The 140,666-nt window shown below is 36.5% G+C and overlaps 1 protein-coding gene across 4 annotated transcripts; it reads left to right on the top strand.

Annotated features, from left to right (window-relative positions):
• Window positions 1–25,300: 25,300 nt before the first annotated feature.
• Window positions 25,301–94,494, top strand: LOC116862811 (von Willebrand factor D and EGF domain-containing protein-like). Of its 4 annotated transcripts, none has more exons than XR_004381718.1 (30): window positions 25,301–25,524; window positions 35,435–35,619; window positions 39,025–39,256; window positions 48,539–48,786; window positions 49,357–49,446; window positions 51,583–51,727; window positions 54,380–54,597; window positions 54,846–54,919; window positions 56,485–56,755; window positions 59,158–59,366; window positions 59,501–60,465; window positions 63,318–63,454; window positions 67,156–67,311; window positions 67,417–67,521; window positions 69,117–69,231; window positions 71,167–71,417; window positions 72,283–72,502; window positions 74,017–74,154; window positions 79,507–80,076; window positions 81,444–81,539; window positions 81,621–81,716; window positions 83,376–83,471; window positions 84,040–84,135; window positions 85,374–85,469; window positions 87,817–87,912; window positions 88,012–88,107; window positions 88,869–88,964; window positions 91,484–91,587; window positions 93,273–93,376; window positions 94,191–94,494. XR_004381718.1 is itself a non-coding variant. In XM_032850225.1 (30 exons), the coding sequence occupies exons 1-30, from the start codon at window positions 25,464–25,466 to the stop codon at window positions 94,203–94,205; spliced, it is 5,343 nt and encodes a 1,780-aa protein (XP_032706116.1). In that variant the 5' UTR covers window positions 25,301–25,463; the 3' UTR covers window positions 94,206–94,494. The 4 variants fall into 4 exon arrangements, 1 of the variants encoding a protein (XP_032706116.1); XM_032850225.1 differs by lacking the exon at window positions 93,273–93,376 and adding an exon at window positions 47,531–47,596; XR_004381719.1 differs by lacking the exons at window positions 25,301–25,524; window positions 35,435–35,619 and having other exon boundaries at window positions 39,173–39,256; window positions 48,684–48,786.
• The last annotated feature ends 46,172 nt before the right edge of the window (window positions 94,495–140,666 follow it).

Genomic DNA, 140,666 nt, shown 5'->3' with positions numbered 1-140,666 from the left:
GGCATAGGGGGACATCTCATGGGGTTTTCCTTTTTTTTTTTTTTTTTAAAGATTTTATTTATTTGACAGAGAGGGAGCAGGAGAGCACACCAGGGGGAGTGGCAGAGGAAGAAACAGGCTCCCCACCAAACAGCCCGATTTGGGCTCGATCCCAGTGCCCCAGGACCACGACCTAAGCCAAAGGCAGTTTCCTAACCAACTGAGCCACCCAGGTGCCCCAAGCTTTCTTCTCTTTAAAGTAATTTTGATTACTTTAAATAATCAGTTCAGTTGGTTAAGCGTTTGCCTTTGGCTCGGGTCATGATTCCAAGGTCCTGAGATCCAGTCCCGAACTGGGCTCCTTGCTCAGTGGGGAGAATGCTTCTTCTGCCTCTACCCACTCCCTCCTGCTCATACTGTCTCTTTTGCCCTCAAATAAATGAATAAATAAAACTTCCTAAAGTAATTTTGATTCAGCTCTTTTGAGTGTTAACTGTTGCCCTATAGCTAATGATGCACATTCTCTTTCAAAGATTTTGTATACAATAACTCCTAAGAGAGTGATTCCCAGATATAGATGGTTGAAATAGAATTCTTATCAATATATTATTTTCCTTTCATTGGACCTCCTAGAATTAGATTATATAAGTATTGTGTTTCTAAAGGAGTACATTGGCCCATAATTACTTTAGCCATACTTAAAGTTTGACATGACCAGCTGGAGGTATTTGCAGCATTAAAGTCTATTTCTGTATATATCAAGTATACTAAAAAATCTGTAACTTAGTATTTACTTTAATAATTGGTGATGGTCTAAAAGTAACAGAACCCCCTCCCCCACAAAACACAAAACAGCAAAATCCTAGCAAAACTTATTAATGTTTTGTTTCTTCATTCTCTTTAAGAATTTTCCTCGTTTTGGGGGTGCCTGGGTGGCTCAGTTGGTTAAGTGTCTGCCTTCAGCTCAGGTCATGATCTCAGGGTCCTGGGATAGAGCCCCGCATCAGGATCTCTGCTCAGTGGGGAACCTACTTCTCTCTCTCCCTTTGCCCTCCACGCCCCCTCCCTCCATGCTCAAGTGTGCTCTCTCTCTCACACACAAATAAACATATAAAGGAATTTTCCTCATTTTTTAACATATGCTTATCATTGGCAGAATGCATCCATTGTCATTTGGTTGAGTTTTTCGCCCAAGCCCCAGCAAAATATATTAAGTTGTTTATTGGTTTCCGTAATAATTTTATAGACCAATTTAGGGGAGTTGAGTCATAGCAGCAAGAGAACATACATATATATTTAATTAAGACTTCTTTTATATATTCTTTAGCATTTTTTTATCCATGTGCTCCATGTTTATTTTTAGACTTGTTTTTAGATAGTTTAACTTATCAATACTTATGAAAATATAATACTTTAAAATGTTAATCTTTGTTTCCTTCATTTGGGGGAAATTTTCTTTCCTTGACTTAGACTCTTTGTGTAATTTGGGATGTATTTTCTCATAGGTTGATATTAAAGAATGAAATTATTTGTGGCTTTGATTTTTAAAATTTTATGAAGTTTACAAGGGCATATATGGCACACACAGCTAGGCGTAGGCATATCAGAAGTACCCAGTACACACTAAGGAGGGCACTTGCTGGGATGGGCACTGGGCACTACAGGCAACTAATGAGTCATTGGACGCTGTGTCTAATACTAATGATGTACTACTATATGTTGGCTAACTGAACATAATAAAATTTTTTTTTTTTTAAAGTACACAGTGACTATGTGAGTACAAGGCCCTTTCCCTGTTATAGCACCTTAACCAGGAGAAAGACAACTGGGATCAAATCCTCCTTAACCTTCTTACCCTTTGCAGTGCTGGGAAGCTGAACCACAAATAAGATTTTGGTTCCTGGGTATGAATCACCAATGTGGCTGCTGCCCAAAGCTTTTGTATTTTTCCTTTTAAAATAACAAATTCCCTCCATTAAATGTACCCTCTTTGTGTAGAGCTCTGGGAGTTTCTATGACATGATGTGTGTACCTGCCTCTCTCAGCAAGGTACAGAGCAGGAATCTCAGCACAGAATGTACCTCTTGTTAATTTAAATTCAATGGATCCCCTACCCCTGCTAATCTGTTCTTTGGCCAGAGCATATTTCCATTGCAGTAATGACATGTAAATGACATCTAACAGTGTGTAGCCATTTGAATCTGTCTTCCTTCACACAGCATAGTACTATTAAGGAGATTAATCTTTATAAAAATGCCATATTCACTTTATAGCTCTAGTGCTACCTGACCAGCAACATCTCTTTCCAAACACAGCCTGCCAGTGTCGCTTATTTGCAAGAAATAAATCATTTTTAATGTTGGAGGGAGACATATAAAGTTTATTAAAATACAGCTTGACAATTACTCTGCAAGTATGGATGAAGATTAATGGGTGCAACGACAAAAGGGCTGAGAGCAGTGAATGTGACACTCTAGAGATGACTTCCTTTTCCGGGCATGGAATTTATAACTTCTTTATCACTGGGTTTATTTCAGCTGAATCATGAAGAGGATCTTGTCCGTAAGAAACAGTGACAAAGGCAGTTTAGGCAAAGAAAACAGTGTGAACAAGGGTATGGCAATGTGAGAACACATAGTACATTTTGATGTCACAGTGTAATACAACGTGGTTACGGAAAACAGTGAGCATCAATCTCAATTTCCTAAACCAAATACGAGACCGCTTTACCATCTGATGGTCTGTAGTCTGGAGAGCCTATCACTGAGTTACATCATGCTAAGCAAGTATGTAACTGGAATTGTACTGTCACCTGAAAAACAATGATAAATTTTTTTGTAATATAATTAATTAGTGAGCATTTTGTTGACCTGTGTTGGTTCATAAATTGGCCTCCATGCAAAGAGGGCAAGGAGAGAGTGAAGAAGGAGGCAGGCCACTCCAGACGGGCAAGCTTAATAAGCAAGAGAACAAGGCTTGTCTTGGGTGTACCCCCTAGAATCTTAAAAGGGGATCGAGTGGCCTTAACTGGGTTCAGTCACATAGAACAGCCTGATTGTCTCAACAACACATTAATCCCTCAAGGCTGCGTCCTTGGGACAGTCCCAGCTATGGAAACGACGAGTAGATCATACATTCCAAGGCAGAGGAAGACATGAGGAGCCACGGGTTCAGCTCTCCTGTCAGCCAGTGGTCTGTCCTCTTGATGACCCCTCCAACGACTTCGCAGGCAGACAGAGCCGATTGGCAGTGATTATGTACCAACTTAGGCTTTTTGCTTTTGTTTTTAAATGCTTGAGGGTGGGGAAAAAAATAGAGGACTAAGCATCCGAGTTTTTAAACAGGTTATCTGGTACCAAAGCCTCGTCTCCCAGCTGGGGTTGCAGAAGCAACTGTCTTCTGAGACCAATAAAGGGCCTTATTCCTAACCCTCATGAACCTACTGACCTACCGTTCTTCATCATTCTTCATCAGCACAATTCATACTATTATCATTTCAATTTTATTTATTTATTGTTTGTTTGTTTGTTTGTTTGTTTGTTTAAAGATTCAGAGCGAGCCAGCACAAGTGGGGGTAGGGGCAGAGGGAGAGGAAGAAGCCGACTCTCCGCTGAGCAGGGAGCCCGTTGCGGGTCTTGACCCTAGTTCCTCTCTGCAATTTCTAGAACTGCTAAGCCATCCCCAAACAGCTGCATTCAGCGAGGTGCTTGGCGCTCAGCCCCACCCGGGGAGCCTTCCCTGAGCTTGAGCGCGGGCCGTGGGGTGCGAGAGCGACAAACCACCAGCAGGAGGGGCTGGCGGGCGGGCTGCGGGCCTGCGGGCGGGGGTCGCGGGCAGAGGTCAAGCAGGAGCCCCGCGCAGCCTCACTTGGCTGCTCCGGCCATGGGCCGATTAAACCGGGAGCCAGGACCCCTGGCCAACCCGAAATGTAGCAGGGACGGCGGGGAAGCCCGGAGGTGGATCCATCCTCCCTGTCCCCGCGGCCTGGGCTCTGTAACATCTTTGACTCCTGCCCCGGCCGCAGCAGCGACTGGCGGAGCCTGGCCGAGGTCACCGGCAAGGTCGGAGAGGTAGGAGACCGAGTGGGGCGCAGGGCGCCTCCTGGTGTGCAAATCGGGGGCTTACTGGCAGGCGAAGGGAGGACTGTCACGGGGCATCTTTATGGACGGCTGGATGTTGTGATTGGTTCTGACCCAGGCGCCGCTCCTGCCTTTGCAGTGATCCCTTTGCCCTCGGTGATTTTAGTTTTCCCAGCGGTGGTGGTTGCCTCCTTGCGGTCTTGTGTTTTTTTCCTCTGATAGCCTACTCCTTAAAATCTCTTTAATAAAATCTGTGAGAAACTTCTGCTAGATCCTGAAGGCATCCTAGTGGCGGAACTTCTACTTCTCAAGAAGGATAATCAGACACTGATTCTGTTACAATACCTTTTGCTACTGTAAATTAGATCTCTGTTGAGGGAAGACCCTCCTGTCCTCAACTCCTTAAAGCTAGTCAAAGAAAACCTAGCCTAATACACAGTGTTTAGAGCAGCAACAGTGTTCCGTAGTCATTCCTACTTACTGTTCAGTAGTTATACAGAATATTAAAGTTATTTTGTAATTTTCCAAATACTCTTAGGTTTTACAAGTTTAAATCTGTCATGTATGGGAAGTATAATTATCTACAGCTTTAAAAAGGTTAAGTGCAAGACTTTACTGTTTAGGATATGATCTTGTCTTTTTATTGGCTTATTGATTTTAGTCTATTCTATTAAGGTCAGTTTGACTTGTAAAAATAGGAAGCGAGCCTCTAACCCACCACACAATTTAAAAATTGAATATTAAACCCAGTTTATTAGATCATATCCTGAAAAACCCCTGAGTGCAAGTGCTTTCCATTTTCTCCAATAGAAATACCATGTCTTCATAAAGAATGTTTAAAAGTGGATTTATGTAATATAAAATATGCTTTTATTGTAAATAGACAACATATTTTGCAAGAAAATGTTTGACCCACGTTTAAAAGGAAAGGAGACGTTAAAGTTTATTGCATTTTTACTATAACCCACATATCTCCTTTTCAGCGGTCACATAAATAGTAATGGCACTCTCTAAGACAAATATTATCACCAGGTTCTAAGCTCCTATGAGAGGAAAGTGGATAATATCCTTCTGTTTAATTGAGTAGAGATACAAGGGGAAGTGAGAAGAAAAATATTTATTGAGTATCTTTTATATTTAGCAAGCATCATAAGGGCAATAAAATATTCAATTAAGTAATCCTTATTAAACTGGGAGATAGTTTCAGTTAGAGTCATTTATAAGTCTCTAGCACCAGAAATATAGAAGATTTATCATTGAGATGTGTTATTAGAGAACACCTTGGTTTCACAGTATATGCAAGCAATAATGGAGTCAATGTCTTTTTATATTGTGATAGTTGCTTTAACAGAATATTACCATGGAATTATAACTGATACTTCCTTTTAGTATCAAAATAAAATAATAAAGATAATAGAGTAAATTTTTATTGAAATCTCAACTCAGACCATTATGGGAACATTTGTATGGGGAATAAACTATTTTTCATTCGTTCTCCTGCAGGAGAAGCTGCATAAAGGAATTAACTATAAGTCAAAAGAGGAGGAGTTTGTTAAAATGGTTAACATATTTCTAGTTATAAGACATAGTCTGAAGACATACAGCAGGCACTGAGGAAAATTCTTTTACATGTTTTCACTTAAGATTTTGTTTGTTTTTATTTGTTCACACGTAAGGCGTTAATAGTGTCCTTGTCCTTTCTTTATTGTATATTTCTTATGGTTTTTTGAACAGTTAGCCCAAAAAATAATATAAGACATTATTAAGTATTTGCAATCATCACAATCCTAGTTTACACACTAGTACTATCTTAGAATTTATTCAAACATGGTCAGAACTAATAGAGACTTGAAAGCAATCTTCATCTGGTTTTCTCCTCTCTTTGTACATACCTACCACAATGAAGATGCAGTTAAAATATCCTAGATCTGATGCTTTACATTAGTGAGTAGAATTAGCACAAAGATACTAAGTGGCAAACTAGTTGTTTTGCTCATCTTTAAAAAAAAAAAAAATATATATATATATACACATATATATATATTTCTAGGTTATTTTGTACTATCAGTAACAAAAACATTTTCTCTCATCTAATCTCTCATGTTTACACGTGGATGCCAATTGTAATAGAATATAAAATTAAGGAGCTATTTTGTTGTATTCCATAACGGGATTTTTTTGTATAAGTTTCTCCTGTGTCAGAGGGCACAGATGGGTCCTTTTTGGATATGCCGTAACAGTGTAACTATCCATGTGAAAATGTAGTTTTCCAAAAATGTAGATATTTTTGATGACTAGAATTATACGGTATTATATGATGAAAAGTAGAGTGTATTTAATGCTGCAAAGGAAGTTTACTTTTGGCACTCATTTATTTATATCATTTTATGTAGTATTAGAGTTTCTGTAAACTTGGCCATTAAAGCAAGCTTTTTAAGCTTTTAAATTTACGTTATATTTCACAAAGCTTTTGAGTCTCAACTTCCTGAAGAATCCTGACTGGTCTTATCAGAACAAAGTGCCAATGGTTTTGGTTTTGAACCCACAAGTTCTTATAAGTAGCAGTATGTTTGATACACTTTTTCTTCTTTATAGTTCTTCATCGTATTCTGTGTTCTGTGCATTTAGAGTTTGAATTTATGTCTTCTGCCATCTCAGTGAACTGAATGAACAAAATGCATTTATTAATTCCACTTATATGTTGAGCACCTGTTGTGGATTTGTTCCAGAGGAAAATAGACAGGAATTGGGAAAAAAGAAAAGCAATGAAAATTCTCCAAATGTTCTGTTTTCAGGAAAATGTATAGCTAAATGAGGAAAGTAAAATGATACATGTGCCTATTGAAAAATTTGATATTGATAGTTTAGGACTTTTAATTTACGCTCCTGTTGTTGCTGCTTTTTTTTTTTGTTTGTTTTGTTTTTTTAAGATTTTATTTATTTATTTGACAGACAGAGATCACAAGTAGGCAGAGAGGCAGGCAGAGAGAGAGAGAGGAGGAAGCAGGCTCCCCGCCAAGGAGAGAACCCGATGTGGGTCTCGATCCCAGGACCCTGGGATCATGACCTGAGCTGAAGGCAGAGGCTTTAACCCTCTGAGCCACCCAGGCGCCCATTGCTGCTATTTTAATGTTAGGGTTATTCAAGACAGAGCCCAATTTAAATGGAAAAGGAGCTGGAAAGAACTTGTGACAATTTTAGAGATAAGAAAACTTCTCAAATTCATATAGTGTGTTGATGTTGGAAAAGGGTTAGAATCATATGAACCCAGTAGTCTCAGTAAATGGTTGTTGACTGATTAATTGATTAAAATTGTTAATTTGTCAAATCTGTTAAGTAGCCAATCCAATTTGAGTGAAACAGATGAAAATATGGATTTTTTTTGCAGTCTAATTTAGCCAGTCTACCTTTATTTATTTTTTTTTTAAGATTTTATTTATTTATTTGACCCAGGGAGAGCAAGTGAACGAGAGGGAGAGAGAGAGACAGAGAGCAAGCACAAGCAGGGGGAATGGCAGGCAGGGAAGAAGCAGTCGCCCCGCTCAGCAAGGAGCAAGATGTGGGGCTCAATTCAGGGCCCCTGGGCTCATGACCTGAGCTGAAGGCAGGCACTTAACTGACTGAGCCACTCAGGTGCCCCCAGTCTACCTTTAGATAAAAAGAATGCTTATCACCATCTTAATATTGTTATCCTAAAATTCTAAAACTCAACCATTATCCTTGATCTTCACCTTTAGTAAGGTGAAGATCTTTACTTAGCTGCCTTATTCTCTGTGTGGATTTCTTATAATGGGAATTTCTTTAAATGTTGTTGGTTTGTGGGCTCAGCAAAAAAGGATAAGCATCACGTTTCTTTATGCTATGTAGTTTATGGACTATAATTGTAATGAACATTAATCAAAAGAAAGAATATGGTTATGTACAACTTGATTAATACAAGAATTTATTTCCTAACATTACTATCAATATAAAGTAGACTTAGCAATAACAATTAGGCTCATGCTTCATATAACTGAGGTGTTAATAAGTCAATGAGAAATGGGACTTGACTTTAGTATAACAATTCAGGGACTGCTGCCTTGATAAGAATACCTTCCCATGCGGAGCCTGGGTGGTTCAGTTGCTTAAGCGACCTGCCTTCAGCTCAGGTCATGATCCGGGATCGAGTCCCGCATCGGGCTCCCAGCACCATGGGGAGTCTCCTTCTCCCTCTGACCTTCTCCCCTCTCATGTTCTCTCTCACTGTCTCTCTCTCTCTCTCTCAAATAAATAATAAAATCTTTAAAAAGAAAAAAAGGTAATATTACAAAAAAAAAAAAAAGAATAGTTTCCTGGTTCTCTGATGGTGGAAATATACCTTGTTGTTGAAAGGGGAAAGAGGAGAAAAGAGGAAGAAGTGAAAAGAGGAGAAGTTGATAGCACAAGCTACTTCTTTCCTCATCACACCCTAAATATGTGTATATATACAACTGTATCTGTATCTTTTTTGTTTCCTTCTTTGGAGCTTGGTGTTAATGATTGCCCCTGACATGTTTTTTTCTGTATAGAGTAGCTTATATCAAATAATAAACTTAGCTGCTTGAAGGCATCAGAGTATACTGAAACAGCTAGGACAGGAGGGACCAAGATCCTGAAGAGAAGAAAGTGTATTGAAAGTGATGAAGTTCTAGAATATGAGTGAGGTTTGGTGGGGTGGAGTCCAGAGCAGATGACCAAGAAAGAATTCTCGAGACATCTTTGGTGCAAAATAGTGGTTTATTTAAAAAAGGGGACAGGACCTATGGGCAGAGAGAGCAGAGGTTTTGAGCGGTGGCAGGTTATGTACGATGGGGTTGGGGGAGGTAAGGGGAAAGGGAGGTTTCAATAGAACTTTCATATGCTAAAGAGGACCTACAAGATACCAGATACCAGAGGCCTTGCCACTTTCAAGGTCATTTTTCTCTTTTTAGCAAGCTATTAACATTAAGATAGTTGGGAGATTCCTAAAGAATGTCACATATGTCCCACCCAGGAGTGAGGGTGAGGGAAGGTTGCAGGGTGTCAGCTTTTGCTTTGTCCTCAGCCAGACTTCTGTTCCCTCATCAAAAGGAGCTCTTTGGGATGCCTGGGTGGCTCAGTTGGTTTAGTCACTCTTGATCTCAGCTCAGTTCTTGATCCCAGGGTTGTGAGTTCAAGCCCTGCACTGTTCTTCATGCTAGGTGTGGAGCCTACTTTAAAAAAAAAAAAAGTATACTATCAGTATACCATCTGACGTGTCATGAATATGAAGAAGGACAATTTTAATGCATTGCTGGTTGAAATACAAATTACTATTGCTTTCTGAGGAATTCATTGACAAAATTAGACCAGTTTTTAAATATAGTCTTGAGTAAGCATTTTCTCATCTAAATATAAATTCCACAGATATAAAAAGTCCATATTAAGGGTATTTGGAAGAGATCTTTATAACAGATGTAGGTATGAAATAGATTAATTTTAGTTTGGTCCAGTTCAGTTCAATGATGTTTTGGTCATCAGTGTTAAGCATAAGTTAGGCATTGGGTTCATTGGGTTCTGAAGATGAATAATAAGCAAGGTTCTTCTCCTTATGGAGCTTAGAGCCTAGTCGGTGAAATAAAACTTGAAACAGATAAAATTTCAACACAGTAGATAAAAACAGATGTATTGGAGATGAGCAAAGTTTGTTTTCATGGGGTCTATGTGTGAAGCAAGAAGTATGAGTAGCTGAAGCGGAGGAAATACACACACCCAGATCATGGATGAATGTATACATTATAAATGAGCTAAGACTTGGTCATGTTGAGGGCAGTTTCTTATTATATGAAACTGAAGCCCAAGCAAAAGGTTGGGACTTAGAGAAAACACATTTGTGCTTCAGTAGATAAGGAAAACAGATAAAGCACCAGAGTTGATGGATAATGTAAAAATATTATACATGGGCAAAGTGAGAGCAGTAGGCCAAGGAGAGAAGTTAACAACATCATTGAGTAAGAATTAGCATTGCAAGAAACCTTTCATGAAATAGAAAAAGAAAAGAACAAGAGATGCCAAGAGCACTTTCAGAGTTTATTGCTGTGCTCTGTCTTCGAGAATCTGGTAAAAAATTTTGATGAAAACATAAGGTTCTTGGGGGCACCTGCTGGCTCAGTCACTAGAGCACGTAACTCTTGATCTCTCAGTCATAAGTTCAAGCCCCACACCGGGTGTAGAGATTATTTAAAAATAAAATCTTACGGGCATCTGGGTGACTCAATTGTTAAGCGTCTGCCTTCAGCCCGGGTCATGATCCCACGGTTCTGGGATCCAGCCCTGCATCAGGCTCCCTGCTCCACGGGAAGCCTGCTTCTCCCTTTCCCACTCCCCCTGCTTGTGTTCCCTCTCTTGCTGTGTCTCTCTCTGCCAAATAAATAAATAAAATCTTAAAAAAACACAAAACATAATGTTCCTTTCCAAAAAGTCTTTGTGTAAAATCCAGCATACAGAATAAATCATACGTTGTATTTTTTATTAGATAGTAATTCCTAAAGATTAATATAAAATAATATACTATAATGGAACACTCAATATTAACTAGTAGTATTTAATATAACACATAATAAATATGAACTAATACTCATTAATATAAGACAAATAATCAGCATTTATATTAACACCATTAGGCATGGCTGGGAGTTATCTTTGGTAGTTAAAAAGGGAAGAAAGAGGTCTATTCCAAGGCTTCATTTTATTGAAAGTCTATCATTAAAGCCCTGTTCAACATGACATTATTTGTAATAAGTACCATGTTTCCCCAACATTTCTTAATACTCTTACAGAAAATGACATTCATTTGCTTACACATTTTGAACTGTGGTTTCTTCTTGTTCTGCATTAAGCAGGTGTCAAGTAGTGAAGGTGTCACAGAGCTACTCAGTGTGTCACTTGTTACCGGCTAGGCAGATTCTCCCATATGACTTTGATGGACTTGCATGTTCAGGGACCTATGTGGTGAACTACAATCTCACCCCCTCCCTTTTTAGAAAGAGCCACACAAACCTATGGTGGGTGTTTGTTTTATTGCAAAAGAATACACAAATGTATATTTCTGATCTATGTGATAAATTTGGGAGAAGTTTATTCTTTAGACACAAGGGAAAAAGCATATATATTTTTAATCATGCTTACCCAATGAACCTGATTAGGCCTATACTTTCTCTTTTCTCACTATCTCACACTCAATTTTTTACCTCTAACTAAAATTTAGTAATACTTCAGTTCATCAGGTGATTACTGTATGCAGGGGTGAGGATAATGCTTTCCATTTACTATATCATTTCATCATCACCACAGACCTGTGTGATAGGCATTTATAACTATTATGTTAGAAACAGACAAATTGAGACATAATAGGACCCAGAGCTGGAATTCTGGAAAGTTCTGCCAACTTCAAAGTCCAGGCATTTAACTGTTGTAGGATTAGCTCAAACCTCTTCTCGAATCAAAGATAATATGTTATCAAACTAGCATTTGGTTACTGAGGTCATAAAACCATATGTCAGACTTAACCCAAGTCGTGAAGATTTCTGATTCTCCATTCCCTCATCTATACCCTCTTGAGTCGAGATTGCTAATTGGCAGTTGCCTTAACCAGATCTTTCTTTTTTAGATTTTATTTATTTATTTGACAGAGAAAGACAGAGAAAGATAGCACACATGAGCAGGGGCAGAGGCAGAGGGAGAAGCAGGCTCCCCACTGAACGAGGAGCCTGATGTGGGACTCAATCCCAGGACCCTGGGATCATGACCTGAGCCAAAGGCAGCCACTTAACCAACTGAACCACCCAGGTGTCCCTCAACCAGTTCTTTCTTTGGCCAGAACAAGGTTGTTGTTGTTAGATAGTAATTGTGTCTAATTTTTTAATTACAACTTATTATTAAATTAATTGCAGCTTAAAAATTAAAATGTACTATAAAAAAAGAAAAGGGTAAAAAAACATTTTTTTAGTTTTTCTTGAAACATCTGACAAAATAGAACCACATTCCAGTCAGCTGGGATGGACTGTTCCCTTTAAATTGCCAATGTACTTTCAACTTCCTAAGTCCTACTCCTTTCAGTTGCCTTGCCCTGAACAGAAGTCAGCCATTTACATCTTGGGCACCACCTGTGTGGTCATCTAAGGATTCATTGGGACCTCATGTCGTATTTTCCAAACTGCTCTCTGCATAGGTGGCAGGTAAGACTCCAGAATTCCCACACAATCATCCACCAAAGCCATTATCACATGCAATTAACTTTGAATAAATCTTAACTAAGCTTAAAAACTATTTCCCCAAATACTTGAAATGTCTTATTTCTTACTTCTCAAATTCTCCTATGTGTTTAATGTTATTTCTAATTTGTTTTTAAAATTATTATTACTTCATAATACATTTATAAGTATTTATAATTACATAACACAAGTTCATGAGTATAATCACTCTCCATTCTTTTGAAGAATTTCCCTTATAATTTTGGTATATTTAACCATCCAACACATATTTTAGGTTATTTTAGAGGACTGGCTTTTTTTTTTTTAAGTATACTCTACCCCCAGTGTGGAGCCCAACACAGAGCTTGAACTCATGACCTGAGATCAAAACCTGAGCTGAGATCAAAAGTTAGACGCTTAACCACCTGAGCCATCTGTGCACCCCAGAGGACAGACTTTTTTTTTCCTTATTAACATATAATGTATTATTTGTTTCAGGGTACAGGTCTGTGATACATCAGTCTTACACAATTCACAGCGCTCACCACAGCACATAACCACCCCAATGTCCATCACCAGGCCACCCTATCTATCCCTCCTCATGCCCCATCAGCAGCTCTCAGCTTGTTTCCTGAGATTAAGAGTCTCTTCTGGTTTGTCTCCCTCCCTGGTCCCATTTTGTTTCATTTTTCCCTCCCTTACCCCCACGAGCCCCTGCCCAACCTCTCAACTTCCTCATATCAGAGAGATCGTATGATAATTATTTTTCTCTGACTTATTTCACTTAGCATAATACCCTCTGGTTCCATCCACGTCGTTGCAAATGGTAAAATTTCGTTTTTTTGTTTTTTTTGTTTTTTGTTAGTGGCATAGTATTTCACATCTTCTTTATCCATTCATGTGTTGGCGGACATCTAGGTTCTTTCCATAGTTTGGCTGTTGCAGACATTGCTGCTATAAACATTCAGATGCACATGCCCCTTTGGATCACTACATTTCTATCTTTAGGGAAATACCCAGTAGTGCGATTGCTGGGTGATAGGGTAGCTCTACTTTCAACTTTTTGAGGAACCTCCACACTGTTTTCCAGAGTGGCTGCACCAACTTGCATTCCCACCAATAGTGTAAGAGGGTTCCCCTTTCTCTGCATCCTTTCCAACATCTGTCATTTCCTGACTGGTTAATTTTAGCCATTCTGACTGGTGTAAGGTGGTATCTCATTGTGGTTTTGATTGTCTTTCCCTGATGCCGAGTGATGTGGAGCACTTTTTCATGAGTCTGTTGGCCATCTGGATGTCTTCTTTGCAGAAATGTCTGTTCATGTCCTCTGCCCATTTCTTGATTGGATTATTTGTTCTTTGGGTGTTGGGTTTGATAAGTTCTTTATACATTTTGTGTACTAGTCTTTTATCTGGTATGTCATTTGCAAATACCTTTTCCTATTCTATCAGAAAAGATATTTTAGTTTTGTTGACTATTTCCTTTGCTGTGCAAAAGCTTTTTATCTTGATGAAGGAGGACTGACTTTTTAAAATGCTGCTTTGTGTCCATAAAAAAGGGCAAACTTTTATACTTTCTGAAATCATTCTTCATATATTCATATGCACTCTGACTGTAATTAAACTCTCTAGAATTAGATTAAACAAGTATTATATTTTAATTTAACTTATTGCTCCACCACTTACTTAAACCATAATTTAAATTTTACATGACCGGGTAGTCTGTAACAAAAACAACAACAACAACAACAAAAAGTCTATATTCAGAAGTGGTGGCATGCTCAGAAAATGTGATCTGGAAGCGACTATACTGTGCTGCAAGGAAGTACTTGCTGAGTCCAGGTAATTCCAAGCTGCCTATTAAGGCTGGAGAGCCCTATTGTGATAGGAGACTCCAGAGAAATAGGCGGGAGTGCAGCCCCCCAATGAAGAGCCCTGCAGGCTATCTTATGGACAGAGCTAAAGGGGAGCCATGTAGGACTGTTAGGAGGCTTGGGGATTGGGGGGGGCACAAATGAAGACAGGTGAGTGCACATACTCATCAACACTAGGAGGGGCAGTGGTGAGCTATGCTAATGTATTGTCAGTAGGAAGGTGAGAAATGAATGGAATTCAGTGATATTAAAGAAAAAGACAAGTTTTAAAAAAATTTGTATTTATTTATTAACAGAGAGATAGACAGCACAAGTAGACAGAGCAGCAGGCAGAGGGAGAGGAAGAAGCAGACAGCCTGATGTGGGACTCCATCCTAGGACCCTGGGATCCTGACCTGAGGCAAAGGTACCTTTGCCGACTGAGCCACCCAGGTGCCCCAAAAAAGACAAGTTTTTAAATGCAGTGGCTGCAGGGGCGAAATAGAGGCAAAGATGTCTTTTCTTCAGGCAGAAAAGAATGTGAAGAAACAGCTTCTCTGTGGCAGGGTTTACTTCCGGTGCCCTGGCTTCAGTTTCTTGAGCATCTGTGGGCATTAGAGTGAGCCTGGTGACCACACTCTCTTCCATTGTCCGTCTATCAAGGTTTCGGCCGTTTAAACGGAGCAGTGCTGGCTGCTGCACAGGCGGGGGCACTGTGGGCTTCCTCATCTCCACCTACTGACCGCGGCTTTGGAGAGAAGGTAGTGGGTCCTTCCAGTCAGTATATCCAAGGCAGCCTCTTGATTACTCACATTTCTGACAAGGGCAGAGAGAGGAACCTGCTCATCAGGGCAGACCTTCTTGCCCTGAGATTTCTAGGACCCAGACTGAAGTCTTTTCCTCAGTCCTTGCAATGATTCAGGAGCATCGGATTTCTCTATTAAATCCCTTTGACGTACAACATCACAGTGCCATTGGTTTTCAGCACCGCAACTTAACTGACACAACTTTATCACTATTTGTAAGTGGCCCATATATTATTTATATCTGTTTCCCCTGTGATACCCAACCAATCATGACCTACAGACGAATTTAATTAAATGAAAAACACAATAAATATTACTATTTTGATTTCTTAGGAATTTCTCCCACAACTAGGAGATTACAAAACATGACTGTGCTGCCAATTTGATACTCACTCTATTCTACTGTTTTCCATGATTCTCATAATGAACAGGTCACGATGATTTATTAAAGCAAGCTGTTCACTGTTTAAATAATCAGGTTTAAAGAGGACCATAAAAGGAGAATTTTTCTGCCAAGGACTCCTGGGAGTCTTCTTGTTTTATAACCTGCTTCTAATGGTGAGCTATACATTTGATTTTAAGAAATGAAACATGAACCTAGTGATTTGTTTTTTGAAACCTTTATTTAATTCAGATAATGTCCTCTATCATCTACAAAATCCTTTTATTACAGTGCTTTGGTGGTATGCCTTTTTCATTACTGCCTGAAGTTGAAATTGCCACTCAATAAAAACAACTTGTAGCTCTAAGAAGAAACCAACAGGAAATTCAAGTTCCCTGAAGCAAGATGGGGGATTTTTCTGATAGTTAAAGGGGAAGAAAGGTCTTTTCAAAGGCATTATTTTATTGAAAGTCTCTCACTAAAACCATTGTTCAACATGATGTAATTTACAAGAAGCCATATGTTTCCTCAACATGACAATATCTTTAGTCTCTTTTTGTAGTGAATTATATTCCTGTGTTTGCTTGAGGTGTAGTTCCTTCCTCATCTAGGGTAAGTGTTACAACATTAAACATGAAACCTAGATATATAATGTTTCACTACAACTTGGAAGACATGAATTGTCAGTGTTACCTATGTGGAGTGCTACATTCTCATTCCATTCCCCCTTTGGAAACTTCCAAAAGTACACAAAGTACACATTGTCCTTGTTGTTTTCTTGATTGAAAACTAATATAACTAAACAATTTTTATTTGTGTGATAAGACTTTTATTCATTCTGTAGACCCAGAAAGACAGAAATGTATATATGGACATAGTTACACTTAACCAATGAATTAGACCTATACTTTCACACTAATTTCTTATAAAAATTTTCATTACTTTGTAAAATTTAATAATAGCCCCATTAATCAAGTGATTACTGTATGTCAGGAATGGGACTAAGTGCTTTCCAATTACTATCCCCCTTAACCCCCACTACAACCTTGGAAAAGATGCTGTTATCCCTTTATGCTACAAATGAAGAAGCTAAGATATAATAGGATCCAGAGCTGGGATTTCTAGAATAGGTCTGCCCAGCCACAAAGTCTGCTCTCTTAACCATTGCATGATCAGACCATTTTCCCAAGTCGAAGACAATGTGTTAGTGAAAAGGACATTTGGACACTGAAGTCAAAGAACATATGCCAGCCTTACCAAAGTCATGATTTCTGATCTTCCATTCTCTTATCCATGAAATGAATGAGAACCTTGCTCCTGAGCAGAAGCTGCTGATCAGCGAATTGTTTCTTTGGTCTGACAAGCAATGTTTTCTTTTGTTTGTTTGTTTGTTTTAAAGATTTTATTTATTTATTTGACAGATAGAGATCACAAATAGGCAGAGAGGCAGGCAGAGAGAGAGAGAGAGAGGAGGAAGCAGGCTCCCTGCTGAGCAGAGAGCCCGATGCGGGGATCGATCCCAGGACCCAGGGATCATGACTTGAGCCGAAGGCAGAGGCTTTAACCCACTGAGCCACCCAGGCGCCCCTTCTTTTGTTTGTTTTAAACTAGTTTCTGAATTTTAGAATTGTAGTGTTTAATAAATACAAAAAAATAAAAATAAAAATTGGGGCACCTGGGTGGATCAGTTGGTTAAGCATCTGCCTTCAGCTCAGGTCATGATCCCAGTGTCCTTGGATGGAGCCCCACATCCAGGCTCCCTGCGCAGTAGGGAATCTGCACCTCCCTCTGCCTCTGCTGCTCCCCCTGCTTGTGCTGTCTCTCTCTCTCTCTGTCAAATAAATAAAATCTTAAAAAAAAAAAAATAAAAGAATGAAAGAAGAAAAACTTTGCTTTTTAGAAAAAAAGAGAGATGACCCAGCAAAGTAGCCTGGAATTCTGTTAGTATAACAATCAGCTGGTGGTAACACCTACTTCTATATAATCGATGCAACTTCATGCCCTAGTCCCCACCTCTCCCAGTTGTCTTGTACTGAACCATTGTCCCATATTTATCTCTCCTGCCCTACCTCTATGGAATTCTGAGTATGTACCCTTACCTCAAGCCATGTTTCCCAAACTGTCCTCTGCAGAGCTGGTGGGGAGTGCTTCAGGACTTTCACTCCATTTTCAGTTAGAGCCTTTGGACAAAATGTCTTAAAACAAACTTAAAAATCATTGACCTTGGTGACTTCTCCAGCTCTAAAATAGGTAAATATTTTTTAACAGTTTTTATTAGTATACAGGTAGGAAAATATAGAAATTCTATGATAGGCTTAAAATATTCCAACAAAAAAGTAAGATCATATATTTAGAGATTAAGAAGGAAAGAAATTTACTATGTCCATGTAAATAGATAACAATACAAATAATATTTTAACTTTCTGTGAAAGATCTGCACACCGTGGCCCACAAGTCAGATCTGATTTGCAGTCTGTTTTGGGGGATACAGTTTTGTTGCAACACAGCCATACTGAAAAATTTACAATTTATCTATGATTGTTTTCACTTGACAGTGAAAGGAAAGTAGTGTCAACAGAGACCATGTTGTCTGAAAAATATTATATTTGTCCCTTTTTCAGAAAAAGTTTGCCAACCCTAGAGGAAAAGCTGGGCAACATCCATAGAGCAGAATGGTTCTAGCTCAGATAGGACTAAGTCATTATATAGATTTGCCAGTGTTAAGTGATGACTAAGACACTGTTCCTCCCCACTTAGACTACATATTCTGATTGGTGCATTCACTCTATCACAAAATACTGAATAGGATATTTCAATAAATGGTGCTTATAATTAATACAGATATATACAGAATATAGCTCTGTTACTTAGTATTTGACAGGCATTAGGCTACATATTATGTATAGATAAATATATAGTATATATATATATTTTAATTTTATTTAATATTTATGCCATCACAATGATAAGCACTATTATATTATTTCCATTTTCCAGATAGTTTAAGTAGCAGGCTTAATGTCACATTTAAACCTAGGCATCAGGGCGCCTGGGTTGCTCAGTGGTTTAAAGCCTCTGCCTTCGGCTCAAGTCATGATCTCAGGTTCCTGGGATCAAGGCCCACATTGGGCTCTCTGCTCAGTGGGGAGCCTGCTTCCTCCTCTCTCTCTGCCTGCCTCTCTGCCTACTTGTGATCTCTGTCTGTCAAATAAATAAATCTTTAAAAAAAAATAAAAAATAAACCTAAGCATCAATGCAACAAGGTAGTCACAGGAGTATATATGGTGGGAGGGGGGAATTTATTTTTTTTAAAGATTTTATTTATTTACTTGACAGATCACTAGGCAGAGAGGCAGGCAGAGAGAAAGGGGGAAGCAGGCTCCCCGCCGAGCAGAAAGCCCGATGTGGGGCTCGATGTGGGGCTCGATCCCAGGACCCTAAGATCATGACCTGAGCCAAAGGCAGAAGCTTAACCCACTGAGCCACCCAGGGGCCCCAGGAGGGGGGAATATTACCTTGCCTTCACTCTCAGAGAAATTTGCTAGAGGTGTTGTTGTATTAGCCAAATTATAAAAATTTAGAATAGGAGGGGTGCCTGAATGGTTCAGTTGGGTAAGTGTCCAACTCTTGATTTTGGCTCAGGTCATGATCCCAGGGTTGTGAAGTCAAGCTCCATGTGGGGCTCTGGGGTGAGCATGGAGCCTGCTTGAGATCTTCCCTCTCCCTCTTCCTCTGTGTCTCCCCAGCTCCCAGGGACTCTCTAACTGTCCCCCTGCCAAAAAAAACCCAAATCCTTTTTAAAACTTTACCATAGGAGGGGCACCGGGTGGCTCAGTCAGTTAAGTGTCTGCCTTCAGGTCAGGTCAGAATCCCAGAGTCCTAGGATGGAGCCCCACATCAGGCTCCCTGCTCAGAGGGAAGTCTGCTTCTCTCTCTCCTTCTGCCTGTCCCCCCTGCTCGTGCTCTCTCTCTCCAAATAAATAAATAGATAGATAAATAGATAAATAAATAAAATAAAAACCCTTGGGGGAAAAAAATAGAAATAAAGTGAAACATAGACGTATCACATGACCAGCAACTCCATTCCTAGATCTCTGTCTAAAATAATGAGCATACATGTACACCCACAGACTTACACTAAGTTGATGACAACATTATTTACATGACCAAAAAGCAGAAACAACCCCAAATGTCAACTGATGGCTAAACAAAATGCACCATATCCACACAATGGAATATTATTTGCCAACAACAAGGAATAAAGTAAATAAAGGAATAAAATAAAATAGAGTAGGATAAAGCTACAACATGGATAATCTCAAAAAGTGGAAGAAGCCAGTTACAAAAGAACACATATATTCCGTTTTTATAGGATGTCCAGAAAGGCAACTATATGGAAACAGAAAAGAAATTAGTTGTTGCTAAAACTGCAGGTTGGGATGGAGTGCAACTGTAAGTGGGCATGAGATTTATCTTTAGAGTGATGGAAGTGTTCTAATACTAGACTGTGATGATGTTGCACAGTTCTGTAGATAGGCTTACATTCATTAAATTATACACTAAAAGCAAGTGAATTTTATGTTTATGTTTATAATAAAGATACCATAAAAAATTACTTTGCATTTTATAAAATTTTGGTTTATTTTAAATTGGATTAAGTGTGATTGGGAGAGTTGGACAAAAGCTAAATTTACTGATATTTATTAGATTATTTCATAAAAAATCCATTTCCTAAATAATGGAATTTCTGCTTTAATAGTATCAAAGTTCCTTCTATAGTTGCAGAATTTAACTAATTATATATTGCAAGTTATAATTATGAGTCTCAAAATGCTTCATGATTTAGAAAGGGATGATAACATAAATCATATAAACAAAAATAGAAATGTTACATAGTTTTCCCACCTGCTACAACGTTTTATTTAAGTCTTCTAGAAGAATCTAAATAACATTCAATTATAATCATGATACTTACTAGGAAGATAGTTCAGTTATAAAGGCATTTTATAATATGTACTTTGGAAGCAAACAGTAATACTTATGTATATGGATGGCTGTTGAAAGGGATAATATACACCTTTTCCAACTCCATTCAAAGGAACTTTAGTATTCTAATCTCATTTCTAAATCACATCATGGAAAATATTAAGTTGAAACAAGTTAATTTCCTTATTAAAATAACTATTCATAAAAGTTATTTTTATTGTGTACAAGTGACAAAAACATCTTTGAAAAGTAATTTCTCAGTATTATATAAAGTATTGTGACTGACAAGATAGGAAAACTGCTTAGCTGGTAAATCTTATGGCCCTATGTTGCAATTTATGTGGTTTTGCATGGCTGGTGGAGGTGTAATCAATTTGTCAACCTCTGAGTATGAGTTTATGTCTCAAAGTAAATTCTGTCAGAGGTTAAGCTATTTTTACTCAACTGAATATTTTCAAAAAATCTCCTTCAAGCCAATAACGTTGAGATCTGTTTAAATAAAAGGTTTGCTTTCTGGCTGATGGGTGAAAGATCCATTCATTTTACTTGTTTTCTCCTATTGTGGCCAAATATATATAATATAAAGTTATCACGTTAACCATTTTAAGTGTACATTTCAGTAGGAATAAATACATTCACTCTATTGTGTAGCCATTACCACCACTCATCTCCCGCAGTTTTTTATCTTTCCAAACTGATTATTGCCCCCACCCCCAGTCCTTGGGAACCACCATTCTACCTTCTGTCTCTATGAACTTCACTACTCTAGGTACTTCGCATACATGGAATCATACAGTATTTGTCCTTTGAACTGGCTTATTTCAATTAGCATAATGTCTTCAGGGTTCACCCATGTTTTGTATCAGAACTTCTGTACTTGTATCAGAATTTGTATTGTATTGTATCAGAATTTCTTTCCTTTTTAAAACAATAATATTCCATTCCACACATATACCACATTTTGCTGACAGTTCGTCCATCAGTGGACACCTGGGTTTCATCCACATTTTAGCTATTGTGAGTAATGCTACTTCGAACATGGGTGTGGAAAGATTCATTATAATAACCAGCATTCATGCCAAGGCAGACAGCCCCCCTCTCCGAGGTTTTCCACATTATTTCCTAGAGGCATGCCCACGATAAACACTATAAAATTCACAGTTAATGGATATTCTCAGTGAATTTTCTTTAATGTATCACATCTCTAGTTCACTCCTCATTAAGAAAAAGGAACTTGCTAGTCTTGGGAGCAAGATATCTATTCCATTTAGTGTCTCTGTCTGGGAGCAGTAGCCTCCTGATATAAACTCAGATTCAGAGCCAAGACATTAATTTATGAAGCTTAAGTATTGATTTGGTAATGCCATTATCCCCTCTCCCCATTCCCCCCCCCCCCCCGGATGCTTTTGCCAAAAAAGGTAGATGTATCTGGGAGAGAGCCAGACTCTCTCATTTAGTAAAACACACACTGGCCAAGGAATTCATATATTATATAAACCTGTGTTTTCAATAAGTGTACTCCAAATTATACTGTACACTGTTACAGGCTAACACTGAGAAACTATGCACCTTTATATAATAACAAGATACAAGAAAAAGAATAATTATGTGGTGTTGCACCTTTACTTTATTAAAAGTACACTATTATATACATTCACTTTAGTTACTCTGAATCAGATGCTAAGTGCTCTCTCTTCACACTCCTCCTCAGCACCCATTCCCACACATATACACACTTTTTTTTCTTAAACTCTGTGCAGTAGGTATTACTATCATCATTCCCATTGTGCAGAAAAATGAGGTTAAGAGACATTAAGTATGCTGTCCAAGGTTACACAGCTAGTAAATAGGTGGCAGATCTAGGATTAGAGCCCAGGTGTCCTGACTCCAAGGTTAGTACACTTAATTTGCTCTGTCTTCTCGCTTCCCCTTGAGGGGTTTTACCCAGACAAGTTCATTATCATTTTGCAAATGAACATGACAAGTGCAGAGTTATTTTCTCCCCTTCTCCCCCGCAAAAAATCATCATATGGAAGTTTCTGTTGGTGGGCTTTTCTCTTTATTCAAGTTACATTATACTTATTAACTCTTGGCTTCATTTCATCTTCCTCCAGATATTCTATACTATTTCTCTCTCAGTGATACCTGCCATAATTTCCCTGGTGTCATCGATATTTACACTAGTGGTACCATGCATCCACTGTTTTTCCCTCCTTTTAAAAAATAAAGAAAAAGTGAAAAAATCTGAATCTTATACCAACTTTTGATGAACTTTACTAGATATATGTTAAAACATCATTTTTATTACTTTGTTTTTTCCCACAATCCTGTAACTAAGTTTTATTTGATATATTCTTGCAGACCCACGCCAGCGTAGATAAATTTTCCATTGAGATTTGGAAAACAATTTAAATTCTTTTTTTTTTCTATCTTAACTCACTATATCAAGGAAAAATGGTTGTTACAAGTCTATTATAAACTCATAAAATAGTATTCATTAGTCAAAAACTGAGGAGAAAAATGGGACCCACTGTATTTTAAATTATATAATTTGTTTTAAGTTGTATAATTTGTTGAGAATTAGGTAAGTAATGTTGTCCTCCAAGAAAATATAAACGTTGCTTGCATTTCTACAGATATTGTTGGACAAAAAAAATTTACAAAAAGCTTTTTACAACTTTATCTTGTTTATAGCTATTACTTTATTCCTTGTGATTTCACAAATAAACTGAGACAATTGATGTTTATTTTTCTGCCCCAGTTTTTTGTTAAACATTTATTCATTTGAGAGAGAGAGCTGGCTTGTGGGGGGGGTTGGGTAGGGTGGAGGAGCAGAGGAAGAGGGAGAGGGAGAGGGAGAATCTCAAGCAGACTCCCCACTGAGCATGGAGCCCTACAAACGGATGGATCCCAGAACCCTGACCTGATACTGACCTGAGCCAAAATCAAGAGTCGGTCTCCTGAGCCACCCAGTTGCCCTTCTGTCCATTTTATTAGGACTTAATATGCTGAAATAAAAGATGTACACTGAAAAATCTCTGGGTTTTCATCCTGCTCACCTTAAATTTTTCTTCCATAATTAGGTCTGAAGATGAAAATCATCTGCCCAACCCCACCAAAAAGTTATATTTCACTTTTGTTGTATATCTATAATTGGGTGCCTTTTTGCATGTAAAAGGGGACTACATACAAGTTATACGCAGTGCAAAGGTTTTTTTTTTTCCCCAAAATGAGTTAATACTTACACTTTTGGAAACAGGCTTAAAATTCTTTAATTGCAATTTATCTTTCAAAAAAAGTTATAAACTATTTTTTTTAAAGATTTATTTATTTGAGGGGCGCCTGGGTGGCTCAGTGGGTTAAAGCCTCTGCCTTCGGCTCAGGTCATGATCCCAGGGTCCTGGGATCGAGCCCCATATCGGGCTCTCTGCTCGGCAGGGAGCCTGCTTCCTTCTCTCTCTCTGCCTGCCTCTCTGCCTACTTGTGATCTCTATCTGTCAAATAAATAAATAAAATCTTTAAAAAAAAAAAGATTTATTTATTTGAGAGAGAGTGAGTGAGCAAGAGAGAGTACTACCAGGTTGGAAGGGCAGAAGGAGGGGGAGAAGCAAACTCCCCACTGAGCAGGGATCCCAATGGGGAACTCAATCCCAGAACTCTGGGATTATGACCTGAAAGCAGACACTTAATGGACTGAACCACCCAGGCACCCAAGTATAAACTATTTTCAGAAGGACTTCTTTTGGGCATCTCCTGTGTTTATCATCATGCTTCATCCAAGCCTCAGTCCTCCAAATCCATAAGTGGAACTGTGGCCTGAATCCTGGAACCCACCAGGACATTAGGACTACTTTCTGTTAACTAGTGTTTTCTTTTCCCTAAGGTACTAGCTCTGAGGGCAAAGTCCCAAGTGATGGCTAAGGGGACTCAGGAACTGTGGCTGCTGAATAGAACTAGGAAAGTGAGGTTTCATTTAATGACATAGAATGATGCAGAAACAGTTGTGGGGTTTTTGGGGGTTTTTTGTTTGGTTTTAAATTTGTTTTGTTTTGGGCGCCTGGGTGGCTCAGTGGGTTAAGACTCTGCCTTTGGCTCAGGTCATGATCTCAGGGTCCTGGGATCGAGCCCCACATCAGGCTTTCTGCTCAGCGGGGAGCCTGCTTCCCCTTCTCTCTCTCTGTCTGCCTCTGCCTACTTGTGATCTCTGTCTGTCAAATAAATAAATAAAATCTTTTAAAAAATTTGTTTTGTTTTGTTTGTTTGTTTGTTTTTTAAGGCGGGCACCTGCTTCCTCTGCAGAGGCAACCACACATATAAAAATAACTTCAGAAGAAAGACAATCCACCCGGGCAGCCTTGGGAGTCATGTGACTATGTGTGGCAGGATCCTGGGTTACTGGGTCACCATTGGACAACTTGAAAGAACACTGGAATCAACAGCAAATATAAAATGGGTAACCCTAGGTGTTTTGAAGTCTCAATGTCCTCACTTCCACTTCTTAAAACTGTCATAGAGGCAGAGGAGGAGAGCTACCAGTGTTGAATCTCCGCTCCCTCCTTCCATCCTTCATCACCGAGGCCTGAGGTGATAGGGGCAACTTCTGAGAAGCATGTGCACCTTTGGAGGCAAGTCAGCACCCCCAATTACCAGGTTAAAAATCCGTCTATAGGAGTAATCAAGGGCACTGCCCCTTCCAACAGAACCCCGCAAGGCGGCTTTTATTGAAGGTCCATCTGAACAATTTCCAGGATGATCAAGTTGTCTTAAAGCATTTGTTAAAACAGTGAGACGCGAGGGGCCATGCTATATGCCGTGAGCTTGTCCCCTGGACGCGACCGCTGTTGAGATACAAGGTGGTGGAGCCACAGCCGCAAAGGGCCAGACGCAGCCTCCAGGGAGGGGGGGGGAGTGGGCGTGGCTTCCCGCCGGGTGGGCGTGGCTTGGGAGCGGGACGTAGCCGCAAAGCGGCGGCGCGAAAGACGCTATTCCTGGGAAGGACTGCTGCGTTCCAGAGCGAGAACACGCAGCGGCTCTGAAGAGTTAGCAAGAACCGGCCGAGAGAGTCCTGTGATAGGTCTGAGGTGTCCCCATCCTGCCTGCGCCCACGGCTCCGGGCTCTGCGACACTTTGGACCCCACGAGCGGCAGCAAGATGCTCGGCCGACTCTGGGCACTGGCGCTGCTGCTCCTGGCCCCGGGGCAAGGTCGGCAAGGTAGGGCACCGGCGGAGGGGAACCCTGGGACGACACTCTGGCCTTAGGGAAAAGGGGGCTGAGTTCTGGATGACACGCGGAGGGTCCCTGCGCATTTTTATGGCCGCATCTGCTATTTGTCCCTCACCGCCCTCCGCCGTCCCCTACCGCAATCCTTGAATGATCAACTTGCACCCTTTCGGCGCTCCGTTTTTTTTCCTGCGTTCAGGAGGTTGTCGCCTCCTCTTCTCCCGCTCTGAGACCCTCAGTACTGTTACTGTTCCTCTGGTTGTTTCCTGCTGATATCCTGGTTATCCTGGTCTTTGGGTCCCTTTAGTTTACTCTAAGCAACTTTTACTGCATCTGTCAGGCGTCCTTGCGGAAAGGGAATCCGAATTATTCGAAAAGAGTTGAGTTCCAAACGGCGCGATTTCTGCCCCAGTCCCACCCCACCGCTGGAAATAAGTAATTGATGAACATTTATCCCCACAATAAGTTGGGGCGCCTGAGTGGCTCAGTTGGTTGACCTACTGCCTTCGGCTCGCATCATGATCCTGGAGTCCTGGAATCAAGTCCGGCATCGGGCTCCCAGCTCCGCGGGGAGTCTGCTTCTCCCTCCGATCTTCTCACTTCTCATGCTCTCTTTCACTGTCTCTCTCTCAAGTAAATAATTAAAATCTTAAAAATAAAATAAGTCAGTAAGTTTTGTGTGTGACTTTTTAGTTTATCTGTTAGAATCCCTCTTCCTGCTGTAAGAGATCTCTACGAAAATATAGCGCCACTCCCTCCTCTTTAACCCATGACAAAGAAAACCGTTTAGAATTCAGTGAAGTTAAAACAAAACATTTATTAGGTCTTCCTTATTGTTTTTGTGTATATATAGATAAAAGTATTAAGTGAAGGGTAACTTATTCTTTTAAATTTCCTTATATTTTTCAGAACTAAATCTGATCTGTGTACAACTTCGAAAAAAGTTATGGGCAACTTTCATAATTGCTTAGGGTATAATTTTGTCTTCTCATCTTGTTAATCTCAGTATTTTACTAAGTTAAATTTAACTCTTTAATAAATTAAAAAAGGGAGGGGGAAGAGCAAGCAATCTTTCCCTCATGAAAGAATTTTAAAATAATATTAAACCCCAATTTATTATTTCCTGAAATGATACCTTTTTTTTTTTTGAAGATTTTTATTTATTTGTCAGAGAGATAAGAGCACAAGCAGAGGGAGCTGAAGGCTGAGGGAGAAGCAGGCTCCCAAGGCAGAACTCTCTCCCAGGATCCTGGGATCATGACCTGAGCCAAAAACAGACACTTAACCAACTGAGCCACCCAGGCGTCCCTCCTGAAATGATACCTTAGGAAGGTATCATTCTTCTATACCTTCTTTGGTTTGCTTACAGATGTACTAGATCTTCCTGAAGAACTGTTCTTGAAAAACAGGTAAACATACATGTAATAACATTAAATATGCATGTATTATGGTTAGATAAAATATTTCCAGAAAAATGACCAGTATTTATAAAGAGAATCTGCTTCAGTGTTGACTATAGATCATAGAATCCCTTCTTGCCTCCATATAATCTCTCTACTGAAGGCAGATATTAACCCTTACTAGGTTTTAACTCATATCTTGGTAAAGTTGGTAATTTTTTAATCTTGAATAGAGTCAAGATAGGAGAGAGGAAGTAAATATGAGTTCTTTTTTTTTTTTCAAACAGCATCATTGAAATATAGCTCATATACCATATAAATCACTCACAGTGTGCGATAGTTATTACTATGTACAGTGATCTGGGTTTTAGCATATTCACAGATAAATGCAGCCACTATCATCAGTTTTAGAACATTTTTATCACTTTGAAATACTGTACTCTAGCTTTAGATCCCCTATTCCTTCCATTACCCTCTCGCCTTTCCAACTGTAAGCCATCTCTGACCTACATTGTTCTATGGATTTGCCTATTCCGTGTATTTTATGTAAATGGAATCATATACTATGTTGTCTTTTGTGACTGACTTTTTTCACCTAGCATCATGTTTTCAAGGTTCATTCACGTTGTACCATATTTAGTCCTTCATCTCTTTTTGTAGTGGAATAGTTTTCCATTCTGTGTTTACCACATTTTGTATGTACATTCATCAGTTGATGAACATTGGGGGGTTTTCCACCTTTGGGCTATTATAAATAATACTACTTTGAACATCCTGGTATAGGTTTTTGTGTGGACACATGATTTCATTTCTCCTAGGCATATATGTAACTGGAGGTAGAATTACTGAATCAGGGAATAATTCTGTTTAGCCTTTTGAGGAACAGCCAGATTGTTTTCCATAGCGGCTGTGCTGTTCTATCATCCCATAGAAGTATACGAAGATTCTAATTCATCCACATTCTTGTCAACATTGAGATTTTGATTTTAGCCATCCTGTTATGTATGAAATGACATTTCTTTGTGGTTTGATTTGCATTTCCCTGGTGGCTAACAATGCCAAGTGCTTTTCATGTGCTTATTGGATATTAGTATATCTTCTGTGAAGAAATATTACTCTGATACTTCAATGGTTTTTTTTAATTGGGTTGAGTTATATGAGTTATTTTTGTTGTTGAGTTGTATGAATTATGTATGTATTATAGATACAATTCTCTTACCAGATACATGATTTGCAATTTTTTTCCCATTCTGTGAGTTGTCTTTTCACTTTCTTAATAACATTATGTCTTTTGAAGCATGGAAGTTTTAATTTTAATGAAATCCAATTTATCTTTTTTTTTTTGTTGCTTGTGCTTTGTTGTCATATCGTGGCATTTGTTGCCAAATCTAAAGACATGAAGATTTACCCCAGTGGTTTGTTTTTTACCCCAGTTTTTTTTTAAGAGTTTTATAGTTTTTGCTCTTGTATTTTGGTCTTTGATACATTTTGAGTTAATTTTTATATATGGAACAGCATAAGGGTCCAAGTTTATTCTTTTGTATGTGAATATCCAGTTTTCCCAGCACCATCTGTTGAAAAGACTGTCCTTTCCCCATTAAATGACCTTGTCACCTAACGCCGAAAATCAGTTGAAAACTAGATGGAAACGTGGGTTTATTTCTGGACTCTCAATTTTATTCATTGATCTTTGTTTATCCATATATCAACACTATGCTGTTTTGATTGCAGGTGCTTGTAGTAAATTATGAAATGGAAAATATGATTCCTCCTATTTAGTTTTTCTTTTTCAAGATTGTTTTAGCTATACTGTGTCCCTTGAAATTCCATATGAATTTCGAATTAGTTTGCCTATGTTTACAAAGGAGTCCCTTGATATTCTGATAGGGATTTGATGAACCTTCACATTAATTTGGGAAGGATTGCAATCTGAACAACGTTAAATCTTCTGATCTATGAACAAGGATGTATTTCCATTTACGTAGATCTCCAGTTTCTTTCAGCAATATTGTGCGATGTTTAGAGTGTAAGTTTGGACTTCTTTTGTTAAATTTATCCCTAAGTATTTTGTTCTTTTGAGGCTATGTAGGTGGAGTCGATTTTTAAATTTTCATTTTCAATCTATTCACTGTACATGTATAAGAGTATAATTAAGTTTTATATCTTGATTTTGCATCCTAAAACCTTGTTAAATGTGTTCATTATAACTTTTGTGTGTATGGATTTCTTAGGGATTTTTACATAAAAAATCATGTCATCCGTGACTAGAGATAGTTTTACTTCTTCTTTTCCAATCCGGATACCTTTTATTTATTTATCTTGCCTATTTGTCCTAGTTAGAACCTGAAGTAGCATGTGGAATAAAATCAGGGAGAGTGGGCATTCCTAATTTTGTGAGGAAGCACCCAGTCTTACTTCATCAAGTATGATGTAAACTGGAGGGGTTTTTTTATATGTTAGTTTTTTGGGTTTTTTTCTGTTTGGGGGTGTATGTGTGTGTGTGTAGATTCTTTTTTTTTTTTTTTTGTCATAGAGAGAGAAGTGAGAGCGAGCACAGGCAGACAGAGTGGCAGGCAGAGGCAGAGGGAGAAGCAGGCTCCCTGCCAAGCAAGGAGCCTGATATGGGACTCGATCCCAGGATGCTGGGATCATGACCTGAGCCGAAGTCAGCCGCTTAACCAACTGAGCCACCCAGGCGTCCCATGTGTAGATTCTCTTTATCAGGTTGAGTAAGTTCTATCCTATTGCTAGTTTGTTCAGTATATATATATAAAAAGGGGGGTTAGATATTTTTCAAATTATTTTTCTGGGTCTTTTGAAAGTACTTGAAAATTTTTTTGTTTTTATTCTATCAATATTAGTATATTATGTTGATTCATTTTTGGAAGTTAAATCAATCTTACATACCTGGTTTAAATCCCACTTGGTCATGGTTTATAATTCTTTGTCTAATTTCTGGATTCATGTTGCTAGTATTTTGCTGAGGATGTTTGCATCCATATTCAAAAAATGTATTGGGGCATCTGGGTGGCTCATTGGGTTAAAGCCTCTGCCTTTGGCTCAGGTCATGATCCCAGCTCCTGGGATGGAGCCCTGCATCGGGCTCTCTGCTCGGTAGGGAGCCTGCTTCCTTCCCTCTTTCTGCTTGCCTCTCTGTCTACTTGTGATCTTTCTGTCGAATAAATAAATGGAAACTTAAAAAAAAAAAAAAGATGTATTGGTCTGCAGTCTTCTTTTCCTGTGATATCTTTTTTTCTGGTTTTTGTATCAGTAATACTGGGTTCATAGAATGAGTCTGGAAATATTCCATCCTTTTATATTATTTGTGCTTGTGAAGAATTGGTATTATTGTTTAAGTGTTTGGTAGAATACAGCATTGATGCCATCTGAATTTGGCCTTTTTTTATGGGTGTGTTTTTTTTTTTAACTCAATATTTTCACATGATGTATCTATTTGGATTGCCTATTTCTACTTGAGTCAGTTTTGTCATGTCTTTTTAGGAATTTGTCAATCTTATTTAATTTATCTAATTTATTATAATATATTCCTTTTTAAAAAATGTTTATTTATTCTAGAGAAAGAGAGTGCACAGCATGTTGGGCAGGGGAGAGAGAGAGGGAGAGAGTCTTAAGCAGATTCCATGCTGAGCACAAATCCCCATGCAGGGCTCAAACTCATGACCCTGAGATCACGATCTGAGCCAAAACCAAGAGTCCAACACTTAACCTGCTGTGCCACCCAGGTGCCCCTGTAATAATATTTCTTAATAAAATCTTTAGTGGTGTCTCCTCTTTCATTTCGGATTCTGGTAATTGAGTCTTCTCTCTTTATTCCCAGTCTCTTTAGAGATCTGCCAATTCTGTTGATTTTTTTCAAAGAACCAGCTTTTGGTTTCATTGATTTTCTCCATTGTTTTTCTATTCTCAATTTTATTAATTTACTCTCTAATCTTTAAATTTTCTTTTCTTCTGCTTCCTTAAGATACAGTCTGCTTTTCTTTCTCCATTGTTAAGGCGCAAGGTTAGCTTGTATTACATTGGGATCTTACTCTTGTCTAATGTAGGCATATATAGCTACAAGTTTTCTGCTAATTTAGCAGCATCTCATAGATTTTGGTATACTGTATCTTTGTTTTAATCTTTTCAGTATATTTTCTCATTTTCTTACTAATTTCTTTTTTGACCCATCAATTATCTAGGTTAATTTCCAGGTATTTGTAAGCTCTTTAAATTTATTTCTGCTGTTGATTTATAATTTCATTCCATTGTGGTCAGAGAACACATTTTTCATGATTTCTATCTTCTTTGAATTGATTGAGGTTTATCTTGCGGTTTAGTTTACTGTCTATCCTGAAGAATGTTTCATGTATACTTCAGAGGAACTTCTATTTGCTGTTGTTGGCAGGTGTGTTCTGTAGATGCCTGTTAGGGTAAGGTGGTTTATAGTATTGTTGTAGCTCTATTTCTTTGTTGACCTTCTGCCCATTTTTCTATTCATATTGAAAGTGGAGTATTGTGGAATGCCTGGGTGGCTTAGTCATTTAAGCATCTGGCTCTTGATTTCTGCTCAGGTCATCATCCCAGGGTGGAGTCTGCTTGTCCCTCTCCCTCTGCTCTTCTCCCTCCCATGGACTGAACCTATCATCATTACAAAATGCCCGTCCTTATCTCTAGTAACATTTTTAAAGATTTTTTTGGTTTGATATTAATATAGCCAATCCTGTTTTCTTGTGGGTGCTGCTTGTATGTTATTTTTCCATACTTACACTTTCAGTCTATTTGTATTCTTCACAAGAGGCATTTAGTTTTGCCTCTTGTTATATGAAGGAGGGCAAAGTAAAGAGATAAAGCAAACTAGTCACTCTATCAGACCTTGCTTTTTAGTCTTCTGTGTTGTTGCAGAACTCATAGTCTTATTTTGAATATCAGAAGCCTTAGGGAAGCTATATAAATTTTAAAAAATCACAAATATTTAAAATTACCATAGAGCAATACACCAAAGGTTTATGATTATAAACTCAGGTATAATGAAGTAGCTGTTTTCAGGAGTTAAGCATATTTAAAACGGTGATTTATCTACTTTCCTAACATATTTGTTTGTTTACCAGTTATGAATCTTAAGGATTCTTGGCCATTGTGTTAAAATTAGAAAACAATCTAGTACAGATCATTTTATATCTACAAACAAAAGTAGAAAACCATTTTCATATTGTATCATTATGTACCTATTATTTATAACTTGGCAAATTCTCCCAAAGTATTTGAAATCCAGGTATTACAGATTCTATTATATACGATCTAACTTATTTGAATCCTCCTGGGAAAGACAGAATAAATAGAAATGTCAATTTTAATGTATATTTTATATGTATTTTTGTTATGAGGGAAAAGTTATATTGGTAGTTTGCTAGAAAGCTTAGCACATCATACATGTCATAAAATTGACTTATGAGTGAGCTCTAATTGTAGAGCTCTTCTTTTAGTATTTGAGGAGCTAAGCCCCCAGATTTCCAAATGGGAGCCCAAACCAAGGATGGGATAGGATGGGAATTATAAGGATATAATTCTCACTTAGTTAACTGTATGTTGCATTCTAGAGTTAAGGTTATAATGAGGTTTTTAAGAATGTGGCTTGTTTATTGCTAATAGATTTTAAAATTTTCTGCAGAGACCTTTAACATTTTTTAAAAAGACAAGTAGATTTTTTGGGAAAAAATGAAATGAACAATACAAAATATGGGTTACTATTATATGAGTTAAGAATTTACCTCTATAAATGAAACAAGTTGGGATTGGGAGGGAGACAAACTATAAGTGACTCTTAATCTCACAAAACAAACTGAGGGTTGCTGGGGGGAGGGGGGTTGGGAGAGGGGGGGTGGGGTTATGGACATTGGGTAGGGTATGTGCTATGGTGAGTGCTGTGAAGTGTGTAAACCTGGAGAATCACAGACCTGTACCTCTGGGGGAAAAAATATATGTTTATAAAAAATAAAATTAAAAAAAAAAGAATTTACCTCTAAAATAAATACTATATAAAAATAAATTAATTAAAAAATTTTCCTCTGTAAATATTACATAGTTCTTTAGTAATGTTTGATGTGGGGAACAAAGGCAAAAGAAAAAATTAAATTTCCTTATTGCCTAGAGCCCACTGACATGTCCTTAAGATAGGCAGAGTGATTTCCTCTAAGAACTCAACTGTCTCAATGTTAATACTTTGCTAAGGGCAAAAGGCAATTTTACATTAATATTAACCCAACCTCCAGGATCCTTTAAGTCTCCTTTAACATAAAAAAATTCCTTTGAAAACTTCCTTTGTCTCTACCCTCTAAGAGACATGTTAGCAATTATCCCCTAAGCATATGGTCCACCAATACATGAGACACTTTAGGGGTCTTATGACTAAGGTTTCACTAGACAGTAATAAATGACCATTTCCTAACAATAGCTATCCCCCTCAAGGTCCTAGAAACCTTGCCTCCAAAATTCGTTATAGGCCTTCACTATCCCTAACCCCCTCCCAACTTAAAAGTATATAATTGGTCACAACCTCAGTGCAGCTGTTTCTGCCCATGGGTCCTGTCACCATGCATTAATAAATGCACCTTTTTGCACCAAAGACATCTCAAGAATTCTTTTTTGAACGTTTGTTCTAAACCCCAACATTTCCGCACACTGTTGTTGTTACGCTGTGATTGCCAGTACATTTACTACATCTTTAGCTTTGATTTAGAAAACAATTATTCGAAGTGCAAAGTCAGAGGAAATGTGAGCACTACAGAAGCGTTAAAGAAGGAGAAATACTCTTCAGAATCAAGTTAGAGTTATGACTTTTTTCCCAAGACAAAATTCTTTCAGGAAAGAGATCAGTGAAAATGTTTCAATAATTCATGCAAACCTCACTAGGAATCTTTTTTTAAATATTTTCCTTGGTTTCTAACCAGGTACAATGTTGTGGTACTGATAGGATCTTAGAATTATTTCAAAATTAAACGAAATGAAGCATGTCTCCTGAGTTCTAGCCATACACATTTTATGAAATATTTATCTAATGTTGACAGTTTGAGATCATCAAAGTCAATAGTATTTTTTGGATTATACTTTTCTGGGGATGTTGAAAACTTGTGGAGCAAGAGATAAAACAAGGAGAAACCTTTTGTGTTCATTCCTAAATTTTTCTACTATGAAAATTTCTTTGGGAATATCTTTTGTCTTGGAGAACAATACATTTTGTACAATTCAGTTGCTATCTCTGCCAACAACAAAAAGCAAAAAAAAAAATTATAATAAGTTTTTATAAGCTACATTTATGATATTGACTTATAAATTAATATCTCTAGTTTATTGGGCTCTTATAAGTGATTTTTATTTAAAAACACTTCTGTAACTTAAAATTATGTAATAAATTTTGAGAGTTTTTGTTCAGTTAGATAATTTTTTCCCACAGTGAGGTACTTTAGTAATGATTGAATTTTTCTTTCACATTTCTATTTTATAGATAGTATCTGTATTATAGTAGTTTCCTTCAACATACATAATAGCTAATATTTGGAGATTTTATACCTACTGTATCAACAAGAAACTCTAATATTCAAATAAGGACAGTTCTTTATGCTTCCTATTATTTGAGAGTACAGGAGCTTCAAACAAGAGTTATAATTCTGGTTACATTTCTAGGACATGTTTCTAGGATTACTGCCTCTGTTTCTCTCTTCTTTCTGGGAGAGGAGCTTTATGTTCTGCCTCTGTGGGTTTGACAGAAAAAGTATCCTCCAGGCCAAGTGCTACTCAGAAAATGGCTTCCCTAAAAAAAACCTAGAGAGTCTCCCTTTCTCCAGGGTCTTTTCTTGTTTCTCCTTCAAAACTGTTCTCCTACACCCCTTTCCTTTTCCTGTGCCTGGTCATAAAAAGGGACTTCAATACTTTATATTACAAAAAAAGAAAAAGGAAAAAAAACTGAAAACTATATTCTTTCCTGTACTCAAGAATGCGGGAAACTTCAGTAGGAGGGCATTTTGCAAAAATTAGCTTGGCCTTAAAAGCTTAATTCGTTGCCTTCCAGGACTTGGCAGAGATGGGATGTGGGGGGCATATGGCTATTGGGGAGGGATATGTGTCATGAAGGGTCAGTAATGGCATTCAGATCTGGAGGGCTACTCTCAAGAGGCATCTTTGCAGGGTCTGTGACTTCAGATGATAAGAGTAAACAAATCCTAACTCAACAGTGAGCAGCAGTATTGCTTGTCCAAATTAAATGAAAATAAAGTTCTTGAAATTTAAGTACCTCAAAAATACATTCTATAGTTTATTGATTGGTTTATTGCATTTATGGAAAATGCAAGTCATCTTTGACTTACTAAGAAATCCTGACATGTCATATGGTCATTATGTGCAGTTGTAGGTTTTTGCTTAATTTGGGAGGAGAATCAGTTTTAACTGAGGAATAAACTGTGTTAATGAGGAAAACACATACATAAGACACTGTCTTTCCATCCTAGCTCGGGAGTGCTCTCCTGGGGGACACCGGTTTCTTCAGAGTCCTTACAGAAGTGTGCATTTTGACTCAATGCACCTCCAGCATTCTCCCTCTCAAGACCTGATATGTGACCATTCTCTCTCTCCCGGATGGTATCGGTTTCTCATCTTTGACAGACCTGCTGAGATGCCAACCAAATGTGTTGAGGTATTTCAACTCACTAAGAACTACATGTTTGTTTTCTTATGTATTTTTTCATATGAGGATTGAATCTTGTTAAAACCAATTTATTTCTCTCTCTGGAATATGATTTTACTTTTGTGTCAAGATTGAGTTAATCCAAAGGAATATTGTGCCATGTTCCCTGTTGTAATAATAATAGTAATAGCTAATGTTACGCTCATGCAGTCCACCAAGGGTTTTTACCTACACTATCTTATGTAGTTTTTACAACCCTAGAATAAAGTCTGTTACCCTTATTTCCATCATAGAACACAGGACACACAGATTCTTAAGCGAAAACACCCCTGCTAGAGTTATCCAAACAGCCACATATCGATCACAGGCCACTAGTCTCCAGGGTTCCTGTACTTACCTCTAAGTAACTTGCGAACAGTAAAATACTGTGTTGTCTAAGTGCTTCAAGTTCTTGTCAGTCTTAAATAGAAGGCTCCTTCTATGTGAGGGCTCTTCATTCTCCTTATTGTTACCTACATTTTGTGAATTATGCAGAAGCAGGAATTATTTTCCCTTTCAAACGTAATGTAAAAAAAACTCAGGGAAGATATCCAAATTTTAACAGTATTTAAGCTGTGACACTGTGGCCATCTTATTCTTTCCTTTTTGTTTATTTGCTTGTCACTTTTGTGACATTTTGTTTGTAATAAACTAAAAAAATCAGAATTTAGAAGTAAAATTTGAGGAAATTACAGGAAATTCATTACATCCTTAAATATTTGTGTTTTTTCTCCTTTGGCTGAACTAATTATAATTGAATCTAGAACCTCACACAAATGTAAAAGTGAACTGATTTCACTGGGGCTGTGCCCCAGGGAGAAGTGTTCTCTGCCCCCACTCTCTCATTCCCTACTTGATTCAAAGCTTTAGAGGAGCCACCTGGAGAATCCGTAGGACTTTTTTGTTTTTCTTTTCTTTTCTTTTCTTTTTAACTCTAGAGGATAATACAAGTCTGTGTAAATGAAAATGTTTATTTATGATGATTAAAGTAATTCATGTACATTACAGAAAACTTAGAAAATGAAGGACTATTATTAGAATAACATTCATTCATCATATACCCACACAGTCATAGTACCATAAAAACATTTTGCTATCATTCCCTCTTTTTATATTGTTCTTTAAGGTTCATGCTACATGTCCAATTGCATAACATGCTTTTTTCAGGTAGTTACAGCATTAGCATTTTCCTATGCTATTGAAAATCTTTAATATTAATTTTGAAAATAATATTCTGTCATATGCATATACTGTATTTATATAAACCATTGCCATGTGTGAGCCTTTGGGCTCTTGCTATAATAAGTAATTCTGCAATTAGTAAACATGCATATAAATCACTTATATTTTAGTGTATTTATTAAGATTATTTTATAATTAAAATTAGTAAAGGTTAATGTCTTTTTGAAGTTTTTGATACATATAATTGTTTTTTTAAAATATGCTAATCTCAGGGCACCTGGGTGGCTCAGTGGGTTAAAGCCTCTGCCTTCGGCTCAGGTCATGATCTCAGGGTCCTGGGATTGAGCCCTGCGTCGGGCTCTCTGCTCAGCGGGGAGCCTGCTTCCCCCTCTCTCTCTGCCTGCCTCTCTGCCTACTTGTGATCTCTGTCTGTCACATAAATAAATAAATAATAATCTTTTTAAAAAATATGTTAATCTCTCATTTTAGGAGCAGTAGGTAAAAATACCTTTTTTAATACTGGATACTTTCATGTATTCATTAGACATCTGTATTTCTTTTGTGAATTATGTGTTTGTGTCTTTTACCCATCTATGATCTTACAGTTTTTAAGTGGATAATATTATATAATTAAAATAAAATAAGAAATATAATAATGTGACAATAAATAATATACTAAATATAATGTTATTAAATAGTTCTTATTTAATTCTGTTGGGTTTTTTTTTTAAGATTTTATTTATTTATTTCACAGACAGAGATCACAAGGAGGCAGAGGCAGGCGGGGGTGGGGGGAGCAGGCTCCCTACTGAGCAGAAAGCCCGATGTGGGACTCAATACCAGGACCCTGAGATCATGACCTGAGCCGAAGGTAGAGGCTTAACCCACTGAGCCACCCAGATGCACCCAATTCTTATTAACTCTTATTTGTCTTATATTTTTAAAATTATTATTTAAACATAACTATCAATCTTTTCCTTTATGATTTCCATTGTTTTTAAGTATAGAAATCATAATATTGAGTATTATAATCTGGATAACAATCTGAAAAAAAAACTGAGTCATTGCTATGTAGAAATTATGTTATGTACATAATTATGTTTATACCTTACCATAGCACATACTACAATCCACCTAGAACAAAAAGGAAGGATGCTGAGTGTCTTGCCTGAGGTCATGCTTTTAGCAAGTGCCTGTGTGGGTCGTTCCTAAATCATATGCAGTTTATTTTTCCTGGGTTAGTTTCCTATTTAATTCCATTTTCCAACTGGAAATATTTTGATAATTGGCTTTAAGGGAGACTTTTCTTTCAAATTGCCAACCAATTGTTTCATCACTGGATTTGAACAGTCCTTTCCTTTTCTTCTCATTTTTGATGCCTCGTGAACTATACATTCTTTTTTTTTTTTTTTTAAGATTTTATTTATTTATTTGACAGACAAAGATCACAAGTAGGCAGAGAGGCAGGCAGGAGGAAAAGGGGAGAGGAGGCTCCCTGCTGAGCAGAGAGCCTGATTGGGGGGTGGGGGACTTAATCCCAGGACCCTGAGATCATGACCTGACCTGAAGGCAGAGGCTTAACCCCCTGAGCTACCCAGGCACCCCACATTAACTTCTTTTTAAAAAATTATTTATATAAGTTCAATTTAGTTAACATATACTGTATTATTAGTTTCAAGCGTAGAATTTAGTGATTCATCAGTTCTGTATAACTCTCAGTGCTCATTATATCAAGTGGCCTTCTTAATGCCCATTACCCAATTACCTCCTCCCCCACCTCCTTCCCCCCCCCAGTAATCTAACATATACTACATCCAGTAATTTTAGAAGAAATTTCCAAGGTGAGTTTATCTTTTTGCTCTATATTAAGATGACTTCAGATTCTCTTATCTTAGAATGTATCACTATGGTGGTAAGTTATCTGATACTGAATTTGTCTTATTTACATTACAAAGGTAATATAGAATAAATTTAAATGGAATAAGATAATATTAGTTATGAACAATTAACCTTAAATTTAGTATTCTTTAAATTTAGTAGCTATATAAATTTCCTCTTACAGTACAGGTACAAGTTATTAGAGTTTTTTAAATAATAGTCTATTATTTTAAAGGTTGTTTAGAAGAAAATGCAAAGTTGACTTATGTGTGAAAATAAATTGGATTTTCAACTTTGTTTTCTCTGTTGCAAAAGGTGAATCACTGTGGAACACAGGCCCCCATCTGGCTATCTCTGAGAGATTCAGAGACACTGCCTTCACCTGGAGAGATCAAGCAACTGACAGCTTGTGCCACGTGGCAGTTTTCATTTAGTGCTACAAAAGACTGCTGCCTTTTTCAAATCCCAGTGTCTGTAAGAAACTGTGGAAACTTTTTTGTGTACTTACTACAGCCCACTCAGGGATGTATGGGATATTGTGCACAAGGTAAGAAAATATGAGTGATATCCAAGAGCTGTTAATCGCAGAACTGTTTGTGTTGGTGTTTTGGGGCCATTCTTTGGATGGGTTGTGTTGAAATAATACAGATTTCAGGAAGAGTCTCGGTCTGCCACTGTTTGTAGGGTGAAGCTAAATTTCTGGTTTAAATTAGCCAAACCTATTTAGGGTTCTTTCTTCCCTTTGGACATGATGATTGAATGTGTTAAAAATTCATTGGTTTCCTCATGTCCCTTCACTTTTTCAATTAAGAGATGAAGAATGGTGAGTAAAAGAGATCATGAAAATATGTTTGATATTATTTCATCTTTCATTCATTAATATGGATTGAATGTTTATCCTTTGCCAGGAATTATTTTAGGACGTAGGGTTATGGTAATGAACAAGACAAATGGGTTATCTTACCTCATGCAACTCATATTCTAGTGGAGTGCCTCAGACAACACACATAAATGAACTGACTATGACCCAAAGAATAAAATAAATATCCGTGAGTCCCTACTATATCGAGGCATGATTAGAGAAATAAATTGGTGGAGGAAAGGAGATAAAGCTTTCTTAAGGACAAATGCAAATATGTGTAGCTACTATCCTACCTATAAGGTGTAGTCTAATTCCTTTTGTTTTGGTTGTGGACTGTACTTAGTGACCTCCTTCCAAATAATAGTATATAGGAAGGAAAATACAGTGGTTTCATAGTGGAGAAATCTAGTAGACACTTTATTAATCAAGTGACCAAGGTTAATATCACTAGTGATAATGTATGTTGATATTGGGCTCCTACTAATAATATGCAATAAGATGCTCTTCTCTTTTGTGGTGTTCTTCCCTAAAAGCCATTACCCTGGTATAATCATGAGAAAATTCATGTAAGTCCAAAGTCAGAAGCATTCTGCAAAATACCTGAACAATACTTTTCCAAAGTGTCAAAATCATGAAAAGCCATGAAAGAGTGCAAAAACTGTCACAGATTGGAAAGGACTAAGGAAACATGAATAATAATGCAATATGATGATAGCCTGGATTTAATACCAAAACAGAAAAGAATGCTGCTGGAAAACTAGTAAAATCCAAATGGAGTTTTCAGTTTATTTAAGAATAGATTCCTAAGGTTAGTTTCTGAGTTTTAATAAATGTATCATGGTTTCATAATATGTGAACATTAGTAGAAGGGGTATTATTACAGGTAAAGATCCATATTATTTTCATAATTTTTATGTGAGTCTAAAATTAACTTTAAATAAAATGTTTTATCACAACCCAAAAATAAAACAAAAAATAAAATTAGTTTTGAAAGCAGTATGTGTATAAATTAGAGAAAAAAACAATTGACTGACACAGGGATGCTGTCTTACAAGAATGCCTGAAAAAGGTTTCTCTCAGTAGATGATGAACTTGAGCTGAGCTCTGAATGAGGGGAATAAGTCAGCCATGGAAATATACGGGGAAAGAGCATTCCGTGTAGGAAAAACAACAAATGCCAGTGTCCTAGGATAGACATGAAGATGGCCGTTTAAGGAACTGAAGGAGGAACAACGTGGCAGGACGACTGAGTAGATGAGACTTTAGAGATGAGGTCAGAAAAGTAGGAAGGGGACAGTAGGGTCTGTAGACCATGGTAGGAACTTAGATTTAGTCATAACTGCAGTATAAAACTTTATGGGATTTAAAGTAGGTGGAGGGCGCCTGGGTGGCTCAGTGGGATAAGCCGCTGCCTTCGGCTCAGGTCATGATCTCAGGGTCCTGGGATTGAGTCCCGCATTGGGCTCTCTGCTCAGCAGGGAGCCTGCTTCCCTCTCTCTCTCTGCCTGCCTCTCTGTCTACTTGTGATCTCTGTCTGTCAAATCAATAAAAAAAAAAAAAAAAAAATCTTAAAGTAGGTGGATGTGGTCTAAGGATTGTATTTAAAGGGCCACTATTCCTGCAGTAAGACTCTGTTTAGGAAGCTTTGGAAAGACGGTGGTCGCTCTAAGGTTGCAGCGGGGGAAGGAAATGGTTTATACCATGTGACAGAGAAAAGAGGTTATTGAGTTGAGATGTCTTTTGGAAGTAGAGCTCATACACTGGGTATGGGAGAAGATGGACAGAAAGGAACCAAGGACAAAGCCTAGGTTATTTTCTTGGGCAATGGAAATGGGAAAGTAAGACATCAGTTGGGAGAGAAATGGAAAGTTGCACTTTGGCCTGTTCCGTAAGAGGGAACATGAGATATAGAGACATAAAATGTACACCAGGTTCATGAGCCTGCCACTGATACGGTATTGACTAAGGATACTGGGGAATAGGGGCGCTTGTGGGTAGCTCTCATAATACACCATCATGGAGCTCACAATAGATAATCGAACTTACTGAGTTTTTGTTTGTTTGTTTCATTCTCTCTGTACTCTATTATGACTGTGAACATTTTGAAGACCATGTACCCTTTACATCAGGGTCTCAAAACCTTGTGTCCTTAAAAAGTAAGGATTCAACAAATGGATGTTTAATAGAAGTTGTTTTTTTCTTTTAAGATTTCATTCACTCATTTGTGAGAGATGGGGAGAGAGAGAGAGAATGAACAGTGAGGAGGAGCAGAGGGAGAGAGAAAGAGAAGCAGACTCCCAGCTTAACCGAAAGCTCCATTCAAGGCTCGATCCCAGGACCCTGAGATTGTGACCCAAGCCGAAGGCAGATGCTCAAATAACTGAGCCACCCAGGTGCCCTTAGAAGTATTTTATAGAACTAGTGACCCAACTCCTCAGATACGAGGAGTAGAAATATTCTCAAAATAGAAACTCAAAGTAGAAATATTCTCAAAATAGAAACTACATAATCGTGATTTTTTTTTTTTTTTTTTTTGCTTGGGCTGTGTTAGATAAGAATGGAACCAACAATTGAGGGATTTATTCTTGGGGTAGAGGGAGTGTGCTGATATGTGACTAGATTATGGGAGGAAATCAACTTCCCCCTATGTTATCTGGACTCCTTCATATGTAGTCGATTGAAAATGCTGGGAGATACTGTTGTAGATCAGCCATCTTAAACTAGGCAAACACTGGATTGAGCAAACAATAAAAATTGTATGAGTAACACCTATGAATATTTTCATCCTGAGGTTCTTAGACTCTCCACATTAAAATAAAAATAAACAAACATAAACGAATAACAGATCCGACAAAACAATGGCAAAGAGTATATATGTGGAACCACAAATTGCAATGAATGATGTGAATGAGAAGATTAAAAGTTGCTGTAGCTAAGAACACCAGAGGTGAGGGAGGGTGAAATTTATGAGATGCTGAAAAAGCCTCTACTGAAAGCAGGGCATTGACATTGAGAGTTTGAGGGTAGATAGATAGTCCTGGGGCAGATAAAGAGTGTGGGGAAGAACCTCCCAGAGAGCAAGGGCAGCACATGAACAGCCTTGAGGCAATGAGTGTGGTGCTGCTCTCATGAGCAAAGCAGCACAGAGATGTTGGATCACAGAGAGTGAGGGAGAGCCTAACAAGACCTGGATTTGGGAAGGCAGCAATGCCTGATCCTTAGGGAGCTCTTCATTTTATTCTCTGTGCTATGAGAGGTCTTAGGAGAATTATCCTGAGAGCATGAGCCAGTAAATCTTCATCTTTCTTACACAGCTGCTGGCCAGCTAAACCTGGCGGAAAGCAGTACGTTCACTGAGGAAGGACAGCTTCTGCTCAGCTAATAGAGCTAGTGTTACTCATTGGGAAGGAGAAAATCCAGAGAGATGCATCCATTTCATTGAGTGGCCAAGTTGAGAGATTTTGAAAAATGTCTTTTAAGTGTTTTTCAATATTTGTGTCATTAAAAAGTTAATTTTTATAAAATTTCAAATAATATTGCCAAGTATTTGTGGAAAATTGTTTAGGTGTTTCAATGGGAAAAAAAAACAATAATATGCCTACATTATTTTAAGAAATATTGATTACTGTTAAAAATGAAAACAAAACTTTCATACCAGAGAATATCATAAAATAAAAACAACCAAGTCATCAGAAATACTGTTTACATTGAATTTATAAACAAAATACATGAAATTTGCATTTTTATGGCATACCCTTAAAACTTAAAAAAAAATTCCTGTAGATGCCTTTTCCACCCATTCAGTTTTTCAAGCTTGAATATTCGAGAATTACTTCTCTTATTCTCCATATTCAAGTCCTGCTACTGGTTTTAATTAAGGAGAATTTGGGGGCGAAGATTGTTATTTTTTACTCTTTGTGTGTAAGTTATTAGTCAGATGAACACATGAATTATCCTCTCTGATGTGCCAATTTAAAAAAGCTTACCTTAAAATACTATTTAGACTGGAATTAGACTTCATGGATAGCAAACAAAAATGAGTCAATCTGCATTGTGTCTCTTTTTCTTGCTTACCAAGAATCTGTAGCAGATGTTCCCAGTTGATGGTGGTTTGGCCATGTTACAGTGTCAGGCTGAGGACTCTGTGAGTCTCTAGGCTTTTGCTTTGCCTTCACAGTGAGGGGATGAAGGTCCAGTTTAAGCCCTTTATGTGCATTTTAGACAAGATGAAATGGGAAGCCCTAAGGGTGGAAAGAGGGCATGTGCTAACTGGAACACTTCCCTTTAAGGAGTTGATTTGAAAGAAGTCTTATGACAGCTACTTTAGAAGAATTCTTTGGCTTTTTTTCACACAGTTTATCTGTACTTTCTAGAAGCCAAATAAGAAGGTTAATTCAATATTATACTTATCAATACCATTCAAACAAAAAGACTTATATATAATTATTAAGAATTCATTGGGGGATGCCGTGGTGATTCAATCAGTTAAGCGTCTGCCTTTGGCTCGGGTCATGATCGTAGGGTCCTGCTCAGCAGGGAGTCTCCTTCTCCCTCTGCCTGCCACTACCCCTGCTTGTGTGCTCTCTCTCTCTGACAAATAAATAAATAAAATTAAAAAGAAATATGTAAGGTTTAAACACCCCAACTGAAAGTCAGAAATTTTCAGATGGGATAATAAAAGCAACAACCAACTACACGTTCCCCAGAAGAACCCATTTTAAATATAAAGAAAGATGAGATTGAAGATATAAGGATAGAAAAAGATAAACTTAAGTACCACAAATCACAAGAAATCTAGAGTAGTAATATTAATATTAGACAAAGTAAATTATTGAGCAAAGGATATTACCTAGAAAAACAAGGGTCATTTCCTAAAGATAAAAGGGTCAATTGAAAAACAAGACAAAAGAATTCTAAAGATTTGTGTATTTAATAATGGAATTCAAACTACATGAAGCAAAACTTACAGGACTTCAACAAGAAATAGACAAATCTATGGTTCATGTTGGAGATTAGCACCCATCAGTCGATAATTGAGCACATAGAAACAAAAACAAAAAAATGGAGGAGACTAGAAAACTCTATCAACCAATTTCATCTAAATAACATTTAGAGAAGATTCCACAAATGATTGAGTAGCCCACATTCTTTACAAGTGCACAGGAAGTATTATCAAGATAGATTACATTCTAGACCCTAAGTAAGGAAATTAGAATATTAGAAAAAGTTTGATGTTAGTAAAAAAAAAATTAAAAAAAAACCCACTAAATATACAGTGAAAACAAAGTTTACAAATAAAAAACCCCTCAGCTTATAGTTAAGATTATTTATTTATTTTAGAGAGAGAGAGTGAGAGAGGGAACACAAGCTGGGGGAGTGGGAGAGGGCTTCCCGCAGAGTGGGGAGCCCCATGTGGGGCTCCATCCCAGGACCCTGGGATCATGACTTTAGCCAAAGGCAGATACTTAACAACTGAGCCACCCAGGCAACCATCAGTTCATAGTTAAGAAATTAGAAGTAGCAGCACAAATGAAACCCAAAGTAAGCAGGAAAGAAATAATGACCAGAGTGAAAATCAATGAAATAATACACAAAACAAAAAACTTAAGATAATCAAAAGCTAGTTTGAGAAATTCAATAAAATTAATAATTCTCTAGCCAATTCAATCAGTACAAAACGATAAGACAGAAATTTCCAATATCAGGATAAGAGAGCTAATACAAGTACAGACTCTATGAATATTAATAAAGAAGAATTACGAATAACTCCCAGTACATTTGACAACTTAAATGAAGTAGACAAGTTTCTTGAAATGCACAGATAACAAGAGCTCACTCAAAAAAGATAATTTCAATGGCCCTATATTTATTAAACAAATTATATTTCTGGTTAAAATCTATCCCATAGACAGAACAAACAAATGAAAAACCCTGGCCCAGATGGTTTGGGAATTCTTCCTAATAATAAAGGAGGAAATAATACTAATTTTACACAACTTTTCCAGAAAAATGAGTAGTAGAAACTACAGGACTCCCCAAGTCCCACATTACTCTGACACTAAGAGCAGACACACATGACAAGAAAACTATGAAACAATATCACTTGTGAATATAAATACAGATGATATCATCTATTTAGAAAACATCCAGTGGAATCTACAAAAAACCACTGGAGCTAGCAGAGATACTGACTAAAAAGATCAACATATAAAAGTTATATGTAATTCTTTATATATCAGCAAAAATTTCGTCTAAAAATACCAATTATAGGGGCGCCTGGGTGGCTCAGTGGGTTAAAGCCTCTGCCTTCAGCTCAGGTCATGATCCCAGGGTCCTAGGATCGAGCCCTGTATCGGGCTCCCTGCTCGGCAGGGAGCCTGCTTCCTCCTCTCTCTCTACCTGCCTCTCTGCCTACTTGTGATCTCTGTCTGTCAAATAAATAAATAAAATCTTAAAAAAAATAAAAATAAAAATAAAAATACCAATTATAGTACTAAGTATATGGAATACTTAGGAATAAATATGGAGAAAGATGTATAAGACCTATTAAGAACAGTAAAACTTTTTTAAGAGAAATTGGGAAACTTAAAATAATGGAGAGATAAACCATGTTTATGGAACAATGATTCGATGTTAAGAAATCAGTTCTCGGGGCGCCTGGGTGGCTCAGTGCATTAAAACCTCTGCCTTCGGCTCAGGTCATGATCTCAGGGTCCTGGGATCAAGCCCCTAATCGGGCTCTGCTCAGCGGGGACCCTGCTTCCTCCTCTCTCTCTCTCTCTCTCTCTGCCTGCCTCTCTGCCTACTTATGATCTTTTCTTGTCAAATAAATAAATAAAATTAAAAAAAAAAAAGAAATCAGTTCTCCTTGGAATAATTTATAGCTCTAAAACAATCCTGATCAATATCTCAGCAAGTTTTTTTGTGGACATTGAAAAATTTATCCTAAAAATTTTAAAGAAATACAAGATATCAATATCCACAACTATAGTGATAAGGAAAAGAATTGGACAATTTATGCTAACTTTTAGACATATTCTAAAGTTATAGTAATCTACAGAGTATTGCATCAAGATAGACAAATAGATGGGTGGAAAAGTATAGAGTCTAGAAATAAATCAACACACATAGTTAACTGATTTCAACACAGGAACACAGTCAGTTCTTAAGGACAAGTTTCAACAAATTGGGTTTCCATATACAAATAAAATGATCAAAATGCAAATAAAAAATAACTCACAATAAATATTAGTTTGAGTTGCAAGTAAAAGAAAACAAGTAAAAAGAATGTTTAAAAATGATGGACTCTAACAATTTTAGGATCTGTCATTGAATCCAAGAAAGAGTTAAATAAGAAGTCCTCAGAAGGTATGGCAATAGAGCAGCTCCCATGATGTTGGCAGTAAGAGTCTGTAGACATTCCTGTAGAGCTTCATCAGTGACTTGACCCAGTTTTCAACTCCTGTCTCTAGGTTCAAATTCTAAATTTTTCCAAGAAGCAATATGATGAGCCTATCTTTGTTCAGGTAGTTACCCTTATCCCAATGAATTGAGTTTGGCATTGAGAATTATTATATAGTTATAGTTATAGTTATTACCATGATAGCTGCTGACTCATTTCTGTAATCCTGCACATGGTTAGAGGGGAGGCAAGTTACATGGAAGTGGTTCAAACCAACTCTCATATAAATTTATGGAAATTGTAGTTTTGTTATTTAATAATGTAGACTAAAATTTAGAAAACAAGATATGAAAGCTGTGGTTGTTTTAAAATATGATTATAAATTATCTCCATTTAATCTCATCTTGAAAAGGGAAAATATTATTATTAAAAAAGAGAACTAGTAAGTCTAGGTCTGTATTAAAACATACTTCTCCAAAGAATTGTCATTTCAGATATTTATGTATTTATATCTTTACGCTCAACTGAATAAGGATACAAATCTGAACCTTTTTCAGCTATTTCTGATGCAGAATTATACCCATGTCATCCTGATGAAATTGAAATTGGAGGTCTCTGTGTTCGTAAGTACCATATTTTATTTTTAAATAATTATTTATAAACTAATAATTTCAATGGGTTTTTATGTACTGTAACTTACTTTAGATGTTAATTATACTATTTGAGAGAGAGAGCTAGTGAGAGAGAGAGAGAGCACACACCAGAGCACGGGTGAGGGATAGAGGGAGATAGGGAAGCAGACTCCCTGCTAAGCAAGGAGCCCAGTGTGGGACTCCATCCCAGGACCCTGGGATCATGACCTGAACGGAAGGCAGATGCTTAACTGACTGAGCCACCCAGGTACCTGAAATCAAAACACATTAGATTCCCAAATTTAATTTTGCAAATGACCAGAGATAGAAACTGCAAAGTCTTCCTAAATTTCTAGAGAAAACTTTAAACATTTTTAACATCAGAAAAAATGAAAAGACTAAGACTATTTTTTAACACTTGATATATTCCACTGAACAGTATAATCACTCTTGTGATGAGCAGCTCTTTCAATCCACAGTAATGATAAGTTGAGTTGTAAGAGTAAATGATAAGAGTAAAACAGTGAGTCATTTAAATTTACATTATAATGACTTTTTAAAGTGAGAAATTATAATGTAAAAGACCTTAATTTTATTGTTTGTTCTGTCTTAGAAAAGGAAATCTTTCAGAAATTGCTTTAAAGGAGGTAAATTACTTTTATGTCCAAGAGCTAGACTCTTCAAGAGTAGACACATCCAACATGCGTTAATATAAACTTGAGCTGATAATTTCTCTGCTGTCAGTATTTCTGTGATTATGGATCAAAATAAGAACATGCAACTTTGCTGATTGCTAGAGAATAATTATCTCTCTAAGTACTATCTTCCTTTTCCTAATATAAATCCCTGAGTTAGTCTCCGTGAGTTTTCCCCATCACCAAGTCTCTGTTCTTTAAGATTCCTGACTTCAGATGATGCATTTTCTCCCATCAGGTCAGCTGTCTGCCTCATTGCCACCACCACCCCCAGAAAGGCCCAAAGTTGTGGTGGAGCTGATTGGATCCAGGCTTTTCTGTAGGTGTGCTTTTGAGGTTTCCTCTACAAACACCTCAGTGGGATTTCTCATAACTTGGTCTAGGCTTTCTTCTCAAGAAGTGAAAGAAGAGCTGAAGCAAGAGACCACAGTTCAGGCATCCTCTCTTTTAGAACTGGATGGCATAAATCTCAGGCTCGGAGATAGGGTATGTTCACAAACAATTGGATTTTCTTTTCTTTTCATGATGTGTTAATTTTCAAAATGGATTTTTTTTAATATAACATATCCTAAACATACTTTTGGCCTCAGAATATAAAGTACTATTGTTTTTCTTTTTCTTTTTTTCCTTTGCAAGCGTGCCAACTCCAGTGATAATTGGATGAGTCAATAATTTTAGTGACTACATGTGAAGATCCGCTGTTGCGGTTGGCTGGATTATCAAGGAACCCATATAACTGCATGTCTCATTCTGGTTTTAAAATGATACGTTTTTATTCTAGAAAGATATTTTCATTTTTTTAATGATGCTATCACTTATTATCTACTTTTAAATATATCTTAAAACACAAAGTCTACAACACTTTATGTTGAGGTTTTGAATAGCTAATATTTTTAAATGATGGACTTTTTCCCAGTTTTCAAGCAAGTTTTAAAACTATTTCATTTCTTATTATCTTGTTTGCACTATCTACCCAAAGTACTTAATTATAATAGTCTACATGTATTTTCTCCATAATTTTATTGCTAAATGATTATTTGTTAATTGTATTCGTAGATATTCTGTAGTGCTTCCGTCTTTTTATTGGAGAAACCACATGTACAGAGTTTAGCCATCGAAAGCCAAGAATTTTTTGCAGGCATTAAGGTATGTAGCCATGGGGGTGGATCAGAAAGATTATTTCTCTATCACTGTGTTTTCCATACTGCGATCTGTGGATGCTGGTTCTAGGACCTCATCACCGACTATTGAGATCCCTGAGTCTGTATTTTTGAAAAGTAACCCAAATGACTGTAAGGCACAATGATGTTTGAGGGCCCCTATTAATGAACAAAAATTGGAATATATTTGCATATTTTTTCAGAAGTAGCTCAGACTAGAATGAAATAAAAGTTTTAGTCCCATAATTCATTCCATCATATAACTAAAAGTTAGAGCATTGATATTTAGTTATACATTTTGGAAGACAGGACAAGGTCCGGTACTGAAGCCTCTGACTGGAATAGAATTGACCCAGGGATCTGTGCTCTGTGAACTGTGATGAGGGGCCTCATTAAAGGAGGCAGCATCTGTGGTCACTGCTGGTAGCACAGGCATCCAAGAACAGGTGAGCTTTTGCAGCAGACGAGCAGGTATGACAGCGAATCCAGAAGGGGTGGAAGGAAATGGGGGAGTATCAGGAGGTCTAGTCAGGCAAGCACTGAACACCCTCTGCGGTCTCAGCCACGGTGCTGGAGTTTGGCCTGGATTCAGCTCCAGTTAGGGGACAAGATGGGATGATTGATAGATTGTGAGATTAACACTCAGAACCAGGGCAGAACCTGTTCCTGGAGAACGTCCACTTATACACAACAGGGACCAGGGAAAGAAGGGAGAAGAGTAACCATGTTGTCGAACAGCATAATTACAGTGGAGGGAGAGCAGAGCTCAGACCTTGGAGCACGGAACTTTTGGATCTCCATTGGTGAACACTCAGCAGACATCAGGGTTCCGCGGTCCGCCGCCAGAAAATGTTTCTGATTAGGCCAACAAGGAGAAAATGTGGTGCGAAGAAGCATCTGTTTGGAGAGCTAGCCAGGAACTAAGATGGATTAAAAACTTGCTGGCTCACAAAAGGATTGGCCTATGAACTGGATAGGACCGGTCCTAGATTTTCAGTACTCAGTAATCCAACGAGGAAAACAGAGGCAGTGAAAGAAGCTGATGGTTGAGATATTTAAAGTGATAATAGTATTTTGATTTATATATTAAAAAATACATAGATATTCTATTTGCAGCGATGTGGATGGAGCTAGAGTATGTAATGCTGAGCCAAAAATGTCGGAGAAAAACAAATACCATATGATTTCATTCATGTGTGGAATTTAAGAAACAAAACAGATGAAATATGGGAGGGGGGAAAGAAAGAGAGGGAAATAAACCATAAGAGACTTTTTTTTTAAATTAAGACTTTATTTATTTATTTGAGAGAGAGGGAATGAGTGCACAAGCAGGCAGAGGGGCAGGCAGAGGGAGAGGGAGAAGCAGACTCCCCACTGACCTGGGAGCCCACTGCAGGGCTCGATCCCAAGACCCTGGTATCATGACCTGAGTCGAAGTCAGACACTTAACTGACTACGCTTAACTGACTGAGACACCCAGGCGCCCCATAAGAGACTCTTAATGATAGAGAACAAACTGAGGGTTGATAGAGCAAGGTGGGCAGGGAGTGGGCCAAGTGGGTGATGGATATTAAGGAGGGCACTTATGATGAGCATGGGTATTATATGTAAGTGGTGTATCACTAAATTCTACTCCTGAAACTAGTATTGCACTATATGTTAACTAACTAGAATTTAAATAGGAGTTTGAAAAAAAAAAAAAACCTTACATTTTTAATTTATGTTAGGAATGGATATTAGTCCCTAAGAATAAATACACTCTTACCTTGGTGAGTCAGTAAATGTTGACAAAGCAATGGAAGAATATAGTCGTCTTTGTCTCCTCCATTCTCCAGTACCCATCCCAGAACCAGAATCACTAAGGCAGTACCAGGCTGCCTAACGTGTTGGGGAACCAGATTATGGCTCAGCTTGGAGCAGTCCAGCAATTTCACATGCTGCCAGTGTTTTTAAGGGTTTGGTTTTAATTGATCTTGTTTAATTAAAAAATTCCAGGGCTTCAGTTATTACTCCTAGCTTATTTAGCAAAATACGAGCTGTCAAGAAAAATGTTCTTGCAGAATTTTATCTTAGGAATAAATTCTGTTTTGACATGACTGCTCTGCATGCTTTCTTTTGCCAGTTACACCCAGAGTTAAGCATTATATCAGAAGATGGGAAAGAATATCAGTTGAAGATAGCGAGCACAGTTCCTGTCATTTGTTCTGAACCCAGTGAGCTTGGCCAGCAGTGCAAAATCTCATTAAAACTGAAAACTGTTGATCAAGGTAATATTTTAAATTCACTTAATTTTATTATTAGATTTCAGATAATAATTAATGCTTTTTTTTTCTTCTAGAAAAAGTCACTGGAGTGTGTACATGTAATTAATTATGTTGTGTGTTTACATCAAGTTATGGCTCACTCATATTAATACTTCTGGGCTATTATCATGACTGTCAAAACAATCTGTGTTGCAGTTCTCATTTATCCCTCCTGGCCTGGAAGCTTTTGTTAAAACCAACCAACAAGCCCAGTAATGAGCAGCTCCTCCTCTTATTCTCTCCTCCTCTCATTCTCTTCCTCCTCTCACTTATTATTATTTTTTTTCTTTGCTTTGTTTTCGGAGATGGAGGGACAAACTGCTCTTGAAGATTTTCCAAATACCCCGAAATAGGGAGGTGTGATATGGAACTTATGCCAACATAAGTTCCAACTTAGGCAACATGAATCTCCTAATGCATTCTTTACTTCTCTCTCCCTAATGTAAGCTTGTGTTTGAGATCTTTTGTTTTAAAATTCTATTTAAATTGCTAATTATAAGGATTGCAGGATGCATGGCTGCATATATGTCACTGTCACAGCCTATAGAGAAAGGTGAAATTCTCCCATGAACATGACAGAGTACGAGAGGACAAACCATTTATAGCAATCATTGGGTTGATTAGATTCTGTTTCTCCCCCTAAGACTCCGATATAGAGACCAAAGCACATAAGAGATACATAAATTAGAATGCAACTTTTAAGAGAGATTCTGTTTATACACCTTTTCACCATAGGACATAAAATGTTATGTAATAAATATATCAAATACAATATATCTAGGTCTTCATGTCTATATTACACCAAATTACATGTGCTGCTGAAGCGAGCACCGTATTACACCAAATTAAACCAGAGAAACAAAAGGATAAAAAGAGAGTCTGATGGGAATGAATGCTGCACCCAGTAAAGAGATGGATATGGAAATAGAAAGAGGCATTGAGAGAGGCCGTCTCCAGGCAGTTGACAATAAGCAGGCTGAGGTCATACCCTGCTACATATTTAGATTTCTGGGAGCACCATGAGCAGTATTGTATTTTGAAATTCAGCAGAGAAATATGAAATTAAACCCTCTCTCACATCACTTGACATAATTCTACTTCAGACAACCTGTGAAAAGCGTATTTTGTAAATTTTGTTACAGTTTACGGGGACAAATAGGAAGAGGAAGATGTTACTGGTATTTTCCAATTGTGTTAGCCAAAGATTCTCTCCAGTTGCAAGTTTACTTTGAGTTATATTTGTGTGCTCTCAATTCTTTCAACAAGACAAGCATTATAATAATAGAAAAGCAATATATTTCTACATTTTCAAAGTTTGCATGTTCCTATTATCTGTCAATTAAAAATAATTTCCTTTTTTTCTGGAGAAGAATTTCTGGATTTCATTTTGGATATGTCTCACCTTATCTTTTTTAAGTGTATCTACTTCCATAGAGAGCAAGTTGGTTTCTCCTAATGTATTTCTACAATGACTATGCTGCTTTATTATAAGCTTACAGAGAACAATACTTGGCCCTCACACCATAGACTGAGGAAATGATGTCAGGGGCGATATCCAAGCCAGATGTATTCCATGATCACCTTAGGGAGCTGGCTAAGAGTTTAGATGTTTTTGTTAATTTTTATGTGTATAGGATCAGTATGTATTTCTAGGGGGAAAAAATGCATGAAGAAGAACTTTTTTTTTCTTTCTCAGGAATTTGTAGTCCAATACAGTGTTCTACATCAGACCAATATAATTTTATACCTTAAAATTATGTGTGGAAGAAAAGAAGATAGAAAGTTTTTAACAACTGCTGCTTTTTTCTGGATCTCAAAAGGATTTTGCAATCATTAATTAGATAGGAGAGCAAACTTCCCTTTTTGCCAGTTTTTGGAGCAATCTATCCTTTTTGTTTAGTGGTACATTCCAGAAGTTCTTTTTTCCCTCTTCTCTTACCATTTTCTTTCTAAATTATTATTTTTTGTTCTTTTGTTCTTTTTTTGTGTTTTTGTTCTTTTTTCCATAGGAAAGGGAGCATCTCAATATATTCAAGGTTCTGAATATATTGGGACATTTGGGAGAAGAAAAGGAATAGAGAGTTTATTACCATGTGGAATTACTTAATTTATGTTAACATTTCTATTTTTAAGATGATGATACAATAATCATCTATACCAACAATCGTTGCTATCACTCAACAATGGATAGGACATGAGTACAAACCCTGTGAAATGTCACAGACATATCAGGACCAAAGGCGCAATTCTTAGGCAGAAAGAACATCACATTATGTTTCTTGGTGATGGAATCCTGATTTTTTCTTACAGAAACACAATACATTTTCTATACTGCTTTTGAATTTTATGCAGGTACATATGGATTTATAGCATTATTGAAAATAGTACTATGTATGTACATATATATATATATATATTGAAGTTAATTAATTCATTGTAAAGATTGGGTAGGGTTCAGTAACTTTGTTTTTATTTAGACAAAATTACAACCATATTTTTAAATAAGAAAAGAGGAATAATCTCTCAATTCAGTGTTCCATGTTAATCAAGTTGTTACATGCTTTGGTTGGTATATTTCCTTTAAAAAAAATGTCAATGTATTTTTTCACAAAATAGGTAAAGAACAGCGAGGTTTAAATTTGGCGCTGTCTTCCTGTCACGTGGACCTTCACCGGACATCGTCCTGTGCTAATGGATCATGTAGCCATGCTTTGGTTTACTACACTGCTGTGACAGATTTTTCTCGAGATGGAGACAGAGTGACAAACATTGTAGTGGAACCTATAGTACATGAGGATTTCCTGTGGAATAGCTACATTCCAGACAGCATCCAGGTTGACAAATTACAAAAAATACCTTTACAATTGGAGCTTTAAAAAAGATATATTTATTTTATCAGTACATCTTGTAAACTTTTCATTTCAAAATTGTTTAATAAGCTTTTTCCATTTTTAAATGAGTCAATTTCAGTAACTGTGGTAAAAACAGTAATGACAAAGTCATTGAGATTGCTAAGCAATTTATTGTGTATCACTAAATACAATTAATGATAATATTTACCAAAAATGTCTTTGCTTTTAAGATCAAAGTAAAGGATGTCCCAACTGCTTACTGCTATTCATTTACTGACCCACATATAATTACATTTGATGGCAGGTAATTTCCTGAAAGTTTTTTTTTCTTTTAGTAGTTTTTGTTCTTTTGGATTTTGCTTTTGTTTTCTTTTAAACATCTTCCTATTTTATTGTTTCTTCGTCCTATTCACTGAAAGATTAGACAGGAAGGCATGTATGGATATCACTGGCTTGTTTCAAAATACTAATTTATTTGTGTGGAGTTTTTTTGCCTTCAAATTTGGCCCTTGATAAGTACACTATTTAGTTATGAGGCTGAATTAGTAAAAATGAAGATTCTTACAAATAATCATTTTAACTTGATTTCATTATCTTTAATAGTGGTTAAATTCTTGGCTCTAAAGATATTTACTATATTGCATTTCCACATGATACTGAAATAATCCTTAAGGTTTAGGTGAGATGATTAGGCAAACTCATTATAATCTTTTTAAAAACTGAGTATTTCTATTTCATGACAAGGATACTCAGGGGAAAACTATTGTAGCCATCATGAATACCTAGATATCTGCCCCTGGAATGCAAGTAAAATGGACAAAATGATCAAAAAGTAATCTAAGCTATCTTGCTATTAATATCTGCATATGAGGATTTAAACTCAGTTATACTGTTCTGGGGAATATATGATTTTAAGATGTCCCTAAAGAAAATTATAAGAACAACTTTTTGTTGAGTCAAAATTGTCTTCATCATGTAAGGTAAGATAATTTATTCTTTTTAAAAATTTTAATGTGATCATAGTCAGTAAAATTATTCAGTATGAGCAAATAATACAGAACTCCATAGCAAATGATAATCAAAAAGTTTGAGCAATTATTGAAAAGTTGTAGAAATTGATCCCACATGCAAGATTCCTTTATGGTTACAATAAAAATCTTACCTCTAGAAAGCATAGTGGGGATTAATTCAATTGGTTATAATTAAACAAGATTAATTGTGCAACAGGTGACAAACCCTGTTCTCAATGCTAGGGGTATGGCAGTTCATAAAACAGACATCTCCTGCTGTCATGCAGCTCACTTCTGCATAGGTAAAGAGATATGCACAGTTGATAAATAAAATACAAACTGTATCTGAGGAGCATGGGTCCTATGAAGAAAACTATAGCAGGGACAGGAGGAGAAGGCTCTAGCAGGGTTGACCAAAGTGGTAAAAGGAAGAAACAAATCATAGGATTAGGTGTTTTTCACTACTTTGTTTCATTCAGTGCTCTAAACTAACACGAAGTAGTGGTGTCTCGGTGGCTCAGTCGGTCAAGCGTCAGACTCTTTATTTGGTCTTTGGTCCTGATCTCAGGGTGGTGGGATCAACTCACATGGGGCTCCGCACTCTGCAGGGAGTCTACTTGAGATTCTCTCCCTCTCCCCCTCCCACATGCATGTGCATGCTCTCTCTCTCTCTCTCAAATAAATAAGTAAATCAAAAAAATAAAATAAACTAATATGAAACTATTAGATACATGGATTTTTCATTCTTGTATCAAAATACATTGAATGTGTATAAATAAATTGAACACACATTTTTTGCTTATAACGTATTGTGGTATTTTGTACAGTTGTTAATGCAGTTGATTTTTGTTAACCATAGGGTATATGATAATTTCAAAACTGGAACATTTGTGCTTTATAAGAGTGTGTCACGTGACTTTGAAGTCCATGTACGCCAGTGGGACTGTGGAAGCCTTCACTATCCTGTGTCGTGTAACTGCGGGTTTGTTGCCAAAGAAGAAGGTGATGTTGTTACTTTTGATATGTGCAGTGGTCAGCTACATGAATCACAGCCATATTTATCTGTCAAGAGCCAAGATGTAACCAGCAATATCAAGATAAGTGAATCCTACTTAGGAAGAAAAGTCACAGTATGTATGATTTTTAAAAAGTATTTGTCCTCTTTTTCCTACAGATTTTGGATTAAAATCTGAACTTCTTTTCATCTCTATTAAATTAGGAACTATCATATTTTAACATTAGTTTTCCCCCAGAAATAGCTTTTTGACAACTAATACTGATCTTAGAAGGAATAACTTTTTTTCTTTCTTTGGCTTAGCACACACGAATAGACACAACATAGTTAATACTTCATCAAATCTAACCAGCCTTACTTTAAGATTTCAGTGTGGTAACTTGGTGGGTTATTCCTATAAATTATTTTTGACAGTGCTGAGTAAATAGTATATTAGACAGAGATGAAATATATAATTAAGAATAAGTATTCAGCGGGGTGCCTGGGTGGTTCAGTCGGTTAAGGATCTGCCTTCAGCTCAGGTCATGGTCCCGGGGTTCTGGGATCAAGCCCCACATCAGGCTCCCTGCTCAGCAGAAAGCCTGCTTCTCCTTCTCCCACTTCCCTTGCTTGTGTTCCCTATCTCGCTGTGTCTCTCTCTATCAAATAAGTAAAACCTTTTAAAAAAAATAAGTCTCCAGGAGTAGTTAGCCAATTTTTGAAATGAGTACAGGTGGTTCTGTCTCAGGAATAGGCTGGTAGATACATGGAAAAGATTAGAGATCATTAATATTTTAATATAATAGTTCATGTGTGTAAGCTATTTATATTATAATGTCATTTTCCTTTCATCTTCCAAAAAAGTATATTCCAAGTGAATAAGATTCAAATTTAAATGAAAGTTGTAGAAAATACAGGTGAATGTTTCTATAACATTGAAGTAAACAAGAATTTTTAAACATAATGTTATGTATTTAAATTCCATCCTTAAAAACCAAAATGCAAATGAAAAACTGGGAAAATATTTTCTACATATAAAATATACAGTTAATATAGAGAACACTCCTTTTTGGAAGTATTTTTCTATCTTCCTGTCTTTTTGTTTGTTTGTTTGTTTGTTTTAAGAAACTCTACACCCAACGTGGGTCTTGAATTCATAACCCCAGGATCAAGAGTCTCATGGCGCTACTGACTGGGCCAGCCAGGTGCCCTTAGAAAACACTCTTATACATCACTAACAATCAGCACTCCAATTAAAATGAGCAAATAATATACACAAGCAATTCACGAAAGAAAACTGATAAATATATCCAAAAGTATAAATAACCAACAAAAATATGAAAACCACGACCTCATTAGTAATCAAAGAAATGCAGATTAAACATCTCATACAATGTTGGCAAGAATAGAAATAGTAGCTACAGTCTTTCCAAAGGACATAGCTATATTATGCATGCACACAACCTACGCATGTCATTTTTCAAGAAATTTTACTTCTGAAAATTTACCGTAATAAGTATATTCAGAGTCCTGATAGTGTTCATTGTATCTCTCCTTCTAAGATGGAAAAGTTACAGTTAATCAATGATGAATCTTGTAGTTTAACCAAAACCCCAAGTAAAGTGATGTCACACAATAGAACACTGTCTAGTCATGAAAATTTTGGAGTCAATTGTATTAATTGGCAGGCAAAGATATTAATGGCATATAGGAACAGTTTTAGAAAAATCGGCACCAAAATCTTAACATGAACTAGCTCAGATTGAATGGTAATGTAAGGTTTGTTTGCTTTTAAAATCATTTTTGGGAGTGAGCACTTACGATTTTTATACAGAGAAAAAAATGCCATTTTTAAATTTAAAAAATTAACGGAGAAAGAGTCAGATGAACAAACATAGATCATGTATCTTCAGTGACTTTAGAAGAGAGCATTTCCCAACATTCAGGTCCCTGATCTGGGAGCAGCGGTAGGCCTGTGAGGATCATGGATGATACAGGCTATTGAGATAATTTGACAAACCCTTTGCTCTCATTCCAACTCCCCAGGTATGCCCTGTTTATAATTTGGCTTATGATTCTGTTTGCCTACTGTGAAGATGAGAATGTTGATTAGCCACAGGAACATGTATTCCTCTGGAATTACATTTATCTGTGTAAATTAATTACAGTCTAGTTCCATACTTAATTATTATCAGAGGCATTAGTTGGTAAACATAATCCTCAACATTTATAGCTGTTTTGTTTGTATAAAATACCCCACCTTAGTTTAGAAGAAAAGAGGTTTGAAAAAAGAAAGAGGTTTGAACAATATTTTGCAATAAAAGAGTCAATATAGAGATCAGATTTCAAGTCAGCAAAGTGCAAAAGCCATTGATTTGACACATAGCATTAAAAGGAAAATTGTAATCTGAAGAAAATCAGTATTCTGTTCTCTCTTTATATTGAAGGAATAAATGAATTTGTTTCTTCTCAAATAATAGTTTTTTTTCTTAATCCATATTGAATATTGCTTAAGCATGTCTTATTTCTGTATTTCAGGTCAGGTTTTCTTCTGGAGCATTTATCCGTGCTGATCTTAGTGAATGGGGCATGAGTTTAACAATCAGAGCCCCTAGCCTAGACTATAGAAACACTTTGGGACTTTGTGGCACCTTTGATGAAAACCCAGAAAATGATTTCCATAATAAAAATGGGATAAAAATTGATCTAACTTTTGATAATTGTGTTGCTTTTATTAATGAATGGAGGTAAGAAAGTAAACTGTTTTCATTAGCTATTGTGTTTAGTGGAGACACAATACTCTGCCTTTTTTTGGCAACATGTTACTGAGAAAAACTGTTCTTGTGCAATTTATTATTCTTTTCTGTTTTTCACCTGGAAGGATTTTGCCAGGGAAAAGCATGTTTGACACAATGCCAGTTTCTCCGCCTTCACCTGGAAAATTGTCCTATTGTAGCTGCTCATCAGACACTAATTCTTTATATCCTTCCAATCGTCTGGACAGTGCTTCTCAACAAGAGATTGTTTCAGGTTGCAGAGATCTCAAACATGTCAGATTCTCTTTCTTGATACCAGAACTAGATGTCACCTCTGAGTATATTAATTCAGAAGCTCTTATCAGAGGGATAAATGAGTATACATCTGGAGAAGAAAATAATTCGAACTTCCTTCCTCAAGAAAAAAAGCATGTGAACCTAACCAAACTGGAATTACATTTACAAAAACATCCTGGAAATGAAAAACAAGAGGCACCAAAAACTCTGGACAATGGGAAACATACACGGGGCGAGGGTAGTCACAGCCAGGAAATGAGGAGGGATCCACAAAACAGATGGAAACGGCAAAACTTTTATGAGTTTATTCCTATGTTTGCTTTCCAAAGTCTTAGCCAAAGTGACCTAGAAGAACTTGCTTATTTCTTCCCTGAGGACCATATTGAGGATGTCCACCAGGAGTTTGTCCCTACATGGCCCACACCCTCTGGTCTCACCGAACATGGAACTTTGGCGCTCTGCCAGCAGACTCTTGCCAACTCTAGCATAGGAAGATACTGTCTCGCCTTTCTGGGCAAGAGCCTAGACACTGCTATAGATATGTGTGTTAAAGATGTTCTCCTAAAAGATGATCTTAGCTGGGCAGAAGCCGGCGTGGCTCTTTTAGAAAATGAATGTGAAAAGAGAATTTTGGAAGAGGGGAAACACAGCACAGAAGAATACAGCAAGTCAGTTGAAGACATTCTCGAGGTCCTCAAATGCCCCAGTTTATGCAGTGGCAATGGGGAGTGTGTGGAATGGGGATGCGCATGCTCCGCAGGCTTTAGTTCCTATGACTGCAGTGATTCACACGGTGAGTGAGAAATCTACAGCTTTGATATTGCATATGCTATTGGGTTATGGAAATTCTTTGTTCTTTTTTTACTTTCAGTATCTTAACAGTGTTTATTCAGATTATTTAGGGAAAAGAACCCCAATTAACTAATCGATACAGTCATAATTCTTCCAAAGCATCTCATCTTAGAGTAAAAGCTGTGGTACTTATAATATCCTATAAGGCAGGCTGTACCTCTTCAAACTCATCTCCTACAACTAAAACCCTCACTCATTTCACTCTACCCACTTTGGTTTCTGTAAGCCAAGTTTTCTTGACCACAGGGTCTTTGCATGCAGTTCCTCCCTCCTGTTGTAGAGAATAATCATTTTTTTCTAGAACTCAGATTTAGTAATTTTTGGATACTGTGTTTCTAATACTCTGCTAATTATGCCAGTTTTCTTAACTTTTTTTCTCTAATCCACCTACATGGTGCAAACTATTATATCCCAATATGTAAGAGAAAGAAATTTTTAAATATCAATTTGAGGGGCACCTGGGCAGCTCATTCAGTTAAGCATCTGTCTTCAGCTCAGGTCATGATCACGGGGTCGACCCTGTGATCCAACCAGCATGGGCATCAGGCTCTCTGCTCAGCGGGGATCCTGCTTTCTTCCTCCACCTCTGCCCACCCCCCTGCTCTTGTTCTCTCTCTCAAATAAATAAACAAAATCTTAAAAAAAAATCAATTTGATTCCATTAGCCATTAAACCAGTAATTCCAGATTTTCCTTCTACCCCCACCATCCCACCCTTCTATCTGAGAGACTTTGCCGTCTCAGTAAATGCAAACTTCACTCCTCTGACTGTTCATGTCAAAAACTTGCAGTCATTTTGACTCTTCATCTTTTTTTTGTTCATGCCTCAGGCTTAATCCGTTAGTAGCAAATCTGGCTCTAGCTTTAACAACTTTCATCTCTTTCCCAGCTACAATTTAGTCCAAGCCACCTTTATTTCTCATCTGGATTATTATAGATTTTCTCAAAATTTATTCTCCATGCAGCAGCTAAAGTGACCCCTTTGAAATGGTAGTGGAATTATAGTACTCCTGCTTAAATCCCTCTCATGGCTGTCCTCTCCTTCCAAGTAAAACCTACATGCCCTACCGTGGCCTAGAAGACCCAATGCAGTTGGAGCTTCCTCTCTCACTGAATTTCATCTGTCATTCTCTCCAGAGCTCACGGCCCCCCAGTGTTATTAAGTGGTTGCTTTGCTGTTTCTCAAAGAGGCCAAACCTGCTCCTACCTCAGGACCTTAGCATTTACTTTCCCTCTCACTGGAGCATTCTTCCAACATCTATCTTTGTGATGGACTTCCTTCTCTTCTCTCTTCAAATGTCATTATTTGAGACATCTTCCACGGTCATTCAAAATAAAGTAGTTTCCTTCACACACCCCATAGTCTTTATGTCCCTTCATATAGTTAATATATAAGTTTTCTTCATAGTTTGAAAACAATTATGCAATATACTTTATTTTTCACTTTTTTATTTTTTGTCCTATATTAGAATGTAAGTTATAAGAAGGCAGGAGCTTTATTCTGTTCATATATCCCCGGTGCCTAGAATAACATCAGAAAAATAGAAATTGCTCAGTAAACATTTGTTGAATATGAAAGAGTAAACTAGCAAATATATATATTTTTAATTTTCACAAATATTTTAGTGTTCTGAGCACGCAATTTATGATCTTATATTCCACTGCTAGTAAAGTTATATTCACTTAGATTTTGCCAGTACTTAGAGAACTGTTACTTTTATATGCAGCATTTATCTATTTTGACAGCCAGATCTTGCTGATACAGATAGTGTATCATCTTACTGAGACCAGAATCAGATATGTAACAATATGATGATCAGTTAACTCTGACAGCTAGGAGAAATTTTTTTCCAATGATTGAAAGTACACCTAAGATTGTGGTGGCATATAGGATAGCAATAATAAATAAGAACATTAGTAACATTTTCATGAAATTTTGATAACTCTTATACTGTTTAAGAATTTTAAAATTTTAACACATTAAATTTTAACACATTGCTAATTACACTGTTTTATTACAAAAGTATTTTTTAAGGTTTTTTTTTTTTAGGGATTTTATTTATTTATCTGACAGAGAGAGATCACAAGTAGGCAGAGCGGCAAGCAGAGAGAGAGGGATGAAGCAGGCTCCCTGCTGAGCAGAGTTCCTGATGCAGGCAGGGCTCCATCTCAGGACCCTGAGATCATGGCCTGAGCTGAAGGCAGAGGCTTTAACCCACTGAGCCACGCAGGCACCCCACAAAAGTACTTTTGGTATAACCCATTTCTATGGTATAGACCAAAATGGCAAGAACAAAACACAGGCCATTGTAGTAGTAATTTCTTAATGCTTGTAAATAATTGGTATTAAGCATTATTAAAACATTACTTAAACCTGTATATTTAGGCACTGGTAGTATCTTTAATGCTATTTTTATTGCTTTGATGGTGGGTCACACTTAACATCAGATTTCTCTTAATATTTAATAGTTCAGGGGCGCCTGGGTGGCTTAGTGGGTTAAGTGTCATGATCCCGGGACCTGGGATGGAGCGCCTGCTTGGGCTTCCTGAGCTGCTCAGCAGGGAGCCTGCTTCTCCCTCTCCCTGCCACTCCCCCTGCTTGTACTCTCTCTCTCTCTGTCAAATAAATAATATCTTTAAAATACATACATACATATATATATACATATATAGTATGGAGTAGAGTTCAGAATATATTTTCCGTATGCTTTTAACTTGGACCTTGAAAATAATTAGTTTATTTTTCTGGAATTAAAGAAAATTTGTCCATTTTGTTTTATCATTCTGTCCAAAGACAAGGCTCCTGAAATTATAGAACTCGAGAATGCTGGATTCTGTAATATTCGAAAATATAATTGTATGACAGTGAGAGTGTTTGGTCAAGGCTTCAAAGAATCACCTTCAATTAAATGTGAAATTACTAAACTGCAGGTATGTTAATTATAGTGTTGAAAAACAATCAAGTTTATGATTTATTCAGATTAATTTTATCTTGAATTAATTTAGTCTGTCAATTAATAACATAATCTCAATGGATGTCGTAGCCACAGAGCGCTCAATAGGAAAATGGTTGAATTGCTTGACCTTAAAGCTTCTTCCGTATTTGTTAACTCTATTAAACTATTTTATATAATTTTTATTGCAGTATTGGTTCATTATTCTAGTTATAATAAAAAATTAAAATAATATTAAGCTTGATATGGAAGTTTCTGTATTTATTAAAATGTAAAACCACAAAGAATGGAGATCATTTTTATCCAAGCCAGCCTGTGTGGCTTAAGGGGCACAGGGATATGAACAGTTCCCTTTACAAAACAAAAAGTTGAAAAATAATTGCACTTATCTCTTATTTCAAAAAGAAAATAGTGTTTTTCTTTCTTTAGGCCATAAATAATGGACATGATCACTCAGTTTGAACACTGGTGTATCAAATTACACCTTATTTTGATGATTATTTATATGGTCTTCCTTTTCTTTATTCAAGTGGATTTTTATTTTAAGGGAAATTCTTTTAAAGCACCTACTTGGATAAGCTGAAAACTTAAGACAGCAAATGACATTTTAGCATTCTTTTTACTTTTTCTCTAAATTGCTAAAGCCAAATGGGATCCTGAGATTGAGAATTTAAGGAGGAAATAACTTTTGAATCTGTCTTTATCAAATATTTATACAAGAAAAATATGCTTATTTCCAGATTTTTTGAGTAGAGCTTTTCTAAATAACCATGAAATATTTTAATCCTAATGAAATAATAAGACACACAATAGAAAATGGAATATATATATAATTTTGTTCACTTAGTATTACTCAAGAGAGTAGACATTATATTGTTTGTGGCAGAATAAATCATATGATATCACACTACCATTAAGTGATTTGCCAAGAAAGAGAAAGTACACTTTGTACTTACTTTCAGATATATTATTTGCTGTGATATTTATTCTCATACTACCTTTTTTCCCCCTAATCATTTGATAAAGAGCACGCTATGAAATTTTCTAACATACTGTACAGAACTACAGAAAGAAATATCGATGTTCACCAGCCCAAACCAAACTTACTTAGATTAGCTATTTTCTTCAGCACTCTGTTCAGGGTATTTATATATTTCATTTGTAATACAATTTTTTTTAAAGATTTTTATTTATTTATTTGATAGACAGAAATCACAAGTAGGCAGAGAGGCAGGCAGAGAGAGAAGGAGGAAGCAGGCTCCCTGCCAAGCAGAGAGCCCGATGCGAGGCTCGATCCCAGGACCCTGAGATCGTGACCTGAGCCGAAGGCAGAGGCTTTAACCCACTGAGCCACCCAGGCGCCCCTTTTAATGTTTGTATTCCACTTTGAATATCCTCTGCACTCTGGTTGATTTTAGTTATGTACTTATTTGGAACGTATACAAAATACTATCATGGATCTGAGGGTTTGCACCATACGAAAGGTACACACAGAGAAATGTCACCATTTTATCATCTCTACCACTCTGTCCATTACCCTTTCTTTCCATCCCATTTCCATCTATCCCCTGAAAGTATCCACTCTCACTCTTCTCTGGTTTATTCTTACTGCCTTTCTTTTGCACAAAGGAACAGATAAATCCCTTTTTTTTTCACATGAGAGGTAGTATATTATAGATGTTCTTTTCTACTTTTGCAGTAGTAATTTTAAGCAAGTTTTTATCTAGAGATGCAAGCACCCACCCAATCCTTTCTTTCACTCCCTGCCCCCAGACCAGGACTTTACAGAATCCAATTTTTAAATACTTAGAGGATTAAATCCAAATAGCTATCCTAAAAATGAATGGCCCTTTGTGATCCAGCTCTTATCTATTTTTGCAAACGTGAACCTCCTGGATATGCTCTACTAAAATCTCATGCTGTCTCATGGATCCCCACATTTCACTTGCTATTCCCTCCAAACAAATTGAATAACACTCTCTCCATTTCTGCTCCCTGTGTCCGAATAGCAGTCTCTTCTACTTTCAGGAGGAGAAGCCTCCCTTGACTGCTAGAGTCAGTGGCGTCTTTCTCTTTCATTAAGCTTTATTTGAGTCTTGGTTACAGTAATATTAAAATTATTTTGTCTGTCTTTTCCTTTGTGATCTTTTTCATCAGAAAGCCCTCAGCACCTATAGATACTCACAAAATATTGATCAATGGAAAATAAATAGAACTCTGTTTATTCCTTATTTGGAGTAGGCTTCTCTAAATGTGGGTGGAAATGATTTCTGTATGAAATCTCGTTCAATACACAAAGTCCTGTATCCATCTAAGTGTCCTTATCAAGACTACCCGGAGACATTGTTGTCAGCCCCCCTCCATAGGGGGGTACCAATGAACTGACCTGTCTGTAGGGCCAGACTCTACACATCCCCTTAAACGTGGAGATTTCTACTGTGACCTACTCTGTCAGTCATCAGTATTTAACAATATAGTTTCTGCTGGCTACAGATGACCTCATGTTCTTGTCTTCTTTTCCATCTCCTACTGACCCTCAGTATGGCAGCATCAACATGCTCCTTGCCCATTTCTGAGCAATTGAAAGCATTCTACAGTCATAAATTTTTAAAAAAATGTAAATCAAAATATTGTTAATAAAATATGGCCTTTTAGTTTTCTATGTAGTTACCAGTACCAGAAAATTATTCTGGCTTTTCTTCTTTAGGCACCAATGCATTTTAATACTGAAAAGTAATCCCTTAATATAGATTAAGTATGATTTGCTACTGAGTTATTAAGTAGGGTGAACTGGTTAGAATTAAGTTTTCAGTTACGTAAATTTATCTGAACTACCTTGAGCAAAAATGGTACTTATTATGAGGACAGTACGTTTTTCACAGAATCAGGATTAGAATGTGATTGCCGACTTCTCAGGAATAACTTGAGTTTGGGACTTGAACACATGAAAACTCAGTATGTCTGCATTTGTATGTGTGTGTAGTTATCTAACTCAGTTCTTTTTTTCTCTGTGGGCTTCATTTTTCCCTTTCATTAGATACTGGCTTTCTCCACATAGTGAAAAACAACAGCTACCCATAGCTCCATAACTTTCTGTCTTGCACCTCAAGCCACCAGAAGCAGACTGGTCCAACATGCCCCCTGGGACAAAGTTAAAATAGTCCAAGTAATCAAAGCATTGGCTCAACTTAGATCCACCCCTTGAGTGGTTACATGTAGTCAGGAAGATGGGTCATATAAGAACATGAGAGGGCTCTGGGAACCAGACAAAGAGCAATTTCAAGTTGCAGTAGAAGGTTAGGAGCTTTTGCGGGAGAAATGACTTTCTGGGTAGGAAATCAATCTACTGTTGGCCAGTTATGTAGTCGAATGTGTTTCCTCTTGCTACAAAACTCATGGCATGGTGATTCATTATATATGACTGATATTGGTAACTTCTTTGATTTGAACTCACAAGAAATGCATGAGGTGTTGGAAGCAGTTTACATCAAATTAAAGTGTATATGGTTTTCATTATTCTGGATAAAATTCAATGTTGATGTCACTTTTATTACTTCATTATATATTCCATTATACCAGCCAAGCATTTTAAAATTTATCTTTTGATTATATGTAATTCACTAGCAAGGAAGTTCTATAATTAAACAGAGGTTAATTGCCTTCTCATTATGCCTTTAGTATAATAACAGTAAATGGGTCCTTGGAAAAGCTGTCTACACGAATACTGTTTTTCAAAATAGCAGAACCATTGATTGTCAGCTGCCCCCTGATGTCCAACAGTCTGATACTGTAATTCTGATGGGGGAGAAACCAATTGCAAAGTGGCAAATAAAGGTAAAAGAGAAAAGACATAAGTAAATTTTATATGTTAAAATTTCATAATGAATTTATGAGCTACATTTAGAATAGATCTTCTAATTATAAAACTACATCTTACAGGTATCTAATGATGGTTATAAGTTCAGTAATCCCAGAATAATGATCATATATGATGGGGCTTGTCAAGTTTGTGGTCTCTATGGGAAGGACTCATGTACTGTAAAGGTATGCATTTTTTTCCACTTATTTTCACATTTACACAGTTGGTATTTTCATTTCCCATGCTATTGGCATATTAATGGCATATTAGTTTTTTCACCTTCATATCAGAAATACTAATGGAGAAAAGCCTTTCTCAAGTTTATATACAGTTAACTAAAATTTTTATTCTGCCCGTAACTGTTGTTGAAATGGCAAGGAGAAGGTTTCTACCTTGTATGTTTTGAAATGGCAGTTTGTTTATTCCTTAAAAAAATTCCTTAAAAAAAAAAAAAGAAAGGAGGTTCAGATTGAATTTTAACTCTTACATATATTCCTTCTGAAATAGTAATAATGATTTTCCAGTAAGATGTCTCTCCACAGTTACCTAATCTTCTTTGTAACTAGGGGCATGCAGGCTGGAACTTGTGAAATGTATAAGGCTAGCACTTTTATAAGGAGGTTTTTTGTTTTGGGTTTTGTTTGTTGTTGTTGTTGTTTTGTGGCAACTAAATTCATTGGACCTTGCAAATCTCCACCACCGAAGGGATTACGGAAGAGCCCAGCCACAGCTGAATCCTCACAGCCACACCCTCTTCATTTAGCTGCAGTCTGTTGGTTTATCAACAGATCTTTCTCACAGGCCAGCTGCTGATGTAATAGATACCAGGGATCTAATATTATTTGGCTCTTCAAAACTGAGAAGCATATCAAATAATATTTATGTAGATAAAAATTTAAAGTATTATTTTAAATTTTAGATCTTTCTTCCCTTGAGATTAGCAACTAGATGTTATCAATAAGAAGTTTCTGTTTCTGAAAAGTTGTTTGATTCTTACTTTCCCTTAAATATTCCATTTCCACATGTCTTATAAGAAATACTTTTAAAATGTTACAATTCACAATTGTTTTATATTGTTGGGGCTATTTTGTTCTTATTTTTGTATCGTGTTCTAAGTGACATCAGAAGAGATTTTTGTCAAATATGCAAAGTTTATATATGCTGAACAAAATTTGGTCTTTTTCTCAGGTTGAAAATGATTGCTACATTTAATGTTTTTTGCAGATCAGCTTCTCTACTAGTTTGTATAAGGATATCCATTGTCAAATGTGGATAATTATATCATAGTTCTTGTTCAGTTTCACCATATTCAGAGGACATAGTGGGCTCCTAGAGCAAGGGAAAATCTTTAGAAACTAATGTTTCTATAAGATGAGCAGGGGAAAAATTGTTTCATTTTTTTATTAATAGAGCATTTCCAGCCTGAGTTAGCAGTAAAAACAAAACAAACAAAGAATAAACAAGAAGAAAAGACAGATTTTCTTCCTTGTTATTTATAAACTAATTCTACACAAAGATAAATCTACATATATGTTTTCTTATTCCCTCCATATTGATCAATTCCATAGGCAAATTACACAAAAGGAAAAGATTTGTTTTCTAACATACATTTATGATGAGGATATATGAAAAAATGTTTCCTAACCAGAATAGACTTATTATATGCTTTCACTGGAATCACCAACATTTATAGTATTACCTTTCTATGTACATTTTTTTTTCCTAAACACTAACTATAATGACATCGTAATTGTTTTTCTCTTTTTAAAATTTCCATTAGGAAAATGTTTGCATTATTGATGGGCTCTGCTACGTTGAAGGAGATGAAAATCCTACCAGCCCTTGTTTGATTTGTAGACCAAAAATTTCAAAATTTACTTGGTCATTTTTAGAAAGTAAGTTAATCTTTATTAATCCAGATATTTTCTCTACAAGATATTTTTAAGTGATTTTAAACCATGAGGTACATAGTATATATATGTACATAAATATATTTAAGATGTGTTTAATTTAGGATCTTTCCTAACTGCATAACTTACTTTGCTTGAACATAATATAAGATGAAATGTTATTTCATGTAATTTCTATGATTATACTACAATAGGGCATGGGATTTTCATTTTCAATTATTAATGGAAGAAATGGGAATGGCTAATTCAGTTACACACAGTCTGTACAAGTCAAATAGCTACTAATAAAATAGGCTCTCAAGTACTATATAAGTACATAAAACGTCCATCAGTAAAGTTGGTGGGTTTAGTGGAATGAGAACATTACTTTGAAACCAATGCTCTATATCCTATCCTTAGCCTTATTTCTTCTTAGTTTTGTGACAAGACATTTAGCTATTTAAATTCCAGAGGCCATGCATTCATCAGCTGTTAAATAAGCCTTCCTGGATTCAGTAATCTATTAAGTGCCTTCCAGCCCTACCTTTCTGTGACTCCGTGAATATAATAGTGGGTCCAGATAATGTCTGGATACTTAGTTCCACCCGAAAAAAACACCCCACCTCATAGTCATGTACCATATAATTTCCTCACTTCCTTAAGTACAGCTGTATATAATTCCACATAGATGTTTCTTCATTCTCTTTCCTCAGTGAAAAGACCAGGCATTACAAAATACAACAAGATACATTTACTCCCTGCCCCCATCCCCATGTAATTTTATCTGAGTCATAAAACCTTTTATTTATACTGTGCTTTGTAACATCACTTTATATATTACTGTATATACAAATTTCATGACTGCATTCGACCATTTGTCAGATGATTCATTGCTCAAGTGCAAGAACCATGGGATGTTATGGGAAGACAATGAAAATCTGGAGAAGAATTTAGTGCCAGGGACAAGGGAAACACACTATAACTTCTGAATTGGTATCTGTGTTTTTAATGGTTTCAGTATGACTGACTCATCATAGATTTACAATGTTCAAGGATACCAGGGGTTTGGAAATACCATCTGTCCCAAGTTTCTTGTATTGAGGGATGAGGAAATTAAAATCAGTAAATTGTATAAAGATATATGAGGGCAGAGCAGGAACCAGAACTATACTCTCTTGGCATCACTGCTTTGTTGATGCAAGTGGAGTGTGTTTGTGCCCAGCACAATGGAAAAGACTATTCTTCCAATCTGTTAAGCCAGTTGGCAAGGGAGGGAGCCATTTTTTAATGTGACAATGTAAAAAGATGTTTTAAAACATTACTTGAGCACAAAAGGAGTGCTCTCTGTCCTCTGAAATAACCAGAGTTCCAGCAAGTGAGCTTGGCAGCAGGAAGGATCTCTGAGGAGCAGACGGTTGCTGTGACTCTGTGGCCCCCAGTTATAAAGGGGGAGACAGGTACAGTGAGGAAGAGTCAGGGGAGTCAAATGAACAGTCCAGACATGGTGGAGAGTAAAGGAGAAATAAAGAAAAGAAGATGCTGAGATGGAAAGTAAAGCTGAAAAGGGTAGAGGACAAAGAAGAGTGAGAGAACAAGCACTGAGTTGGTCGACATGGAGAGGTGATTGCAGACAGGAAAGAAAGAAGAGGCATCCAGTTTGGGGAATGCAAAAGTGTTTCTCTGTTCAAAGTGCTTTTACACTCTTGTGGCAAAGTTTGAAGTCTTGCACCTGTGAGTTACTTTTACATTTCCTCAGAATGCAATTGAATTTATTCTGAATGTAAAAAAAAAAAAAAAAATAGAGCCAGGGTAGGTAATGGAAGTTTTAGCTGAGTTTGAACTTCATCAGAAAGTTCCAGTAGGAGCTCTCTCTATTGTACTTTCCCTTTTCCTTTTTTTTTTTTCTACATGAGTACAAAGTAAATGTTTTCTCTGTGACAGACAACCAACCCCCAGTGATTCAAATACCGCAAGACAAATTGCAGACATTTTTGGGGGAGAACTTTGCGTACCAGTTCACGGCCTTGGATCCTGAAGGTTCTGACATCCATTTTACCTTGGACTCAGGTCCTGAGGGAGCAGATGTTTCCTCTACAGGACTTCTCACATGGAAAACAGAGTCCCAGACTCCACAGCAATTCACTTTACTCTTTAACGACGACTGCAATGCTGAAACGAGAGTCACGATTATGGTAATATTTATCATTACATAAATGCCACTGAATTAATTAGCAATATCGGTATCCATTTTAAACTTGCAGTATAATCCTTAATTTGTGAAGAGGAACTAAATTATTCAACATTTCATGGAAAATTAAACTGCCAACATGCTGTTTTTGTCAGAATTTAAAATCTTATGGAGAATCTGAAGTCTAGAGCATGGAGCTAAAGGACTGATTCCTAGATCATTTTCACCTGTACTTAATTATGATAAGGATAAAGAATGCATTAATTTCTACCTCTCTGAAAGACCTGTGCTTAACCTCAGGTTGATAATTATACCCTTTCATTCAAGTAAAGTCATTTTTATTGACCATTCTTTAGATATTATCAGTCATGAGCTGTTAATACTATTATTTTTTTGCACTGTATGTGCTCGACATTTGGGACACACTCATACAGAAGTAATGGTATGAAGTGCAGTTGTGTACAATTTCATGGTAACCACATAATTCAAGTGATTATTTACTCTCTATATTTTGGGGTGATAACTCAGGTGACTGACTGCTTTACTCTTTACGGATTTTTGTTCTATTTGTGGTGCGTGCATTAAAGAAATTGATCAATCATCTCGTAACATTTTAAAAAATTATCCCCAGCATTTATATTTTGGCTATGCTCTTGAAAGTTGATATAATTACTTTATTAACATATCTTTTTAAATAGTCTTTTACATTAAATATATATTTTTTAATTAATTAATTAATTTATTTATTTTTGTAAAACTTGTTATCTGGTTTTGTACATAAACATACATGCCAATCATAATTTCTGGAGCATAAATTGAAGTTAATTTTATTGAAAAATAAAGCATCTTACTTTTTGTTTCTTTTGGAGGTGACTGTGAAGTCTTGTGATTGCTTGAATGGTGGATCATGTGTGTCAGATAGGAAGTTTCCTCCAGGAAGTGGAATGTACCTGTGCATCTGCTTGCCTGGCTTTGAGGGGGTTCTCTGTGAAGTGAACGTCACTGAGTGTCAATCGAACCCCTGTGGCCTTGGCAGGTGTATTAGTGGGTTTCCCAGTTATTCTTGTGTATGTCCACCTGAACTCAAAGGTGAGTTTTGGTTCTTCACGAGTCAAATTAGTATGTGATCAGATTAGAAAGGAAAGTTCTGTGGCTTTCCAAGTAATCTACAGATTACTCAAGCACGTGTATGTTCCTAAAGATTTTAATATACATTTTAAAAAGTGTAGTAATAGTCATCAAAAATACGTTTGCTACCAATATCCTTTTATTATTGTACATTGCTTACAGAAACTCTTATAATTTTGCCCATTTTTGTCATTTTAATGGCAATATTCTTTGGCTGTGTTGTATTTTTCAGGTTCCTAAACATTTCTGTCTAAATTTGGTAGGTAGAAATGTATTTAAATGTATTCTATTGAAATATAACATGGATAATGAAGAAACTTGCCATGGGAAATGTAAAAATTATCATTTAAGAAAGGTTTATAATTCATTTACTTAAAAGATCATGATATAAAGTTAGAGTTGAAATCAAGTGAAATTTGCTAACTCATTAATTATCCTCAACTGTTTGATTGTAGAAACCTCAACTAAGAGTATGAATGACACCTTTTAATTTCCCAAAGCTTTTTGCAAGTCATACCAATGTTCCCTCTAATTTAAATAGATACAAATGTTAAATAAGTAAATATGTAATTATTGAACTGCAGTTTTTTCCCTGAAGGCATCTATTTTAACATAAAAATGTTAGAGGTGCCTGGGTGGCTCAGTCAGTTAAGTGTGCATCTCTTGATTTCAACTCAGGTCATGATCTCGGTCTTGAGATCAAGCCCCACATTGGCTCTGGGCTCCATGAGGATTTAGGCTTGTCCCTCTCCCTCCTCTTTGGCCCCTCCTCCTGCTCAGTCTGTCATATAATAAAATCTTAAAGTAAAATAAAAAATTTATCATTTGGGTTAGGCTACAGACTACATTTGAAAGATTTCAAATGTTGATTGTTTCATGATTTTACTCTAGTGAGTAAATGACTGAATATATTCATTCAAATAAGTTTTTGAACATTTCGAAGAGCAACACTTGATCTCAAAAAATTTTACTGAGGAAAGACTAACTTTTCCTAGCACGCTATAAAATTTTCATGGACTTTCACAGCTAATGCAATGACTGCCGTAAGTTGTCCTTAAGCTAAGCTGGCAACCATTCTAAGACCTTTTTAAAAATTCCTGGAGTGTTTTTAACAAAGTAAAAATTGCTGTTCTAATATGGTAAATTTTTGCCTTAAAATATTAATGGGTTTTTGTCTTCTTTTTTATAGGGAAAATCTTATGTACTTGAAGGGTCTTGTTTAATGTCAAATAGAATCTAATTAATGACTATGTTTAACTCTGTTGTAAATTTTAAAATTAATACATTCCTCTTAATATATTACAGCTTTTCTGCAGTTTGTAGGGCATACCTTAATGTAATAGAAGTAAAGATATCTTGTGGAAAGTAAAAGTAAAATATCTTCAAGCAAAAGAAATCAATCAATGAGCACTTAATAAGACACATAATGTTTTTCAAAATAAATAATTTGAACTCTCAATCTTTATTTTGTTTAGGCAAAAATTGCCAGGAAGATGTTGATGAGTGTGAATCCAGGCCTTGCTTTCCAGGAGCAGAGTGTCTCAATACCTTTGGCTCCTATCATTGTGGTGCATGTCCAAAAGGATTTTATGGTGATGGGAAAATATGTCATGGTAAAAGTCCCTATTTTCTGCCATGAAATATTTTTTGCTCCATTTAATCAAATCTCTCAGTCCTATTATCTCTTTTACTCCTGTATTCATTCAGTGTATATTCATTAAGTGTCATGCACTAAGCTGGAGGTGGAGGATGCAAAAATAGGTAAGACATGCCCTCTGACCTAATGGGTTTGAGTATGATACCAGGGAGTCTAATGTAATCACCATAGTTCAGTATGGTATTCTATGTCTGTTGATAGAAGTGCCTGGAGAGACTAGCAGGAATACTACACAGGGAATCACGTCTACCTGGAGGGATAATGAAAAGTTTTTAAAAAAGAAGTGTCATTACAGCTAAATCTGATGTAGCCAATCAAGAGAGAAAAAGCTTTCGAGGTAGAAGAAACATCATGAACAAAGGTGGAGAGGCATGTAACATCACAGCACACTTGGGCACTATGAGTAATTAAGTGTGCTTAAAATATAGAGGGTGAGAGGGACTGCTGCAAGAGTTAAAGCTGGAGTCCTAGCCAGTGACAAGATCACCGAGAAACTGTGAGAAACATGATACGGTTTACAGTCTACTCAAGAGCAGTATGGAGGATGGACCACTTATGTGTAAGGAACTGTGCAAGTCTGAAGGTGGGAAGAAAAGCTAAGACAGTATTACAAATAAACAGGAAAGACATGAAGATATTCTGACCTTGGAGGAGGAGGTAATGGTTGAAAGAAACACTAAAGGAGCAAGGTGATGGTCCATGGTCAGTGATTGGGATTAGCATGGAGAGAGAAAGAGTTACTAAGTGCCAAGTGCTCAGTTTAGGTGAATGGGCCTGTAGAATTGGCTCTCATATTGCTATGCACTAAATAGTGTCACCTGAAAATTCATATGTTGTGTCCCAAAACCCCATTGTGGCTGTATTTGGAGTAAGCAGTTGAATGAGCTCATAAGGGAGGATTGGGGTCCAATAAGATTAGTATTCTTAGAAGAGGATACACCAGAGAGCTTCATCTCTCTCTGCCATGTGAGGACACAGGGAGAAGAAGGACACAGGGAGAAGGTATGGGAGCCAGGAAGAGACTCTCACCAGGAACCAGATGGGCCTGCACTTTGATCTTGAACTTGCTACCGTCCAGAACGAAAGGAAAATAAACTCCTTTTGTTTAGGATACTCAGTCTATGGTATTTTATTAGGCAGCCTGAGCTGACCAAGATACGTGACACACATGACATCTAAGTAAGAAGAAGGGGTTTTGGAAGGGAAAGAATGAGTTCAGTATGGATACATAGAGACTAAGGTGACTCCAAGTGGAGCTCTGGAGGGAAGATAAAGTTAAAGATACAGTTCTTAAGGTTATCAGTCATGGATGAAATTACCCAAAGAGAATATGAAGAGAAAGGAGGACAAAAATTGGTGGATATCAACCTTTTAAAAGCTTAAAAGAGAAAAGTTAATTATAGAAGACAGTGTCAAAGAACTGTATTTTGTTACCTTTAAGTGAATAAGACCTCATATTGATGAAAAATAAATCACTTTGTGAGTCAGATTGGAGTGGGCCAGTCTAGCAATAGAGGTAACAGATTTAAGCCCAGTGCAGGCTGGTAAGGGGAATTCCCTACTATCCCAGCCACTCACATTTCCCCTTCAATACCCAGTTCCAAATACTCAACAGTATTGTACCCTTTACTGTGTGCACTAAAGTGATCTAAGATCAGCCTTTTGCAAACAGAGACTCATTCCCTGAATAAAACCTGTATCAAGTGGAACTTAAGAGGAAAACAAATTGAACCATGTCCCATTACATGAGTGATTAATAAGTTCCTTAACTCTGTCAGAGGCATTTGTGTATTTAGGAAGATGCTTGTTAATACAAAGTAATTTTTTTTCTTATTGGTATTGTTTACTTAGTTTTATGGCAGCCACCAGAGTCACTGATTATAAAAGTCAATACAGCACAGTTCTTATTCTTTAGATTGCTGACTAGAAGAGGAAAGAGACACATGAGTCAATATCAAGGACAAAACTCTGTGGGAGAATACAGATGGATGAAATTGGGTGGGTGGGTGTGTGACTATAGGAACACCTGTTAGTCACATCGGACTGCCATAACAGAATAACAAATAGGATGACTTAAACAACAGAAATTTGTTTCCTCAGAATTCTGGAGGCTGGAAGTTCAAGACCAAGGTACCAGCAGGGTTGGTTTCTGCTTCTCTCCGTGGCTGACAGATGGCCCCCTTCTCACTGAGTCCTCACATGTGCACCCTCCTTGTGGTTCCTTCTATTCTTAAAAGGACACCAGTCATATTGGATTAGGGCCCCACTCATGACTTCATTTAACCCTAATTACCTCCTTAAAGGTAATACAGTCACATTTAGAATTAGGACTTTAACATAAATAAATTTGGGGGACACAATTCGGTCCATAATATAAGGATTTGCTGAAGAGGTGACATTTAAGCTAGCTCTGTAATCTAATTTGTGAAGAGTTCAATCCAAGTGACATTTTTATTCATAGTATTTTGGTTTTATAATGGTGTAATCTGTTTTTCACATATACATCTACAGCTGAAACAGTTTTTACATGAGTCTACCACACATACTGTAGTTCTTACAAGTTCTAACAAAAGTGAAACTAAGGAAGAGTATGGTAAAAATGCCATACAGAGAGACAGGCATTTTAAGTCAACAAATAGAAATGCCTCTACTAAGTAATGGTCTTGCTAAATAAAATCAAAGGACAAGTAATACCTCTCATTTATTTTCCAGAAGACCAACATATTTCTTCCTTAGGAATTTTTCCCTTTAGAAAGATTGCCTAAGATTATACAATGCAGTTTACAAATTATTCTTTTTCTTTCTAACCCGTTCACTCCTTGGCTTATAGTCTAGAAAAATGATGCATGTTGTATAATGAACAAATGATATCTAAGGTGATTTCTGCGAGGCTTATGATTATAAGTGACCATTTCAAACTTACATTTTATAACTCCCTGGTCATTCAACATCGACTTAAACCCTAAAGACTAGAAGAAACTCATTATTTCATTAGGCCTTTTCTTTTCCACAGTGCTGTCCTTATAACTCTTGATTTATTCAATTAATATTCTGATTGTCTTCACAATGACCTTACACATTTTACATAAGCTTTCTTTATGGTTTTGCATTTTATAATATTAGCTATTCATCTTGCAAGATTATCACTGCACTTATTTTGCAAGATATCTTTATCAATTACTGCAATATAGGAAAACTCTTGATTTTAATTTATTCATGCATCCAGTTGCCTTATTAAACACTCTACACTTTTTTTATACTTGATTCTTTTTCTTGGTTTTATAGACAATACCTCTTGCCAATAGTGAGTTTGTCTCTTATTCTTACTTACTTTCTTATTATAATAGTAATTATGATTTAATCTATATTTATGATATGCCAGGACAAATATTTATATACTGTGTCATTCCATCTTCTCAATAGCTATAGACAGTAACAGTTATTATTTCCATGTTAGTCATCTGTACAGAGGCATAGATGGGTTAAGTATTCTGTTCAGATATATACAATTTGTAAATGAAGAGAGATTTGAACGTGAGCAGTCTGACTGCAGTCCCAGCTCTCAAATTTGAGCCCTCATTGTAATGGCTGCACCTCCAATGTGTAGGCAGGGAATTGTTTTTAATTATTTTAATGGAAATTCTTCTCATGTTTCACCATTAAGTATGATATTACGGTAGGTTTCTGCTAGAAACCCTTCATCCAGTTAAGGGATTTTCCTTTTATTTGTTGTTTTCTCAGAATTCTCTTTAGATTTAAGTTAGAAGTGGTTTTTAGGGGCGCTTGGGTGGCTTAGTGGGATTGGGCTCTCTGCTCAGCAGGGAGCCTGCTTCCCTCTCTCTCTCTGCCTACCTGTGATTACGCTCTCTCTGTTAAATAAATAAATAAAATCTTTAAAAAAAAAAAGAAGTGGTTTTTAAATTTTATCAAATGGTTTTTCAGCATTATTTATGACTTGCTGTAATTTCTATTAATGTTTTGTTAGACTAACTTTTTTAGAATGTTTTCAGGAGAAAATCGTATCAAATTTTTAACATTTTATATTTTCTTTATATTATAATCATAATGAAATTATGTAATGTAATTTGGTAAGTAGAGATACAAGTCCATTTCATCCTGATGTTGTAGTCTGTAACTACACTGCTTCATCTGGTAGTATTTCATTGAAAATGTATATGTATTTTCATAAATGATACTGACTTTAGGATTATGTCACTTGATCAAATGTTTATAAAACTTTTCATCTCGGGGCGCCTGGGTGGCTCAGTGGGTTAAGCCTCTACCTCCGGCTCAGGTCGTGATCTCAGGGTCCTGGGATCAAGCCCCACATCAGGCTCTCTGCTCAGCGGGGAGCCTGCTTCCCCCTCTCTCTCTGCCTGCCTCTCTGCCTATTTGTGATCTCTCTCTCTGCCAAATAAATAAATAAAATCTTAAAAAAAAATAAAAAATTTTCTTCTCTTTCTGTGCATTGCAAGAGTTTTATACAATATTCTTTCCTTGATAATTTGGTAATTTTTTTTCTATTAGGTCATCTGTCTTAGCATCATATTTAATGACTTTAGATTATTTAGATTTAGATTATTTTTGTTTCTCTTATTGCAATTGTTCTATCAACTCCTCTGGCTCTTCTTCAGTCAATTTAATTATATATATTTTGAAAAAAAATTTTAGTCTTCATTTAAAATTATACATAGTATGTTTGTATGATTTAAAATTTGCTTCAGATTATTATTATGAATTGCTCACATGTCAAGAATACAAACGTGAGCAATTTCCTTTGCTTTGAGCCTCAGTGTATGAAGTGGTCAATAAATGTTTGTTGGCTATTTCTAACTCTTAATAAAATTATTAATTATTGGGGCACCTGGGTGGCTCAGTGGGTTAAGCCGCTGCCTTCAGCTCAGGTCATGATCTCAGGGTCCTGGGATCGAGCCCCGCACCGGGCTCTCTGCTCAGCAGGGAGCCTGCTTCCCTTCCTCTCTCTTTGCCTGCCTCTCTGCCTACTTGTGATCTCTCTCTGTCAAATAAATAAATAAAATCTTTAAAAAAATTATTAATTATTGTTCTTTAACTTTTACTTACAATGTTTAACAGTCTAGGTACCTGATATATCCAAAGAGATTGTAAATTCTTTGAAGGCAGGAAGTGTATGATGACTTCTTACTACTGCATGGCTCTTAGTGTAATGGCATACATGTGATAGGCATTAAATGAAGGAATGAATTACTTAATGTCAAATACTGAGGAAAGAACAGAATATTAATAAATGTTATTGACTGACATTTCTTTTTCTTTTTTGGTTCTTCAGATATAAAATTTCAGTCACCATCAACAGATCATTCATCATCCGGTGCAAGCTTTACCCACAGGCCTGCCTCTATCAAAAAGTTCTTGAACACAACCAGTGACATCTCACACTTCTCATTAAAATCAGTTACAACTCAAATGAATAATTCAAAAAACATTATTTCCCGTCAGATACCAGGGTTTGAACAGGCAGATCATACTATCACTACAAATCTCAGTCTGGAGGAATTGGGAGTGTCGACGAAAAACCATATTTCTTTAAGCATCAACCCAAATGGTTCCCCTGGTGAAGTAAAGGATGTTAAACAGAGCACTATCCAGACAGAGGCTGGAGGGAATAATTCTCAAATTAACAGGCCTGCCAAAGGTTACACACAGGATAAGGATGGGTTTGCCTCATCGGTTACTAGAGCCATCACTATTTTGCCAGAAAAGCCTGGATGGACCAGAATATCAACTTGTGCTGATTCACCTTGTTTTCTTGGTGTTTCTTGTGTGCCAACCACAGATGGTCACTTCCAGTGTGGACGCTGCCCCCTTGGATATTATGGAGATGGTATCAATTGCAGAGGTAGTATGAAAATTCTTGAGAAGATGCAAAGAAACTATTTAGTTCACATTTAAGTGATTAAAAAGAGAGGCCTCTCTATTAAGTTCTGCTTACTCCATTTAGTTCACCAATTTCTATTCATTGTATTTATTATTTATATATATCCTCTTCATATTTCAAAAAAGTTAACATGGCTGTTCCTCAGTTATTTTTAAAAATTAAATCAAATGGTACTATAACTATATAATATATTATAAATATGTTTTGGGTACATGCTGTGTTCCAAGGTTTATAGACACATTCTTTATCAATTATGTCATATAATCCGCACATTGACTATTATTTTTCCATTATCCAGATAGGAAAGGCAGAGCCTTACAGGGCTAACTGACTTGCCTAGCATTAAGCAGATAAAGAGAGAAAATAAGGATATGAATAACATTGTGGTCTGGATTCTTTTCAGCTCACAGTGGGCATTTAGCACTTTAAATTACTAATTTGGGTGTATTTGCTTATTTGCATAAACTGGGTTTCTCTATAATCCTCCAGCTCTTGAGAATAAAACAAGTTGGGCATCACTTTAGTTTTGAAAGGAGTGTTTGCTTCTTTTCACAATTATCAGTATTGTTTTCTTTGAGGCAAATCAAATTTTTGGCTTTGATACTGCAGAAGCTATTTCGTGTTGTTGGTATTTTGTTATTTTGTGTTTTGATTTATTTGAGACCAACTTAATTAAGCAATAGAGCTGTTGGGGTATGTATTTCTTTGTTCTCAGTATTACTGAAGTACTTTTTCTGTTTGTTTTTGGTTGTTTTTTTTTTTTGTAGGAATAGTGATAATAACAACTTTCAATATTTACGTGCTTATAATATAAAATGTCATGTTGTTAGTAAGACAAAACAATCATACATTTTGTTTACCTCAGAAAAATGTTAGATGCCTAATAAAATATATCAGGTAGTTAAGCTTAAGGAATATAAACTTATAAACTTATGACATGTTTCTAGCATCTTGTTCTTTGAAATTCTGATTATTCCCACCATTTACCAACATTTGTCTGATTAGTTTCTGAAACTTTATTGACCCCTGAAAAAGTGTAATCCTGTTTATGGCCAGCAGCCACCTTCAACAACAGGCTTTGCTGTGGGAGAAATTATCTCATATGGTACTTCTTTCTGACTGTATTAGTCATGTTTCTCAGTCATTCTAGTAGTAAAACAAATTCAAAGGGAAAAAATAATTTTATAGATAAATGCAGTGGTTATTGTTCAATAAGCAGCCTCGGAATTTTCAAATTTCAGAGAATTTGACTTTTCTTATAAGTAAGTCTATGGGCAACATGTGTATATTATATCAGCAGTTCAACCTTTTTTCCTTGATTTTTGCAGCCATTTGTAGACACCCATGTGGAAAAAGCAGGGTGTGTGTTGCCCCAAACATATGCAGGTGTAAACCTGGCTACACTGGTTCTAACTGCCAAACTGGTAGGTACAGCACTCACTAGTTTGTATAATGAATTTAATTGATAATGGGCATTTCTAAAACATGAGCTTTATTTTATACAGCTATATGTCATCCTGATTGCAGAAACCATGGAAAATGTATTAAGCCTAACGTTTGTGAATGTCCCCCAGGGCATGGTGGAGCAACATGTGATGAAGGTGATCGTTCAAATTAAAAATCAAATAAGAAGCAAAATAACACTATTTTCTTTAAAGCTTTTTAGAAAGATAATTCAGTTTTGCTGTGTCTATACTGATAAATCTTAATGCTGGCAGGGAAATATAAGCTTTTTAATGTTTATTAAAAATAATTTATTTGAAGCTTCTAAACACTTACGTTTCTAAAATTAGATAGCCAAAGAGTAACAGCTTATTTTTCCTTGGTAAAATTGTCCTCAGAAGTAATATTTTTGAGATTTAGTTATAAGGTGCCATATCCCAATATGTATTTTAGTTTCAAGCAGAGGACTCCTGATTATTGAACGACTTGTCAGTCATGGCTCCAAGAAAGTGCTAAATACCAAATAATTAGAAGATATTAGGTGGTAACAAGAATCCTAAAAAGTGATTTTTAAAAACGTGTATATAGGGACAGCTGAGTGGCTTAGTCAGTTAAGCGTCTGCCTTTGGCTCAGGTCATGATCTCAGGGTCCTGGAATTGAGTCCCACATGGGACGCCTTGCTCAATGGGGAACCTGCTTCTCCCTCTGCCTGCCTCTCCCCCTGCTTGTGCTCTCTCTCTGTCTCTCTTTCTCTGACAAATAAATAAATAAAATATTTTTAAAATATATAAAAAATAAAAACATGTCTATAGCCATATAATTTTTTTTGGAATCTTAAGAGGAGAGTTTATGAAATGGCATTTTCAAATGGATAATATTTTAAAAGGACACATTTGTTATCCTTAATATAATATTCTATTTATTATTTATTTATTTTTTAAATATTTTATTTATTTGACAAAGACAGACACAACGAGAGAGGGAACACAAGCAGGGGGCATGGGAGAGGGAGAAGCAGGCTTCCTGCCAGGCAGGGAGCCTGATGCGGGACTCTCTCCCATGTCCCTGGGATCATGACCTGAGCCAAAGGCAGACACTTAATGACTGAGCCACCCGGGCTCCCCTTAATATAATATTTTAAGGAATATCTTTGATAAATGGTACAAATAACTATGAACAAGCTAAGAGCCACACTAAATACTTCCATGACAAGGCAAAGTACAAATTAACAAATTAAAGTAAATCCAGAGTGAACTAATAGAAACAATATCAATGATGATGAAAATAATTGTGGAAATATAGGAGTATTCCTTTTTTAAAAAATTTTATTTATTTATTTGACAGGGAGAGAGAGAGATCACAAGTAGGCAGAGAGGCAGGCAGAGAGAGAGGGGAAAGCAGGCTCCCTGCTGAGCAGAGAGCCCAGTGCAGGACTCGATCCCAGGACCCTGAGAACATGACCTGAGCCAAAGGCAGAGGCTTAACCCACTGAGCCACCCAGGCTCCCCAAGAGGAATATTCCATTTTTAGGGCAGGAATGTGTACGTCCAGGTCTCTCTCTTAAGAAGAAACCCAAGATGACATATTTACATGCTAACCAAGAGATTTATAAACCAAAACATGCTGATGATTTGTTGGTGTTGTTAGAGTATAAACTTGTATAGTCAATCCCACAGAGCTAAATTTCGTAGTAAATGAGAATTGAGTTTACTATAAACCGCTGTTAGAAGAAAGTGTATTGTGGCTGTGATTCATAAATATCAACTGACCTTTTCCTAATTCAGAGCTGACTTAAGAATATAATCTGTGTCTGCAGAACACTGTAGTCCACCTTGTCAACATGGCGGCACCTGCTTGGCTGGAAATCTCTGCACTTGTCCTTATGGTTTTATAGGACCAAGGTGTGAAACAAGTAAGCAAAACTCTCTTACAGCCTAATGTAAGGAAACTGCTCCTTTGAGTAGTTGGTGGCTTTAGTACTAACTAAAATAAACCCAATACCTACTTAAAGGACATACTACTCATGATCAGTTTTCATTCTGCATACCCCTGGGAGCCCCAGGTGCCAGTACTAAGATAAAGAAGTTTATTCTTGGAAGCAGCTCTCTTCTTGACCCTGTCCATGACCATTCCTTGAGATAATGATAAGAATTCCAGTTCTTTGGTTTGCATATAAGTTTATCTTGTTTAATTTATATCTATGATTATTTTCATTACTAATAATTTTCTCAATCAGCGAACTCTTGTTTATCATTCAGCTCAATGATTTTCTTCCTTCCCCAACTCTATTAGCAAAAAATAGCTGAATGTGAGAATCAGAGACCATTTAAAGCCAAAGAATAAGTTATTTTTCTTTTTCTCTCTGATCCTATTCATTAGAGGATGTGATTGGCAATTACAAGCTAACTAGGTAATAGCCAATAATATGGCCAGTTCCAAGCCTAATCTACCTTGCTTTTATTTTTATTCTACGACCTTAGTGGTTTGTAACAGGCACTGTGAAAATGGAGGTGAATGTCTTACACCAGATACCTGCCAGTGCAAGCCTGGCTGGTATGGACCTACTTGTGGTACAGGTAAAATCAGAAATATGTTCAGTGAATAAAACAGCTAAAACAAATGTAAAGTGCACCGGTATCCTAAAGACCAACACCCCAAAGCATAAAGCTAATGCAACAAGACTGGTATGAAGTTTTATTAGAAACCTGCCTTTTGTCTTGATCATCTTCTTCTTGTATCAGACCATACAATTTCAGCTTTACTGTTGCCCAGACCAATCAGTACTTTTTTTTTTTTTTTTAGCCTTTGTATTTCCATCATCCACTTGCCTCATAGTGGAGAGAAATCTGTGTTACATTTCCTTGATCTCTTTCAAGTTTTCTATCACAGCACAGACATTCTGTTTCAAAAAACATTCAAACAGTTAAAGGACACCATCACGGTATTTGTGTCTTTATCACGATATCAGGCTTACTTCTTTGCCAGCATGTTCGTAGTTATCTATGAATAATCGAAGCCATTGTGATCTAATGACTTTTCTCAACATTAATTTAATTTAATGCTTATGGCTTGCCAACTATGTGTGAAGCATGATGCAAGGGGACACAAAGATCAATTTGATTTTTGCCCTGACTTCCAGTAGCACATCATTAGTGAAGGAGACACAGGATACACTTATTCAAAAAGACTATGATACAAGTTGGATTATAATAAGTAATATAATTAGCGCATTTCTCCTTTGGAGCAGAAAAGACAAAAATTCATTCTGGCAATTACACTTTGGAAGAAAATAGTATTGAGGTATGCTTTGGAGGATGGATAAAGTCTGGGTTGAAAAATGGATTTGGGGGTGACTCTCAAAGTGTAACAAAAGTAAAGAAGCAATAACAGAATGCTTTTGAGCATGCCAGGACTTAAACACAGTGTTCCTGTTTGAATTAGGAAGGAGACTTAAAAAGGTACACATGTGGCCCCATGTATTTGAGCAGATTAAAGACCATCCAGTTAGTGCTGTTGACGTGTCTTCTAATTTCCCATCATTTTTTCAGCTTACAGAGGGCATTCTGAATTCTAATCATAACCTCCATATTCTTAGCGTGGTATTATTTGTAAACTTAATGAACAGACTCTCAAAGCTATTATCCAGTTATTTCATTCCTCTTATGTTTGGCAAAGTCAAATTAATTATAGGTTATGGGTTTTACTTGCAGTAAAAATAAAATATTTCATTATGCACCATTTTGTACTTCAGTGCAGCTTTCATTTTTTAAATAATAAAACTTTTATGGTCTTTCTTCCCCCTGCTGTTCATTAGCTTTGTGTGACCCCGTTTGCCTCAATGGTGGTTCCTGTAATAAGCCAAACACTTGCCTTTGTCCAAATGGATTCTTTGGTGCACAGTGTCAGAATGGTAATTATTCTTTCTTTCTTTCTAAATAAAAAGGGAAAGGCATAAACAGAACTCAGAGTAAACCTAAGACAAGTCTCAAAGGGGAAGATGCCATTTTTTTTTCTCTACTTCTTGTGATGTTGCTGTTGTGGTCACCGAATGATCAGATCATGGAAATGTATGAGTTCTTATGTAAAATATTTGTATTTCTTCCCCATGTATTAGTCTCCCGGCCTCAGCACTTGGCTGGGCAGTTTTGTAGGATCAAGGTGTGAACCAAACAAGCAAAGTTCCCTTGCAGTCTGCTGTGTGCCTGGTGCCATTTTTATTGCCCTCACAGCAAAAATGCTTGATTTGTAGCCAGTCCAATGTCCACTATTATCTCATGATCTCTCAACTTTAGTTTTGTCAAACATTTATGAAAAGCTATGCACAAAACTGTGCAAGGTGATAGGGAGACAAAAAGACACATCATTTCCCCCCTTCATGTCTTGCTATTTTAACACTTTTCCTGTTGTTATTCTAGAAAAAAATCTGTAGCATTGCTATGAGCTTGTCCTGAGGCTGACAGTGTAGGCATGAATTAATGTCAATAAATGAAATTTAAAATGTATTTTCTACATCTTCATATCTTTGAGTTTATGCGAAATGCAGAGTAGATTTTTAGTAGAAACATGTCAAAACCTGTCATAATTTAATTCCTAAAACCTATACATTCCTTGCCATGTTATACTTTGATGTGATTTCATCTCTTTTATTTGGAGGTTGGCTAGGATTCTTAGGTTGCAGTCAAGGTAGAAAAGAAGCCATCGCTGAAGTACTAGTTACACAGTCATAGCAAATGAGATTTTCTAATTAAGATTTTCTTTAAGGAAATGGCTTGTGAAATGGGAAGAAGTAAAGACTAAGTTAAGGCAAACCTTGAAAACCAAGCAGCTACATCTAAACCCGTATTTGTGAGCTGTAGGTGTAGCTGTAGGTGTTGACTGAGAACGTAAGAAGGAAACAAAAAGCTGATAACCCCCATGCTCCTTGCTGTAGATGTAAGATATAGTGAGAAAACGTCTCTATAATTTATATGCCAACTGAGTAACTGGGAAAGGAGGAAATCTCTAAATTATTAAGTATTGCAGTAAAATGTATTTGTTGAACATATGTCATGTTAGCAGGTTTTGGAGTTAAGTAGCCTCTAAAACTTCTAGCTAGCATTGATTTGGGGATTGACTTAAAGTCTCCAGGATCAGACTTCCTGAATTTCAGATTTGAACTAGACAGTTGACATAAGGAGTCAGTGAGACATACATACTGTAATGTATGTATGTGCTAGCTACCAGAAATAATAGTACAATTGTTTGGGGAGTTATTTTTTTAGGGGAGGAGGGGAAGGACAGAGGTAGAGGGAGAGAGAATCTTAAGCAGGTCCATCCAGGGCAGAGCCCAGTGCAAGGCTCAATCTCACGAGCCTGAGATTCATGACCAGAGTTCTTGACTCAAATCTAGAGTCGGGCACTTGACCGACTGAGCCCCGCAGGTGCCCCAGTACAGTGGTCTTTAGGACATGCTGCAGAAGATGCAGAAGAAATAAAAACATGATCTTTATTATCATTTAGGGAAAAAATAAGTTTTAAAATTTCCAGGCAGGTTTGCTTATCATTTTTTTTAATAAAGGCATTTATTGTCATTTCTGGAAGAAACATGAAGCAATAAAAATCCTCTCATAAAAGATAATAAATACTAACTTTTGAATTTCATGGAGCAGAATCATATACACAGAAAATACTAGTACAGTGTAGTCAAGGTTATCCAATAAACAGTCCTAACAAAGCCAAGGAATTACTGTTAAAAGGACTTTTCACTAAGCTTTCACAGAAATAAGGGACATATAAAGCTCTGCCTTTATGACCTCAGCAGGTGTTCAAAAGTCAACTTAAAATTATTTTCCAAAAATCATGTGTTAGATTGTTGAGATTTTTCTAATTTCTACAGGCGTAGATACATCTCTTATTTTGAGCCAGGTTTTGACTTATTTTCTTGGTTCTTCCCCAATCATTTCACTTTTTACTTCCAAGAATGGTAAAATATAAGACCAGGTTCGTAATTTAAGCACTATAGTAGCAAGATGCTGTTTGTTATGAACAGTTCATCGATACATTTCAAATTGTGCTAATCCACAGGCTGCTTAGAGCTATGAGCATTGGATTTTATGATTTAGAAAGGATGATTTTAATGACTTGCAGTTGTGATCTTTTATTTTAATAGCACATTTTTCTGCCTTATGGCCCCATAGATAACAAGCACACGAGGCAATATGTAATATGTAATAATCAGAGATGTAATATTCACAGATTGTGGCCATGTGTTCTTTCAGCTCTCTGTCACCCTCCCTGTAAGAATGGCGGACGCTGCATGAGAAATAACGTGTGTGCCTGTCGTGAGGGATACACTGGTAGGAGATGCCAAAAAAGTAAGGCACCACTGAAGGTATTGCCAGCCAGAGGAAAAGCCAACACATGAAATAGTAAAGGATTGCTACTTGAGGGCTGTTTCATTCTTTTCCCTGAAGGTATCTGTGATCCAATGTGCATGAATGGAGGAAAATGCATGGGACCAAATATTTGCTCTTGTCCTTCTGGTTGGAGAGGGAAACAATGCAACATAGGTAAGAGGAACACTCTTAAAATGTTAAAGCCTCATGAGAACATAAAGCAGAATTTACTACAAAGAGCATTTTCCTTGTTTTTGTTGTGTTTTGTCTTTGTTTTTTTATTGTTTGTTCCTACATTAGGGGATCTCTTTTTGAAATAGAGTAGAATAAAAAGAGCTCTGAATTCATTCTTTCAGGTTAGCAGAGAAAGAGGATGTTCCGTATTTCCAGTCTGTCCGCTATAATTGCCAGGATAAATGACAAGGCTTTAAGTCCCATCTTGTCTTAAGTAGGGGGCAGGAGAAGGTGTAAAAAGTTACTGATTCCTTGACCCCATTTCAGACCAGCCAATTCAGAACCTTCCAAGGTAGGGTGCCACTCCTTTTAATCTGGCTAGGTTTTGAGGTGATAACAGCTCTCCTCATTCAAATATTTCATTTTTTTCTTTTTATAAATTACCATTTAAAATTACCAGCTATTATAATCTATTGGTCAAAGTGAAAAAAGAAGCAACATAAATGCCCCCAAATTGAGGAAAAGTTAAATCACCACACATTCGATCAGTGCAATGTTATATAACCTTTAAAGTTGCCTTATTCAAGAATCAGTGTGACATTGAAAAATGTTCTTGATAAAATGTTAAGGGAAAAAAATCTCCTTTAAATCATTAACTTTTAACTGGTTCTCTTTTTTCTTTGGTGAAATTTTTTGTGGTTTATTCATGAGTATTTGACTAGCAAAATAAATTTTTAATTTGTTTATATTTCTCTTTGCAGCTATCTGCTTTCAGAAGTGTAAAAATGGTGGTGAGTGTATTGCTCCCAGTATATGCCATTGTCCTACCACATGGGAAGGAGTGCAGTGTCAAATACGTAAGCCTACAGAATTTGTTTGTTACTCTATCTTCTGAACCTGAATCTGTTACAGTTATTGAGCAAAGTAGTGTGAGGAGAAATCAGAAAAAAACAAATCCCAGCATGCTGATCCATTCAAAAAATGGTTTTAGAAATAAAGAAAATCTTCTTCATTGAAATACCTATTTAAAAGAAGAAAATATGGTAAAATATATTAAGATTTTATGTGACACAGGTAACTCCTAATTGTGGTCTGTGCATTGCCTTTGAAGTTCTTTCAGGTGTGCTGGAGATGGTTTTTAATATACACTTTAAATATTTTTTTCATATTATGAGAAAAATACACATCAATCATGAAAATCATAAACTATATTAAAAAGTTTTAAAAACTAAATTGCCCTAGATTCTACCACCCAGAACTAATTCCTATTATGACTTTAATATGTTAATACATTTCACTTAGTTTTAGTCATGTGTATTACATAGATGAGGTCTCAGGGTATTGAGGAAAATCAAATATTATATAATTTTAAAATGTATGAAAACTTGAAATAACATGTTAAAATATTAACAAAGATTAACTGAATGGGGGAAAACTGGAAATACCCCCCAAATATTTTTCTTTTTTTTTTTTTTTAAAGATTTTATTTATTTATTTGACAGAAATCATAAGTAGTCAGAGAGGCACGCGTCGGTGGGGGAGCAGGCTCTCTGCTGAGCAGAGAGCCCGATGCGGGGCTCGATCCCAGGACTCTGAGACCATGACCTGAGCCGAAGGCAGAGGCTTAACCTACTGAGCCATCCAGGTGCCCCTCCCCCCAAATATTTTCAAATGATCAATAATTACATCATTTCAAAACTGGTGATCCAAGTGCATTATAAACTGAAAATACATAGTTACTAAACTGAACCATGTGATTTTACTGGAAATACCTGCCCTGTTTTTTTTTATGTTTTATGAACTACACTTGTTTCCATGTATCATAGATTCTGCATATAACTCCCATGCCTCTTTGACTTTATTAGTAATACCTATTATAACTTACACATTTTTCATCTTAAGAAGATATTATCAAAGAATTCACCAAGTGCTAGTATCTACTTAAGAATTATCTGCTCAAAAATCAATAATTCTCTTTGGAAATTAGATGTGATAAATCGCTAAAAAAGAAAAAAAGCTATCACCCTCAGTTTGAGCTGCTTATTCTGGAAAGAGGGCTATGTGGTCCATAGGTGAGAACGATGAGATGTTAAAAGCACATTAGTGTCGGAAGGTACCCCAGTGAGTGTGGGTTAAGGTACTCTGCAGCCTCATGATCTGCACTCTAATTTTGCACCTTGTAGCACTTCTATATGAATTTTTCAAAGTCCCCATTCTCAAACTTTTATTTCCAACTGTCCAGAAATTCTGAATATTGACATTATTTGAACAAGATGTCTTATTGCCATCTGCTGGAAAGTTATTGTAACAAATATTCAAATCTATGATGTCTGTGATATGAGAAGTTCTTCCTTAGCTGTGGTACCTTGTGTATTACACAACCTGCCCAACCATACCCAACGGCATGGTTAAAAACATAACCTTTTAATGTTGCACTTATACCAAAGCAAATATTATTCTTGGGTTACACAAACTTTCCTAATGAGCTATGGAAGAAGGTATCTCTCCCATGAAAAATAACTGTATTGTATGTAATTTTATATTATACTTATTTTCACTCAGTATTACTTAAAAGTATTTTCCATGTCCTTCAAAACGTAATTTTGAATGAAATATTAAGTTCCATAATATATATAATATAATTTTAAATATATAACACAATTTATACAATTCACTTGACTTTTGCCCTTCTGTTGTTTGTGTTATTACTCTGACAAGCATTTTCTGTTTGTAAGTGGATAGGTGATAATAGATACAGATAATAGATGATAATATAGGTGGATAGAGTAGGTGGTTGATAGAAAAATAGATCGATATTGAGGTATGTTGAGATAGATATAGGTATTTTTAAGTTTCCTGAGGAGAAATTTTTAAGGAAGAAATTGCTAGTGTAAAAATGTTTAGGAAGTTTCTAAAACAGTTATTTCACATTAAACTTCCAATGATAGTATATTAAATTGTCAATTTTTCCATACACTGGCTGGTACTGAATTGTTTCTTTTAAATGCTTGCTAAATTAATAAAAAACAAATTATGAATGCTATTTTATGTTACTAATTTGAATCTCCTCTCTAAAGAAAGCAAGAATGTACACCCAGTGTTTAAAATGTAGCCAATGAAAATTCTCTTTCCTTTAATAATATCTTTAAAGAATAGTGAAACTGCTGTGTTAAGTTCTGGGTGTTTTGTTTTTTATGTGTATGATGACTATATGTGTGTGCTCTGACCACACAAGGATGGGAGTGTAGTTGGCCATTCTTAAAGTCTTACAACTATTTTATAGTTGAGTTGTTGAATGGCTTCTGAGCACCAGCATAGACTATGTCCCAAGCATTGGTGTCAAAGGATGTTAATGGTCAAAATTTGTGTATTGCAGCAATTTGCAATCAAAAGTGTCTTCATGGAGGCAGATGTGTATTTCCCAATGTGTGCTCTTGTCGTGATGGATATTCTGGAGTCAAATGTGAAAAGAAAGTACAGGTATTTTAAATTTTAAACAGAAAATAAATATTGACATCTATCTACTCAGATATTCTGCTTAGCAATTGATACCTATCTCTTAATGTTTATTTTATTTCCAAATTTTAAAAAATGCAAGGATTTACTATTTGCCCTGAAACTAAAAATAATACCATTTTTTGTGTCATGATAGAGTTATCTTCTTATTCAAAAGTTTGATGTGCACTTAAGGAGTTTTAATGTATAGGTATAACTGTCAAGTGTAATATTCTATTTCATGGCATTGGAGCTGAAAGAGAGCAAATATTCCCCAATATGGACTTAAGATACCACTAATTTATATTTTGGTCAAATACTAGATAAAAAGACTACCTTCACCCCCCCCTCCATTTTTTTTTTTTTAATCTACCACTTTTATATCCACTGCTTCATTGATTTGAGGATGGGTTGTGTGCCACTAAAACCTTGTCTATCTTCATTCTTTTCCCAGACAGTATTTCTTTCTCTTTACTTGCTCCCCAGTCCATTTCAGGGGTGCCTGGGTGGCTCATTTGGTTAAACCTCTGCCTCCTTGCTCAGCAGGGAGCCTGCTTCTCCCTCTGCCTGCCGCTCGCCCTGCTTGTGTATGTGCACTCTCTCTCTCAAGTAAATAAATAAAATCTTTAAAAAATAAAATAAAATCCATTTCAGGGAAAGCAATAAAAAACTCTTCATATCATTAGAATTAGGATTTATTTTTATTTTTAAAAAAATCAAGAAAACAAAGGAAAAGTAGACACTTTCTTAGAGTTCCTGATATTGCCTCACTCTTAGAAGGCCAGTGCTGTAGAAACATCTATTTTAAAAGTTTCCATGATGAAATCTGTGCTCATAAGATCAAACTGAACTTTACTTTGTCTCCAATCTTAAGTTTCTGAATATCTACAGAGATCTCAAAAATTTCTTAATCTATATTAGTTTTAATATAAAAAGCAATTTTACACACTTCAGAAAGCCCAAGTGTTGTGAATATCAAAGTACACTGGAGTGCCATAATTTGAAAAATGACAAGGAATTTTCTTTTTGAAGTGTGATCCTAGATCAGTCTGGCTCAGAGGCAAAGTGCATGTGCACATGTGTTTCTCTTTGCACAGGAGTTCAGCCTGGATGCATATGGCCTCCATTGTGAAAACAAAGCAAACAAGCTCATGACAGTACTGTGGTTTGAAAACCAGAAAATATAAGTTATGGAGTACCTCTTGGATCAGGTGTTGTTAAGAACAATAAATGTAAAAATGTGAATTTCCTGGCCTAAAGGCAGGGTACACATGTATTATTTTATTTAATTTGGAGATTTTTATGGCATAGAAAACCCTATGACCTCAAAAGCTTTCAATTTCACTCCGACATACCAAACTAGGTGATTTAGTTATAACCTGTTTTTATCTATTTCTTTACTACCTGAATCCTTCCTCAGATCATCATCATCCCCACTAATGGTACTTCTGAGACTGCATCTGGAACCACATTAGGGAAGGAAAAGGAAAACAAAAAAGAGATTAGCTCAAGGACCCCATGTCCTGCTTTCCTATATAATCAGCTCTTCTAAATTCTTGACTTTAATTCTCACTTGAGTTTTACTCTGTTGCTCATTGGTATCTGCGCTTTGTTTTTTTATATTTCTTTGGCTCCAAAACAGAGGATAAAAATAACTTTCTTTTTAATAGGAAACAAACAAACAAACAAGTACCATTTATGAGCATTCACAGAACCTTCCCTGACTCCTACCTACTCCTTTCCTGCTTCTTGGCCCTTCTTCCAGCATCCTGAGGTACTGGGGCGGGGGGGGGGGGGGGGGGGGGGAAAGGAAGAAATGGAAGATAGTGATTGAGTTGCCAGCATTTCAATGAAAACAACAACAGAATGAGAATTACTAGCTAGAAACAAAGGACACAAAGAAAAGGGAAATTGGGTGAAGGAGGTGCTGAAGAGGGGGAGGTTTATGAAAGACTTTCTGAGGCTTCTGAACTTGCTGCCCAGCTGCTGTAGGTACAGTTAGCATTGGCCCTGCCAACTTGTTCACTCTATGACCTTCAGCAAGGTATTGAACTCCTCTGAGCCTCAGTTTCTTCATCTGTACTGTGGTGCTAGTAACACCTAATCACAGAGTTATTAAAGGACTAAATAGGTCACCGCAGGTGGCTGGTAAGTAAAAGACACTATGTAAGTTGGTTAGTTGGTTATCAGTTATTACACAGAAGAGAGGAATAGACATGGAGAAGGAAAAGAATGAAGAAAGAGACTGGAAAGAAACGCTGCCATGAATTGAAAACAGTCTTTTCCTGAAAAGTATCAGGAAAAAAATGTACTGGGTTTTATTGAGCAAGGCTGTTTCTTGAGTGTAACCTTTGGTCAAGATGGAGTCATGTAGTCTCTAAGCTCCATTTAGTCACAGCCTTTTTGATATTTAAATATGATCTGGATTAGATCTCCGTTTCATGAAAGCAGTACTTAGTCTCCAGTGGCAAACACAGAACCAAGAGCTTTCTGTATCACGCCAGAGAGAAGTAGGTGACAAACAATGAGCAAGGGTTAAACAGTTTTCTAATATTCATTGAAACTTGATTTCCCTCTTCTTATTACAGACAAAACGCCATTAATATCAAGTATGTGAATCACAAGCCTGTCATAAGAATGAAATTTTTATTCAGAAAAAGCTGAAGATAATTATTTGAAGTTTATTTGAACATAATTTTAAAAATTATTTTAAAGACTGAAGAAACTAATAACATATAGAATGATCTTACCTATCATTGTTAGAGAAAAGCGAAGAAGAAATCCAGGTAATCTGAATGGACTTTGAAATGTGATTTGATATTTACTTATTAAAATGATGTATCTGATATTTAAGACATTCACATTATCTAATAAACTGAGTATTTCCCAGTTCTTACTGTGCTGGTGTCTTTATCATCAGGGATCAGTCAGCATAACTGAAGCTATTTGATGTATTCAGATATAAAGTGTTTAATGCAGAATTACGAACTCTCAGGACTCTTGGAAGACCTGGGGGTGAATGTGGGGAGAGAGGGAGATAGAGGTCCCGAAAGCAGCTGCTGAAAGTCAGAGAGGTAGATATTGAAGATGCTAGCCTAAAGCACCAAGCAGATGCTTTTCATCTTTCTTGGAGCTGCTGCAGTACTTGAGAATCTTTAAAAAACTCCACCAACTTCTCAAGAGAAGCGGGTCATTATAAAAAAAAATCTATATCTATATCTATATCTATATATCTGTTGGAAGGCCACTGTGAATCTTTTATCTATCCAAATATCTAGCTGCAAACACCTTTGAAAAAATAATGACTTCCCATTTCCATCTTATGTCTCCCTGGAAAGTTTTTGTCACCAGCAAACTCTAACCCAGAACCACACAGGAAAGGGGTTCCAGAAAACATAGCTCTACCCTTACACGGAACTAACAGTCATGAGGAGACGATAGTGAGCTAACATAGGACATACCTGCATCTTACTGCTTTGGACTGTATTCCAGATACTGAAGCCATCATTTTTCCATGATAAAAACACCATATTTACTTTTGCCTGTTTTTCCCCTCCAGTCTTTCTATTGCTCTGACTTGTACATTTCTGGACAAGGTGGAAAAAAGAATGAAATTTTGGTCTTAGAAGACTTACTTGGTCACTGTGCTGATATGTAAAAAGAACATGAAGATGTCTGTTTCATTTTTCCATTCTTTTGGTACCTTGATCTATTTTGGTGTAGAAGCAAGAGAAAAACTATCACAAAATCAGATCCTTCTACAAATACCAAAGGAGAAGTGAAAGCTAAATAAAAGCAAAATTTAATGGCATTAATTATTGGGGAAGTGGGTAATATCAACAGGGATATACATATAATTGAAAGATTTGTCTCAGAGATAAAAATTACTATAGGTTATCTATAGTTATAAATCTTTCCTCTCCTATTTCATATTTGACCTCACACTGTTTGTCTTTTTCAGAAAATATTTTAATGTTTTTAAAAGATTTTTACTTTTATTTATTTACAAGAAAGAGGGACGGGGGAGAAGCTGACTCCCTGCAGATCCCAGGACCTGGAGATCAAGACTTGAACCTAAGGCAAATGCCTAACCGTCTGAGCCACCCAGGTGCCCTAGAAAATATTTTAACTTGATTGTGTCTATTTTAAATCACAGAAGTTCACAAAACTTGTTTTTTTAAGTGGAAATACTGAACATTCCTAAGCCATGTTTAAAGTATCAGATAAAGCAAGACATTATTAGAATAAAATTATGCTAACTTTGATAAGAATCTTGTAAATAATAGCATTCAATGTTGGAATTAAAGAGATTTTCGTTTATTTCATATTTACTGAAAGATAGTTTTAAAGATTTAAGAAAATATAATGTTTCACTATTTTTTATTTTGTTACCAAAAGTACAGATACATAAATGTAAAATAAACCTTTGACTATTAGTATGTGCTTGAATTTGTACGCTCTTACAGAAATAGAAGTCCTAGAAAGAAAAAAGCAGTCTAGATAAAAATGAATACTTTTTGAAAGTTAATCATTAGAGTTGAAATTCCTACAATAATAGTTGTAATAAAAATAGATGTAATTTGAATATTCATCTCTTTGTCACCTTTGCTCAGTATACAACATAGCAGCTTTATCGATAGCCTTATTAATTTTCAATGTATATTTTTATGGTTAAAAAGTTATAATTGCTCAAGGACTTATTCTGAAATGTCTAAACCAACACTTTTAAATCTTTCATAAACATTTTCTAGATCCACACCAAGAATCCCAAGCTACAATTAAAATATTCATCAGTAGACTGCCCATTTATAATAGATTTAATGGGCCTGTACATGCTAATAATGAAGAAATGCTATGGTTTACAGATTTTATATAAAAGCATTCCTTATGAAAGCTAATGACTCATGCAAATGAAAGTAATGTTTTAGAAATATAATGTGAGTTTAGAAAAGCAAGTAATTTGATAAATTTATGGAGAAAAAATTTAATTTTTTCTTATTCTTGTTGATATTTTCACATTTATTAGCTTTAAAATTTTTTATCCAGAATCTATTGGATAATACTTTGAAGATAAAGCAAAGGTGCTTTAAAATATGTACCTTTCAATGTTTACTTTATAATCATTTTCCAAAAAGAATTCAGATCATAGACCTTGTTTAATATGCTTGGTTATTTTGTGTTTATTTATGTTAGCATTTAAATGAAAGGTGTGCATCCAATATTATGCATCCAATATTCTGACCCTTTCTTTGGCCCTCTGTTTAAAATACAAACTTCTCTAAACTTTAAAATAATGCTGCTAGCCCTTACTCCAAAATATTAAAGTATCGTAATCTTTTTGATAGAATTAGAAATATATTTTATTTTTCATATTCACAAATTATAAAACTTATCCAAATTGCAACATACATAATAAAATTTTAAATTTCAGATTAGAACTACTTGGAAATATTTAGAGCCTATAATGGAACATTTTATTTATATATATAATAAGTATCATTATAACCATGTAATTGTTTTTAAAGCATTTACATGCTAGAGTTTTTTTTCTTTTCTTTTTTTTTTTGTTTTAAAGATTTTATTTATTTATTTGACAGACAGAGATCACAATTAGGCAGAGAGGCGGGGTGGGAGGGTGAAGCAAGGCTCCCCGCTGAGCAGGGCGCCCGATGCGGGGCTCCATCCCAGGGCCCTGGGATCATGACCTGAGCCGAAGGCAGAGTCATTAACCCACTGAGCCACCCAGGTGCCCCACGTGCTAGAGTTTAAACCACGTGTATTTATATTAGTTAAATGAATGTAATATTTTCTTTCCTTTATGTCACTTAATAATTCATTCCTTATGATAGGCATGCCACTCATTTCTAAAATGAGATGATGTGACCTAAATATTAAACATATTAAATGGGGAAAAAGCAATAAATACAGAAAACCTGAAAAAAGAAACACAGTATTGTATCTACGATGTTATAAGTAAGAAGTAAATAACAGGCAGTTATAAGATTGTATTTTTTTAAAAAGTGGAATAGCCACGTGTTCATATAAAGCTTAGTAGATGACCTAAGTGGAATGTGTTAATTAATTCTTATATAAGAGACTTGGAATAGCACTGTAGCTGATATTTTCTCAGTCACTGTTTGCAAATGATACTGAAAACATCAACTCACTTCTTGTTTATAGAAAAAGAAAAGCCTGATAGTTTTAAGATTGCATAAGTCTTCCGCACATTTTCCTCATCTGATGAAGTGGATGAAATGGTGTACTTGTGAACAGCAGTAAAACACAGTTGTGCTGAAATTACTAATATTTAATATAAAATAAGAAATACCTTACAAAGCCTTTTCCTAGATACCTTCCATTTTTCATAGAACTCAGCCCTTAACCCTGAAAATGGGTTGCAGAACCTGAGCCTGTTGATGACTTTGTCAGTTTTACCCCCCAGTTTTCAATTTGCCTCCCAAGGACCTCCTCATGTAACTCTTCATGGATGTTGAAAATGATGGACAGCATCGCTGACACTACATCTATTATCTGTTCACAATGGCCTGAACTGCTCCGGAGTTTGCTGTGGACAAGTATGTTGGACAGCTACCTCTCCCTGGTGTTGAAGAGTGGGTAACTGCCCTCAGTTTCCTTCATTTTCTGTCTTGTCTCACTTTGATAAAAACTACCTCCCTTCTCTAAGGTACGAACCATCAAGTTGAAGTTTTACATTTGACTAAACTCAGTAAAAATCGTGACTTAGTGAAAAAGGATATAGAAAATGTCGCAGAGCTCAAAGGCAAGATGCAAAGTTGGGCTTAATGAGAAAGGAAAATAATCAAGAAAATAGATCCACTTTTTTCTCTATTCTCTCTACTCATTGCTATCCTTTATGATCCACCTCAGGATCTCACAAGGCTGCTAAGTCTACCTGGAAATCTTTCAGTTCCTATAGTGGCCACCCATTGGCTAGAAAACATGTCATTTAGTTCAAAAGTCCGAGATAGAAAAACCTCAGAAGGTAAGGAAGAGTCAGAGGATTGGGCAGGTTTGAGGCATTGTCCATCCCTGGGGGTTAGCCATGATCACAGCTGGAAGTCATATGGATGGAATTGTCTGTGTTTAGGCTATGAGGAAGTTCACGCTCTAAGGTAGGCATGTAACACTTCTGAATACTGGAAGATCCCAGTATGCCTTCATTTCCAGAGTTTGACTTTTATGATGCAGAAATTAATTGTAAATAATTAAACGTTTGACTTTTGTGATGCTGAAATTAAATGAGGCAAATAACTAGGCCAGAATAAGCCCCTATTCTTGGGAAATTATGGATTTGTAGGCAGAAAATGTTGTCAAGGGAAGATTTTTGTAATTGGGTTTTTAAATTTTATTTATTTATTTTGATTATTTAAAGATTTACTTGTTTATTTTAGAGAGAGAACATGAGCTTAAGTGCTAACAAATGGGAGGAGGGTCAGAAGGTGAGAATTTTCAGCAGACTCCCCACTGAGGAGGGATTCCTAAATGGGACTCATGACCCTGAAATCATGATCTGGGCCAAAATGGAGAGTTGGATGCTTAAGTGACTGAGCCACCCAGGTGTCCCTGGGTTGTTTTAAATTTATGTATTTGAGACAGGTAAACTAAAGCCCGTGAGAATAAATGTCTGTTAAAGGACAGTGTATGTATGATACTATCTCCAGTCAATATCCACTTTATTTTCATAAATTATTCAGTAGCATACTGTGAGAATCAGAAGTGTTTTCTTGATTGGAAGTAGATCAATTATTTGACTATCAAATTGTCAGGCTACACTGAGAGGGAAAAAAAAAACTGAAGTGTATTGAACACGACACTAAGGTTTTTAACTAACATTAATTTTTTTTTAAAAGATTTTATTTATTTATTTGACAGACAGAGATCACAAGTAGGCAGAGAGGCAGGCAGAGAGAGAGGAGGAAGCAGGCTCCCCGCGGAGCAGAGAGCCCGATGCGGGGCTCGATCCCAGAACCCCGGGATCACGACCCGAGCCGAAGGCAGAGGCTTTAACCCACTGAGCCTCCCCGGCGCCCCACTAACATTAATTATTTAGACCTCACAAAATTACTGAGATAAGGAGACTCATCCCCATTTTACAGATGAATATCCTAAAAGTCGGAAGAGTTCAGTTGTTTAGTATCCTGCTGCTTACGTATTGCAGTGATTGTATTCAAATGCCTGTCTGAAACCAAAGCCTATTATTTAACTGCATTGTACCACTTATTTAAAAAAAACAAAACAAAAAACAAAAAAAAAAACAGGAATTTTCAGTGACTTTTAATGGCTCAAGACTACTTGATAACTTCAATAAAGGATTCCTCTTCAGTATCTCTTCCCCCATATCTTTTTGATCCACAGTATGCACTGATATAGAAAGCTATGCATGTTAAAATAAAAGGTTTTAATTTACTCACTAATCCAGCAAAAAATTTTTTTTTCCATTTTACTTATTTTTATTAACATATAATGTATTATTTGCCCCAGGGGTACAGGTCTGTGAATTGCCAGGTTTACATACTTCACAGCACTCACCATAGCACATACCCTCCCCAATAGCCATAACCCAACCACCCTCTCCATACCCCCCAAACCCCCAACAGCCCTCAGTGTGTTTGTGAGATTAAGAGTCACTTATGGTTTGTCTCCCTCCCAATCCCATCTTATTCATTTTTCCTTCCCTATCCCCCAAAACCCCTGCCCTGCCTCTAAATTTCCTCATATCAGAGAAATCATATGTTAATTGTCTTTCTCTGATTGACTTATTTCGCTCAGCATAATACCCTCTAGTTCCATCCATATTGTTACAAATGTGAAGATTTCATTTCTTTTGATGAATGCATATTATTCCATTGTGTCTATATCTATATATCTATATCTATATCTACACACACACATACACACACACACACCACATCTTCTTTATCCATCTATTGATGGACATCTAGGTTCTTTCCATAGTTTGGCTATTGTGGACATTGCTGCTGTATACATTCGGGTGCACGTATCCCTTCAGATCACTACATTTGTATCTTGAGGGTAAATACCCAGTAGCACAATTGCTGGGTCATAGGATAGCTCTATTTTCAACTTTTTGAGGAACCTCCACACTGTTTTCCGGAGTGGCTGCACCAGCCTGCATTCCCACCAACAGTGAAGGAGGGTTCCCCTTCCTCCTCATCCTTGCCAACATCTGTCGCTTCCTGACTTCTTAATTATAGCCATTCTGATTGGTGTGAAGTGGTATCTCACTGTGGTTTTGATTTGTATTTCCCTGATGCCGAGTGATGTGGAGCACTTTTTCATGTGTTTCATGGCCATCTGGATGTCTTCTTTGCAGAAATGTCTGTTCATGTCTTCTGCCCATTTCTTGATTGGATTATTTGTTCTTTAGGTGTTGAGTTTGATAAGTTCTTTCTAGATTTTGGATACTAGCCCTTTATTTGATATGTCATTTGCAAATATCTTCTCCCATTCTGTCAGTTGTCTTTTAGTTTTGTTGACTGTTTCTTTTGCTGTGCAAAAGCTTTTGATCTTGATGAAGTCCCAACAGTTTATTTTTGCCCTTGCTTCCCTTGACTTTGGCAATGTTTCTAGGAAGAAGTTGATGTGGCTGAAGTCGAAGAGGTTGCTGCCTGTGTTCTCAAGGATTTTGATGGATTCCTATCTCCCATTGAGGTCTTTCATCCTTCTTTGTGTGTGATGTAAGGAAATGGTCCAGTTTCATTCTTCTGCATGTGGCTGTCCTATATTCCTAACACCATTTGTTGAAGATACTTTTTTCCATTGAACATTCTTTCCTGCTTTGTCGAAGATTAGTTGACCATAGAGTTGAGGGTCCATTTCAGGGCTCTCTCTTCTGTTCGGTTGATCTAAGTGTCTATTTTTGTGCCAGTACCATGCTGTCTTGATGATTACAGCTTTGTAATAGAGCTTGAAGATGCCACCAACTTTGGCTTTCTTTTTCAACATTCCTCTGGCTATTTGGGGTCTTTTCTGGTTCCGTATAAATTTTAGGATTATTTGTTCCACTTATTTGAAAAAAATGGATGGTATTTTGATAGTGATTGCATTAAATGTGTAGATTGCTTTAGGTAGAATAGACATTTTCACAATATTTGTTCTTCCAGTCTATGAGCATGGAATGTTTTTCCATTTCTTTGTGTCTTCCTCAATTTCTTTCATGAGTACTTTATAGTTTTTTGAGTACAGATTCTTTGCCTCTTTCGTTAGGTTTATTCCTAGGTATCTTACGGTTTGGGGTGCAATCGTAAATGGGATCGACTCCTTAATTTCTCTTTCTTCTCTCTTGCTGTTGTTGTATAGAAATGCAACTGTTTTCTGAGCATTGATTTTATATCCTGACACTTTACTGAATTCCTGTATGAGTTTTAGTAGTTTTAGAGTGGTGTCTTTTGGGTTTTCCACATAAGTATCATATCATCTGCAAATAGTGATAGTTAGACTTCTTCTTTTCAGATTCAGATGCCTTTTATCTCTTTTTGTTGTCTGATTGCTGAGGCTAGGACTTCTAGTACTCTGTTGAATAGCAATGGTGATAGTGGACATCCCTGCCATGTTCCTGACCTTAGGAGAAAAGCTCTCAGTTTTTCTGCATTGAGTATGATATTCGCTGTGGGTTTTCATAGATGGCTTTGATGATATTGAGGTATGTACCCTCTATCCCTACAGTCTGAAGAGTTTTGCTCAAGAAAGGATGCTGTACTTTGTCAAATGCTTTTTCAGCATCTATGGAGAGTATCATATGGTTCTTGTTCTTTCTTTAATTAATGTATCATATCACATTGATTGATTTGCAGATGTTGAACCAACCTTCCAGCCCAGGAATAAATCCCACTTGGTTGTGGTGAATAATCCTTTTAATGTACTTTTGGATCCTATTGGCTAGTATTTTGGTGAGAATTTTTGCATCTGTGTTCATCAAGGATATTGGTCTGTAATTCTCCTTTTTGATGGGAACCTTGTCTGGTTGGGATCAAGGTAATGCTGGCTTCATAAAATGAGTTTGGAAGTTTTCCTTCCATTTCTATTTTTTGGAACAGTTTCAGGAAAATAAGTAGTAATTCTTCTTTAAATGTTTGGTAGAATTCCCCTAGGAAGGTGTCTGGCCCTGGGCTCTTGTTTGGATATCTTTGATGACTGCTTCAATCTCCTTACTGCTTATGGGTCTGTTCAGGTTTTCTATTTCTTCCTGGGTCATTTTTGGTAGTTTATACATCTCTAGGAATGTATCCATTTCTTCCAAATTGTCAAATTTGCTGGTACATAGTTGCTCATAATATTAAAAATATTAACAAACAATAATAATTGTTTGTATTTCTTTGGTGTTGGTTGTGATCTCTCCTCTTTCATTCATGATTTTATTTATTTTGGGTCCTTTCTCTTTTTGATAATCAAGTCAATTTTCTGTTCCTAGAATTGCTGCTCTTCTCTTCTATCTCCTGTTGAGTTTGTAGGTGTTTGGAATGGTTTGATAACTATCTAGCTGAACTCCTGGGACCTAATGATATTTCAGTCTGCTGCTCCTATGCCATCTTGCTCTAAATCTCCCAGCAAAAATATTTTTGAAAGGAACACATTTCAAGAAGACTTTCTGAATTAGTAGCCTGTTTGATCTTAGCTGTGGAATATGCATCTGTATCTAGAAAGATGTCTGGTAAGAAAGAGCGTCCTTGCAGAGGTAGGACTAAAGCCAAGAGAGCAGCTGGACATTAGGCTATGATTTAGAGTTAGGGACTCTCACTTTAATTCAACCCCAAATCCTTGTTCTACCTCTTCCCAGTGATGTGGACTTGCACAGAGAGCTTCACCTCCTTCTATATTTAATTCCTTCATTTGTAAAATAGGAGTAAATAATATTTATTTCATGGCATTACTGGGTATTTTTAAGTAAAAAATGAGATTATTAGAAATGATTTTTCACAGTGACAATCTAATCTAGATGGTAATCTAATAAATGCCAAATATATGGGTTTGATTATTAATATTTATCAGTATTACTGACAATATTGATGTTTGTTTTTAATATTTACTATTTATATTATTTCTGTTGCTGAAAACAAATCTGTGCAACTAGCTGAAGAAAGGATGGCAGGTAGACTCCCCCGCTTGGGCTTTAGGTTTTCCAGTGATTACTGTATATTGATGAGTCTTGCTCCCTGATTAAAGAATTTACTTTTAAAAAAGCATTGATTAAACAGTATGTGGGTTGAAAACAAGATAAAATAAGTGAATGGAAATTTTACTTCAAGTCTGGCATATGATTAGTAAGAACAAGGGTAAACAGGCTTTAAAAGCAGCTGGCACAGAGTGAGTACAGTTCGCGAGCTGTGTGTGTGTCAGGCTGGGTTGTGAGTGATTTCCAAAGGGTTCGGTGGATTGTGACTCCTGACGCAGCTGTGAGGAGGTGCTCCCTGTAATTCTTCATCATGGAGGTGGCTGGGGGCCCTAAGCCCTTTTGTCTTCCGGCCCCTTCCTTCACATAAAAATATTTAAAATGATATTCTACAGATGGGTTGGTAAAAAGGCCAATGTATTTATATTTTAAAACATTTTCTTTGAGCTAAAAGGTTTCTTTCCCCTGATTTTAAAAGAAAGGAAAACATTTTCTTGAGCCTTTGAAAGTGCTGTGAACCCTAGTCACTGTGCCTCTTGTGCGTGGTCAGGAAGGTGACCCACTGGCCAGCGTGGCAGCTTGTGGCCCACACACCGTGTTAGACCACAGTACTTCTTAAGGAGGCAGTCTGCATGCTCTGAAAGAAGAAAAGAAAGGGAAGACAAACCAGATGCCATTTCGCTTTGCATTTTTATTGTAAGGACCACCTTTTTCTTTGGAGAAACAATTTTGACCTCAGTGGGAAAGCTTTTGTCAAACTTTCGACTGCCAGATGAAATGAGCCAATTTTTGCCTGCAGGTGGTGCTAGATCCTCAGTTCCCAGGTAACACACCAGAAATGCAAAAGGACTGCTTTGGTGAGAGAGCATATTAAATATTTAATGCAAACAGGATATTCTTCAAAATTAAAATTCATCATTAATACGATATCCGTCTTTCCTGAGAACCTAGATGTCTTCATCTCACCTGGTGAGTAATCAATAATAACAACCACTTGCCTGAGTGCTCTGAACAATTCATTCAAAGAAGTGGTGATTTACCCAATTTGTACTAGATTAAAATTGTTGTGAGTGGTATTAGTGTAAGCAGAAAAACATTTTGCTTTTCATATATACATTGAACTTGGAAAATTCTCGCAATTAAAATAACCAGCAGTTTGAGGTATTTCAAAATTATGATTTGTTTTCCCTGTCTTTAACCAATAATCCTAAGTCAGTATGTAGCACACCCTGTGGGGGAGAGAAAAAAAAAAAATCTTTGTAAAGGATTCTTTCTTTTTTTTTTTTTTTTAAGAATTTTTTTTTTTTTTTTTATTTGACAGAGAGAGATCACAAGTAGACAGAGAGGCAGGCAGAGGGGGGGGGGGAAGCAGGCTCCCTGCCGAGCAGAGAGCCCGATGCGGGACTCGATCCCAGGACCCTGAGATCACGACCTGAGCCAAAGGCAGCGGCCCAACCCACTGAGCCACCCAGGCGCCCCTCTTCCATGAATGTGCTCCTTCTTGGCACCATCATTTTGTCTGAAGTAAGTAAGTTCCCTCCAGCTACACATATTGTACGTGACAATATCTGAAAAATCTTTGACTCAAGACACTATGAACTTGAGAAAAGTAGTAAGACTTACTGGATACAAATATTATAGTGAAAATAATCCCAATTTATTTTATTTTTCAATTCCCTCAGATAGACATGACCAATACATAGATCAAAATATATAGAGTGGCTTCTGATATCAGACTTCAGTCTTCATCATGGAATTGGTGGTAATCCTTGTTAATATGGCCAAGAAATATTGTTACTGTCTAATTTGGATTCTCATTCTAGGATCTAGGGATCTTCATCTGCATTTCCTTCACTGTTTTGGCTCAGTGCTGCCAAAATTGAGATGCTCCTTTCTTGGTTAAGGGCTCTGATTACAAATCAAAGGAAATTTCTTAGAGTTTGCTTATTGCATGGGTCCAAGTTGTGGGTTTTTATTATTTTTGTTTTTCTTTCTTTTTAAAAAGATTTATTTATTTATTTAGAGAAAGAGAGTGCGTGGGAGCATGTGTGAGGGGAGGGGAGGGGCAGGAGAGGGGAATGGAGAGAGAATCTCAAGCAGACTCCCTGCTGAGTGCAGAGCCAGATGGGGGGCTTGATCCCACGACCCTGAGATTATGACCTGAACATGGATCAAGAGTGGGACATTCAACTGACTGAGCCACCCAGGCACCCTGCCAAGTTGTGTTTTTTAGCTGTCAAGACCTGTCACTCATTTTTAAGGAAGACCTTGATGCTGCCTTGATGTTGGTTAATACAGATGGCAGGCGAAGGATGCCTCATCCCCCCACCTGACTGTTTTTGCCACTTCAGCATTCTCTGCTGATGCATTCTCGCTGATGACTGACAATTTCTGAGAACTGTAAAAGTGGATAGGATTTATTATTATTATTATTATTTCAAAAACCCTTCTGGTGGTAATTTGCCAATTTCTTCTTTGGAGTTGACCTGAATCCTGTCTCCCCATATCAAAGAGTCAAGCCACATCCAGCGTAATGTCATAAAGACAGCCCACTGCGGCATTACAAAAGAAATGAATAAAGCAGTAGCAATGATATGTATAGTCTGACCACTGTGTTTCCTACAGACTGGACTACATAGAAGAGTAGAATGGGTCAATCCAGGAGAGAAAAAAATCACAAGGCACCAACAGAGCTTGGTGAAAAATGTGGGTTCCTTTACAGAGAAAATGTATTATGATTCACATGAGTCATAGACAAATACTTTGAAAAAGTATTTTAGTTTTATTTGTCTCCCCATAAAAGAAGAAATAGCTATAGGTAATGGAAATTTGCATTACCAGAACATAAAGCCTGAATTGCTCATTTTGAGGGTTTGGCATATGGCTGTGTGCCTGGCTCTGCAGAGCAAGAGTGGGATTTTTCTAGAGCCATATGGTTGAATCAAGAAGGGCAACGGGCTAGAGCGGACAGAAGGCAGTTTACAGTTAATGATAAAGTCCTGATGCATAATAAATTCTAAAAAGCTTCCAACATTAGAGTCACATTAAAAAGGAGGAGGCTGCCAAGGAATAATTGTTGTTGTTGTTGTTGTTTTTCACCTGAAATGAGAGAACGAAGATCCCAAACAGAACACTATTTGTGAGCTCTTTTTAGATGACCTAACCTTCCTATCACTGTTAAGCCAAGCAATTAAGAGAAAATTCCTGTTTGTAATTGTTTTGAACACGAGTCTTCCAAGTGAGTAAATACTGAGTTTCCACTAAAACAAAAAACTCCTTTACCAACCCAGGCAGGCAGGCCGATTACAAGCTCTCCCTGTCCCTATTACTAAGCACCAGTGAGAGAATCTGCTAGAAAGAGTGAATTGATAGGCTCCCTACCCCTTAGGGAATCCTAAAAAGACAAGAGTGGTTGAAACCAAAATGAATAATCAGTGTGTAACTTGTGAAAGAATACTCATGCGGAAAATATACGTGTGAGATTTTAACTAATGAGGCTCCAAGCTCTTTGTAAAAGCCACATTGCAATTAATTAAGATGATTGCTACTCATTATTTTTTAAAAAGCAAACTAAGTTCCTTATTAAAGGTATAAAACTGTCAGAAGAGAGCAAATACTCTTATACTACCATATGATAATTTTTATGCTAAACTAGATAAAATTGGCATATGATTATAATTACTTCAGCTAACATATAATAATAATTGAATGAACAAATGAAAATTAAAATCAAAATCCACAATCTTTCATTGAGGCCCAAATTTAAAGAATTATCACATCTACTGTTAAGAGTAGTGCTATAAACTGGGAACTGTTAGTGAAAATTTTGAGAGATATGGCCATTTAAGAGAGCACATGGAGATTTAAAATAACCCCTGATATGTTACTTTTCTGATAATTTAATTATTAGGGCAATAATTCCACTGCCAAAAATGTTTATTGTGGCACAGTTTCCAATATGAAAAAATAAAAATAAATAATATTTTAAGTGACTGTCAATAGGAAAATAATTAAATTACTACATACTCATCATTAGAATAAAATAATTTTGTAAAATAAAATAATGATTATTGCAGAACTATATCGTATATCTTGTAAAGATAGCTATGTTGTAGCAAACGAAAAAGGCGAGGAGGCAAATTTCCAGGTAATAATTACAGTATACTTTCATTTTAAAATGTGTATGTTTGCATATGTATAAAAACATGTATATTTTTAATATATATTAAGTATAGAAAATTTCTAAAAAGACAAATATCAAATGTTTAAAACTAGGTATGTCAGGGAAATGGGATTGGGAGCTGAAGAATGATAAAGGTAGATTTTAGTTATTATTTCATAAATGTACTGCTTAAATTTTTATAGTGATATTATTTTTGCAATTTATATTTTTGCAGAATCTCCAATTAGTCCTAAACAATGCAGCTTTCTTGAAATGCCAATTAAGAGACATTAATAATAGGAATTGAAAATCAAAGAACCAATATGTAATTTTCTTTAACTGAAGAGAATAAAAATTAATTAAAAATTTAATATGTTCTTTGTATAAAATTTTAGCCATGGTACTTATATACTTTTCAGAGAAAAGATTTTATTAATTCATTATTGCTTATGTATTTAACTTGGAAACTATGGTATTTAAATTAGGGAGAATGGTTTACCATCCCGTGAGTATTATTGTAAGATTAAAATTAATTGCTTAGAATTTTCATATGAGGCCAAACTGGACAGGTAATCAGTCACAGACTAATGTTATTAGTTTGATTCATGTTATCAAACTATATTCCTAATACTATCAGGCAAGGAGGTGGGCAGGAGAGAAACAGACTACATATGAAAATGATGGACCCAGGTTCTTTTGTCTGCATTAGTTCTAATATTTAGAGGTCACATTTACAGCTAAGATTGAGCTTATTACCTGAATAATTCAAGCAAAGAGCTCACATTTGCTTGAATTTATGGGAGAAAATACACCACAAAATAATGTTTTATACTTAAAAGTTGTAGAGTGCCTATTATGTAAAAATTTTGGAACCTTTGTAGGAATAACTTAATGGTACTTTAAAATGAATTAATGAACATTTACCTTACAGATAGAATTCAAATGCTCTGTTCATTATATACATAGTATGGGGCAGACAGAGATGAAGCAGCCGTCCCAAAGACTCATGAACCAAATGAAATGCAATGGCTAATTTTCAGTAGAAACTAAAGAGGTCAGTTTTGAATAGGTAGTGATTTGTTTCAGAAGAGGATCAGTACCAATCTTTTTTAAAAAAATATGTTAAGTGCATGGACTCTGGGGACATATTGCCCTCTGGATTTGAATCCTAACCTTATTCCTTATTAGCTGGGTGACCTTGAGCAAATTACTTAACCTCTATCCCTTTCTTTCCTTGCCTGAAAAATGGAGATAGATAGAATACCTACCTAAGGATTGACATGAGGTTTAAATAAGTGAATACTTAGAAGCCCGTAACAGTAGTTGACATACAGCTATCAGTAAATCAATAAGTGCTCCAACTTCTTTATTCCTAATAATGCTTTTTGCTTAATGGTTATTAAAGGTTACTTAAAGGTTATTAATAGCTATTCCATCTTTTTTTTTTTTTAAAGAATTTTCCAGGAAAAAAAATCTTCCCGATTAATCTTTTTCTCTTGAATTTTCAACCTTTATTTCTCCTTAGGTTTCAAGCATACCTCTTGGATCCAAAGTATAGCTGGATTTCTTTTAAAAAATACAATTAGTCATTCTGTCTTTCAACAGGAAAAAATTGAATATTGTGATTATAAATACTTTGACCTTTCTATCGTTTTGTTTTTGCTAGTTGTCACATTTTTACTATTTCCTCCCTTTATTTTGGATTGACTGAGGTATTTTTTTTTTAAGATTTTATTCAATTATTTGTCAGATAGAGAGCACAAGCAGAGGGAGCAGCAGGCAGAGGGAGGAGCAGACTCCCCACTGAGCAGGGAGCCTGATGTTGGACTGATCCCAGGACCCTGGGATCATGACCTGAGTGGAAGGGAGATGCTTAACTGCCTGAGCCACTCAGGCATTTCTTGACTGAGATATTATATTTATTTAACTCTTGGTTCATCTTTTCCCTTTAACTGTCTTGGGAGTGATTTATATTATATTTTGATCTTTTTGATAATTTTCTTTGAAATTCTCAATTGATGAACAAAATATAAATCACTTTCCACTCTCATTTCAAAAATATATGAGCCATTTTCACCCTCTTTCCAAGTTACATGTTATTGTTGTATTTTAATTTTATCCTCTTGTGTATCCTAAATAAGAAATTATTAGTTACTTTATTAAGACAATTATTTGCTAAAATTTAATTAAATGTTTATCAATTTGCTCTCCATTCTGCCTTGCCTCTTGACCCTCTTTTTGCAATTAGTTTTCTTCCCCCTGAATTACATTCATTTTGAAGCTCTTTTAATGAAAGTCTTGAATATAAACATTGTTTTTATCTTAGGGTATTTGCTGTGATTCCCTCATACCTGAAAATAGTTTTGCTTGATACCTAATTCTACATTCATAGCTATTTTTCTTTTTTTAAAAGTATTTTATTTATTTATTTGTGTGAGAGAGAGAGCATGAGAGAGGGAAGGTCAGAGGAAGAAGCAGACCCCTTGCTGAGCAGGGAGCCTGATGCAGGACCAATGCTGGGACTCCAGGATCATGACCTGAGCTGAAGGCAGTCTTTCAACCAACTGAGCCACCCAGGTACCCTATTTTTCTTTCTATACATTGGACTCATTCCAGTGTTCTTAAGATTTCTGTTATCAGTCTAATTGTTGATACTGTCTTTTATTGTGGCTCTTTCTTTTTCTCTTTTTATTTGGTATTCTGCAGTTTGACTAAGAGGTGAATGTCAGTTTATTTTTTGTTTATACTGCTCACTAATTACTGTGTCTCTTGTATCTATGGATTCATGTTATACCTACTCCTAAGATTGTTACAATGATTAAATTAGTTGATGTCAATACCCAGCACATAGGAAATGCTATATATGTTTTCTATTATTATTATTATTTCTTAAAGATTTATTTATTTGAGAGAGAACAAGTGTGCATAGAAGAGGAAGAGCAGAGGGAGAGGGAGAAGCAGACTCCCCCCTGAGCAGGAAGCCCAATGCAAGGGCTCAATCCTAGGACCTGGAGGTATGACCCAAGCTGAAACCAAGGGTAGGATACTTAACCAACAGAGCCACCCAGGCACCCCTGTGTTTTCTATTATTATTGGAAAACAACTACTTTTATTATCATCTCCTTTAATAGTACGTACCTCCATTATTTGTGTTCTTTTCTCTAGAACACCCATTAGAAATATAAAACACTTGTCTATTCCATTCTACATGTCAATTAACTCATATTCCTTATTTTCCAAATCCTGTCTCTTTCTGCTGCTGGATGATTTCTTCACACCTGTCTCTCAATCAATCATTATCTTTTAAATTTGTTTAATCTGCTATTTAATACATCTGTACTGACTGTCAGTCCTTCTCTGCCTCTGTGTCCTGCTGTTGATCTTTACAGAGCCCCTTACCTAGGTACCAAGCACTGCGGCTTCTGGTGGGGCCGAGACAGTGGGGGTCAGCAGCAGTAGAGATCTAAGCCTGGAAGGAAGAGATGTCAGGGTATTCTGTCTCCTCTCTCTCCCTGGGGTATCATCGCACTTGCATTTTAATGATTTTAATGGAGTTAATACTTCTTTCCAAAGCTTGGATTTACTCTTCACATGTGAAAGGCACAAAAACACAAAGGGTGTTTCTCCTCAGACAAGAGCGAGTGAATTCTTCAGAATCATGACCAATTCCCAAATAAACCAGGAAAACAAAACACTTTTGCTTCACCTGAATACTACCATGCCCGTCATCACTGGGTATTTTCTGTGAGATTGCTTCAACAATGTTAAAGATAAGCAAATCTTTTTCCCCTCTAAATAGGAGAGGCAGAGCAATTCTCTTTAGATGTAGCACATCTGGTAACAGAATGGGCATTGTTGAATGAAGATGGGGAATCTGATTACAAAATAAAATTTGTTAAATGCTTAGAGATTTGGTGTAATGGATCCAAAGTGTTTAGAAAAGGAAAAAAATAAAGACTGCTGAAAAAGTGAATTTATAAGCTAAAATGTTCATCCCTGCCTTGGTGACATAAAAAACAGATGCTAATCATAAAGATGCTTTGCTACTTTTCTGTACTAGTTATTATTATTATTTATAGACCGCTACTGCAATATTAATGCCACATATAAGGTAGAAATATTGCAAGTTAACTTCTAGATTTAAGAAGGAAGAACAGAAATTTAGAAGTGACATACTACAAAGGAAACTGCTGCATTAGCACAAACTTTCTCCATCCCTTCTGTATTTTACAAACCTTCCCCAACCATCTACATGTAGTAAGTATGAGAACAGGCAATGCCATCATCCAGGCTCATATTTAGTTTCCTTAGGAAGCTCAGCGGAACTGAAGCATGTATACGTCATTACCAGAGTTGTTTTTCTTTCTCAATACTATTCCTTGGAGTTAGTAGCTGGAAAGCTTAACCAACTCCCCTGTGCTGCCCAGTGATTATCTCCCAAATCCCAATATAATAGTATCACTGAAGTCCTTGAGACCAGAAATAACAAAATCAATTTGTCCAAGGCACCTCTAACCAGCCCCCTCCATTCTTGAACTTTCCTTCTGACCTAACTGTGCTTTTAACCATCCTATAGTGACAGAAGTAAAATAGTAATGACATCTTATATGACAAATGTTGACCTTGATATGCATGCTTTTAGTTGCTAGGTCAAAGATATCTTATTACTTACATAAAGAAAATTATCTACAATACTTCAGTGCATATAAAACAGTTCAACTATTAAATTATAAAACATTTAAATCAAGAAAGAAAATCTAATGAGATCTGCTCTATAACAAAGATGCTAAAAATTACTAATATTCATGTGTTGGAGTTGGCAAATTAAGTTTGTTTCAGAAGTGCTAGATTTATCTAAAGAGAGACCTTAATTCAGAGTATTATTGACTAATGCAATTGTGTGCTACTTTTGATAAGATGACATTTAAACGGAGGTTTGCTTCAAACCAACAAAGGCATATATTGTGTGTTTTGAAAGTGCTAAGGATGGGGCAAGTATGAATATTTCTAAAACCAAACCCAATTTATTCTAATTTTAAATGCATTGACTAGAGTATAACATCAAGGAAGAGATGTGAAACAGCACTCTGTGTTGCTTTAAGTTAGACAGGGAAAACATAAACAAATATATCTGTCTTGAAAAATATATAACCGAACTCAGCAAACTCAGTATTTTTTTTATCAATTATTAAGGATACATATAAAGGGAATTTCTCTGCATACTTTCCTTCTCCCCTCTACCATATAGCTTTAAAAGTTCTTTGTTCCTTCTGATTTATTGTCCTGTTTGTGCATTCCAGCCCCAGAGTCATAGTTAAGGGGACAGCTAAAATTAAGGGACTAAGGAACAGTCTGTCAATCTTTGCCCTTTGGGTAGAAGCTGCTGTAAAGCAAATGAAAAATGAAGCATCATTAAGAATAAATTGTAGGTTTTGAGTATGTTCCTTTATTCTCAAAATGGTTTTTCTTTTTTGAGAATCATCTCTTTCCATTTGAATTGGCTTGTATTATAAGCTGATTGTGGCATTCTGTTTTCATCTGAGTCTGCCCAGATGTTCCCTCCATTTACAGGAAAAATTTCTACTTCACATACAAAAATTCTGTATTTTTAAGCCCTATCTGATGAGTTAAGTTTCAAAGTCTTAGTAAAGTTTTCAGAAACTTTTTTTTCCTTGACTCTACATTTTGTTTTCTAATTTGAAGAGACTTTTGTTGATTATTTTGTTTTGTTTTATTGAGCTGTGAAAATTATATTGCATTTTACCAGTCAGTTTAGTTACACATTTCAAAGCAGGATCTTTATGTTAAAAACTGTAACCTGAATATTCAGCTTTAAAATGTGTTAATAGCTTTATTTTTACTTTTTATTACCATTGATTATTATTATGGATGGAAGTTTTAATGGTTTCTTTCTAATTATATTCAATTGGTAAATACAGAAAACCATATATAAATGAATTAAATATCACAGTGAGCTAAGTAAATGGTGAAAACACATTTATAATTATGCATGAAAAGCAGGAGAAAAAAAACCCTAATCTTTCAACATCATTATTAAAAGCAATTTTAATCAAAATTTCATTAAATAATAATTCTAAGTTAAATCAAAATCAATGTAGTTAATCTATATATTTAATAAGGACCTCAGAAGAGATTAAAATGGAAAGGAACATTTTGTCTAATACACGTAACATATTTAGGACCTACTTTTATGTTGATCATAAGAATGAAGCAATTTTTCAATACCATTTAGTCCCCTAGTTTCTGAATGTTCCTTGAAATATATAAGAACTTCTCAAACAGGCAAAGCAGTTCATCAGAAAATACTCTCAGGTTTATAACAAAGATGTAAAAAACCTTGGGTATAAAGCTAAATTCTCAGAATAAGAAACATAAATGAACTAAATTTAGAAAGAATATTTCCAAGGCCCTTTTATGTTATCTCAAAATGGGCCTTTAAAATTTAAATAAATGCAACTCTTAAATTGATGTATCAATAAACTGCTTTATTGTGGTGATCATTGTGCAATATATACAAATATGAAATCATTATGTTGTACCTTGGAAACTAACGTATCAATCGTATCTTAATAAAAAAATAAACAGACTGCTTTGATAATTGGAATAAGTTATATTGAGGAACATATTTAAGCAAGGAATTTCTTAAATGAACTGAACACAGATTAATAAAGATAAATGTAATCAATATTATATATACTTCATAATGCAGTGCGTAGTGAATGTAACGTTATATATATACTGTATTTGTAAAAAAATGTAAAGTAACAAATAGGAGAAAGGGGGGTAAAGATAATAAATTCAGAATAATTTCTTTTACACATAATAGATATCTAAAGGACAGGACCTCAATTTCTATGATTGTACCCAGATTCAAAATTTTTTAAAACTTCCCTTGATTTGCGTACTTAATAGTCGGACCCAGGAGCATTTCTAGTCAAAGATAAAGAATGGGATATTTTACATATCAAATTTATGGGTTGAAATAAATACCAGCATATCAATGATAATGAAATATTTACTGCTCTCTTACTATAATATTTTTACTACAGTATGATTTTTCTCTAGAAACAACAGAAAGATCTTCAAAGTTACATGAAATTATGTAAGAAAAAAGTTCATTAGTGCCTGAAGGTACATAACAAATGTTGTTAAATCTAACACTAGCTCTAATCTGTGTTCAGACACCCTGAATATGCACTAACCTGTGGTCACAACCAAAATTCATTATTAACAGCAACCTAAGGAACACAATACAAAATTAACATTTATTTTTTAAAATCCAAGTGAACTTAACCCAATATTAAAGAAGATATTAGATGTTAGTATTCTGTGAGCATTACCATAAAATATTCTTTGACTTGAGGATCACGGAAAATTCAGTTTTAAAGTAAATTTCATTATATAATCTGTATAAGCTTTATGTCTGTTAGTGTCTCCCAGTTCCTTGAGACAGATATATCAATTCAAACCAATGTCATATAACCTGGGCAAAATCCTGGTCAAAGAACAGAGTTGGCTGTTTCTCTCATCTTTTGTTTTGTGATCATCCCTTCATGTACACATAGCACCAAGCATTGCCCTTTTTTCTCTCTCCCTCTCCAACTAAACCAATAATCCAAGATTTGCAAGGAGCAGACATTTTGCTCAACAATTACACTGCACTCAGTAAATAACAAACATCAACTGGACATGCTTGTTTTGAATATTTCTAAAACCATCCATACTACTAAGGTATTACCATCATTTTACTCCACACAGAAATCAGCCTTCAGCCTAACACTCTCTCATTGGCACTTTTATTCCATTCTCTGGCCTTTCTTTCCTTTTCTGTTTTTGTTTTTGCTTTGCTTACAAGAGCAGGAAAAAGTAAAAGTCCTCTTTCCCTTCTGCAGAGTAGTAAGCATTCTCTTTGATTGCCTTGGGCCCTGCTAAATACTACCTTCCACCCTAAGTAGCTCAACATGGTCTTTCTTTTCCTTAATAGTGGCAGTTGCTTCCTAGTAAGGATTTGACTGGTAACTGCTGCGGTTAACTGTTCTCCCTACTGTGCATATGTTTGTAATTTCATGACCTAGAGTTACTCACACAACCGTTGTTTCATTTGAGGAAAAAAATATATTGGCAAACCATAGTAGAAAAGAAGCCTGGTCTTATCCACAAAGGGGACTACCCTACAAAATAGAAAGGTAGAAAGGATTTCTCAGACCAGTTATTACAGGAACATCATTGGGATCAAAGTCAGGAATTTACAGAAGCCGTTGCACCCATGTTTCAATATCCAAATACAAGGAAAAGGAAAACTCTTCACCCGATCCCTAGAAGCTGGTGGAAGGCTAATGCCCAGACTCCTGTAGTGGCAGGAAGGACTGGCCAGGGCACATCAGCAAGAACAAGAGAATAACGAAGACTCTACTGTAGCCTAGCCATCTGCCACAGTGTGCCATCCTCAAGGATCTTGTCGTAATATTCAGTGTCCTCCCCCCTCCCCCAGGCTTATTTCCCTGTCCCCCATGCCACTAGGCTCAACTAATTCGCAGTTGAACTACTAAAAATCCACAGACTAATTTTCGTTAACCCTCTTAGTTCTGGTTCAAGTTTTATCTTCTTAACAGTTATTTCCTGGCTCCTCTGGGCAGCTTGAGTATCTCCCTTCCCAGAGCCTTGAGTATATTTTAGCTATCTCTGTTTTCATGCTTCAGTATAAGCTCCTAGCACCATTCATCATTCCTTGTGTATGGGAGGTGATCAGAAACGTCTGGTATATTCATGAAGGAGTCAATAGAGCATTTTCATTCTATTTAAACCATAGATTGACACAAGATTTTAAAAATTAAAAGAATGTGCTTAATAAACACTTGGCTACTGTGATAAATTGATGTTATCTTAAGGAGACATGTTCTTTTTTATAACATATGCTAAAACTTTAAAAAACTAACTGTGATTTCTATGAATATAAGTGATTCCAGTATTACTTTAACTGATTAAAATGCTGTTATAAAATTTGAAAAGAGGCCTAATCTTCAGTTACCCAGTGCAAATTGTCAGGCCATCAGTTTTCACCATACTGAAATTAACAAGAGCATATGATTTTTGTTGTAAAGAGGCTCTGAGGTCAAATTATAAGTCGCTCTACAAGAATTATATTCTCACTGTGACTGGAAATATTTCTTAGGGGGAACATAGTTTAAACTCAAAACAGTTTTTAGCTACAAAGTGTTACCTACCAATCAAAGGAAACTGAACATTTTTTTAAGGCTCTCAGTAACCTAGAAGACAAGTGAAAAGGGGAACTGTAGAGATTTTCATGTATAGAGTTGAGTTTATTTTTGAAAAGAAACTGATTGATTGATATCTTTATAGTAAAGGATAGAGAATTAAGACTGTTAGCCTAGCCATATTTATTGACATGTGATCTTTTCTTTCAAATTACTCTGGCTCATGCATATTATCCCCCTAACTTTTATGTTTTAGTGTGATTATTCATTGGCAGTTTTTAAAGCACTTCCTGTGTCAAGATGGAAAGAGACAGCACACAGGGAATCTACAGGAGGTACAGATCTCCTCAGGACTTTTGGGCTTCTTCAATATGTGCTGATTTAAGAATTGGATGACATAGGCCATTATACTCTTCTTCCCATACCTTAATGGCAATTATCACCAACCAACCAACCCCACAATCCTCATCTCATATCCCATTTCTCTCAAGTGCTAGTGATACTACATAAGCCTATGTGTCACTTTCCACTTGTATGTCACCCCCATTCACCGCAGGTGAAGGTTTCACTGTTGCTACAGTAGCCGGGGACAGTCACATCCTATTTGCCAATGGCAGTGGGATCCTGCTGGCATTTACCTGACGTGTGATTCAATTCCATTATTGTGTCCCAAGGTTTTACTTTTGGTACTGTCTTAATTTTGCTTCTCCCTACCCTAAGTCGACCTTAAAACAAGGATTTGAGTTCGAGTAGTTTATTGGAAGGTGATTTGTAGGGTTGTGGAAAAATGAGGGAAAGAAAGTCGATTAAGAGATTTTTTTATTGTGGTCAGCTGAAGCCTGGTCTCACACACAGTGATGGCTTCATATCTCAAACTCATTCACTGAAGTAGCAGTAGTATTTATCTACAAATTCTAGTCATTGTTTGAAGGGTGTTATGGGAGCCTAGAAGGCAGGCATTCGTTAAGTGCCATTCCAGTGGCATGGGCAAAGAGGAACAACTAGAAAAATTCCTCTGGCAAAGAAATACACACGTTAACAATTAGAAGTAAGATCTCTATATCAGGCTTGTTCTAGAAGCGAGATTGAGGAGTAACCAACAAAATCATTTCTCATTTTATATGACTCAGAAATATCAAGAGTAGGCGAGTAGAAGCCTGCTACAATGGAAAAATCATGGATCCATCTAGTTTCTAGACCTAACCCATTTCTCTTTCCCAGTTGAAAGGGATGTTGAGTGCTGTTATGGAAAGATCCTATAACAATATGGCAGGTATAGTAGGTATTCCTACTGTTCCTACTCTGTCCCCAGAGGGATCCATGACATGTATCCATGTAACTCTACATCCAGGGAAGAAGAATACTGAGATTCCTCAAGACTGTTGGACACAGAGTTGAGTTGTGACTGATACTGATGACCCATTCTGTGGCATAGGAGATACAATAGACAGCATATGCCCATGGACCCCACTGGTTCTACTAAACTTATCACCCAAAAGCTGCCAGGGTAGTAAAATTGTGGAATGGCCTCTTAAATGCCCAGCTGATGCTTCAGCCTTTGGATGCTACCCTGAGTGGTTGGGGGTTGGGATATCATTCTTGAAGATGTAGTATATATGTTAAACCAAAAGCCATTGTATGGTGATATTTTCTCAAAAACTAGAAATGCATGAGGCTGAGTCCCAGGCAAGAGAGCACAGGTGACTCTCTGATCATCACTCCTGCTGACCCACTTGAGGAATGTGTGCTTAACTTTGCCCCAACTTTAGGCTTTGTAGGATTTGAAATACTGGTTTAGGGAAGAGTAGGGCAGGGAGTGCTTCTGTCAGGAGACACAGCAAGGCTTGGCTACTAAACCTGTAGTTGTGGTTGCCACCTGGATATTTTGGATTCCTAATACCCAAAGACAAGCAGGCAAAGAGTTACTATAGTAGGAGGGGTAAGGGACCTGATTATCACAAAGAAGTAAAGCTACTGCTAGTAATAGAGGCAGGAAAGACTAAGTTAGAAATTTAGATGGTTGTGTTGAAGGCCTCTTGCTGTTTTGTCCCCAGTGATAACCAGGAGTGGACAACAAACCATACACAATCAGTTATCACATTGGTGAGGAAAGAACAGAATTTTGATGCTATATTGATAGAACAAATGTTAAGAGACCGAGGAAAAAAAGTTTCTAAATTCACTTGAAATGTAAAAAACCTTACTTGTTATCCTTATTATTTTTCAGTATCCATTATCATTACAGAATGTGATTTTTTAAATTAGAAAATGGGTTATGGATAATGTACAATTAAAAGGGGAGGAGGTTTTATATACAAAATCGACTTTTCTTTAATACCAGGGCATGTTTGAAAAGCTACAGTGTAATAAGACTTCAGCTGAAAATTGAGACGGTTAAGCTATTTGTCAGAGAACATCTATTTCTAATTTCAAAGATTATTAAAATCAATTGAGAAACTCTGCTTTGTCTCCACCTCTCATTCCACTTCAGAACTTTCATGTTGACCCCCACGGGGCTTGGACAGTCATGGCAAGCCAGCTATCATGCAGCATCATTTTAAAGCCTGTTAGCTTATTATGTAATCATGTATAAGATTGATTTTCTTTCTAAAGTAATTTTCATATTTCCGATTAAACCTTTCCATGGACTTACTTAAAAAGTTGTGGGACACATCAATGATGTCTGATAGAGTAAATTGAGCCCAAATTGAAACCTCACTTAAACCACTATATGATATTATGGGGCACCTGGGTGGCTCAGTGGGTTAAAGCCTCTGCCTTCGGCTCAGGTCATGATCCTGGGGTCCTGGGATTGAGACCCTCATTGGGCTCTCTGCTCAGCGGGGGCCTGCTTCCCCCTCTCTCTCTGCCTGCTTCTGCCTGCTTGTGACCTCTCTCTGTGTCAAATAAATAAATAAAATCTTAAAAAAAAAAACCCAACTATATGCTATTTTAACACATTTAACTAATTTACTCCTGAGAGAGTTATGTTTTTGAGAAGTTCCTTTTTGTTTTCCTTCCATGGCTATGCTGACTACCTGCCCATATCCCTGCTGAGTCTTTGCCATCTTGCCTGCCCTGCGTTGGTCCTCAGGATGCTAAGCCCAGGAGGCATCAGTGAATCCCTGGGTCACAGGTTTTGGCTTCAGCCAATAGGACAATGCCAGAAGATTGGAAAGCATGGGGAGAGTAATGTCAAGACAGGCATTCTTTTATCTTCAGCACCTGGCTGTCCGTGATCTGCTGAGAGGCCAGCTTGTCTATACAGCTTTCCTCCCTGGTTAGTTGTGGTTAGCTGTGGTTAGTTGCACAGGCATGGTGCTTCACGCCATGATGCTCTTTCTAAAACCATGCTTTCACCATTGTAAAGTCCTTTGACGAAAAGCTCTCCTTCATGACCAGACTTGAGTGTACCTGTGTTTCTTACCAGGACCTTGACTGATAGATTACTCTATTTCTCTTCCCCACACAAAAAGCTAGAAAAGTTATAGAAGGCAATAATTACTTTAGAATTCATGACCCATAAGCCCTACACTTCATCTCCTTAGACATATTCTCCTGAGTTTATAAATCCAAGATGGGTGACTGAAGTTCTTCCTTTACAGATGCAACGCCTTTCTTCCAATTTTCTCAAATCAGTTTTGTGATCGGTTTAGCTTGTGCTTCTCTCCTGCTCTTCTCTTCTTCCTCCATGTGAACCAAGGATCTATAGTGTGTCAGCCCCCTCTCAAACTAAAGCCTAGAATAACAGTCTCTCAGTTTGGAAACATCTGAGGTAGTTTTCAAGTCCTTCCTTTAACCAATGTCCAAATGAATATGATCAGTTATCTGCTGGACATTTCTACCATCTTCTCAAGCACCTCTGTTTTAATATGTTCCAATATTATCTTTATTTTCTATCTGGTCTGCCACTTTTCTTGTATAATAAATGGTAGCATCATCCTTACCAAACAAGAAAACCATGTTCATTCTCAACTTTACATTTTTTTCCTTCTGATATCAAGTAATAATGCTTATTATAATGATAGCACCAAACATGCATTAATTACCCTTTCTATCCAGGCTCTAAAATCAGTACTCCACATAAATTATCTTATGTAACATTTACAATAATAGCTAATATTTATTGGGAGATTATATTTATCAGATACCATGTTGAGTTTAATTTGTATTAGCTCAATCTTCATAACATCATTTTGATGTTAAATATTATCTTCGTCTTCCCAGATGATACTGAAGCACAGTAAGTTATATAATTTCCCAAAGTTACACACATCATAGCTGTCATGACCTGAATGCAGGTAGTTTGAAGTTCAAAAACATGCTATTAACCACTACTTTTTTTTTTTTTCTCTTACTCCATATAGGAGAACTATTATCCCAATCTCACAGATGGGAGAATGGATTTCTGAAGATGCTTAATAAATCTGTCCAAGATTATACAGTCAGTTGGAGAGGAACACAGGTACAAGACACAGTTTTTTCTTCAAAATTCCCAGAAACTTAACTTTCATTAGAATTTGCTCATAGGTTTTACAGAGAAGTTTTCTTCTAAAACGTCCAAATGTCTCCCCTTAGCATTTGAACAAATCTGGATTGAAAAATTGTGAGCAATCACAGTACCTGGAGAGGTAAAATCTGACTTGTATATGTCTCCCTGGATGAGACTAATTGAAAACCAAAGGAGGAACGCCCAGAACCCTAGACCTCCTTTAAAGTTTCTTGGCTGAAAATGAATAAATAAATAAATAAACAAACAAACAAACAATCAAGTTTCTTGGCTGAAAGCAGCCAGATTCCTACTGCAGCTCCAGGTTCTCATCTAGCGAGTAAATATTTAAAATACAGGTACCTGTAGTGGTCGCGTACTTCATTAACTCCTTGCCGTGCACGTGGTGCATTGATTAAACTGACAGTAAAAGTGGAGACAGAGTTTGGCTTCAGGCCTTTTGCCACTAAAACATCTGTCTGGGTGCCAGGCCCTTTCCTTTATTCTACTAAGGTGTCCAATCTTTTTTTTTTTTTAATATTTTATTTATTTATTTGAAAGAGAGAGAGAATAAGCAGGGAGGAGGGGCAAAGGGAGAGGGAAAGTAGGCTCCCTGCTGAGCAGAGCCTGATGCAGGGACTGGATCCCAGGAGTCTGGTATCAGGACCTGAGCCAAAGGCAGCCACTTAACCAACTAAGCCACCCAGGCGCCCCTGGAGTAATCTTTTCATTTGCTGTCTCAGGGTTTGCTTGCCAAACCCAACAAAAAATTGTATTTATGGACCATTTAAAAAATTTTGTTAAAGATTTATTTATTTGACAGAGAGTGAGCATGCATGCCGATGAGTGAGAGGAGGGGCAGACGAAGAGGGCGAGGAAGCAGAGAAGCAGACTCCTCACTAAACTCAGAGTTGGACTCTGGGCTCCATCTTATGACCCTGAGGTCATGCCTGAGCCAAAACCAAGAGTCAGTCACTTAATTGACTGAGATTCCCAGGTCCCCCTGGACCATTTTTTAATAAAAATTGTACAGTTATGTTTTAAAAACACCAATATTTGGTTATCCCACTAGCAAAAGGAGAAGCGAGGATTACAGCTTACTCTGTCTCACAGCAAAGCCCAACTCCTTCATCTGTTCTGTTATTATCAAATATAGAAAACAACTCTTTAAATTTTCCCTATTTTCTCTGTATTTCCATCACTACTGCCTCACCATTCCTCTTTTTTTTTTTTTTTAAGATTTTATTTATTTGACAGAGATCACAAGTAGGCAGAGGCAGGCAGAGAGAGAGTAAGGGAAGCAGGCTCTCTGCCAAGCAGAGAGCCTGATGCGGAGCTTGATCCCAGGACCCTGGGATCATGACCTGAGCCGAAAGCAGAGCCTTTAACCCACTGAGCCACTCAGGCACCCCTCACCATTCCTCTTCTTGACTTACCCCAGTGTTAGTAATGTTCTTCCTTCTTCCATCCTCATTCCTCCCAATCAGTGGGAATATCTGTAAATCATATATCTGATAAGGGGCTAGTATCCAAAATATAAAAGAACCCTTACAAGTCAACAACAAAAGAGAAATGACCCAATTATATCATGGTCATAAGATTTGAAGAGACATTTCTCTGAAGACAATATAATTATGGCCAATAAGCACATGCAAATAAAATCAACATCACTAGTTTACTGGCGTTATGCAAATCAAAACCACAGTGAGATATCATTTCACACTCACTATGATTGCTTATATTCAAAAGGATGGGCAATAACAACTGTTAGCAATAATGTGGAAATTCTGGAATCTTCATGCATTGCTGGTGGCAGTATAAAATGGGGCAAGATGCTTTGGAAACAAGTCTGTCATCTTTTAAAAAAATTAAACCTAAAGTTACCATTTTACCCAGCAATTCCACTTCTCACAGTAGACCCAAGAGACCTGAAAACACATGGTCACAAATGTTCATAGCAGCATTATTCATAATAGTCAAGAAGCAGAAACAACCTAAATGACCATCAGTTAATGAATGGATAAACAAATGTGATGTATGCATGCAGTGGGATATTTCAGCCATAGTAGGAATGAAGTACAATGTGGAAGAACCTTAAAAACATCATTCTAAGCAAAATAAGCCACTCACAAAAGGACACATTTTGTATGATTCTGTTTATATAAAATGTCCAAAATAGGCATATCCATAGAGTCAAAAATAGATTAGTAATGGCTGCATGCGAGGAGGAAAAAATGGGGAGTGACTGGTAATGGTTATGGGGTTTCTTATAGGCCAAGCCTTTCACAACTGTTATGGTACATAATATAACCTAACAGAGTAGGTAATATAACCCCATAGGAGTCAAGGTAGACTTGGTAATCCTGTGGGAATAAACCATGGAAAATCTCATTACCCTAACACAATCAAAAGTTAATTTCTCACAAATCCTGTAAGAAATCTCTCATTTAATATCGTTTACTAGAAAAAACCAACTTATGAAACCACTGGTGAAATGTTAACTGTATCACACAGATAATAAAAGGAAAGACAGAATTGCTTTAACCTCCCTTCCATTGATAGCATTCTTAGTAAAATATATTTTCACAATATAGGCTATATTTTGACTTTTTTTTTCTTAAAAAAATCCTTTAACTAACTTATTAAATTTGAATGAAGCCCTGAAAATTCATTGCTCTTTAATGACCTATAAAGGCATTTGTCTTCCTAGTTTAAACATGTTTTATGCCCAATTAAAAATAAAATAAGCATGTCTCATGTGGTGAATTTTCATATCATTTTATTACAGTATGAAATAAAATTAAATTTTGTAGTCAACAGCCTGCTAATTTTTGTAGTTTGGTAATAAAAGCTTAGATGTAATGAAAACATGTAGTAATTTACCTTATAAATAATCAAATAATCCAGCCCATTAAAATAATTTAAGGACATAATTTTTTAGTATAAAGTAATTCCTATTTCGTTACTCTGAATAAATAACCAGTCAGTTAAGACATTACCTCTTAAACTTTAAAAAGTATTCAAAAAGTTCTTAGCAGCAGCTCAAATTTTAAAATTGCCATATTTCAATAAAAATTCATTATATAATGAGACAGAAATTCTGTAACAGTAGGATCAGCCTATTGGATAGAAAAAATAAGGATTGGTCTATATGATAAAATTTGAGGGTATCTCTCCAAAGACACTCCTACTTGCTATTCTGTCTTACATTCCAATCAAAGATTCAGTCACACAAATACTCATTATCTACTATGTATCACACTTTGTTCAAGACTTGAGAATTCAACAGATAACAAAAACAAAGACCCTGTCCATTTTTTGGAAACTTTATTCATTGTCACTTTGATATGGTTTGCTGTGTTTGTGTGCATGTGTGCATTGTGTGTGTCATGAATTTATTATCTCATTTGAGAAAAAAATAAGTCTAGGCTGAGATTATTAATAAGGGAAAAAGAAACCCTGTCATTGGTGTGCTAGACAGTTTTTATTTCCTCAACTAGAAACACTGTGTTCACCCAACTCTGTATTCTGGAAAACTGGACTTGTATGGATTATGTCAACAAGATCCCTTGTTGTAGGACATCCTAGTCAATTGGGTAAGCCCCAGTGGGAGGTTAGAGGAAGGGAGGAAAATGAAGTCTGAGTATGTTTTCTCCCTGGCCTCCTTCCTGTGGGATGACATGAATTGATGGAGTCCCTTGACTAGATCCAGCACCTGTCAAGAATTCCTCTCAAAATGGGGCACCTCGCTCTGCTCAGTGGGGCGCCTGCTTCCTCCTCTCTACCTGCCTCTCTGCCTACTTGTTATCTCTCTGTTAAAAAAAAGGGGGGGGGCACCTGGGTGGCTCAGTGGGTTGAGCCTCTGCCTTCGGCTCAGGTCATGGTCTCAGGGTCCTGGGATTGAGCCCCACGTTGGGCCCTCTGCTCAGTAGGGAGCTGCTTCCCCCTCTCTCTCTGCCTACATGTGATCTCTGTCAAGTAAATAAATAAAATCTTAAAAAAAAAAAGAATTCCTCTCAAAACAGCCCTTTTTATCCTTTCCACTTCTGTCCTAAGGGTGGTATTTGGGCCAGGATTTACTAGGCCCAAGGTATAGCACTATTTCTTGTGGTTCCCTATACTTATCCACATACTTTTAAAAAGCAGGTCATTTTGTTAAACATTCTTCAAATTACCCTATTTTTAAAGAAAGTTTTATTTATTTATTCCAAGGGTGGGGGGGAGACTGTGGAGGGGAGGAGAGGAGAAAGGGAGAGGAAGAGAGAATCTCAAGCAGACATCCCCCTCTCTTGCCCCCCTACCCCGGCTGAGTGCAGAGCCTGACAGTGGGGCTCAATTTCACAACCCTGAGATCAGGACCTGAGCTGAAATCCAGAGTCTGACGCCCAGCCAACTGAGCCACCCAGGTGCCCTCCTCAAATTACCCAATTTGAATGTATCATCTTTTCTTCCCTGGTAGGCCCCTGACTAGCTTAGTCATTTATCTTCTGAAAAACTTCAGTGGTTTAGGACCAAGTATTCAGCACATACAATTAATCTTTCATAAGGAGACCTAATTTTAAAATGACATTTTACCCTAATTGTTTTATATTTCAGAGAAAACACTTTGCACTATCATTAAAAATTTGGGTCCTTGTTCTTGGGACGCCTGGGTGGCTCAGTTGGTTGAGCATCTGCCTTCGGCTCAGGTCATGATCCCAGCGTCATGGGATCAAGTCCCACATCGGCTCCTTGCTTGGCAGGGAGCCTGCTTCTCCCTCTGCCTGTGCTCGCTCTCACTCTCTCTCTCATTCTGACAAATAAATAAAATCTAAAAAAAAAAAATTTTTTTTTTAATTTAAAAAAATTTGGGTCCTTGTTCTCTATTTCATTATAACTTAGGGTCTTTATTTAAAGGAGGAAAAAAGTTTGGGAAATACACAATATTTCAAAAATAGCTAAAATCTATTATGTGATTGTAAATACATATAAAAATGATTTTTTTCCTTATAAATTAGTGTTCAAAATTTAATGACTGGTTCAGGCTACTAGGGAACAGCTGGGAACAGGTTTAAACTCCCATTGTGACTATAATAAAAACTGGAAAAAACTTCTAAATTTAGAAAACAATTTGCAGACAATGAAGAGCTATCACACAGGGTTACCTCTGATCCGTGAGCAAAGGAAGGAAGGTAAGGTGAGCCCCACATTCACTGGCTTTCTGACTGAGGCATTTTCCTCACAGTAATTCAGGAAAACACAGCCCAACTAGAGACTACAGTTTCACGGAGTGAAAGAAAACAAAGATCAAAGTTCAGAGTTACACAGTCAGTTGGGATTTGAGAATCAGGGTAGCTGCACTAAGCCCCAAAAATCTGCATAAAAATTTCCCTCTAATCTTTGGCCAACTCAAGCTTTGCATGTGTAGTAAGCAGCACTGGGAGTTCTAGCAGAGAAGAGCTGGAGTTGAGTAGAGATATTGGAAGCTACCTGAACTGTGCCTTATGAGGACAAAAAACTAGGAGGAAGAAGACAGCTAAGGCAGATCTTCAAGACGTAAAACAGTCAACAGATTCAGACCCAGAGATAACTAAGGAAATGAAGTTGAAGAAAAAGACTGCAAAATAACTATGATTAATATATTAAACATGAGAAGAAAATGAGGAAATGGGTGGAAAATTAATCATTTCTGTAGAACTTTACAATCTATAAAAAATTGAATGGATATTTTAGGACAACAGAACAGCAAAACAGGGTACCTGGGTGGCTCAGTCAGTTAAGCGTCTGCCTTTGGCTCTGGTCATGATCCCAGGGTCCTGGGATTGAGTCTCACATTGGGTTCCCTGCCTATGGGGGAGTCTGATTCTCTCTCTGCCCATCCCCCGCCCACACCCCGGCGCTTATTCTCTTTCTCTCTCTCTCTCAAAAATAAATAAAAATACTTAAAAAAAAAAAAAAAGAACAGCAAACATAGTATCTGGAATTAATCACATTGAAGAGTTTTAGCAGCAGACTAAGCCAGGGAGAAGACAAAATTAGCAAGCATGGAGATAAAACTCCAGAAAAGTAATTCATGTTCTGCATTCCACAATTCTTCAAAGTGACATTTAAGTGTTCTTACCAGTTTGCAACTCAGCTTCTGTTGCAGGTAAGCTGATTTCATCTGGGATTACCTGGATTTGCCTCTCTACAGATTTTGCATGGTGGTTTGCTCTGCACCTCAATTCTCTGACAAGCCCAAGATAAATCATGATTTTCATTTTTTTTTTCAGCATTTTTCTTGTTGCAAGAATCTGAGTGACAGTTTCTGAGTTCCTTACATGTCAGAGTTGAAACTGGAAGTCTGCATACATTTTTAAATAAACTTTTTATTTTAGAACATTTACATATACTTTTCAGAGTTCATCTGTTAATTCAAAACTAACATGTGCCCTAGTATCAAACAGACATTTTTCAGAGTGTCCCCTTTTGGTTTTCTTTTCTCCCCCTGCCTTCTTTCTCTTCTCTCTCTCTTTGGTTTTTGGTTTTTGTTATATTGTTTGTTTATAGATCAGTTTCCTCCAAAGGAAATGCTGTATCTGTCCTTGTTTCTTGCATGTATCTCAACTACAATTTGGGAGAGACATGATGATCTCCATAATGGTGTTGGGTCAATTGTTTTATGCACATTTTTGTTTTTAAATAAAGAACCTAAACCCAGGTGCTTGTGTGGCTCAGTCAGTTAAGCATCTGCCTTTGGCTCAGGTCTTGATTCCAGGGTCCTGCGATTGAGCCCCGCATCGGGCTCCCTACTCAGGGGGAAGCCTGCTTCTCCCTCTACCCTTCCCTCTTGCTCATGTTCACTCACTCACTTTCTCTCTCAAATAATAAATAATATCTGAAAAAATATAGGACCTAGACCCTTATTTTATACCACATACAAAATTATTTCAAGGTTGGTCACAGAGTTAAATGTAAAAGCTGAAACAACCAAACCTCTACGAGATACAAAGTCAAATATATGCATGCAGTAAACCATAAAACTATTGACATTTATTAAAATTAAGAACTTCTGTGTATTAAAATTAAGAGACTGAAAGGTAAGCCAAAACAGAGAAAATATTTCAATACATATATATCAACAGGTTCACATCCAAACCTCCTAAAGAACTCCTATTAAATGAGAAAAAGAACATTCAATTATTAATGAATAAGAATTAAACACTTCCTAAGAAAGTATCAAAAGAACCAATAAACATATAAAAAGATCCCAAAATTAGTTATCAGAAAAATGTAAGTTAAAACCACTCCACATCCAGCACAGTAGCTGAAATGAAAAAGACCAAAAGAAGATGGGATAGGATGTGGAGCAACTGGAACTTTTACTATTATCACCAATTTGAAAAAATTTTGCCGTTTCTACAAATGCTAAACATACTCCCTGATCTACCAATTAATTCACAGCAATGAAAAATAACTAATTACTGACACACACGACATGCATGCATCTGACAGACTCCCTGTTGAGTGAAATAAGCCATATGCAAAAGAACACTTGCTGTATGACCCTATTGATGAGGTTCAAAACGTAACAAAACTGATGTAGTGATCAAGATCAGAGTATGCTGTGTGTGGCGGTGGTGGCAGGGGGAGTACTCGGGGTATGGCCACAATGGAATCTCCAGGGAGGTCTATAATGTTCTGTATCTTGATTAGGGTACTGGTTAAAGGGGTAAGTCAACATATAAAAACTTCATCTTTATATTTAAGATTTGCGCACTTTATTTTGTGTAAGTTGCATCTCAATTTTTTAAAAGACACATTGTCCTTTCCCATGCAAATGAAATCAATATAAGGTTGAAATCTTTCCTCTCCACACAATCAATTTTTAGTGCTGCTGCAGACAAATTGGAAACATTATCTTCAAAATAGAGTACGAATTTTCCTTTAAAATTTAATTGCTAATGTATTTTTTATGATAATAATGTTAAGCTTCCTTTTAATTGTTCATGTTCTAAAAAACTGAAGCAGCTCCTTGCCAAAGTATATACAGAACCATCTACCCTAATGTTTTTGCCAAATATTGAGAACTGGGTGTGATACTAATCGGAGATTTAAAGCACACATATTTTTAGGATTGAATAAAAGTTTCTGTTGGATATTGCCCCCCAAAAGAAAACACTTTCTTTCAGCAGTCCCCTCATTGTCTAGTGACAGTTCTCAAGTAAAGAACTAAGGACCGTGAGTACCCAGTTAACTTTTTATACACAAAATTCCTTAGGTTTGCACAATATTTGCTTAGTAACAGTCAGTCAATTTCATCTAAACCAGTAAGCAATCATGTAACAAACCAAGAATGTAGAGATGTTGGACAGGGGAATGTTTACCCTAATTTAACAAAACATGACCCATGTATAAATTAAGATAGTTTGAACAGAAATATAGTCCACATATGATATTAAGTAGCTTTGGGGGGCATTTTGTATTAATGACAGATCAGCCATTTGGGAGAGTTATAACACAAAGATACCGAGATTAGGAATCTGGCACCAACACTATTCAATTATGGGGCCTTGGCTGAAGCTTTGGGTTTCAGCTCCCTCAAACATATAAAATGAAGGGTTATTTCTTAAGTTCTTCTATTGCCTCAGAGAAAGTTCCATAATACTTTTTATTACACTGTATCATGACTTTCTACATTAATAGTCACTTATAAATGCAGATTAGGAATTTAATCATTTTTCCATTTTCTATATAGATCAGTACTTCGCTAACTTTGAGAGAAAGAGTCATTTTGTTATGGGTGGTAGCACAGTTCTAGGAAAACTTCACAGCATGCATGAGATTCCGCCATTCTCTCTCCCTTTTCTTGCACTGTAGCATGAAAGTATTACAAAAATACTCATCTGAATCAGTAATTTCCCCTCAGTCATATACCAAAAGTAGTAGCGAGTAAAGCCATGAATGCCCTGTTAGGTAATCAGGTCCAGCTGTCCAAACATAAAAGCTACAATAAATAGGCCAACAAACTGTTAAGTATTTACTACCTTTGTAAAACAACTACAGCTTTACAACAATTTTTTTTAATGTGAGAAAAGGAACAGTAAGATGGACAGCATAATTTCAAAATTAATTTCATTTTTCCCCAAAAACATTGCAGAGCAAGATAGGGAAGAGGAAAATTTCTTGAAGGCTTTAAGGTTTCTCTTTACCCCACCCAGTCCAGGCCTAGACTCCTCTGACCACTTGGTGATGCCAGGCTCTACCTCCTGGGCTCTTCCTTAAAAAATCTTGCAAGAAGTCTAAGGCTGAAAGACCAAATTCTATTTGAGACTTTTCAGAGTTTTCTTTGTTCTACAACTAAATGTAGTAATGGCAGGAATTGGTTGCCTCTGTCTCCAGCTCTCCATTCTACCCCCCACTCCTCCTCCTCATTCCTTCCCTCCCCAAGGGCACTCCACACTTGAGCCCCCAAGGCCCGAGGGCACCCTCAAATTCAAGATTCACAGACATTCCTGCTAACAGCTGTCTCTTCACCTCTGAGGTGTGAGGGTATGTACAGTCAGCTGAAAAGTGGGCTCCGGGTTTGAGGAACAGACACATCCAGAGTCTTAAGTACCCATGGAGTGGTCTAGAAGGTGGAACATGGTCTCTGGATGACCACATGCCCTTAGCCCTGTAGGGAGTGTCATGGTGAAGGACAACTCCAGCAGCTGCTGGGGTAGAGCCCTCTGTCCAAATCTAAGAAATGTACCAGTCACGCTGCTACCAGAGCGACAGAATTTAGGACGTTCAACATGTAGAACCATTAACTGTGTTCATTATTATTTTATTATTTTTCCTTTCCTTCTAGAAATTCCCTTTATCTCAAGGAAAGTGATGTCACCTAAGGGAAAGGCAAAATGCAAGGATGGGAAGAGCAGGCTCAACAGAATACTCTCAGAGGATTTTTTATTTTAAAAAGATGATACTGAGAAAAATTCATCTTTCGTTGGTGGAGATCATGCAATTACAGCAAAACTTGTTGCAGAGATTGTTTGGGCCAATGTGCTCTCTCTTTAGCTACCTAAATTTAAATGAGGGAAATACTACAATCATAGTGGTGCATCTTGGAAAATACGGTAAGATACACAGGGTTTTGAAGATTTTTTTAAAACCTAGGAACATTAGAAGTACTAGCGTATTGTGTAAGCAATGTTAGTGGTGGAGGGAAGACTGGAAAGGAGGAAAAGAAGATGCATAAAAATAATTATATACAATGTCTATTAAGTAATAAACAGAAAATTATAATTACCATTCTAATTTCTTCAGTGTAAAAAAAATTAGCTGTCTCCTCCATTAAAAAATTAGTTCTTTCAAATTCTTTATAGTCATTTATATATGGTCTATTCCAGATTTTCATTTTCCTACTTTACAACCCAGGAATAGAAGTGCAATTAATGACTCCGTTCTCTTCCACTAATATGAGAGTGTAATTATTTCATTGGAAATCACTACTATGTGTTACTTTGTGCTTTATTTCTTCCATAACTTTGTTCATATATTAGCCTCATACAGTGCCTACCTTATAAGATATTATAAGATAAGAAATTATCAGGAGAGATGTAATGCGGAAATAACTATGGTATATGATATCCCTACTTATTCACTTATGCTTATATAACTTTGGAGGTACTCAAAGGGTTCCACAAATATTGAGTCATTAAAGCTTAGTACCCCTGTGAGGTGCACTTGGTTATTATCATTATAGCTTATTATTATTCCTACAGATCAAGTTTCCTCCGGAGTGCTGAATGGCTCTTACAGAAATCATCGGCTTTTTAATATTCTGCATCTGAGAATCACATTTCTGGTTTATAAAATTAGCTCATTTTTCTTTGCCTCTTGTGAGTTACCAGCAGCCATCATCCACTTCAGGTAACGTAGCAGAAATAGTGTCACCCAGTTTCAGAATGCCTTCTAGTTAAAAGTTTGTTTTGTTTCTTATCAGGGCATTTTGTTTCCTATCAGAGATATGGATAGAAGGCAAAATACTTGAGGGATAAAAAGTAATAGTGGGTGGTTTGCTTTCCCATACCACCATGCAATTCTCCAATTTCCAGTGAACACCAATTCGGTATCCCACAAATTTAACTCAATTCTGACAATCTGCTGGAACATAGCATCGGATCCCGCAGGTTAAAGCCTCAGTCCCACAACACTGCCCCCACTTCAGACACCCAGTTTCAAGTCCAGATTGTCGGCTCTACTTTGGACCTACTGGCTGTTAAACCTGGGCTTCCAATGACCCCTTCCTTGAATTCAGTAATTTTGCTAAAATGGCTCACAGAACTCAGGGAAACATTTACTTACATTTACCAGTTTTTTATACAGGATATGGATGAGCAGCCTGATAAATTGGTACATGGGTGAGGTACAGAAGGTCCTCAGGACAGGTGCCCATAAGAACGGAGATTTGCCACCGCCTCAGCATCTGGATGCCGTCACCAACCTGGAAGCTTTCCAAGCCGTGTCATTTTGGGTGTTTATAGAAGCTTCCTTATACAAACATGACTGGTCACATCACTGGCCACTGGTAACTGAGCTCTGTCTCTAGTCTCTCTCTCCTCATCTCAGAGGTTGGGTTGACAGTTCCAACCTCTAATCACATAGTTGGTTCCCTCACAACCAGCCCCCATCATGAGGGACTTTCCAAATACCACCTCATTAACGTAAACTCGGTGTGGTGGAAAGGAGCTTGTTATAAATAACAGAAGGCACTTTCATCACTCTTATCATTTAAGAAATTCCAAAGGTTTTAGGATATCAGTGCCAGGAATGCGATGAAGACCAAATCCATGACTTACTATAAATCACAATCACAGTAGGTGACAGGAAAATTATTGGCAATTTAAGTAGTATCAAAATGCAGATTACGTAAATGAATCACTGTGGTCTTTCATACAATCTTTATACAGTAAAATGTCAGTGTGACTTACAGTAGAAGTATACACAAGGAATGAGCTGCCTTTTTGATACAACAGCAATGTCTGGCCTCCTCTCTGCATCAGGTCACAGATGCCACCACTGAAGTCACTAACGGTAAAGCAATGATGAAACACCCGCTCTATCTAGACTGTGTTTTCATATTGACTATGACAAATAAAAGACGTTGTATTAAAATGATTGTTTAGATTTTCTTCCATTAATGAGTATGTGAGTGGTAGGTAAGTCACTGAATACTGCAGCAGTTAATAGACAAAAATCCCTATTCTCGTGTTTACTACACTCTAGTATAGGTATTCAGACAAACAATTAAATCAGTGAATATGGTGATTGGTGCTATGGAGAAAATAAAAGGGACAGAAAGAAGAACTGGGGGATTCCACGGTTCAGGAGTGCTAAAAGCATCCCTGTTTTTTGTTTTTTTGTTGTTGTTGTTTTTAACCAGGCATAGGCTTATAAAAGAAGTTAATTGGTATTTTAGGAAGGAATGTGCTGTCTAAACAGGGTGTCTCTGGATCAGATGGGGGGCCCCACATGTGGAGCGATGATCAGGCGGAAGCCGGAAGCCGGGGCTCGGGGATAGGGGCACAGCAAGTGAAAGAATTCACCTACAGCTGAGCAAACTTTACTGAACACCCTGCAGAGGAGCAGCAGGCAGGACAGCAGGGAGAGGCTGCGTGAGAGGAGGCGGTGGGTGGGGACTGTTTATAAAGGGGGAAGGTGAGGAGGTCTAGCAACATATGGCAGCTTCCCTTTTTTGGGAACTGTGCCTGGTTTAAGCAGCCCACTGGTCAGTTAGGGCCGACGGATATTTTGAGGTTTTGAGCTGTGTAACCTGAGGGGCCCATCTCTATTCAGCCAGGTCATCCCTGTGGCCCGTTGCTGGAGCCTGTTTGCCCCAAAGTGGCCTCTACAAGGAAGATGCTGATTGAAGAAGGTGCTACTTTTAAAGTAAGTGTGATAAATAATGAGACTATTCAATAATGTCATTTTAGAAAATTCCATATTGCTTAACCTAAAAAAAATAAAATAAAAATTATCTGCTAAGGGCACAAAGTTAAAACATAAACAAGGAGGGATGTGATTTTTAAAAATTAATGTGAACAAATAACTTGGGATAAAAGGTTTTCACTCAAATTAGACAGTTTGTTTTTTTTTTTAAGACTGATTGATTTGACAGAGAAAGAGACAGCGAGAGAGATCACAGCAGGGGGAGTGGGAGATGGAGAAGCAGGCTCCCCTCTGAGCAGGGAGCCCACATGGGGCTCGATCCCAGGACCCCAGGATCATGACCTGAGCTGAAGGCAGACCCATAATGACGCTTAATGACTGAGCCACCATACATGAATATTTACATCTAGTAAACACTCTCTATTAAAAAAAAAAAATCCAGGGGCGCCTGGGTGGCTCAGTGGGTTAAAGCCTCTGCCTTCGGCTCAGGTCATGATCTCAGGGTCCTGGGATCGAGCCCCGCATCGGGCTCTCTGCTCAGCAAGGAGCCTGCTTCCCCGCCTCCTTCTGCCTGCCTCTCTGCCTACTTGTGATCTCTCTCTCTCTGTCTGTCAAATAAATAAATAAAATCTTTAAAAAAAAAAAAAAAATCTGCCTTTAACCTTATTCTTAACTCTACACAGGTTGTTACATATGCCTGGTATCTCCATTTGTATTTGTTCTATACAGTAGAAGAAATTGCTCACAAATTATCAACAAGGCAGAAAACTCGGTTGTTTGGAAAGTATACCCTTTAAAATGTAAGAATTAAATATCTGAAGCAGATATGGGATTAGAATTCTTTGTAGTTCTAGTCTCTTGTGGTAATTAAAAAAATATTATCAATATATTCTAATCAGGAATCTAGAATTCATTAAACAAAACTAAATTCCTTATATAATCACTTTAAGCTGATACACATTGGCCAAAGTCTCAAATCTTTTTTTAAAATTCCTTTTGAAAACTAACCATTAGAAAGATATGTAAAAATGGAAAATCACTAATTAGAAAGTTAGGAATTCCATTTTCCCCTTCATTTTCACTTTTAAAGCTATCCATAAAATATACAGTTAAAATATAAACTTAAGGGGTGCCTGGGTGGCTTAGTCATTAAGCAACTGCCTTGGACTCAGATCGTGACCCCAGAGTCCTGAGATCAAGCTCGATATGGGCTCCCTGCTCAGCAGGAAGCCTGCTTCTCTTTCTCTCACTCTCTCTGCTTGTGTTCCCTCTCTTGCTATCTCTCTATCAAATGAATGAATAAAATCGTTAAAAAAAGATATAAATTTAAGCTTGCATTTCCCCAGTTATTAAAAATGTTCTAGTCATACACAAAAGGAGTTTTGTTAAGTTGCTCTAGGTTGTCACTAAAGAAGTGGCTACACGTTGGTTTCAGAGGCCACTGAAGAAAAGCAGTCATGGACTGCATGTATTCTGTTCCCAACTAAGTGGTTATGTTCTGCTTCTTCTGTCTGTCAAATAAATAAATAAGATCTTTAAAAAAAAATTTTTTTTAAGTTCAGTTCAAGCAAAAAGTTTTAAGTTCAAAAACAAAACCAAAATCTTGTGATTGGATAATTCTTTCAAAAATTGTGACACATACGGAAGATAAGTTACCAAATGTCTGAATATGGAGGAAGAGCTGGAAAGTCAAGTGGGGCACTTGGGCTGAACACTGAAGAATAGAGAAGATTGAGGATTAAAGAAAGGGTCAAATAATCTTCTCAGAAAAAGGGAACACAATGAGCAAATCATGGATAATGGAAGGAACTATTTCCAAGGAATTGCAAACATCTCAATTTGGCTGGGACACAGGTGAGGGGCAATGACAGGGAAAAAGAATATGAATTTAGGTGTGGACAAACAATGAAAGGTTCTTAACACCAACAGTAATGAATTGGGCTCTTTTTCAGTAAAATAATGAGGAGTAATAGCAATAGAGATTTCAAGTATGAAACAGGTTCCAGAGATATTATAGAGGTAGAACAGACAGCATTTGGCAAAAGAATGAAAGCTAAGTGGGTAAAAGAAAAAGAAATTAAAGATGATGCAAAAGTAAAATTCAGGTAAGAACTGAAAGGATTTGACAGCTTTAAGCTAAACAACTTTCAATATATGCACTGATTTGTTTATGTCAAGGGAATTTTTAAAGTAAGACCAAGCAAGGTACTTGACTGATACAAATTTATTTTTCATGCTAAAATGTTTACAAATTTTATTCTGTCATACACAATTACAAGAGCAACCGTTACAAGTAATTAAAAAAATAGCATCTGGGGGCACTTCTATTCCTTTTACTAATATAAGCATGTTTTGTTACATGAACAGCAACAATAATTACAATTACAGAACTGCTCAACTTGGAAATTTAGTGTGTTATGATGGAAGCTAACACATGATAATAGCAAAGAGTAAGTGCCCAAGCATAGTCTGTCTTTCTGTATTATTCTTTATTCCACAATTAGAATCATGGATTAGAATCTACCCGGTAATGCCATCATTCAAATATATGACCAAACAGATCAAGTCAGCAAGCATTTTAAATCCTTTTCCAAAATCTTACTTTAGTTCTACAAAGGAAATATACAACAAAACATAAGGCATAGCTCGCTGATATTTTATGCCTAAAACAAATCATTACATAATGAAATTATGCATCTTTTGTAACTTTGCATTTGTTCCATCTCACACAATAATTAAATAATTACTTACTTACAGCACTTAGAATCACCTGACCACAGCTGATACAGTATCTCCCAGACTTCTAGTTTCTAAAATTCTGGGGGAGATGGGAAAATTTGAACAGTAATAGTCTACATGGTAGTAATATTACCTCTTGGCCATTGGCCCAATACTAATCCTTTTTGTTTTTTAGTATATAAAATATGCTGAAAACATTTCTCTTAAATACATTTCAATTAATGTAATTAAACAGAAGGCAACAGTTTCCTTCTAGAAGAGCTATTAAGCTATGAAAAACTTTCCAAATATTTGTTAAATTAATTTATGGAATATTTTTAGGGTCAACACAGGTATTTAATTTAGAGCCTGTGCTAAACATGTGTAAAAAGAACTAAAAACATAATCACACTCATTTTTTTAAAAAAGGGAAACTACCAATTTCATCCCTATAGTAATTTATAAATATATCACTTGCTTTAATTCAAAGTAAGGATAAATTTCAAAAATCCACTGTGAAATTTATATTCTCACTAAGCACAAAAATACACAAATATTAGTTCTAATCAGAAATTTCAGCCAAGTGAAATTTTTTACTTTGAAGTAAGTAGATCTGGGATGCAGAAGACAATTTTTGATCAAAGCACATCACAAATATATTGTTTTCATGTAAAAATAAATTTTTTTAAAGAAATAATGTTTAACAGTCTTTTAACCCCATCTTCTCAAACACATATATTTTCCTTAAAATAAGTTTCAGATAAACATCTCATTTAAAATCTGATTTTATAAAAAAGAGAAATAAAATTTAATTATCCTTAGATGTATTTGAGTCAAGTAGTTGCTGCTTCCAGATATTATGACCTAAAAATCATGACACTATGATAAGTAACCTTTGGTTTGCAACCTAATACTGTGAAATTCAATTCATACTGCTTACCAATGAAGTCTGATGTATATTCGTAAATTTAAAATTTTCTCTTTTAAAAAGAAAAAAAATCCTGTGTAACAGAGAAGTATGAATTTTAAAAACCTTAAAACTCATTGATAAACCATTTGTATCATACCAAAGATCTACAAAATAATAAAGTATCCTAATAGTATTTTTAAAAATACTGTCAAAAACCTCAAACTCTTATATATTAAGTGCAACAACCAACGTATTTTTTACAAACAAAACATTTTCGAAGGCTGGAAAGAAAACACGTTAATTGTAAGAGCAATGATGTTTGGGTCAATTCGACAGTTTTGAATCTCAAATCTGCTACTTCCAGGCTTATGCATATTTCTTAACTTCTCTAGAATTGGATCTCCTCAGATATAAAACAAGGGGCATTGTCAGTATCTACTTTAGAGGGTGTTTCTGAGTAATAATCAGATAATGCACATAAGAAATTACTACAGTGTCCGACACAGTAACTAATAAATATTAGTTATACTGAACAGTGACTTACTTTGGGTTCAAGCACCTAACAAACTATTTTCTTAAATGAAATAGAATCATTATAAAGAATTATTTAAGAATTTTTAAAAAATTGGTATATAAGAGAGTTGGGGACATGCCCTGTAACAAAATACCCAGATCTGTTGGGGACATGCCCTGCAACAAAATACCCAGATCTGTATTGCAATAATGATACTTTTAATTGTGTTTTGGCAATCATTTGTCTATTTAACACTGTACTGTATCACTTCCAAACTACAGTTCAGAAGATCTAAATTTAATTTTACTTTGTCATGAACTCTTACAGAAAATAATTATCTCACTGGCCTAAACAAACAAAAAGGCACAGAAAAACTGCTCATAAATAAAACCACATTTACATGTTATGTACTATAGTAAAGATGGTTATCGAGCAATTTCAAGCAATTTACCTGGTATCTATTTTTCACACTGTTCTTTCAAATCTCACATACGTTAATCTCTACTATTTATAAATAGACTACTCCAACAACCTATCAGCCATATTGTTACTGGAATGATCAAGGAGTATAAATTTTAACAGAAGAAATTCAGCTATCAATTATGCCATACCAAAATATTATACAAGGGCTCATTTTTCATTAGGAATATATCAGGTACCAAGTTAAAGGTACCCAAATCTTAGTCCATCCATATTATTTTGATTGTCACTATTAACTAAGTGTATGTTGTCTCTGAGTTTTAATCATACTAACCTGAGTCAACAGGGCTTCCTAATGGACTCTTTTAAATGACAGAGCACATACATGAAGAGACCGAAAAACTAGGTTTGGCCCCAATAAAACTATTTACTAAGTATGTGATCTTCCACAAGCCCCTTAACTTCTCCATGCCTCTCCTTCCTCTTCTAAAAGATGAGGATCCTACCACACCTTTGTCTGACTCACAGGACTAGGGAAATTATATAAAGAAAAACACATGAAGAGCTCTAGAGAAGGGCCATGTTAGATACATGTAATATCAACACCCAGCGACTTTGTTCTAATACTGGATTTGGTTAGAATGACCAGTCTATTAAAAGTGTAATTTAAGAGAAAATTATTCTTGAGAATATCAGAAAAAAATGTAACATCTTTACCATATCCTTTGAATAAGATCTGAGAGCAGTTTTAAAAAAGGTATTGGTTATCTACCCTATCACTATGTAAGAAAAAATTCACTAGACAGTGCTCATTCGTTCTTCCCTGTGTGTGTGTTCAATGGCTATAATTCTATCTCACCTGAATGTATTTTGGTAATTTTATTAATTTACAGCCTGTTCTGTTCCAGGCTTATTCTGACAAGTTGCTTAAAAGTCTCTGGAAGTAGTCACAGATGATCCTTTTTTTTCCTCTACTACTGGTTTTCATAAAGTAGGTATAATAAAGAGTTTTTAATTTAAAAAATGAAAAAAAAATATTCACAACTAAGTCACTAAAAGCAAATGTTCCCTCACTTCGTCTCCTCAGTAGACTCCATACATGCACTCTAACAGGATACCAGAACCACAAATAATAGAAAAATCCATTTAATTTACACTACATACTTTACCAAGGTTAAAAGACACAGAGCAGAAAAATAAATCAGGATTGATTTCTCAAGGAGGCATATCTGAAGGATGATTTTGAAAAAAAATGAATGGTGATTCTGAAGTAAATGGGACATGAAGACAAGGAGAGAACAGAATATGATAAAAATTTTTAAAATATTTTATGATTTTACACAGAGAGTCACTGGAATACTCTTTTATCTCTAGGTGACCCATCAGGTGTATAGAAAGACTCGGAAGCCCTAAGATAAATGACTGTTAGCTAAAGTCACAGGATTAGAAATTTTGAGGGAGGTAGGAGAAGAGTAAATGAAGCAAGATGGGATTGGGAGGGAGATAAACCATAAGTGACTCTTAATCTCACAAAACAGAGGGTTGCTGGGGGGAGGGTGGTTGGGGGGGG

Source organism: Lontra canadensis, unplaced genomic scaffold (genome assembly GCF_010015895.1).
Source record: "Lontra canadensis isolate GAN:19392208 unplaced genomic scaffold, GSC_riverotter_1.0 scaffold341, whole genome shotgun sequence".
Classification (NCBI taxonomy): domain Eukaryota; kingdom Metazoa; phylum Chordata; class Mammalia; order Carnivora; family Mustelidae; genus Lontra; species Lontra canadensis.
Note: the sequence above shows the minus strand (reverse complement) of the source record. Positions and strands in the feature narration are given on the sequence as shown.

What these genes read in the sequence shown, in the direction of transcription:
- LOC116862811 (XM_032850225.1), top strand. Translation starts at nt 25,464, where the DNA reads ATGCTCGGCCGACTCTGGGCACTGGCGCTGCTGCTCCTGGCCCCGGGG. An exon ending in GCTTTTATTAATGAATGGAG is followed by an intron (nt 59,367 to 59,500) that starts GTAAGAAAGTAA and finishes TTCACCTGGAAG; the next exon opens with GATTTTGCCAGGGAAAAGCA. An exon ending in AGGACCAAGGTGTGAAACAA is followed by an intron (nt 83,472 to 84,039) that starts GTAAGCAAAACT and finishes CTACGACCTTAG; the next exon opens with TGGTTTGTAACAGGCACTGT.